The sequence below is a fragment of the Cavia porcellus genome, unplaced genomic scaffold (assembly GCF_034190915.1).
Source record: "Cavia porcellus strain 051 isolate PalLab524CR breed Dunkin Hartley unplaced genomic scaffold, mCavPor4.1 scaffold_12, whole genome shotgun sequence".
Taxonomy (NCBI): Eukaryota; Metazoa; Chordata; class Mammalia; order Rodentia; family Caviidae; genus Cavia; species Cavia porcellus.
In genome coordinates this window covers 53,734,395-53,856,290 of record NW_026947495.1, presented here as the reverse complement: position 1 = coordinate 53,856,290, position 121,896 = coordinate 53,734,395, and the positions used below count along the sequence as shown (strand labels likewise).

At 33.8% G+C, this 121,896-nt stretch overlaps 1 protein-coding gene across 8 annotated transcripts; it reads left to right on the top strand.

Moving 5' to 3' along the window:
- Positions 1-9,103: 9,103 nt before the first annotated feature.
- Scn3a (sodium voltage-gated channel alpha subunit 3) lies at positions 9,104-116,155 on the top strand. Of its 8 annotated transcripts, none has more exons than XM_023561156.2 (28): positions 9,104-9,348; positions 27,160-27,336; positions 35,772-36,082; positions 42,723-42,841; positions 43,495-43,584; positions 46,992-47,120; positions 47,776-47,867; positions 48,665-48,937; positions 49,136-49,199; positions 51,511-51,652; positions 52,735-52,941; positions 59,210-59,500; positions 65,523-65,819; positions 66,809-66,941; positions 68,137-68,375; positions 74,749-74,922; positions 76,063-76,419; positions 78,306-78,776; positions 89,402-89,522; positions 90,658-90,812; positions 91,527-91,700; positions 103,715-103,837; positions 106,022-106,294; positions 107,195-107,248; positions 108,177-108,314; positions 109,319-109,423; positions 110,155-110,425; positions 111,266-116,155. In XM_023561156.2, the coding sequence occupies exons 3-28, from the start codon at positions 35,822-35,824 to the stop codon at positions 112,459-112,461; spliced, it is 5,949 nt and encodes a 1,982-aa protein (XP_023416924.1). In that variant the 5' UTR covers positions 9,104-9,348; positions 27,160-27,336; positions 35,772-35,821; the 3' UTR covers positions 112,462-116,155. The 8 variants fall into 8 exon arrangements, with proteins under 8 accessions (XP_023416924.1, XP_012998025.1, XP_023416926.1 ...); XM_013142571.3 differs by having other exon boundaries at positions 27,160-27,354; XM_023561158.2 differs by lacking the exon at positions 47,776-47,867 and adding an exon at positions 47,593-47,684 and having other exon boundaries at positions 27,160-27,354; positions 65,523-65,732.
- The last annotated feature ends 5,741 nt before the right edge of the window (positions 116,156-121,896 follow it).

Genomic DNA, 121,896 nt, shown 5'->3' with positions numbered 1-121,896 from the left:
ACACAACTGCTGACTTTCACAAAAGAATGGTTTCAGATGTTTCAATCTTGGAAAAACGGATTGGATGAAAGAAGTAGCTTGGGGGAGAAACTGGTGAATTAGTATATTTCCCATCATCAAACCCTTCATAAGTATAAAATTTCTGCCAAGCATAGAACAAAAATCATGCAACCATGGTAAAACTTGCAAGTACTCATCAGAGTAAGAGCCAAAAGATAAAAACGCAAATAATCAACAAAGGTAGTTCATGTTAATTTCATGGGGAAAAAGTTCCATTGTTTTTGACCACTTTATTGATCAGAAAGAAGGATGTCAAATTCGTTCTAGATCTTGAGAAAAATATAGTTTAGGCTGGGTAAAGACAGTAATATAAGTAAAAACACAGAGCCAAAAATGTGCAATGGATGATTTTGATCAAAACTAAGGTAGCCATGGGCAAAAACTAAGGTAGCTGTTAGAGAAGCAGCTAAAACTGTATCAGGCAGGGGACAACAGAGTCCCCTGATACAGGGGTATTAATGTATTAATGTATTCATTAATGTATAAATGTATTAATGTATTAAATACATTTAATATTTATTAATAGAAATAAGGCTTGGTATGTCTTTATTGTCAAGCATGATGACAAGTTAAATTCTATAAATGTTGAGTTCATAGTAGGATCATTATGACCAAATATACTCTTATTATTATTTGAAGGCATGTAACTGGTAATCAAAAGATATTTGAAAGACACTGGAAGTCAAATATTAAGAGATCGATCACTGAGTGCACAAGACTACAGAGTACTGTGGGAGTAATTAAGGCTGGGAAAAATCTTTTCTCCTATTTTCCCTCCCTCCTTCCTCCTCCTCCTCTTCCTCCTCCTCCTCCTCCTCTTCCTTCTTCCTCTTCTTAGTCTTCTTCTTCTTTGTTTTCTTTTTTTAGATTGAGTCTCATGTACAGTGAGGAGAACTACTGCCATAATTGAAGTAATGATTGAAGAAATGAGGTTGAAGACGATACAATAATGGAAAAGTTTGGGGCAGAAACTGGAAGCCAGAACCCAAAACAATGGTGGGGAGCTTATGCGTGGATAAGTGATTTCTTCTGCTCAGATACAGTTCTCTTGGAGGTCTTCTTGTTACTGCAAAAGCCAGACATTTATATTTGGATGGCTTACAAATGCCTCAAGCACACAAAATTTTAAACTAACAAGAAAACTGGTCCACTAATGATTCATTCATCTTCATGAAGAGTTACTATTTTTCTCAAGTCAAAAACTTGATGTTTATCTTCATTTTCTGATTTTTCTCTCTCCTATACAACTTCCAAACTGTATTGTTTACCTTTCACTGCTCATTATTGTGACAGAATTCGAATTTTCTTTCTTTTAATTTGAAAATTTACTTAATTTGAAAGCAATTTTTTCTTGTTGATTGATATTTTTGCAGAATTTCCCCCCAAACTTTTGTGAGGATTTAAAGATGAACCAATTCTTGCCTTAATGAAGTATATGTAGTTTCCAGTTTCTATAAAATTTAATTATGGATTTAATAAACTCTGAAAGTCTATTTGGAAAAGACAAGTTTAAGAGTAAGAAGCTGTATGTCTTACAGTAGTAATGGGAAGCAGGAAGGGTACTTCAATTCAAAAAATTATTCCAAATAATTGAAAAGGGAATAGATTTGTAGAATCCTGAGTAATGGAGAGATTGATTCCTGGAAGATATGTAGACTAGGAATATTATTTTACCAAGGAATAGCTGTATGATACAAATTAGTAGGCTAGATTCTAGACACCAAACTTGAACTTAGTAGGAAATCATAGTGTATTATGCTCTGAAATATAACTGAAGTAAAAGAATAGAAAAGAAAAATCAGTTAACAACTGAGAAATGAATTTCTTGCATAGAATATTATTATTAGATACTTTGCACTTTTTTGGTGGTAAAGACATAGAGCAATAAGTCTTGAAAACAACAGTTTGTATTTTCTGACACGTCAATGGGATAAGACATCAAAATCCAAATAAAACATTTAGAGTATATAAAGAAGATATCCCCTGCACACTGTGTATGGCCAAGATAGACGCCATGGTTAATAAATTTCCTGTATTTCTGAGTTGCTTTTTCTAGCCACTCAGCAACTTTTTAGGAAAGCTGACCCCACCTTGAATTGTGACATTTATTTAAAGCTCAAAAAAGAAAAACCTAATCCAAATGAGATATTAAGCAAAAGAAAAATGATGGGCAAGAGGCTCTGATGAAATATACAAAGGTTCTGGCAAATGCACCACTAAACTTATCCCAATTACTGCAGCTGGAAAGCGTGGTAAAGAATAACATGTTAGGGATGCATAGTGTAACAGAATCAGAAGGAGAGCAGGGTTCTAAAGAATAAAGAGAAACTTAGAGATGCAAGAGATGTGGAGATTTCTGCAGATCCTTGAACTAGAACATTGATTACAAATTGGGTATCGAGAAACTTAGGTCTAATCATCTTGTAGCAAATCATTTTATCAATTTATTATGATTATTGTTTTTTATCTATATCTTCTCTACACTCAAAAATCTTTGCATAATGACAGCAGAGAATTTTCTTTATTGCCATGTCCCAAACACCAGGAAGAGTTTCTGACAAATAGACAATATTTAATAATATTTGCTGAATTAATGAATCCTTGTAATCTATACAAATATATGACCAAAGATTAAACCTTTCACCTCCATCTTCAAAAGAGTAATCAAAATTAGAGTTTTGATATGATCAATGGAAGGGTCCCAGTAAATACTGAAGTTGAATTATTGACAACCTATTATTTTTCACATACATATAAATTGACATTAATATCTACAACATATAAGCTGCATAATGCTTTTCAAGCCTGTGTATGTTTACCCATCCCATTCCTGTCAGCTTATACACTCCAGGGCTACACAGCAACCTTCCATCTTTCTTCGTCTTCCTGCCTCTTTCTGGTAGATGAAGTTCCTTAGTGACAGACCCTGGCTTCCTGCCCATGACTTTCCTCCGCCACCACACTCCTCGCACCCTAACCCACCACACCCCTTCCTCGCACTCCACAACAGCAGCCTCTGCCCAAAACACACTGGAAATTTCTATTAATGTCCTTTCGTCCACTTAAGAAAAGTAATTTTCTGAAATATGAACATATAAAAATGTCATTGTGGTTAATGTGATTTTTAAAATCCTATAAGTTATTTTCTCTACCCATAAAGTAAACCTACAGGCAGGAATTTTTAAAACAAAACCATCTTTCAAAATTTAAAAAAAAACTACATAAAATGCATATTTCATAAAATAAAGCTTTGTAAAACATTATACCCTCTAAGTTTAAAGGATTACCTCGGCATCATTTCCTATTTTCATTGGTTAAGTATTAAAAATACAAAGCAAGTGTTAAAAAATATAGGACAAGCTTTAAATACAATACAAATGATATTTCAGAAATTAAAATAGCATATTAAATTAAATTTTCAGTTCTCCATATGAACTTAACTGTGCATTGATTTGGATATGAGCGATTGCTTGCATACTTTAAATTTTAGCAGATAGAATAAGATGTTGCCAAAGTGACTTGTCTGAAGGGTTGGTTATCTTACCATTAGCAATAGGTGCTAGGGACTCATGGAAGAAACAACAATGTATGTCTCCCTTATAGCGTAGACGATCTGACAGTATGACAATGTCACACTAACAAAGTTTGTGTAGGAAAAAAATGGCCTGTTGCTTAGTCACAAAGCCCTAGAGTAGAGAGTGTTCGTGCCTGTGGGTAAACAGATCGCCCAGCCACCATTCCTGAGAGAAGCAGAAAAGTGCACTTCCCATAACCTGCCTTTAACTGCTGCACACCTGTCTTTCCCTTATGAAATTACATTGCAAATAACGGGCATTTGCAAACACCTAACAATACTTAGTTCTTCCACTTGATGTCTCATTCTTATTTCCAACGATGTATGGCTCTACGAAATGCAGGATGGTTGATACTTAGATTTAGGCACAGCTTTCCACAGTGTGTTACACCATTGATGATATGGAGTAAATTGACCTACCTTCAAAAACAGAGTAGTCTTGTTCTAACTCTGCTATTCAGTGGCAAGATGGTCCATGTTACTGGCTTTCTAAATGGGAAAGGTAAACAATACATTACTATAAGTAGTGACACAATGTTACTTTATCCATAATAAACAAATACTATGTTCCTACTATAATATAGCAGAGAATTGTATTAAGAGATTTTTGAAAAAGAAAAACGAAAACATATTACTTGTTATTAAGTACCTCATATAATTGACAAGAGAGTTTTCAAGTTGGAAGTAAGTCAGCATTTACAATTTAGACTGAAAAGTGCACCCATCTGATGCTTGGGTAATACAGAAAAGGGTGTCAAATTCATTTATGGGAAGAGCAAGACAGGATATCAGTCCATTACCCTGAGTATTCTAGAATAGATAATAGTGATCCAAGTGATGGAGAGAAATGCTGGTGAGAATGGCAAGAAAATAATTTCAAACAAAGGTGGTAACATTTTAAAAGCCACAGTAGTTCAAGATATCTTTGCAAAATTATAATTACATAGCTGTACAGCTATAGCACAGGAGGTCATTTACACTGAAGTCACAAGGAAATTGAATGTGTTTTATTGCATTGTTATTTTATGATAAAGGTTAAATATGTTTTAATATTCCTGAATTCAAATATACCTAATAAGTAATATTTTGACAGTTATTATATCTTGAATATGTGAACCCTTGATATATAATCATTTTATCTAGTGAGTAGATTTTAAACTGACAATTATCCTGAATTCTAGACCAATTTTACCACCATGTAATTTTTTATTTTCTATGTCAAGTTTTCCAAGTGAAAAATAACTTGATTTTTAAAGATGTTACAAAGAAAAAAGATATAATAGAGGTGAAAATATTTCATTGCCTTTGACCAAAGGAGGTTCATTTACTTCTTTTTATAATTTATGATTCCTTATGTATTTGGCACTGAGTAAAACTGAGTTTGTCTCATTTACCATCAGGAGATTCTATATAAAGTGGAAGACAGAACTGTAAGAGCGCAGGCAGAATAATGTAAGTTAATTTCTATGTATTCAGCACATACTATGTTGAGCAGCAGGTTAACTTTGTTATCGAGGTAATGAAAACAGAAACATAGAAGCTGAGTATCAGCTTGAATGGAAAAGACTCAAGCCTCCTTTGTCTGTAACCTTCAGCTGAACTATGATTTTAACACTTTGGATATATACAGTCTGTATCTACAAAGTACAAGCACATACCACTAAGTATCTGGAAGCTTTGTATTAGTAATCAATGGCTATTTCATCTAAACATTCTCAAGTTGGCTTACTGAAAAGCTGAATGTTATCTATGGAAGGAAAGTTCAAAAGCCACAATGTGGTCAGCGTCATAACAAATGATATCACCCTGTGGCCACTTTTACTTTCTTCTATTTTCCTACTTAATATAACAAATTCTGCCAATACAAAATGAGTTCCTTTGGTAACAAAGAAGAAAGGTTTTTGCTAGTTTTTTTTAAAACTTTTTGCTATGAAGTATATTGACACAACAGTTACTGATTTTATTATTTTTGTTTTTGTTGTTTTTGTTCTTACTAAAATATGATCTAGATTGCACTCCTCTTATTCTGTTCTTCCCCCAAGAAAACACTACCAGGCAACTCTTCTGGTTATCTGGATATTCAAAAACAGATATCAGGATGAATGAATATGCAGGTTGTTATTATTACTAATAGAGAAATTGTATACAATGCTTGGGACTGAAAAAATTACTGAATATTGTTAAATGTCAGGGGACAGGGACAATTCATGGCTAGCTAAGAAGAAGTTAAAAATTCCTACAAATAAACATCCCTCACAATAGAACAATATAATGTCATAAAATTCCATTAAATGAGTATCAGTGGCCTAGTGTATAGTTATTTCCTTTATGATCCCCCAGCATGTGGTCAATACTTGTAGTGTATATATCTTCCTCTATGATAGTCCTGTGTATTCCAATAACAAGTGAAATATTGATTCATGTGTTTTTGCTTCCCTTCATGTATCATCTCATCTTCATCTACAAAAATGTCTATAACACCATTTTTGAGGGTGAAGGTTAAATAACTGTATGTAAAACACTTGGAACACTGTCTGTCACATATTACACTAAATGCCAATTTTGTTATAATTGTTACTGTGATGATATCTACACTATTACTCCAAGTTCATCATCCAGTCCTACCAACCCCTATCCTAAATCCTGGTTGCAGCCCAAGGCTATTATTGCCATTGTAAACAAACAAACGAGTCTTCAAATTCTTGTGTTTAAATATTTTAATCTGGATGTTAGAGGTTAAATTGTGTCTCCTTCCTCTGAAAAGATATGTTACTAACTCCTGGTAACTCAGAACATGCCTTCCTGTCGAAATGGTACTCATGAGTACACAGATGCTCATGTTAAAATGAGATCCTAAGCAGAGATACTAGTCCAAAATAATTGGTGTGCTCATTAAGAAGCAGAAATTCGAACATAGAGGCCAACATGCTCAGAAGGAAGACTGTGTGAAGAGAAGCAAAGAAATCATCACATAAAGATAGGAAGAGGGATCAGAGTGAAATGTCTAGAGCTCTCAGAAACTCTAAGAAACAAGTCTGGGTCCTTCGCCTACAAGTCTCAGAATAAACATTTCTCTGACACTGGCTCTTGATTATTTGTCCCACAGAACTGTGAGACAGTTGATTTCTATAAGCCTAAGTCACCCAGTACACTACTCACGGTAGCCGTAATGCACTGGGTATAAGACAGAAAGATTTAAGGCAAAAATATGTGAATCTAGTTTACTACTCCATCAAAATACAAGGTCCAGAAGAAAGTTGTTGATGCTGGAAAAGAAGTTTGAGAAGAACAAGAGAGACCAACACAAGTGATAGGAGTCCCGGTCATAGTTGATGTACCCAGGATGTCACAGTACTGTAGTGGAGCATACATTGTGTCTCCCTAGTCCGAAGTCTGCAGAAATTTTTCTATCCATGTTCTGGAAACAGTAGAACAGAGCGTGGGCCAGGGAGGGGATGCCACTCAACAGTGTGACCCTGGAAACGTATTACCTGCTTTTCTTCCCTTCTTTGCCATAGCCAGAAACAAATGTTACCTGAGAAGAGGAGCTGACAAAACCCAGGATAACTAGTGGTCTTAAGAGGGAATCTGCATGAGAAACCAAACAGACAGCATCCGGGTTCAAATGAGAGCATAGGTGCATTAGATATGGTAAGACCGTTACTGGCATCCTTTATTACTTTATTTCACTTATTTTATTTTATACTTTATTCTACTTATTTATTTTTAATGAGACAAGGTCTCACTGTGTAAGTTCATGCTGACCTTGAGTTCACTAGGTAACAACCCAGGCTGGTCACCCAGTGATCCTCCTGCCTCAGCCTCCTGAGTTCTGAGATTACAAGTGTGTACCACCACATCCAGCCTCATAAGAGTCTAGTCCTAGTGGGTACTCATAAGACACAGGGAAAGACAGAGACCATACTCTGCTTTCTCTGTGTTTGCCAGTTTCCTGAAGTGAGAGCTGTCTCCACGAGAAGGGACAGAGTTAGAGAAAGTCACACATTACTTCAGTGTAAACCTGAAAAAACTGAGGAAAGCCTCAATTGGTCCAGTTTACCTAGGCTTTCTAGATCCCTTTTTCCTCACCAAGTAAAGCTGCGGCTATAATTAAAAACTAAGAAAATAACATTTCTCATGCACATGGCTGAAAATATGGTGTCAGCTATATTTGTCTCTCCTTGTTATAAGCAAGCTCTTTAATGACAGGCACTACGTGATTCTTTGTCTTCAAAGCTCATATCATTCTTAACACAGATTTTTGTGCATTCAAACAATTGTTCAATGAACATAATATATTTAGCATAGTTAATTAATTAATAGTAAATTCTAATGAAATTGTAATTATTTGCTCTAAAGTAAGCACAAAAAGTCAAATGTCAAGAGGCTGGGGATTTAGCTCAGCAGCATAAGCACCTGCCTTGCAAGCATGTGGTCATGAGTTCAATCCCCGGTACAGATAAAAAATTTTTTTAAAAATTAAAAAAAAAAATAGCCAAATGGCAAGTAACACTTTGGTGAGCTGAAAAATCTCCGTGCATGTAAAAGGTTATTTTTACTTTGATGATAGTAATTCAGTTTGATTTTGTGCTTCAGTATCCTTATAAACAATATATTTATTAAATTCTTTTAAAGGCATTTGAATATACAGTCATTGATTTGAATTATTTTCTGTAAGAGAGTTTCAGTGGTTCTGCACACACACACATGTATGCATCCCCCCCCACACACACACAATACAGCCAAGGGTCTAAATTAGCTAGGATTAGCTATATAGCATATTTTTCTACATTAAAATCATACTGCTTTGTAAATTTTTTTTACTAGAAAGCAACATAAAAGGCTATGCCTGAATCTAAAGAGTCAATCACTTTGAAAAAATAACTCATCCTACAATGAGAAATTATTCCCAGAAAGCCAGAGCAGAACACATTGTACAAAACTCTACTCATGATGCTAAAGGTAATATAACTATCTAATTTTTGTGCAGGAATTTACGGATTTTTAAAGTGTTTGGGGGCCAGGGATACAGCTCAGCAGCACAAGTGCCTGCCTGGCAAGTGTGAGGTCGTGAGTTTTCTCCCTGACACCAAAACAGAAAAAGAAAAATGGTTTTGGTTATGTACAGATAAGGCAACTTTCCAATTTTATTTGAATTTTAGAAAAATGTGAGCAACATGAAAATAACTCGATATATAAAAGAGTTAAATACTCAGATGTGGCAGATTGTTTACATTTTTTTGCATCTTGCGGAATTTTACCTTCGTCACTTCGCTGTTGTCATCTCAGGCACCTTCAGGATGAACAGTATTGTCAAACTGATTTACCTCCTAAAATAGAGGATAACGGGAATGTTTTGTCTTCTGTTCAGTTTTGTGTGTCTGCCAGTAGATGGCGCTACCACGTTGAGGGCTGCCACCCTTCCCTCTTTTTTCTTTCTTTCTTTCTTTTTTTTTTTTTTTTCCAAAGCTGTTTTCTGATATATGTTGGGTACCATAGAGTGAATCTCAGAGCAGGAAGCGGAGGCATAAGCGCAGCAGATTCTGGAAAGGTCTCTTTGTTTTCTTGTCCACAGAGAAAGCAAGAAAAAATTGTAATTAATTTGCAAATCCCTGTGGCCAAAATCTGAAGAACTGCAGAGCAAAGCACATTATATTCTAACCATCTTGGATGCTGGGCTTTGTTATGCTGTGATTCCTAAGGCTGTGTATCAGGTAAGCTGACAAAATATCTAATTATCTGCACCAGAGAATCTAGCCGCCAGGTCGTTTTCTCATTTTGAAATCATCTTCATGCCGTTATTTTTAATATAATGTTTAGGTGTAAATTACAAGAATGAAAGGCACCATTTGATGTGTAAACTGCTTACTATTCCTTTATCTCTCACAGGAAATAGAACCTCTAGAAATGGTGACTTATAGTACAGACTAGGCATTAGTGGTCTTATTTTTTTTTTTTTTGAAACATGCAGATTTTTACAATTCATTGTATTTAGAGAAAATATGTTTTGTTACATTTAAAGCTAACCTAATGAATTTGATAGCTGTACATCACCTGCTTCTATGTCCAGTGTGCACAGCATTTTAAAAACGTAAATGATAATGAAATTGGGACTATCTTTCTTGTGATTTAGTCTTTAATAGTACCGGAGAGGCTATGCATGGAGGGAATGTTAACAGTATAATGGTTAACAATATAGTGGCTGTTCGAGACATCTTTTCATTTTTCTCCAAAATCTATTTTCTAGAGGAAAGAAGTTCATCAATAATAATAATAATAAAGAGATTTAATTTTCTAATAATAAAATAATCTCTATATATCCCATAATATATTTTAATATACTCACTTATATAAAATATTAACATTTTAATTCACTCATTTAAAAGATATGTCTTCTTGATGAATGATCCCATAAGCTTGATAGAGTTCTGTGTAGATTTAATCATTGGTTACTGTTATTATTACTATCATTATTAATTACCAGGCTGAGCCACTTTGACAAAACAATAATTTTTTTTTATCTATGGTATACATTCTTCTGCAGTTGTCTTTAAGATATTCTATACTACAACCATAAATACTTCATTTATTCAGTAGTAACATACTAAGATTAGAAAATTATTGACAGAAAATGTCAGTATTGACTGAAAGATATGTCTTTAAAATTGTGAAGATTTTTATGTATACAACAGGTAGTGCAGTGTTTGTCCAGGAAGACAAAGATGAAGGCATAAAGGCTTGTAGGAATTTGCTTGGAAAGATTTCATCACAGTAACTCCAAATAGTATGTGCCTGAATGAAATAAAGACCTGTGATTTCCACCCAGGTTTTTGGTCAGTACTAGTCGAAAGGGCTGCAAAATTAGAACATGAGGTGTTTAAACTGTAATTTCTAATGATATGGTAAAAAAATTGGTATCTCACTTGATAATTTACTTGGGTTAGCAATAGTACTTCTAAAAGCTTTTCAAAATAGTGGTTGCCTCAGTGGAAAACCCTGGTCTTATGTATTTTAGAAGCACTCCTACCACCTCATATAAAGAATACTGTTCTTTGGAAAGGGTTCACAGAAATAAATGCTAATTAGCTCAAGTGTATTGTACAGTGCACACCATGCTTCCCTACAGGTGCCTGAATGAGAGTAACTTTGTTCTGTGTAAACATCAGAGCTGGTTGATTGAACTGGTTTACAGTTATGAATGAATGCTTGTATTTCAACCCTGAGTGCCACTTTTTTTGGTATAGTAGAAACAATTTTTAGTCATTCATCTGTACACATGGTCTATATATGAAAAGCAAATGCACATGAAACTGTTCATCTCACAAAATTTACCCTTTGATAATATGTTTTGATTTAACTGATACATGAAATATGTTTGATTATTTGGTTTCTGTACAAAATATAATGATGATTTTATTGTAAGACCAAGAATAATACAGTAATACATTCATATGGTGGAGACAAATTGAGCTGTGAGCTGGAAGTCTTGGAATCTGGTTCAAGTTGTGCTTGGTTGCCTCAGAAAGGATTAACAAGTATCACTGAGCTCATGTTCCCTGCCTGTAAAACATTGGAAGGACACTTTGTTTGTAAAGTTCTACGGTTCTAATTCATCTTTATTTCCCTTAGTTGCTTTTACATCTTAAATGTAAGTTGATACACGCTTGGCTCTCACTGAGTTGTATTATTAATAATGACCTACACATGAGGCTAGATTTATTTTAAATAAGTATTCTTTAAGAACAAATTGAATATTCTTCTGTGGTAGATGCAAGCTGAGAGCAATATGGAGATGTGGTTAAAGGAAAGAGCTTGACATGTTTAATCCTAGCTCCACTATCTCTCCAAATATTTAAACTTTTTGTGTCTACTGCATTATTAATACAATAAGAATGACTAATAATACCAGTTTAAAAGACTGGGGAAATAAAATAATGTCTCATCAGTGCTTAGAATAGATCTGGTACGTGATTGTGGCCCTCTCTGTTATCAGTTCCCCAAACCCCCACCAAAAGGGACAGGTATCAAAGTTATTATTAGTGATGCTGTTAAACTTGCTGCTACCCCAACAGGGAGAATTCATGACACTCCCAAAACATTCTGTAGATGAGCAATGAGCATTTCTCTTTCTGGAAGAGCGCCCATGTTGGGGGAAAAACTGTAATAACAAACTGTCACCTACAATAATACCAGTTAGTGGTTAAGTTTTTATTCAAACTTTGTTTTCATAGAATTCTCACAACACAGAATATTGTTTCTCCTCCCTGTGATGCTATCCTGAGCTCGACTCCTCTGCCTCTTTTCAGAAGCAGAAGTTTTGCCTTAACAAGATCTACCTATTAGACAAACAGCTCCTGGAACGATGCACAGAGGTCTTGTAGGATTCATGAAAAATCACATTCAGATGCCAAATAATATCTACTATGATCACCAAATAAAAGACCCTCCATCTTAGAGATGTGTAGCTTGTGTGGTTCTCTCACACGATTTCTGCCACTTAAATCTATTCATCTAATAGAAAAGGAAATTGTGCCTGGTGAAATTGTTGACATGCTGTAAGATCCCTACTTCTCTCCAAAGGTTTTCTCTAAGTGTAACTTGGTGCTCCTGACAGCTGCGTGCTGCAGGGATCTTTGGGAGCTGGAGCTGGGTTAAGCTTTCAGCACCCCAGGCCTCCTAATCCTTCCCTTCAACCACCCTGGGCCTCTTTAAACTGACTCAAGTAACTGCGCTGTCAGGGTCATCTTCACGGCAGCAAAGATGACTTAATGGACTCATGATTAGACAGATCTGAGATGGCTGAGCTCGGGAAGCTTAAAGATAAGAGGGTAAGGTTTCTCAATTAGACAAATGCTATGCTTGGAATTTGTTCCCGGTCATCCCTCTTGGCTCTAGGTCACTCCCAGGCCTTGCTGGTCCTTATGTCTGAGGTTGAAGGTAACGGAAAGCATTCATATGTATAAGCACAGAGGGTTTTTTCCACTGCAGAGTGAACATGTGACTAGAGAGTGAAATTTCTTCACATAAATGCCTATGCCAATTACTTTTTTCTTCTTATTGTTCATGAATAGAAACATTGTGAATTCACTGAAGGTTGAAAATTAATGTCTTGATGGCCTTCTAAAAATGTATTATTTGTTTCCATCTAAACATCGGTGGCTATTTCATTAGCTTCCCAACATAATCATTAATTACCCAGTTATTCTTGAAAGATAGTTTAAGATATTAACAGTTCATTTCTGTACTTTTAGGGTCTCCTTTTTAGTCTACATTTATTTTTGAATTGCCTTTATTTTCACTTGAATTCTACCCCACAAACAATTTTTGTAGAAAAAAATACACAGATGAAAACTGAATCACTACTTGAGACAGATTGTTCTTTGAGGTAGGCATAACATTTGGGAAGAGAAAAAAAAAAGGTCATGCATTACCTTGTCTTTCAAATTCACACATTTCTATTTCATTTGGAAGAAACTTTTGTGTTCTGATTTTATATAACAACATTTTTCACTCTGGGTGAAGTTAACACATTCTTTAGTTACACTTTAATAAAATATAACAAGTTATAACCACTAATTTTAGTTCAGAATAGTGCTGGTTTTAATTTATTTAATAACATAGCGATACAATCTTTCTTTCTTGCTAAGCAAAGATAAAATTTGTTTTATAAACTGCCTGACAGTCTCAGGTTCTGAGAATATCTGAAATTTGTCCATATGCCTGGGCGTATACTTTTAAAATTAGTATGAACATCTATCCTGGATACTATAAGCTTCAATGTGCCTAATATTGATTAATTAACTGTTTATAATGCCATCCCTTTCTTCTTTTGCTTTGAAGAGATAAAAGATCTAATGAAGGGAAAATTTTAAGATATGTGTGTTGCTCAAGACATACAAGAGTAACTACAAAGGAACTTGCAAGCAAGTTAACAGTATTAAAACACAGTGTGTATAAACATATGCTAGGATATATTGTATAAGGCAATTTCAGAGGCTGTTTAAGTTCCTTTAAGGTTAAGAGAACACTTTTAAAAGTCTGGAGTTATTTTTGTAATAATTGAATTCAGCTTTCATCCTTCTGGAGACCGCATACCGGGAGCCCTTCATGTGATTAAGCACTGTGCAAGAGCAAAGTAAGAGAAATGATGGTCCCTGAATTATTAAAGTGTGGCTTAATATTGTTTTATTCAATGTGTGAACTAAAAGAGAGGAAGTCACTCTTTAAATAACTTTGGCCATTTTCTGACTTTTGGGAATTTTAATCTCCTGATTCTTGTGTGAATTATACAGAACATTTTGTCCCTTTTCTTTCCCAGAAGTTTGAACTAGAAAAATTCACTGAATCACCACCTTATTGCTAAGAAGTGACACTGTGCTTCTGGATGAGAACAGCAACCTCTTCTGTAACTAGCATCATAGGCCCTGTTTTCTCTTCCTTTCCTATTAATGCTTCCCTTGTTGTGGCTATATGGTTCCTGTTGTGCTGGCTCATACCATACAATATATTCAATTCTGCTGTCTGAACTATTGAGATTTACCTTTAAATGCTTAAAATTTAGAGGAAACATGTCCTTTAGCTATGCAACTTAAAAATATTATTGGTTGGGTGCTTCCATGTCCTAGAGACCTACAGCCTGCAAAAGTTTTAAAATTTTATATTATTTTTAAACATAACCACTAATGATTACAGAGAAAGTAAATTCTCTTTTGATTTCTGTTTGCTTTCTTTTCTTTGTCTTTTTAAAGAAGTTGGTATTGAATCCAGGCCTCCGATATGTTAGGCAGACATTCTGTCACTGAGCTATATTCCCAGACAGTAAGTCCTTTATTAATTAATATTAGTTTTCAACAATTGTGTTAGGTTCTGCTATTAATCTTTGTATAGTTATACCAAAAATTCATTAAATTAGCATTGGAAAAAGACAAACATATAACTCATAATCATGCTGTATTTTTTTCTCACTGAAGTATCAGATAAGATTACACATCAAATACATGTACCTGGAATGAGAATCTTTTGACCAGTAAATGAAAAGTCAAAACAGAAAGTGAGAAAAGGTAAAAAAAAATTGTGAAATCTTATGAATTAAAATGATAAGAGGGGAGAAAAAAGCTAAAAACAACACCTGAGTAGAGAAAGACATAAGAATACACTGAGAGAGACAGAAAGGTGTACCCCAGGAGTGCCCTGAGAGTGGCCTGCAGCCATGAGGCAGGCTGCTGTCACTGGGGAGGCTGGAAAAAGAGCGACGCTTGGCTCCACCTTTGACCACTTTAATTAGATTCTTTGGGGCTGAGCCTGGGTTTCTGTGTTCATTTAAAAGCTCTGCAAGTGAGCTCCAATACACAGCCAGGTTTGAGAACTGAATGACTGGAGTAAAGTAAAGAAATTACTGATAAAATACAGAGATGCTAGTAAAAACTTGTCTAGTGAAGTGACAATGTTCACTAACAATGACTTTTAAAATAACTTCAAAATTCTAATGAGTGGGTTTCTGTTAAATAAAGACATTACAAATACTTAAGAAAATAACAAGAAATATACTCATATCTATTTCTATCAGTCAAGTAATAGAATTGAGCAAGTCAGCATTTATTCTACATATATTTTATGTTTCAAATAGTTTACTGCCTCTAATTCCGTCTAAAATTTTACCTAGATTCTGATTATGGTATATTTTGCAAAGTGAACATACAAACAATTGTGTATATTTAGAAGAGGACCATTAGACATTCAATTTATACAGATGCTTGCCATCCTCTTTATTCTTACTTGATAAATTGTTTGCCCCATAAATAACTTCTAAATAATCAAGTAAAGATGAGCCTATTGAAGACACTCTTTGAATATCCAGATCCTTTTCATAGAAACAACACAGTTTAACTTTCAATATTTTGAAACTGCGGTTTTTGGAAGACATGGAAGAAAGGCAGTTTCTGTAAATCAACAAACTTTTTTAAACCAAAATGCATTTTAAATTATATTTTAAGAGAGTGAATTAAACTAATAGTAAAGTAGAATTAATAATTAATTGCACTTCTTAAAAGGAATCGCATTATTAAAGTGAATCAATTTTTTCAGCTCTTTAAGGAGACAGTTTGCTGAGTTAACACCTCAGTTGTTTTTGGTGTTAGTTTTCTACAGTTCTCTACACAGTTGGGAAGGAGACCATCACAACCATTAATAAAACAGTGTTCTGTGTCCTTCAGGGCACTTAATGTCTTCATATTTCCTCCAGAGAATCATCATTTAATATTACTGCTTAGCACCATTTTCTACACCAAGTCCAACGTTCTTTCAACCTGGACAGTAAAATTATCATGCTATAGATCAAACATGTTGAGTCTCAGGATAAGAAGATCCATAGATGGAAGCACTTGCCTGGTGCTTCTGTTGTATACAGGGGTGTAGAACCACATTCAAGGCCAGGCTCATAATCAACATATGCAACACACTGCTTGGGTTCTCACACAGGTATACATCACTTTGAACCTCTCCTTATACTGCACAACGTATTTAGGCAGTCCACCATGAATGCATGAATAATTAACCTTTCAGATGCTAGCAGGAATGAAAGTCTAAAGTCTTTCCAGCTTAAAGAACTCAGTCATAGAGTGAATAATTTATTATTGGTATAAACATTAATTTCTACCAACATGGTGACAACTATAAGAAATAACAAGTCTACTGGGAAAATAATTTAAATTTCTAATTCAAAATCATAATAAAGGAAGATGCTTAGGGGTTCATAAAAATACAGCAGAACAGATCTAAATCATATGCAGCTCATTACACAAAGTAACACACAACTGTTAAGACACCAGAACAATAGTGAGACCTCCCTTACGCCCTTATGAGATATGCTTTTTTATTTGGTACATGAAAGTTATCCTGAGCCATTGTGAGACCCATTCACTCTAAGTATCCCATGAAATATACTAATCAGAACATGATAAACACTTTTTAACCATTCATATTTTTCAAGAAAGATTTGTGTGATAACAAAATATTTTGTTTTCATTCTCTTAATTTTTTTCTAAATAAAAATTTTGAAGGCTAAATATTTCAAACTTGATATGGAAATGCTCTTTGCTTTTCAATCAATTTTTATAAGCATAAAATAAGTCTAAATTAAATTTTTAAATTTTGAAAACTGAGAAGGCTCAGTGACTAATTTTGTATAGAAATTTTTACTTGAATCCTGAATCACCCATGTTCTACAGGAGACACTTGGTGCATGGTAAAATTACTACCTCTCCTGGCCTCCTCTCTTGTCATTTTTTTTCTTTCTGCTCTCTCTAGCTGGTTTCTTACTTACTAGATCCTCTATCCTTGAAGGGAAAACAGACAGAGCATGTCAACTTTTTAAATTACGCCTCATTAGCAATTTGGTGATGGCATTCCCAGCTTAATGTAAAATTTTGCATTACATGTAATTTTCCCTTACCTGTGGTGTTCTGGCTCTCCTTTGGCAACAAAACCATCAAGCACTGGGCAGCGTCCCTCCTGCCTTTACATGCAGCAACCTTCTCCTTTCCCTTCCGCAGCGAGTGGCATCATCCACACCTAAATCAGGGCAGCGCACCCCTGGCTCTATTTTGGTGCCAATGTTATGCTCAGTGACTGAAGGAAAAACACAGACTCTCTGGGTCCTGAATTCAGGTCCTAGGAAAGATATTTTTTCACCTTTCATTTATTTCAGAAAGCTTTATTTGAAGGGGTTTTACCCAAGTGAACAGCCAGAGTTCACTGAAAACCAGACATAAAGTTTTGTAGGTTTTTAGAAAACTGCAATTTATATAGAATCTCTCAAATGAGACTTTTGATACTAGAATTTCATGAGGAAACTTTGGATATACAGTTGAATATGTATATTTAGAAAAGATCGAAAGGGTAGTATTTTTCAGCAACTGCCTTTAACCCACAGCATTCACACTCATGAAAAAGCAGTTTAAGTTTGAATTAGAAAGGGCATGTATAAGCACCCAGTTGTCTGTAGTCATCTTAAAAAGCAAGGATATACTCTGATAAGTATAGTACTTATGCCGGCCCTAGCAACATTAGTTCAGGACTGAATAGCCCATATCCAGAGTAGCTGGTATTGCTGCATGTTCTGACTCTTTTTCTCTCAGAAAGGAGAAAGGTTTGAGTATAACCTATACAGTGTCCAAAGTCTGGACACTAACCTAGAGCTCTCATGAGAGATAAAAAAAAGGTACCACAATTGATTGGTCCGTTTCCTGCTTGTCCCACTGTATTGCCGAGATCTTGCGTGTCAAAATATTGCAGCAAGTGAAAGCAGACACAGGTCTAGAATATAGGGTGCTGGATTACAATTTAGCTCCCCCCAACATGTGCTTTTGTTATATCTTGTTTCTTTGAGATACAGGCCTGTTTTTCTGGTATGTTCTCCATCTTAAAGTGGTCCTACAATGAGGCATTATGAACATCTATTCACACGACATGGTTGGTAGATAAGGCCTTCTCTTGTGGTTGGTTTTAACTGATGAAAAATAACATGACAAACGGAATTGAGAACCTTCTAAATCATCTTGTGCTCCAGTGGAGTTTGCCACTTGCACTGATCTAATCGCAGGCAGTGATTAAAACCTTTCTCCAGGCTAAATAAATCCTAATCATCAGTTCTTAAACCTCAGAGGAGTGCAGATAATATGGGACTCATCACCACCACCATTTTGAAGGAATACAAGTTGCACCCCGTTCTGAATTTCCCTCAGGTTGCCAAGTGAAAAAGGCAATCGGATCTCAACACTCGGTTGTGAAAACAGCGTGCTGTCATTTTGGTTACAGTCAGTAAACAGTCTGTGTTTGCCTGCAAAGAAACAGCCTGAAGCACACAGTACCAGCGAGCAGTAGGAGACATGTGGACGCGGGCACCTCCCAGGCCTAGTGCGGCTGAGGTGGAGTGGGGATATGGATCCAGGATTGGCTGTTGGTCTGAGAGTACTGTTTGCTTTCTATTTGCCATGTTGCCGATTTATTTCAAAACAGAAATCTTCCTGTAATTATTATATTCAGATTAAAATGTGCCTTTTGTTCTCCTGAATGCACACACACAGAATGTTTGTTTATGGGTAAAGTAGCTTTTTCATTACAGAAATTTCTTCATCCAAAATCCTGTGACTTAAGGATAAAAGTGACAATCTAACTAAATGTGATAAACACTATTGATCCAAAGAAAGCTCTGCCCTTTTAGAACATCTCAGAACAGAGAATTGCTGTGCTTAAATCATGTATTTGTTCATGGGTGTGATGTGACCACCTGGAGGAAATTGGTTTCAAAGAAAGATATACCCACGACTAACATTGCCCACTGGAAGTATGATGTCATCCCCATGTATTCTTTTATCTGTATAGATGCTAACACTAAAAATAGAAAAAAGACAAACAGTACAATTAATTTTACCAGTGAGGTATTTTATTAAAAATAATATGCCCAAAATATTTCTTCAAAATTTGGTGCCTACCCACATTTCAAGTGCTCACCTTCTACAAGGGGTCCTTGGATATAGCGTTGGAAAGAATATTTGTAGACTTTGTTTTAGGTAATTGTAGCCAACAAGTAGATAACTACTTAATCCTTATCCTCAAGAAAATTAATAGTTAATGTAGATCTGATAGGTCACCTCCTCAATAACAACGAAAATCAGAATACAGGATCAAATCACTCCTGATTTGGGATTGATATATGATAATCCATGAAGTACAGACAGGATTTTAGCTACAGTGATTGCTGGTGGATGAAATTTCAAGCAGAAGGAAGTATGTGTGTGTGTGTGTGTGTGTGTGTGTGTGTGTGTGTGTGTATGCGCGCGTGCGTGCGCTTGGGGAGGACACTGGGGACTGAACTCAGGGGTATTTCACCTCCTGGTTGCATCCCTAGCCCTTTTGAATTTTATTTTATGTTGAGACAGAGTTTCACCCAGCTGCCCAAATTGCCCTTAAACTTGCAATTTTCCTGCCTCTGTCTCTTGAGTTGCTGGGGTTACAGGCGCACAGCATTGCACCTAACACAGAGGGAACAGTTTTGAATGCCAGACACCAGACGCTAGGCACTTTTGGGGAATGGTAACAAGATCAGTTTGGCTAGAGAAGAACATATATGCAAAGTATGTAAGATGAAACTGGAGAAGTAGGCTGGTGAATATTTTTAGAGAATCTTTTGTTACTTTATCTAAAGAAAGAAGCCCTAGGATTTGGTAACAACTTTTACTACCTATGTTGCCTTGGCCAAGTTACTTATCTCTGAACTTTAATTTTCTTACCTGCAAAATGAAGACAATAATGACATTTATTTCCTCTAGTTGTTGATACTAAATGAATTAGTTAGTGTTTGGGATACATAATAAGCATTTAAGCAATGTTCTCATTACCATTATTACTATTATTACTATTATTCTTATTATTTCTTTAAGATATTTGCAAGTAGGTGATACTCTAAATGAGGTATTCAGTTCTCAGTTTTCTTTATTTTGAAGAGAGTCCAGTAAACTTACCAGAGTTAAACAACTATCTTTGAGGTAAACAGGATTTTAATGTGCATATTTTGATCTAGAGTGGATAGGACTACATGCATAGGACATCTTTGCTCTTGGTACATTGAGTTGTTTTGTGTTTTGCATCCTAAAGGCTGCAAAATACAAAGGTGAATTGCTTTATTTACTTAACCAATTCCTTACATCAAGATATTTCAATTTTTTTCTAGGTGTGCTGTAACAAACTCTATTCTCATAAATAGAATACATGACTTTCAAAATAGCTGATTACCCAAATAGTAAATCTTAATAAAAATTGTTAAAATTTTTGAGAAACCAAAATTAAATAATTTGATGTTCAAAAAATATTTTTGAGCACCTACTATGTGTCACATATTATTCTAGAGACATGAGATTCATTGGTGAACAAAATATGAGGTTTGATTGTTTAATTTTTTAATTATTACAACGAAAGCAATAATGCTATTAATCTTCCTCAAAATATTTCTCCTCGCTTGGAGTACATTGATCCCATTGTTCTTGTCACTTTCTGAAACAGTTCTGGAAGTCCTCCATATCTTTAAATCACTCTTATGACTGCCTCTGTGTCCTAAGTTGAAAAAATTTTTACCTTTCATGGCCATTTTGACTTTTAAAAAGAACCAAAAGTTGCACAGTTCCAGATTCAGTCAGTGAGACACACTGCAATGTTTTCATTTCACAGAAAATACCATAGAAGTTTGATCAATGAAATGTGATTAAAAATATGGTTAATGTTTAATTTTAAAAATTCATTATAATAAAAGACATGTTACCATTGATACCCCTAAAATATTTGTAGTATTCCCCTCACTTTGAACACACGTATCCCATTGTTCTTGGCAATGTGTCTTTGACTTTTATACTTTTTAAAAATTTAAACATTAGCTCTGTATTTCAATCACCCCTCAAACAGCAAGTATTCTAGCCCCTGGGAGGCTTAGGTGCCACCCAGAACAAGTAGAAAGTGAATAATCACTATAAGGAAGTTAATATCACAGAATAAGATGACAAATGTTTGGGAAACAACAGAGCAAGGAAAAAGATGGGAAAGTGTAAGAGGTCTGATCAGTATATGGAGGAAATGAGAGAGTTGGTCGTTTAGCTTACTAGGAAAAGCTTTCCAGGGTCAGGAAGCAGTCTGTGCTTCTAGGCACAAAGCAGAGCCAGAGCCTGCTTGGCTTGGTAATCACCGAGGAGGAGGAGAGTGAAAGGATGAGGTTACCTAGAGAGCTAGAAGTCAGGTCCTAAGACCTAGCAGGCCACTGTGGGAATTACTGGGCTTTCTTCTAGGCAGCTACTGAAAGCATCTGAGCAGAAGAACGCCATGATGTGATTTCTATTCTCTTAGGCTCCCTGTGACTGGTGGGATGAGATAGGCTCTAGGGAAGTCGGGCTGCAAGCGGGGAGACAGAAAGCTATTGCAGGCTCTGTGAAATGCTGCCATCAATCATTTTGAAGTTCAGTGGAATTATGCCCCAGGACATTAAATGAATGAATAAATGAGATGAGGGAAGCTATGATTGTCATCTTTGAAAAATCATTTAAAATGAGGGCAATATGACTAATATATAGGTTTCTAACTTCAAAAAACCCCAAAATTTTGCATTAAGCTTAGTCATTGTCAAAATGTAGTTCAAGAGTCACCAGCACCAGCATCATTTGTCACTTGTTAGAAATGCAAAGTGGTGCCTCACCCATGCCTACTGCAATAAACAGCTTTGGTGTGAGGCACAGGAAGAAGCTGCATTTTAGTAAGTCCTTTAGATGACCCTCTGGTGTGTGCGTGTGTGTGTGTGTGTGTGTGTGTGTGTGTGTGTGTGTGTGTGTCTGTGACTTGAGATAAAACCCAGGGACCTTCTATTGATGAACTATGTCCCTAAACCTTTTTATTTTTCTAATTTTGAGATAGAGCCTTTCTAAATTCCCCAGGCTGACTTGGAACTTAAAATCCTTTTGTATCAGCCTCCTGACCAGCTGGGATTTCTCTGAGTTTAAGTCTTAAGAACCCCAGCTATAACCAAAATTAGGGAAACTAGATGGCCTGAAAGATACTTTCCAATCTGAGAATATTATATTTCCAAGTTCAAATTTTAAAATTTATTATTATTGTAAAATTAAGAGAGTTCTTGAGAGGCTGAGGCAGGAGGATTGCTGTGGGTTGGAGGTCAACTTGGACTACAAAGTTAGTTGAAGGCCAGTCTGAACTGCATAGTGAAATCCTGTCTCAAAAGACAAAAAAAAAAAAAAAAAAAAAAGTTCTTGAGAGAAAACGAGTTGTTTATATTAAGTATAGAATCGTGTTTAAGAATAAAGAAAACTTTTAAGTCAGTCACTTATAGGGATTTTGTTTTTGTCATATCCCATAACTCAGAAAAAAGTGATATAAATTGATGTATTATTTGTTAAAAGCTTTGTGCAATAGGATTTCTAAGACTAGAAAGATGAGGAACATGTATATGATATATGTGTTAAGGAATGTGGGTTAGTGAAGTTAGTGTCTGAGAATGTATATTTAGTTCTAAGCCGCCTGGTCTCTTTGTTTCTAGTGTAAAGGCAGAAATGGATCTTATACAACACAAGGAAAACTCAGACTTTGCATTAATGTAGATCACCATGGAGGTGGTCAGATTTGTTGCAAGGGGGGTTTCTAGGGCACACGGGGGAGTGGGCACATGGTTTGTTTCCCTATACAACCTCATACAGCTTCACTACTTGCTAACTTCCCGATGGGTTAATTTAAAGTTACCATTTTAATGATAAAGTTTCCATCACACTTTTTGAGCTACCACTTCCTCACTGTGGAATGAAGAATTTTACCTGTGTTTCAAAAATTATGAAATTCTAATAAGTACATCTCAAAGGCTAGCTAACCATGGGGGTACCTCTAAGTTTAATAAGCTTACTAGGTCATTTGAAAAAGTTTCTGAACTCACCTCACCACCTCCTAAATGAAATACATTATATTTAATAAATTTTAGCAAATAGTAGAAGACATATTTGATAAATTTTGTATAAGTATTTACAAAATTAAATTTAAGATATACATTGAGTATGTTATTTATTGTTCCTTATGCCATATGCTAAGTAGATATTCTCACCATTTTAGATCTTGGAATAAATTTGCTTTTGCACATACATTTTTAGGAATTGTTTTTGTTTTGTATTTTCCTAAAATAAAATAAGATCTTTGTAGTCTTCTAGTGTGCTTCTATGTTTTTTTAGATACCAGATGCAAGAGGTATATTCCAACCTTGATTATGCAAACTACTCATATCTTATTCATCTTTTTTTAAAATTTCATTTAAGGAGAAAAAGAAAAAATGGAAAAAGGGTGCAAGTTATATAGAATTTCAGAAAAAATAAACAGTAGGAAATCACTAGTTAATAGATTACATAATGTCATCTTAGAAATTGTTCAAGTTACAATATTAAATCATATAAAGTGGACTTTCAATCAGTGAGATTGCAAACAATTCTGTTCAATGCTCCAATAAAACTCAGTAATATGGTTATCTATCTTATACACTTAAATATACATGCAGTTATATCCTTTAGAGCACTTTCTTTTCCTCTCTTTTGTACAATGACAATTACACATTTTGGGTTTTATTACTCCCACAGTTCTTATTACTTTTTTTTGAAGAGAGTAAAACCAAATGTGACATAGCAGAACAGAGTCAGTCAAATCAAAAGGGTGGACATAATACATAATGTAAAAACAAAATACAAGGTGATCAACAATGGTTACCATATTGCCTCTTGCTATCTTAAAAAGAATTGCCTATATCATTAGCTATAATAAAATTGAACAAAACAGTAAAGAACAAAACTAATAAAACCAAAACATTGGAGACATTACAGGACTTCATAAGAAGATAATAGTCAACCAGAATGGGCGTCATAATGAATCTTACTGTCTTCACAGTCGTTGCCTCTACTTTCCAACTTGGTACTATCAAGCAAAACAGAATAGGGGGACATCAGTCAAAACAAGATGGTGAGAACAATACAGGGTTTCAAATTAAGTTAATAGGAAATCAAAGTGGGTTCCTATAATATATCCTGCTATTTTTATTTATTTTCCCTTAATTAAAAAGATAAAATAGTAAATAATAAAAAAAGGAGATTGAGATAAAATAGGACATAACAACAAAACAGCACAGGTCAAAACATAACCATTTAAGCAAAATAGTGTTTTACCACAAGATATCCCAACATAAAAGTAGTTACCGTAGTGTCTCTTTCCTTGAAATCTTTGAGTATAACTTCGTATACTGTAGCATCAAACATATCAAGACATTGTAAAACCATTCAAGAGAATGACAGGATTAGAGGGTATTTAAAATCAAATAACAGAAAATGAACAATCATTTCTGTATAATCTCCTTGTCCATAAAAGTTTTTGTTTATACTATCACATATAATAAAATCCAATAAGATACAACATGTTAAGACCATTGGAGACAGAAGAACAAAAGCTTGATGGGACTTCAAAACAAGATGATACTAAATTAGCACTAGCTATTATTTTGTCTTGTTTTCTCCAAAATAGCTGTTCCTCTTGTTCATCGTAATCTCTACTCTTTTCCTTGTGATTACATTTCTCAAATTGTAGTCCATGTACCATGTGCACCAAATTCACTAGTACACTCCGCGGACCCTGCCCAGACCTTCCTTAGAAATCTTTAGCAAAGAGCCAAAGTAATTCTTATGTTGAAGTTTAAAATGGGATTAAAGAATCTAATTTATATTTCAGTTACTCTATAAGGCATGACCTACTTTGAAAGATGAGACAGATACTTTATTAAGATATAATGCAGCTTGGAGCATGAGGACTGCTTTTTCTGAAGCTACATACAGAACTCAAGATTCTTTCCAGTGGGAAGGGGAGACTTACTAGAAGTTTCTCTTACTTGAAACCTGAATCATAAAGTGATTATTTCAAATCTTTAAATCAATGATGTTCTTAAGAACGGAGAGAAGAAAGAGACCTTGAGAAAATAAGTTTTAGTGCTGCTTTCTCAGTAACCACTCTCCTGTTCCTCCCTAACTTCTTATTTCTTTTTTGCCATCAGACCTGACTACATCATCCACCTCAGTATCCGTAAGGAGAACCTCTCAGGAAATGCAGCTAACCTGATATCTTGGTCATTCTTGTTAGTGCCAAGCTGGATGACACAGTACTTAAAATCTAGTAATTTCCATGCTGTGATGCCAACGGAAGTAATGTTTAATGAATGTGTTGCAAAGAAGTAAAGGACACTAACCCTTATTGAATACACTTAACAATCTAATAATCGATCTCTAATGCATGGGTCTGTCTGATATTAAATTTCCTTTAGGGTAACAAAATACCAGAGAGAATCATGTTAAAAGGAGGGAAGGTATAGTTTAGATCACGGTTTCACAGTATCAGTCCACCTTCATTTGGCTTTATTATTTGGGGGTGTGGCAGGACTGAGTACATGGTGGCAATAGCACATGGTGAAGGCTCATTAATTTCACTGCAGCCAGGAAACATACAGAGCAGAAGAGGAAAGAGGGCCTGAGTATTCCCTTCAAGGAGACATCCTCAGGGACCTGACTCACTTCTTAGGTGAAACTGAGCGGGCCTTTAGGTTCTGCTGCTTTGCAATGGCACTATGGGCTGGTAACCAAGCCTTCAACAAATAAGTCCTTGGGGCCTTTCTAGATCCAATATATAACAGATCAGTACTATTATTATTATTATTGTGTTATTGTCATTTTACAGAAATAATTACAGTACTTTTATACTATTATAACTTTCAGTTTTGTGGAAAACTTACTTTATGTCAACTAGTATACATAAATTCACAAACATGTGTCTAACTATATATGCACATACATGTAGGCAATTTTGAAACATTTAATTTTCAAAACTTGTCTATTTTGCTGGATAGATCCCATCAACATATGAGAAACTAAAAACTGGATTGGTTAAGTATGTTGACATCATGCAGCCAGTGAAAGCAGAACTGTGTGTGTGATGCCAGTCCCTGAGAGTAGGAGAGGGAGCAGAGGCCAGAGGAGAAAAGCACTGTCACTTTTTCCTAGTGTGACATCTAAGTCACCAAGAGACATTGACAAGTTTTAATAATACTGTTGTATCTGATAACAGATTAGAAAACAGACTGGTGGTTTTGGAGGAAGTTCGTCTGGAGACAGGTTTTAATATACTAGGCAAACAATTTTTAAGTGAGATTTAATATTTTTTTGTCAGAGCAAATGATAAAAAGAGATTTGTTGTTGGGAATACAGAGTCAGTTCGGCTTGTGGGCACTGTACAGGTGAATTGAAATAAATATTGTTTTAAGTTTCAATTGCTGATTTTGTCCCTTGAAATAAACTTTATTTTTTTTAGTTGTATTAAGCCTTTAGTAATGGATACAGCTGAAAGGGAAGGCCATCAGATTGTTATATCTAGGCTAATATTGTGCTTTGGCTTAGCATGCTTGTTTAAAATCTACTTTTAGAAGCCATTGAATAAGATTTATTTGTCTTATCTTACTAAGCCAATTGATCTTGGCTTTCGGTGGACAGGAAAAAGACTGGGTAAGGAGCTAGAATAGTGAGCCACAGCAGCAAAGTAGCCCACGTGCTCGGCCGGTCTAGCTCTTTGTGCCTTGAAGTACTTGAGAGAAAGAAGACAAGGATAAGGAGCAAAGAGGGGACAGGAGATGAGGAAAAGGAGGTAAAGAACAGAAATGTGCTCTAGAGTGCCGGCGTGTCTTTAAGTAAATGAATCTAAGCAGCCAAAGAGGGAACAGAGTCCCCTGCAGACCCCAGAATCCTGGCCACACCCTTCCTAGAACACACCAGGCCAGGCTGCTTAGAAGGCTCACATATCCTGCTTTCTTTACCAAGTAAACAAAGTTCCAAAAATAAGATCCAGAGCCAGCGCCCCTCTGCCTTGTAAATGCTGAAGGTGTGGGATCTCCTTAACTGTGTTCTCTTTTTCCACAGATCATGGAGCAAGAAAGCTGAAGCCAAGCCACATTACGATTTATTCTGCAATGAGATACTTGTCAAGGATTCATGGCAGAGTGGCTTACTGGAAAAGGACCACAGAACCTCTTCTAGGGATATTATAAGAATAGATGAACTAATCCCAGAAGGGGCCTGGAGCTTTTCTGAAAAAAGGTGCTGTGACTATCAAAGGTACCTGAGACCTGTTACGCGGGTATAAACTTGTATTTGGGAACTAACATTTCTATTTGCTAACAAGGACAGCTGTGCCAGTACAGAAAGAAAACAAAAATGATTTTCCTCCCAAATCCCTTTGTTCCTCCAAAGAGGTAAACAAATAGATGGAGACATGGCAGAGATGACCTTGGAGGATGGAATAATGCCAAAAGCTACTGATGTAAGACAGACGATTAACCCAGATTTTTAGTTATTTTTCTTTTAAGAGGTACATTCATTTTGTGTATTTAATAAATTACCTAGGACTGTATTTGCTTTAATTTTATTGTTTATTGAGTAATAGGATCCACAGCTCACCTGTTCTTATTAAGTAAAGGACATACAGATATGTCATTAGTATTTGGCTATGAACCGGCTTTAGAACTGGCTGCCAAGTTTTGAAACTGACAGAAACTACTTATTTATTTGGTATATCAGCTGCAACTAACTAAAAAAAAAAAACCTGTCTACAAGTATCATAGTCAGGAAGGATGTTTATTAAACATAACAAGCAGTGCAGAGGTTGTTTGGGTCCAAGAACTGAGCGATCCATCTAGGGCCCAGGGGTAAATACGTCTCTGTGATCTGCCACACTCAGTGTGTCAGCCACTGACTGGCATCCATTCTGATGGTGAATTTGCTTACAGGACAGCAGTATATCACATCCCAGTACAAAAGGCTCTGGAGGCCAGGGAATGCTATAGTCCCTCATTTTTTTTTCCAAAGGAGTGAGGAAACCTTTTACAAACATCCACTTGGCAGGTTTCCCTTCACTTTTATTTGGCCAGAATTGTATATTTATGCCTTTAACACTAACTGTAAGGGACTTGGAGGGGCTATGCAGAGAGGAATGCATGTTGGGAACTCCAACACATGATTTACTTCACTTTTCAAATATACAGTAGAAAATGTAAGAGCCAATAAAGCCAGTGATACTGATTTCTTTCTTTCTTTTTTTTTTTTTTTTTGTCTTTTTCATTTTTATCGGTACCAGGGATTGAACTCATGACTGCCTGCTTGCAAGGCAGGCGCTTCTGCCGCTGAGCTAAATCCCCAGCCCCTGAGTTCATTATTATAGGGCTGGCTTAATTGTTGTCATTAGCTAACAGTTGTCTCCTCAAGCTTATAGCTATCCAATAAGGACAAAGTCATAGAAAACATATCCAAAATAATTGTTCTGCAGACAGAGATAAACTTTTGCTTGCTTGTCCCTGCTGTTTATTTTCCAAAGCATGATATGAGTTCAGGAAATACAGAAATGTGTAAAAACTTTGTTAAATATAAAATAATATCTATGTTGACAATCATGCATTTAGCTAATAGGAAGGGAATAATAATAAAGCAAATGTAGGTTTCATTTGTATTTGGTCATGACGTAGTGATTTATCTGCCATAGAATTACTTTCAGACTAATAGTGGTGATGACCTCCTTGAGAACACGCTGACAGTAAGGGGTACAGTATGGATTATAAAAATGTTGGGCTAATTTTTTAATTTACCTTTAAATTGCTCCAAAATGCATAACATACCTATGAATATGCACTGATAAGACTTTGATTCATGCTTGTATTAATTCATTCTTGCTTGCTTTAACGTTAAAATAAAAGTGAGGGTCACATTACCATATTTTGTAATATGGCCACTCCATTTCTGATACAGAATGCAGTAATCTCTCTAGGTAGTAACCTCCCAATAAGTGATTTATTCTAATTCCATTTCATCATACATCAACTAAGAATCTTCCCATTGTGTAATTTTAAAAGCCCAGCTTTTTCTCACTAAATTACCCATTTAAATCCTCATGCTACAGATTATTAATCTAATTTTGTAAATTGTACCAGTTGTATAACCTCCTTTCTCCTATGATTTTTCATCAGTAAAGTGGGGAAAATAATACCAACTTCATACAATTATTTTAATAGTTAAATGAGCTAATATGAATAATATGAATTAATTACATTGGAGTATCTGAGACAATAATGATTTAGTAGAATTTTACTATTATTTGGTCTTCAAAGCCATTCAGTTAAGGCACACCAAACAGACATTATTTCAAAATTCATGAAATATGGAAAGTAGTGTTTAAGTCTACCTTGAGGTGTGCCCAATGATTGTCATTGTAATATTCTGAAGGCTATAACTATGTTTTAATACAATTTATGTTGTTCTCACTTGTGTTGAAAATACATTATAATTGCTAATTATTAATTCTAAATTAATATCATGTTGGAAATAATAAATAATTTTCTTTGGTAAGAGGGTAGTAATTTGTATATCTTGTCTTTTAGATTGTACACTTTCTATAAAAGTAATTTTTTCTTTTTTTCTCTTCTTCTGTTGATACCAAGTAAACTGCATCCTTTTTTTATTTTGCAATATACCCAGTACTTCCTTATAACTCTAATAGTCAAAGATGTGGAAATATACTCTGAATTTTTTGATAACTCATGTCGTTTGAAATAGAGCAACTTGCTGTCCTTGAAGATAGCAAATTTATAGCTTTCTGACATAAAATGGTTTCCATGGGAACAGACCTGAACCAATCGATTTTGTCTGCAACATAATCATAAAAACTGGGGAGAGGGGAGAGGGAGACTGCTAACTGGTTATGGAGCAATAAAATCTATCAAATTGTCCACTACCCTGGAAAAGTAGGTAAGATGAAACCTATGTGCCACATGACTAATGAGAAAAATAATACGTTTTGCTTTGGTAGTGCTATAGCAGGTCACTAATATTTGCTATACCGCTTTTTCTTAGATTCTGATTTATTGACAGATGCTTGTACTCACTGTATTTGTTGATTTCATATACTTTTAGATGCATATGAAAGCATCATATCAGACTGAACCTGTAAAACCAAATTAAACTATACAAATGTATTCATCATTAGTTATGTATATACAATATTGGCCTTTAAAATCAAACCATACACTAGTAAGATTTCTTAAGAATATCAGTGATAGGAAAAGTTATTGTACAGAAAATATTTTGACTTAAACCTATGATTTTGTGTTTGTCAGCAGACATTTCAGTGGAAATTATTTAGCTTGTTAGGCCAGCTCCTCATTTATGTCAAAGGCAAAGAGCCTAACAAGTTGCCAGGTCCAATATATGCCTTTTAATTAACATTTTGAAAAATGCTCTCTCAGTGTCCAGGAAACCATACTGGTGTCACTGTCTAACATCTTCTATGTTTGCTCTCCTTAAAATCAGAAGCCATATGAGTTCTGCATCTACACCTTTCTACTTTTTTCCTAGATGAGATCATATAGATTCTTAGCCTCTGCTTCATCTCATAACCCATTAATCAACATTTCTGCAGCTCAGATGGCCTTCCTAAGCCTCAGTGACACATTTTAATTACATCTAGATGACCCCAGGCATTGTAAAGTAATCAGGTCCCAAACAGAATTTATTATAAACCCTTACAGACCTCTGATTCTCCATTGGGTTAATATTAACTTGGGGCTTAAGATGGAAATCTGGAATGGCCTTACCACTGTGCCTTTTTCATTCTTTGAATCAAGACAACCACACAACTCTCATTGATTTTCTGTTTACCACAACTGTACCTCAAATACATATGTTTGGCCATCGCTTTCCTGCCTAATTTATTGATGGCCTCCAGTCTTCCAGGCATTATGCTCACATTTTAGGTGCATTTTCTCATTTAAGTGTTACATTTATATTACAAACTATGTGCTAGCATAGACATGAATATCTCCATTACAGAGCTAGGGAAACTGGGGACTAGAAAGCATAAAGAAACTTGTAAAATAAAGCAAACCAGGCTTGAGTCCGGTTCCAATTGCTGAGTCCATGCCAATTAGCCCTGAAGCTGTAATTATCTCCTCTCTTGTATACCAACTACTTTCTTCTCCAGCATTTATTGTACATCTTAGACAACTGAGGCCTTGCAACCTCTCTTGGGAGACAGCTGTGTTTTAAACTATTTTCATACTAATATCAGGATGCCATTTGTCTTTTCTCATTCTTTTGACATTTGCAATGACAGTGCAGTAGTTAAGGGGGTATAATGTACAGTGTCTCAGCAGGAATCAAAAGAGTTTGTAAAAGTAGGGTTTCTCTTCTTCACTAACATGTATTACAGTAAGAAAATAAATGCCTGTTCATATAACAAATCTCTAGTAAATAGGTAAATAATAATTTTGTTAAATATCAACCCTAAAAATACATATTTTAGTATTTTCTACAATAAAATGAGGAGAATACATGAAGAATTTCTGATGCATGCTGAATAGCCAAAGCAATTGTGTAGCTGTTGAGATCAGGAGTGAATAAGTCACTTTTTTTCCATAGAACACTATTTTCACCTGAAAGATAACTGACAAAGTATGGTTATTCAGACTTTAGTATTTGGCATATATAGTCTCCAAAGTGAGCAAAGAAAAATCTTGTCACTTCAGGAAAAGCAAATGACAGCATTAGTTGTCAGTGTTAAAAATTGGAGCTTTCAGGTAGAAATTGGAATTTTGGAAACTTTCACCTGCCACTGGAAGCTTGACAGCCTCCCAATACATCCTCATGGCATTGCCAAAGGTATTAACAAATGTGACTTTTTGCATCTTACATAATAAAACTTGTCCAAAATGTGAATATTTGCATAACACTATTGTATTTTCAAATGATCTGTATGTAATGGTACAGAATTATGCATTCAAAGCCAAGATTGATCAAAGATTATTGGATGTGGTTTCGGATTCCTCATTTAAACTATTTTAATAAACTATCAGTTGCAGAATCTTGATGGAATCAAGTAATTTTTATTATTACTTGGAGAGAAAATTACTTTTGTTGCATTCATGGGTAATCTTATGAGTATAAAGGAATCTGAATTATTCATACATAGTAGATCCAATAAATATTCCCAAATAAATGATCTTCAGGTTCCTTCCAAGTTTGATATTCTATGGTCTGTTTCTGTAATAGACTGCATTGAACCAGTCTTCTTAATTATTAAAAAAATAATTGTATTTTCTTTGCTTGCACACATTCACATACACAAACTCTTTGGATTCTAATCAAAAGGAATATCTCCTCAGATTATTTCCCCTTTTAGTTTTTTGTTCTTGAAAAACTAGTTCTGGTAAAAATTTATAACACTAAATCCAATGTACTTTAATAAATTATAATGTACATATATTCATTAACAATCTATGTTCCTTACCAAAGCACCAGAAAGAATTTTTAAGTCTGCTTAATGTAAATATAAAATTATACAAGAGTTTTGTATAATAAGCTCACAAAGAATAAAAAAGAGAAACAAATTAAGAGACTTATCAAAGCACTATGAGAGACTTTGAAACTACAAAGCTATAGGTAAAGCTGTGGGCAACTCTGCTTACTAGAGTCTTTAAATTCTCTATTTATCCAAACATTTAACAAGCCCTAGTTGCCCTCCTAAGGAAAAATTTGAGAATCTGAAGTTGACTTATCTTTTCTGGAGTTAGAGACACAATATGAGAATTTCGGAGACTTTTGCCTTCTTTTTATTTTTATGTATTTACTTTTTTTGAGCAGGGTCTCACTGTGCTGTTCTGGTTAACCTTGAACTTACTATAAACTTACTATGCAGCCCACACTTGCTGTTCCTCCTGCCTCAGTCTCCCAAGAACTGGACTTATAGGTGTGTGCTGCCACACCTAGCTCCATCCTTTTTGTCCAGAACCAAATTTTTTATTCTGACCATTCATAAATAAATAAGGTAGATGTTTATTAGTTTGCAAATCAATCTTTGCAGTTTTGTTACCACATCTGTCAACATCAATTTAAAGAAATCACAATAATCTCTGAAGATTATTGAGAGATTTCCAAATTTAATATTTTGAATTTAATTTTATTTGGAAAACTTAAGATCCAGAAGTCTCTATGAGAGAGTCTTATTCCCTACATGAGGAAGTAGTTTGAAAACGTGAAGTTTGCAAGGTTAAATGACACGGGAAAGCTCTTGGCTGCAGATTCTATGCTAACCTACATTTTCCATTCCAATTTAAGCACTTTTTAAAATTTATTAGTTAATAAACGGGCTAATGTAAATTAAACTAAGTGCTCAAATAGAAAAGTAACCACTCTTTACTGCTAAAAAGCAGCCATGTTTCAGGGCATTTTCATAAGACATATTTGCATGCTGTGGCTTCCTCATTTAGCACTTGGGAAGAACCCAGCAATTCAGTCCGTGACAGGTGATCTGAGACAGGTGCCTCACTTGTCTCTGGGTATTTGAGGCTTGCAGAAAATGCTTCTGCTCTTTCTGCACTCAAAACTACACAACCTCATCAGACTGTCCATATGGCCATCAAAATTGACATGAAATGACTGTGGACATTAAACTTTAAGCTGCCTGACCTTAATTCAAAAGCAAAAAAGATAAATTATTGATTTTTGAGTAAAATAGAATTGTATACAGGTCTTCTAATTCATGTATCACTTGATAAGGAGAGAGTTTTTTAAAAAAATAAAAACTAGAATCACAAAACATGAATTCTCTTTAAAAATGCGCAGAAAAAAGGGTGTAACTATTTGATAGGTCTGGTACTATAGAGTGACACTGATACAAATACTAATTTGAAGACTCAACTATTTTAAAACACTTTTGTCATTGGAACACATCAGAGAACTAGTAATTCAGGTGTAAACTCAAGAAACACATAATTGACTATACGCTTTTTTTTTTTTTTCATATTACTGAAAGAGACAGAGTTTCTCATCTATAAGCTCAGGATATACATGCAGTGAACTGCTGAGAACTAGGAGACTACTTAGGGTAAAGCTACTGTGGAACATAGACTAAATTAGGGGACTGAAGGAGGTGTGGCTGGGGACGGAAACAATGTCACAATATTTTTGATGATTGCTTTGATGATTGCCATAGTTATAGATGCTCTTACAGGATGACTGATGTACTCATCATATTTTGTTGTTCTCATTGTTTCTATTTTCTATCTGTTTTTTAAAATGTGTGTTACGCATAATGGAAAATACAATAACTGTTACTCATGTTTCAACATTCAAGTATCTGATTTCCTGTATTTTTTATAGTTCTGTAACATTTCCTGCAGATAGTTTTCCCCTTCCCTGGAAAATTGAGTAGAGGCCCTCCATCTGTCTGCCTTCACTCTTTCCCCTCCCAGCCAGGTGACAGTTTTGCATGAATGTGCCCTGATATTTTATACCTCTTACTGCCTTCCTGAAGCTTCAAGATCAGTTATGGTTCCACCATATCAAGATCTCACTTAAAGGAAAACGGTTTGAATTAATGGGATACTTGAAACCATAACAGAAGGATCATGGTTGGCAGAACTGAAGATAATTTGATTATGATAGTTGATGCTAATACAGTCCTTATTAATTCCAAAACTATCCTAGACACAACATCAATTAACTCATTTATTCTTTGTAATCCTGAGAGGTCAATTTTTCCTGTGATTCTCATTTCATAAAGAATGTAGCAATGTGGGGTTATATTTTCCAAGGTTCCACATCCATAAGTGGCAGAGCCAGGGTTTAGAGTGGAGGATATCTAATCACACAGTCCTTTGTGTTAACGACTGCTCCGATGGGAAGATTTAGGAAGAAAATTAAAAATTATCATGGAAGAGGTGAAGGACAGCAAACTGGAACAGGAAATAAGCATATTCCATGTTACCTGAGAAGGTGCCTCCAAAGGTTCCACCGTGAAAAGTCAAAAAGGGAAAAATTTGACCTAATAAGAAAAAGAAACTCCTACCCAAAGATGGATACATGTTGCTAGAGGCAGTGGTTTCCTTGTCGTTGCTGACGTTGAGACTTTTTGTGGTGCTTCCGTTGATAGTGACAACCAGAACAACTGGGTTAGGCAAAAGTTGTTTTTCTAGCCTGAGATTTTTTGAGTCAGGAATGTATCACAATAATTTCATTGTTAAGAGCACTTCACTTTGAGGAGTTAGTTAAATTATGGGGGAAAAAGGGGAGAAGGGAATAATGAATGGCTCATAGTCAATTTTACTGATAAGTAATATTAGCATAATTCTTTTACCAAAAATATACTATCATACCTTTTAGCTCAAAAGTTTCAGAGAAGACTACCGTCTTTTACATTTTAATTAATCACATTGTAAATATTTATTGCATAAAATGCAATATTTTAATATACCAACACATTGTAAAATGGCTAAATCAAGAATTTAATACTCAGAACAGAACTTTGGCTGATTTATAAAGAATTATTAAAAATTAGATCAAATGATGTTTCTGAATTAAAAGCTGTTAAAGCTTCATATTCATAGCTTTAAAAATTACTAAAGATGAGTAGATGGCATCCTGATAGATTTTTTTATTCTCTTCTGTCACATGCCTTGCTCATGCTTATGCATTTTTTTTACTTACTGTAGATAATTCTTATGCAAGAAGCTAAACGTAATTAAATGTGCAGGATGAAAAGATGGCACAGGCACTGCTGGTACCCCCAGGACCTGAAAGCTTCCGCCTTTTTACTAGAGAATCTCTTGCTGCTATCGAAAAACGTGCTGCAGAAGAGAAAGCCAAGAAACCCAAAAAAGAACAAGATGATGATGAGAACAAACCAAAGCCAAACAGTGACTTGGAAGCTGGAAAGAACCTTCCATTTATTTATGGAGACATTCCTCCAGAGATGGTGTCAGAGCCCTTGGAGGACCTGGACCCCTACTATATCAACAAAAAAGTGAGTGTTGACTTTACACCTCCAATAAATCTTCGATTAAACTACTAACTTTAATAGCTTCTGCTGATATAGTAATAGAGTGATATAAAATGATACTTCAGTTGTGGAACAGCTCCCAGTTTGAAATTTCTACTACTTCAACAGCAAAGTTCAAAAAAAAAAATCTCTTTTGTGTTCTTTGCTGGACAATCAGATAGAAAATCTGACATGAAAAAACCTATATTGGCCAAAGGTAAGACTTGTGTCACAAATGGTAGCACTTTGGTCTAAGCACTGCATTCGCCCAAATAACACATAGTGCTGTGTTAGTGCTTTAGAACAGTCGTGAGTGTGCCTTTTTGTGCTTTATTTGTGTAGCATATTGTAACTATGGCTCTAAGGAAAGTGAATGGTACCAACAATAAAGCTAAGAGGAAAACTGTGCAAACCATAATAGAGAGAAGAAGGAAATCATTGTAAAATTTGTTAAAGTTCTGAAAAAATGAATTTATAAAGGTAATTATGGGGCCTCAGGATCAATTATTCAGTTTTTCGTTATTTCTTAGGGAAAAGCATGTTAATTTCTCAAAGTTTTCAGTGTTTAAACATAAATTTGAAACAAATTGAGTTCAACAACAGAGGTACCACTTGATAAATATATGTATATATAGATATATCTCCAGAATTTTCCTGTGAAATAGTTTATAATACCCTTTACTGTCACTTAGTTTTATATAAATTATAGTAAACTGAAACATTTACAGCATGAAGAACTTATTTTAGGGAGGAAATATGAATGAATTAACAATTTCTATTTCACAGTAATTGAAATAACAAAACTTGAAGTTGACATCAATAAAGCTAATTATTGCTATTTAGCACATGATCGACTCCCAAATAGTAGCTATGCAAAAAAACCCAATTTTTTTATTTTAAAAGGAATAAAACAAAACAACAAAATGGAACAAAACAAAACAGTGAGGACAGTATTAGATTTCAAAAACAAGACAGGAGAAAACCCCCTATTGTTGCTATATTGCATATTGTTATCCTTTGAATAGATGCTCACACTAGTGACTTTAGGCCTGCAAAATCAAACAATGCAAGCATTAAATTACTTTTTACTTCAGTTGCTATCATCTCAGCCTGCATTCCTCTGAATTAACCAATTGCTTGGGGAGGATGGTCTTCTTGTCTACCAATCCGCATGCTGGTTGGCTCATGGGAGGAGATGGGTTAACTTCATGGTTTTCCTAGCCCACATGGCTGCCACTGGCTTACAGGCAGGTGCATATCCAAATTTAATACAACAACAGCATTGTAAGAAAATACTGTACTTCTTGCTTTTATATTTCTTATTTGGCTTGGACTTTCTTCACAATCATCTATAGTGTGGAAGCCAATAACTAATTTTTGACTTAACACCCTATCATAGGCAAATAGTACATGCGGAATGGTGTTCAATCAGAAATACATTTTACTTTCTATCCACTAATTTGGAATGAGATTATGAGATTCTCTTAATCTTACTGACATTATGGCAGGCTAGATTCTGAACAACCATATGTGGTTAGAACATTTCTCTGCAGTGAAACAAATGTCAAGATTAGAAAGCTTTAAAAACAAAAAAATCAGAACAAAACAAGAACTACTTTCAATTGTTCTCCATCTATACATGGTTCAAAGCAACAGTTATAACTATGTTTTTCTAATGTTAAAGTAACCAGATTGTTCTGTCAGAATTAACCATTTTCAAAGGGCAAACAAGGTGAATGAAGATGTCATACTCTCTAATTGACTCTTTTGTCATTTTATTACCACAGTTTACATTTTTCCTTTGTCAGTATTAAAAATAATTCAAAATAAAAATAAAGATAAATTAATATCATTATGAATTGATGGCTTATGGGTTAAATAAGATAATGAACACTTTGGTTAATCAAAGCAAACTGTTTAAAAAGGGAATGGTTGAAGAAAATACATTCAAAGAATGCACAATTTGAAGTTGTAAGTGCTAACTAAAGGAAATGGCACTAACCATTCAGAATCGGATCACTCCTGTTGCTTTAAAGGAATATTACTCAAACTTGCCTGTGTAAATCATCTGAAAATGCTATTAAAATGTTGATTATGATTGCACTAGTCTGGGTTGTGACCAGATTTCTTTTTGCAGTGTTGGAGAGAAAACACATAAGTACCGTACCCACAATTCCCTTTAGAGTTTTATTCTGTGACAGGGTCTCAGGACAATATCTAACTCACTATCCTTTTGCTTCAGCCTCCTAAGTTGCTAGGGTTATAGACTTGTACCACCATAATACATGCAGACCAAGACATCCTGAGTTTCTTACAATGATCATTAGATTATACCCATCCTATGAGTAGAATATGGGCCACACTTTGAGTAGCAATCTTTTAAAATGTTTTACTTACTTGAAGTCATGAAAACAATTTGAAACAGTTAAACAGGTTCCTTTTATTCCTTTTAAACTAGTTTCACAAAATGTGCGTTAAATATATATTCATGCACTTAAAAATAAAATTTATTTCCATCCTATACTACAGAATTAATTGTTTTGAAGTTTAGCTACTATATTACTATAGATGATGATTTTTAATGTGACTAGAAACTAAGAAAGTAGAAAGGCATTCTATTCTGAGAATTATTGATCTACAATATGGATGCTTGCTGATGTCTTCAAGAGAGAAGAGTATGATTTCTTCTGACATAATTAAAAACATTTATTATTTAAAGAAAAGGAAATGAATCACTTGGTACAATTTTGGAAAGAGTAATAGACACACATAAGACACACATAATGCAAGAGAGACATATCTTTAGTAGTAGGACTACTACTAAACATTTCTTCCCAGTGGTATGGGCACTTCATTATAAAGGGACTGACACAGGCTGCCTAACATGACAATAAAAATTCTGTAACATTTTATTAAGTCAATTGGACTATGGTTTGGACTATATGTATAACAAGGAAACCTCTGCTTATAATTTGTCTTCTCATACATCTACTAAATGGCAAGAATATACTGGTTATGTCATTGTAGTTATTTAATGTATAATATACAAAAATAATGTGTCCCATTGTAAATAGATTGGCATCTGATTTTATGTGTCAGGCTTTTAAGTTTGGTTAATGTGATTCTTCCACTGTGTGCTGGCATAGTCCATTTTATTATCTCAGGAATGAGTACCGGACTTAGACCAAGATTTATTCACAGCTGTGTGAATCATCTTGAGAGGCTGTTAGCTGTAGTATTTTAATTCACAAAGTATTTATATGGGTGACTATCAAGGTGCTACCTGTGCTGCTTGTGATTTTTAGGAGTTTTGGAAGAGGATAATGAAAGAAGCTATATAATTCTAAAATGTGGCATGACCTATGTTAATTGTATGCAATGACATGGGTAAAAGGCATTTTAAAACTGTAGGGCTTAGTCAGGCATGGTGTCCACACCTATAATCCCTGGACTGGGAGGCAGGAGGATTGCAAATTCAAAGCCATCCTGGGTTACAGAGTTAGTTCGTGGGCAGCCTGGGCTACTTAGTGAAATCCTAGATAGATAGGAAATAGATGATGGATAGGTACAGAGCAGCTTAATGTAACTTTCTATTAAATTGGTAATAGATCAAACTACCTAATTTAACCAGATGAATAACATCACACTACATAGTAATCACTTTTAGGGTGACCAGAAAAATTATTTCAAAATAATGACAGTGGACCTGGGTAATAATTTAAACATAGTCCCAGTGATAATAATAGCTAACATTTGCTATGCTCATACAGTGTTGGACACCACTTGAGTGTTTCAGCTTATTTACTATTCAGTAAACCAGTGAGGCAATTACTATTGTTAGCCTCACTTTATGGATAGGAGTTGAGAAAAGCTGATAAAATTAGCAGAATCTTGCTTCATAACTGGTAGATTCAGGAAACGAACCTAAATAACTCAGCTGTGGAACCAGAGTTCTTAACCAGAAAGTGAAACTGTATATAGTGCTTATTAATATAACAAAAGACTTAAAATTCAGTTGTGTAAATTTTTTTATTTCTGTGATTGATATGGTCCTATCATTAACACATGAAGCTTATTCTCATTTCAAAGCAAAAATTTTAGCAAACTCATAATGTGTGCAATTTACTGGGGGAAAAAAAGCAAATTGGATTCCAGAGTAAAAAATATCTGCTGCAACATATTTTCAACTATAGTATTTATAACGTTAGTAGTAACATGTCCTAATTTTTAAAGAGACACCATTAACTAGGAATTTGCTTGAAAAATGGCACTATTTATCTATCATGTTCTTAAGTAATTTTTGGTTGAAATACATCAAGAACATCAGAGCTCCAAATTTCTAACCTCTGTCTTATAGTTCTTGCACTATACAAGACGTGTGTATTTTATTCCTCATTTCTCATCACAGGATTTTCTCTTGTGTTAAATATTATTCTCTAGAAATAAACTGGCATTTTGTCATTAAGGCCTTCCCTGTTTCAGAACTGGTAAACTTGATCAAGACAATCTCATTAGGACATGAACTTCGATTCCACTAGTTCTGTGCAGGCTAGCCTGCAAGAAGGACACAGGGTTCCATGTTTAAAGGGACCCTTCAACCCCGCTCACTGTGGTTTTGGATATATTTTGAAATTCTCTCCCCATATTGTAAAACTTATTTTTCAGAGAAATTTTTCCCAACAAAACCTGTTAATTAACCTTAAACTATAGTGAACTTTTACAACATACTACCACTGTTGAATGTGTTAATTGCCTGACTGCAACATTAAATGATCTAATTCCATAAGTCGACAATCTTTTAATGCTTCTGCACTTCCAAGGCAGTCTTCCCGAGGTCTACTGTCCCTTCCAGATAATCCTTCTATTAGTAAAAGATAGTTTACTTAGCCTCTTTCTTTAATTTATAAATTGCAGTTTATTGAATATGGTTAGTTAAGTAATGACTGGCTCTGTGGTCTTAAATACAAAAGGGTGATACACAAAACATTTGTTTTACCTGGCCTTTATACTCACAGCATAAATATTTCTGCCTATCTCTTCAAACAAAGCATGTTGTCAGTGAACATGAAGGTATGAGATACCACTCTTAGTTAAAGGGTAAAAACATATTATTAAATAAATCAATATATAGAATAGATGCTAAAAAGTAGAACAGAATCTTAATGGCAAGCCACTATTTAATTAAAACAAGTGTTTTTTTTTTCTTTTTGCAAACCACAGTATTAAATACTAGGGGCAAAATGGAGAAGTAGACTGCAGGTTCTTCTGTGTGCTCGGTGGTTTATTACATCTTTCCCATCCTGCTTGGAATGGACCCTCTGTGGAAATTACTACTTGACTGATTACAAGCAACCTGTAAAAGAGTGCAAATGAATGTATTAAGAGTTAGTGGTAAGGGAAACATTTAGAAAGTGATCAAAAGATAGCACAGGTATGCAAAGCAGGAGATCATTTTGACTGTTAAGAGCATCTCCAGGAAGGAGGGTTCAAACCCTGATTTCATAATAGAATCGCCTCAGGAAAATTTTAAAAGTACAACAGAATCACCTGAGGAAACTTCTAAAAATACTCAAACCTGTATCACCCTCCAAATATTTTGATTCAGTTGGTCTGAGATGGGGCTTAAATTAGAAATTTAAAAATCTCCACACATCATTCTAGTATATTAGGTGTTGTAAAAACCTCTGATATGTAACAGGTCATTGTAGGTGGGACCTTAGCATCAAGTCTGGTCTGGAGACTTCCTGAAATGGCAGGGAGCTTGCATATGATGACTTCTTTGGTGCTACCTTTCTCTAAGGATCTGTGACATGTTTTCAGGGTCAGATTGAGTGCTTGACATTTGTTGGTGGGATTGACAAGAAGGTTAAATTGTGAAGCAGAAATAACTTCAGTGGGAAAAAAACAAAATCAATTCTAGAGGTGCAGTAGGTGAACCCTGGCAGCATGGCTTAGTGCTAAGTCGATCATGGTAGGTTTCAGAGGGTAAAAATTTAGCCGTGGAAGATTCTTTGAAGTGATGTATTTCAGGCTGACCTTCAGTGCAGATGTCCCTTGTCAGTATTAACTGGGAAGCTGATCCCTGCTCACCGGGTCTATGGAATCCGTAAAACCAGGCAACTCAACCTACTTGAATAGTTTCTATCATAAGAGCCATTTCAGACACAATAACAAGCCACTACAAACTTTGGAGTTAAACTATTTGATGTAATTAAAATATTTGTAAAAGATTATTTTAACAGCAGTGTGTACCAGATACCAAAACTGAAGTTACTAAGGCTGAAGACAGATGGTAAGCTTTAAATAGAACTAAAATCTGTAAAGCTGCAGTATAATTTAGTAAAAAACTTTGTGTAGTATATCAGTTTGTATCAGCAAGTTAGAGCCTTGGAGATAGTCTAGATAATAGTAAATTGAATTTTTACTTGTAACTGTATGTTAATTTAGAGGAGAAATGACCTAATGTATTGCTAGCACACATCTAACATGTTTACACTATACTAACTAGATTTTAAAAACAACTTTGAACAATTAAATGAGGTTTAAAAAGGATCTTGATGTGTTCAAGTCTTCAAATAAGCTACATGTCTAACTGAATAATTTTTTCTCATATTTTCTTTTTCAGACTTTTATAGTATTGAATAAAGGGAAGGCGATTTTCCGATTCAGTGCCACCTCTGCCTTGTATATTTTAACTCCATTAAACCCTGTTAGGAAAATTGCTATTAAGATTTTAGTACACTCATATCCTTTTCATGTGAATCATCTAAATGTTATTTAAAGCGTGATTTTTAAAGGGAATGCTATCCTTTTAGCTATTTGTCCTTTTTAGAGATTATTGGTAGAATTATTGGTTTAGCTGACATTCCTATTGGTTTTCTGCTATTTGTACAGTAGAAAGATTATTATAGCATTATTGTTGATTATAGAAGTAAGTGCAAAACCATGACAATAAATTTGTAAATGCACTATATTGTACAGTAGGAGCAGGAACAAATTCCCTGCACACTTTTATTAGCCTCAATTAAATCATGCATGGCTCTTTGGAAAGAAGCAGTCTATCGAAGTCACTGTTAGCTATATTGCCAAATGTTTAGCATTACCCAAAGAATGATAAATTTCTTTGGGGGTACGATTTCACTACATGAATTGGGATGTAAAATAATTCCCACTAACTTCATACAGATCTTGGTTAAATTCAGTTTTAGGAGTCACTGATGTGAAAAAAGCAAACCAACTCATATGATAGGCTTCAAAGTGTCTTTTTTTAAATCATTGTTTTCATATGAATAAGATTAATTTCCCAGTTATGCTATGCTGATTAATTTCTTATTATATTGGATCACTTTAAATGGCTATTACAACCAGCCAATGTTAATTCCTTAACTGTAATCCACTTTATTCAGCATGCTTATAATGTGCACTATTTTGACCAACTGCGTATTTATGACCTTGAGTAACCCTCCAGATTGGACAAAGAATGTCGAGTAAGTAGTAATACTTCTTAGAATACAAAATGTATACGCAAACTCTCTAGCACTGTCTTTGTAACTGTGTCTTCCTATGGTTTCCACTTTTTGAGGTCAAGCTAAACACCTCTATCTAAGAAAAGTTATTTCCATAACATTAAAGACTATACAGGAAATTGTGTAGGGGTTTTTTTTTAATGAGGTAAGTATTTTTCCAACAAATTCATGACAATATCTGTTTAAGAGAAATTATGAATTAGAATATGCTTGCTGGTAAACTAAACCCATTATTGGGCCTGAAATTTTATTACTAGGTGTAGTAAACACAAGATCACAAGTGCTGATGGAGTAAATTATGTTATTCTAATATATTTTGCTACTATTATATTCTAGTTAAATAGAGATATGTTTAGCTCTAAATTATTATATCAGACTTTTTGATTACAAAATGATTATATTTAGTTGTTAAAGTAAAAATTTAGATGTGTAGGTCATTTGGACATCAGATGTTTGCTAAAACCCAGCAGAGCATGTGTTCTGTAAAGGAAATAAAATATCTTCTGAAAATCTGTGCTCCAAAAATAACAGGGCTTAAGGGAAGGCATGTTTAGGGCACATCACTCAAAACTTATGAAACTTTGTAACTAGAGTACTCGTTAAAAGCAATAATGATCTTAATAAAAAGATACCCAATTATTCCTCCAAAATGTGTGCCTAAAAAAAAAAATCACAGCCACTGAGTCCTTAAAAATTTTTAAAACTAGTCCTTCTCGTCCTATTTCCCTTGTTTGGGAACTGAGGGGTATTTGAGGGCATTTTCAGAAGAAAAAACTTAATTATGCATTTTAACATGGGGAAAAAGATCTAAATACAAAGGTTCTTGAGGACATCAACCCTTTATTTGCACTACAAGAAAGCATTTCTATTGATTTCCTGCATTAAAATTTTGCTAAATTAAATTAAGTGTGATAGTAAAACCTTCCTTGTTTCAAAACATTATATGCTGGGAAAACTGTGCATGATCTAATATTCATGATTTTACCAGTTACCAGTTACCATGCATGATTTTGCTGTTAACAACACAGTCACACCCATACAAAACAATTATGTGTGTGCTCTCCCCAGCAGGAATTATTGAAGGTAGGTAAAGGTATATATGAATATGTAAATCTCCTTTGAAAAGAACCATGTCAACGTAGAAATTTATGCACATTATGAAAACAGACTTGACTTTACAAGTTTTTGATTTACATCTTTCAATTAGAAAGCATTACACAAGTTTTCTGATCAATTACTTGTCAAACTTACCACCAGACATCAGGGACGAAAAAAGTAAAATATTAATGGTTGTTGCCAGAAAAATAGAGTTCAATGAAAAGATAATTCAGTTCTTAGAGGTAACCAGAAGGAATGGATACCAGAAACAATCCCTGTGCGCATAGCTAGTGTCATAGCTAGTGTGGTCTAAGGATGTTAAAAGTGAGATCAAGATCTCTTATAGTCCTCCTAATTATGGGCCAAAAAACCTGACATGGACAGTGGGGACTGCATGATCAGGATCCTGGGGTGAAGGAGGGGATGAGTCAAGAAGATTAAAGTCCTTGTTTCCCACTTTCCTGTCCTGTTTGCTAATAAGCATTCACGATTACCTGTCTTGTGTAAAACTGCTTAAATTTTAAGCTCTAGGACCCTCTTTTATACACAGCTACTAAAACCATACACTCCAAGTGTCCCACAAATGTTTTTATTTTTCCAAAAATAGAAGCAGAAGAGGAGACTTTAATCTTATTCTCCGTAACTCTGTAGACAACATAGCATAGTCTAAGCAGAGCCTGTAGGGCTTTGTGCCCTAATGTGATGAACAGATGTTGTTAAAGGCCAGCTATCTCGCTGAACAAAAATGTCATGGCGATTACTTGTAGCACACAAAAATCTAAGATGAAACTTAAGTACACATAAGCTTGGAATTGTAAAATATAACTCTTCCCAACAGTGAGGTACTTCATAATAAGTAAAATAGTGATGATATTTGTTTCCCAGAAACCAGTTGAGTTTCTGGAAAAAATAGAAGATGTACATACTTAGGAAAATTGGATGTGAAGATTTCTGAATAAAATTTCCTCTAATTTCTTTGTTTACTCTTACGAGAGAACTGTCTGTTGAAACACTGCACAAATACCTATCGTGACATTTTTTCACAGATATAATACTGGTACACTGGAAAATATAATGAATTATAATAAGATTAAATCAAAGCTTTGTGGTTTGGAGGATGTAGTCTGAAAAATAAATGTAAACTATTTTTAAAGAACAAAATATTCAAAAACAAGTACTCTCAACTATTTTTGAGAGAAATAGAAACAAATAACTTTCATTGTTAACACTCACAGAAACATAGATAAGAAATACACTGAATTATAGCAAACAGAATGTTTTTCACCATTTTGGAGGCTGAAATTTGAATTCAAGTAAAATTTAAGCTGTTTGACCCCTGTGTAAAAATAGTAGCTGATACAAGGTTAGATTCAAGAATTTTATTTATCTGTTAATTTTAGTAGTTGTGTAGGCACACACATAAAATAATAGACATTTCTTGTAACTGTGTATGTGTAGCTTTATAAAATCAAGTATGCATTTATATATAAATTATAGCTTATATATATAATCATAAAAAGTGAAAGATATAGGAGTCATTTTATAACTTTATACTTGACACTTATCGACCCAAACAAAAGGAAGTATATTCTCTAAATAACATATAAAATAGTCTTAAAATGAATCTAATTATTACGACATGTGAATGGAAATATTTTATCTTAAGTAAATAAATTCAATCTATATTACATTTTAGAGTTGTATGATCCAATTAAGGAGCCAATAACTACATATTGTTATTGAAACTTAAAATTTGGCAATTTTAATCATTGGAATAATAATGTTCTGTATATACTGATTTAAATAAAATATAATATGAGATTAAGTCTAGTTGATTTTTCTTATCTTTTTATTTAGTCTCTAGGAACTAGAATATTACACTGTGTCTTACATTATATTTCTATTGAACAGTTATTCTAAAGAGAAAAGCTTAATGATTATCCACAAAATATATAAAGCTATTATTCTAAAACTGCATTTAATTAGAAAAGATTCTTAAAGAATATATATTCACTTCAGTTTAACCTTTAACTTGGTCTTATACCATTAATTAAATGAATACTTTTTGGTGATTAGAAACTAAATTAAAAAACAGTAGATACTAGGGATATTGCTCAGGCAATATTGCTTGGCAAGCACAAGGTCATGAGTTCAATCTTTGTTACTAAAAAAAGAGCATAAAAATTAAAATACAGTATGTGCCACACTTCGAAATATGTTTTTAACAGGGCAGGTGAAATATTTAATTCTGCTTGGATACTTCTCCCTAGATATACGTTTACTGGAATTTATACCTTTGAGTCACTAATAAAAATCTTAGCAAGAGGATTTTGCTTAGAAGATTTTACATTCCTTCGTGATCCATGGAACTGGCTGGATTTCAGTGTCATTGTGATGGCGTGAGTAATTTTTTAAAATTTGATAAATCAAAAGAAATTAACATATTTGTAGCATAAACTAGGCTGTTAAGATATATTTTAAATATACGCCTGCCTTACTTATTAAATCAACTACACTTAGTATGTATTAGAATACATATTGGAATAAATGGAATAAAGCTATAAATGGAATTACTTTCATGTTCCATAGTTTTTGTATTCATCAAAATGAAGTTATTGATTGACTAAAATTTTAAATAACAACTGTATTTTGATTATTTTTGCAACCAAGTGTGTTCAGATTAGGAAAGTTACATTGAAATAAGATAAGAAAACTTTTTCTTTAAAGGCAACTTGCAGCATTTGGCACCCTGAGGTTTATAGCGGTTTCATTTGTTTAACTCAAGGGGCTCTACTCGCCAAATCCAACATTAATTCTTTATTTAGTATGAATTTTGCCAAAACTATCAGTAACTCTGATTTAATTCTACAGGTATGTAACAGAATTTGTAAGCCTAGGCAATGTTTCAGCCCTTCGAACTTTCAGAGTCTTGCGAGCTCTGAAAACTATTTCTGTAATTCCAGGTAAGAAGAAACTGGTGTAAGGTGGTAGGCCCCTTATATCTCCAACTTTTCTTGTGTGTTATTGTGTTTGTGTGTGAACTCCCTATTACAGATACGTGACAGAGTTTGTGGACCTGGGCAATGTCTCAGCGTTGAGAACATTCAGAGTTCTCCGAGCACTGAAAACTATTTCAGTCATTCCAGGTGAGAGCTAGGTTAAACACCGAGGCTGACTTTAAATATACTACAGAAATAATGTTGAGATTGAGGTCACAAGCATAGCATTAGCCTTGTTTACTATTCTTTATCATATGCAGGAATGATGAAACATATTTCTGCCAGTTCAGTTTCTAAAACTTTAGAAATTTTATGCTTATATAAAGTCAGCCTTTGAGTTTAACAGAAAATTGCATGAGACATCTATTGAAAAAAAAATAACATTTACCCATCATTTACAATGTAAAATTTTCTCTCTTGCATTCTGATAAAGCTCTGCTTCCATGGCTTTACAAACTGATTTGTATTTTACCATTTGCTGTGGATCTATTTTTAAAATAGATCTTTTATATAGGAGAAAAGATTATTATGGAATGGCATGCATATGGCATGGGATTTCTATTATCTTAACATTCTTTTCTCCTTGAAATCATTGCTACTTGGAGGCAAGTGTGAAGAATGGTTTGGAGGGAAACAGCCTCAGAAAACACAAAATTCTGAAAGGAAGAAATTACAGTAACTGTCTTTTACATGTTTATGGCAGTACACAAAAACCATACCATACTTCTTTCCTAGGTGTATAAATTTTCATTTTGAATCTCCACACAGTTCATACATAAAGTTTGCCTTTCATATGTTTTACAGTTCATCTGGCTGTCCATAACGCTTTGACATCTGTATAGCCAAGCAATCATTTGTGCAAAAGTAGAAAGTATGCAAATATTAAGAAGAAATATTAGTTTATGGTTCTGCTCTTTAGCTGACACACAGTTCTCTCTTCTTAGGTTTAAAGACCATTGTGGGGGCGCTGATCCAGTCCGTGAAGAAGCTCTCTGATGTCATGATCCTGACTGTGTTCTGTCTGAGCGTATTTGCTTTAATTGGGCTGCAGCTGTTCATGGGCAACCTGCGGAATAAATGTTTGCAATGGCCCCCAAGCAATTCTGCTTTTGAAACCAACACCACTACCTATTTTAATGGCACAATGGATTCAAATGGGACATTTATTAATGTAACAATGAGCACATTTAATTGGAAGGATTACATCGGAGATGACAGTAAGTATTGCTACATATGTTAATCTTAGAATTACTGAATGTGTCTACAACCACTATTGAGATGGTGCATATGAAATCTCCTTTGCAAATGTGCATTATTGGTGTATACTTCAGAAATAACTGAAATAATTAAACTTTGATTTACTCCTAATATGAATAGGATTAATATGAAATAAAGTTTGTTATTTATATTAACAGGTCACTTTTATGTTTTGGATGGACAAAAAGATCCTTTACTGTGTGGAAATGGCTCAGATGCTGGGTAAGGAATACATTTTTTAAAAATAAAATGTAAAACATTCTACAGCAAATACTGGTAGGAAAAAATATGCAAGAGAAGCCTTACATGTCCGTGATAAAAATGGCGTTGCCTATCTACCTTGTTTGCCTAAGTGGATTGCCATTGGCAGGAACTTGCATTAATTACTTGTAGGAATACAGAAGTTACCACTGCCTTAGAAAAGAGTTTGGCAGTTCTTCCAAAACAAACACAGTCTTGGCAGACGATAGAACAACACCATTGCTAGACATTTAACACACCAATTTGAAAATGTGTCTGTACAACAACTTGTATATGAACATTTACAGCAGCTCTATTTGTACTCACCATATTACAAGCAAGCAATATGTCTTCCAGGACATGAATGAATACACTGGTAGATATATGCGATGAAACATTACTCAGTGTTAAAAAGAAATGAGCCATCAGGCCACAAAAAGACTTTGCTAATCTGGAAAACGCATATTTCTATATGAAAAAAAGTCAACCTGAAACAGCTACTTAAGAATGTTAATTACATTACATTCTAGAAAATACAAAACAATAGAGACAAGAGCAGATCAGTGTTTGCAGGGGTCATGATGGGGTTTTAACTAGGTAAGCACAGAGAAGTATTTGTTATTGCTGTTACCTTTTTTAATTTTATTAGTGCCATGCACTACATGCCATTTACAATCACCTTGGAGAGTGGGTACGCATACATACTACAGCTTGTTTCCCTTCCCTCTCCTCCCCCTCTTCTCCTCCTGTTATTCCTTTATTCTGATTTTTATTCCAGTTGATATTATTAATCTAAACTCATGTTAGGGCATAGAATGTTTCTGTTCATTGAGGTTACTAGGTTTCTGTGCATAGAAAATGTTATTCTACTTATGTCCCCTTCCCCTCTTCTTCACCCCTTTCCCTTGTTCCCTGAACCTCTTTCCGATTGCAAAAGATCCATCCATTTGTCCTCTTCTATGACTTTCTTCATAATTTCTTTGTCTGCACATTGTTCCACTCAAAGGAAAGATACCATACAGGATTTAAGCTTATGAGTCTGTCATATTTCACTCAAAAATATATTTTCTAGGTGAATACATTTTCCCATGAATGTCTCAAATTGTCATTTTTATGGCTCAATAGTGTTCCATTATAGTTTTAGAATGGAGAAATCACTCAATATAATTGCATAATGTTGAACATAAAACAGTGTTTGTCAAAACTCATAGAACAAGGAGTGATCTTCAATGTTTGAAATTAATTTTTAAAAACTCTTTGTGAGGATGAGATTCCAGGAATGCTTAAAAGAAGAATATGATACAAATAGTTAAAGCTAAATGTGTGAAACAAAATTATTGAAGGAACTGGGTGATGTGGGAATGATTGGAGTCTGTGAGACTAAAAGCACACTGTACACCAGTGCATCAAGTCTGTTCTCAGGGTAGTGTGGCCTGATAATCCAGAAGCTTCTCTGCGTGTGTGCTGACAGTTAAGCAGACGGATAGTGGATGGAGCAACAAGTTACAAATAAGCAAAAAGACATATGGAAAATATTCCTTGTGGTAGTGACCTCAAAGTGAGATGTGAGCATGAGCTTAAGTTTAGCTTAATCTGAACATGAATGGTGGCAAATATGGATATTTGTTTAGATCTATCTATAGTTCTCCAGTTACCATATCCACATGTATCTTCTGGTTCTGTCAACTAACTGACTTAAAAGTAATAATAACTCATTAGCAAGGAACACCCTTGCTAATGAGCACCCAATCCAGATTTCTAATACTATTCTCTAAAAAAAGAACCAACACTCTTTGTTGGAAATATTGGCTCTAGAACTTGCCTATGCTAGATAAAAGGTGAATCTGGAGCATCTTCTAGTGCCAGAAATAAGAAAGCATATAAAGGAAACAAATAAAGACAAACCATGTCTTTGCAACCATGTGTATGTCAAAGTGAGACAGGTAACAACTAAAAATAAAAAAAGGTTCCCATGACTAATGGTAGAAAATTTGGAAAGGAAAGGAAAACATTATTGAATTGTAATTAACAGTATAAAATGAATGTACGTGGTTGTTGCCTCTCTGCCACTGTAAACATCTGCAGTCTGGCTGCTTTATACCTCAGGCTTCTACTTTTTCTAAAGATGTTTCACCTGTTGCATTTCCTGTGACCAAATAACTCAAGTATGAAAACAAAAGGAAAAGAATCATCAAAGATAACAACTCTGGGTTTTGACAATTCTTGTAAGTGGAGATCAGTGAAACTTTCTGTGCTATCTCTTCTGAGCTCACTGTCACTTCGCTATTTGCAGCCATTGTCCAGAAGGATACATCTGTGTGAAGGCTGGTCGAAATCCCAACTACGGCTACACTAGCTTCGACACCTTTAGCTGGGCTTTTTTATCTCTGTTTCGACTCATGACTCAAGACTACTGGGAGAATCTTTACCAATTGGTAAGATCCAAATTAACATACGTGGTATTTACTTTTATGCGTATATATAAAATGATAAGCATACTTTTACTTATTTTACATACAAAATGATAAGAGTACGTGTTAACAAACCTGTAATACAGACAATACAGTGTGCACCAAGTGTTCCTAGGATCTTCACTCGTCCTTCATTCAGTCAGAATTAGAGTCAGGCTGGGAGGTGAGCTTTTCCATATAAGACAGGTTTTCTGCTATGGAGAATGCAAAGAATATTCATGATTTTAAAAACTTTATTATCTAGTTATGGAGATAAATCTGGAATGTGAAAAATATTAAAAATCCATTATATAAAATTTCAAGTGAACCAATAGTTAACTAAGGCTAGAAGAGGAGGGAAGAATGATATCATCTATAGATGATGTAAAGTGTATGACGTTGTGGACCTAGAAACCCACTGAAAGAAATTAAAGACCTTCATTTGTAACACTGCCTTGCGTAATGAACACTAGTACAGATATTTTAGTGAGGTTCATATATATACAACAGTTACCAATTTGAAATGTGTTTATAAGGTATGATCAACAAATATGATATTTAATTTTTTAAAACTTTGCTACATGAAGGACATATTACCATTAATACTTAAAATACTCTTCTTCAGCTTGAACTCACTTACCCCATCATCCTTGCCTGCCATTTTCAGAAGCTCTTCTGGCTGACCTCTTTCCCAAGTTTTATTTGTGCTGGCATGGTTGCCTCCTCCTTCTAATTCTTTCCAAATATTTTCCTTTCCTGGTCATTCTGACTTTGAGGAAGACTCAGGAGTGGGTGACTTATCAAGTGAATACAGCACACCACACTATTTTTTATGACCATGTCTTTCTGTCAGAAAGCACTTGGCAGCAGCATTCACCTGTTTCTGGTCACCCCTCTTCTGTGGGAGATACAAAAGCAGACTTCCAGAACTGCATCCGAAGGTGTCAAGAGTGATGTGATAAACATGTCTGAAGTGAGGGGGAATATTTCTAATTGTGGCATCAGATATTTGTTGGGGGCTATTACACTAAAATATCAGTATGATTTTATTTTCTTCTCTTCCCTAGACATTACGTGCTGCTGGGAAAACCTACATGATATTCTTTGTCCTAGTCATTTTTTTGGGTTCTTTTTATCTGGTGAATTTGATCCTGGCTGTGGTGGCCATGGCCTATGAGGAACAAAATCAGGCCACGTTGGAAGAGGCTGAACAGAAAGAGGCAGAGTTTCAGCAGATGCTCGAACAGCTTAAAAAGCAGCAGGAAGAAGCCCAGGTACTGAGTGGTAACATGCAAACTTTTATTATTGTAGTTTCTCTGTGGGGATATTGTTGTACTCCAGGGATTACTTTGAACGGGCTTTTCATTTGGCATATAGATATTGCATTTCAAATGACAAAGCTGTTCAATCCTGAAACTGTTTCTCAAGGTGGAGGCAAAGAAACTTTTTCAGCTTTATGTACTATAAAGAAACAGAGCAGTAGGTAGAGATCATGTTGAGTATAAGGTTTGCTAAGCAATTATCTTGTGGAAGATGAGGAAATAATTTAATTTTCATTGAATTCGAAAAAGAAATGTATCTGGTATATTTCCAACTAAAACTTTTCTTCTCTAATTGTAACATTAGAGGTTTCATTCTAAAATTAATCGATCTCAGGTGTTAACAAGAAAATCTTATGTATGCCGACACTTAATCAGTCTTTGCGATTTTTGCAATATGAGAGATGCCTGCCATAGTCGAAACAAGATATTAGGGCGGCATCTGAATTATGTGCCAACTTTAGATTTTTCATTATTAGTACTTGTTTGAGTTAGGGTTGTAGTTCATTGGGCCTCATAGCTGGAGAGAAGGCAGCAACACAGTATTGGATTAAAAAATGAGCAAGAATGGCTGTGTATTACAAAATAAAGATTGTCAGAGGCAAAACAAGAATCTGATTCATGTCAGCTACTTACAGCTCATACAAATCTTTGCCAATTTTTTATATGGTCGGTCTTTTTAATTTAAGTCTTTCTGATTACTTTGTTATTAGTTTTAAGTGCTTTCTATATATTCTAAGTACAAATACTTTATCACATATATACTTTGAGAATATTGTCTCCCAGTATAAACTTATATTTTTCTTCTAACAGTAATTTTTAAGAGCAAAAAATGTTAAATTTCATGCTGTACACTTCATGAAATTTACTTACTTTTTGGCTTTTTCAAAAAGAAAATCAGTGACTTTTATGTAGCATCTAACAAATTTTTGCCAAACCAATACAACAAAGATATTCTCTGATAGCTTTGTTCTAGAGTTGTAAAGTTTTAGATTTTAGGTCAATAATCCACTTTAATTTTGCATGAAGTATGAGTCATGCATACCCTCTTTTTTTGCATAAGCATTTGTAGTTATTCCAACACCATTTATTAAACAAAAATGTCCTTTCTTTTTGGCTTTGAGCCTTTGTGAGAAATATTGTCCATATGTATGTGAATCTGTTTGAGACTCTTCCCTGTCTAGATAATTTGTCTCTTTATAGTAATACCACATTATCTTGCTACTGCAACTTCATAATAATACTACTGATGGTGTCAGCCGTCTAACTAAGGTTGACTTTTCAAAGCTGTTTTGGCTGGTCTAGGTCCATACGAGTTTTGGAATAAGGTTGGCTATTTCAGTTTAGATAGTTTCTATTACTATATCTTCAAATTTATCATCTTTTTTCTTCATTGTCTAATCTGTTAATTTTACGTAGTGCAGTTCCATTACAGACATTACAGCTTTCTTCTAGAAAACTAGATCTGCGTCTTCTTTATATTTTATGTCTAATTAATATTTTGAACATATACAATGTGCTTGTATGCTAATTTTAATGTCTGTGTTGGTTCTTGTTCAGTTCTGATTTTTTTCTCTTAAACTTTGGTATATATTCTTTACTTTTTGTATTTCTGACAGTCTTCAATTGATTTCCAGAAACTGACTATTTTACTTTTTTGGGTGCTTAATATTTCTGTATTCATAAAAAACTTTTGATCTTTGTTTTGAGATATAGTTACCTCATTTCTAAATCATTTAAATGTTTTGCATCTCCATATAATGGTTTTTGTGCTGATGTTTTTGTGGTAATTTCCTTAGATGTACGAATGCAGACATTCAAAATACTATCTTAATGATGTTACATAACTGGAACTAATAAGTCCAAAGATTTTAACAATCGTGAGCTACTTTGTTGGTTTATAACATAGTGTATGTGATGCTGTTTGAAGTGTTTTTGATAGAACATGAAGTTACCAATGAGTTGCTTGGCTAATTACTTGTCTCTACCATAGATTTAGCACTTGCAGCATGTGGAGGTTATGCTATTCCCCTCTTCCCTTGGAATGGAGTAGTGATTATTCATTTGAAAAGGAAAATCTAAGCAAATTTGAAACTCATGTATTGTCCTTACTGGTAGAAAGTTCTACTATATTTCAGTCACTTAAGAATTTCACTTCATCAATATAAATAAAATACTTTCATAAGATAGCAAAGCGAGATAGCTGCTTACAAAGACTTTTCTAATTTCAATTTTTAAAATATATATTTTATAGAAAATAATGTGCATAGATTGCATTTAACTGTACTATAAAGCATTATTCTATCATTATTTATAAAAAGAGACAAAGTGGTCTGCCTGGAAATGCCACACAGATTACAGTTCAAGACTAAATTTATTCTGAGATGTAGCATAGGTTAGAGTAAAATATAAAATTGATTTAATAGTATAAACTTTTGGAGTTTACAAATGTGTCTAATAAACATTTAAAGATCCTACATCTCTACCTAATGATTATTTCAGTTAAAATATGGCAATTCTATCCACTTAAAATTATTTATTAGATTCCAATGACTGAATAGTTGTGACCTGAATCACATTTAGCTTTACAATACTTAGAGAAACTGTTGTTACACTTATTAGAATAGTGCAGTGGCAGTCAATTTTGCTTCCTTACTGACAACAAATACAGTGATGGCTGGTAGAGCCAATGTTGAAGCAGAGAGAGTTAAAAGCAAAATGAGTTGTGCGGGATTGAGACTGACTGAAGTTATTTGTACTGTAGCAGAGCCTAATTGTGCTCACTAACTTTGCAAGACTATTGAGTCTATTGACTTCAAGAAGCCTACATTACTACCATTTTTATTTAATATCTATTTAGGGTCTTCTAGTGTTACTCATTGTGTAGACATAAAGAAATAGCATGCAGCTTTAAAACATGAAAGAAGGTCAACCTTACAAAGAAATAAATGCTTTATGCTAGAACACTGTAATTATGTTTGGCATTTACAATCTTTAAATATCTAATACTGTCCAGGTTAGTATATCCCATCAGACCTATATACAGGTCTGATAGAAAAAAAAATAAGAATAAACTATAAGGTAAAATTAAAAATGACATTTAGGAGATCTAATATAATTAGGGATACAATTGAAACATATAGTTGCTATTTTATGGTTTTGAATGAAATTTTACATTTAAAATGAACAAAGTATTAGTTATTTGATTATGTCTTTAAGGACACATATCATGAGTTACAAAGATATTTTAGATCACAGAGAAATGTTATAAGAAAAACATTCTTACCTGTGTAAATATTAAATACTAATTTGTTATTTGTTGCAAGAAAAATACAGGAAGTTAACCGTAAAAAGAATCACTACTATTTCAAGTAAACAGGATATTGGTAGTGCCATGGAGCTGGTTATAAACAGGTAGACAGACACAAGAAATGACAGGAAACATCTGCCTTTGATGGACTCGGCAAATCTACGTAAGTGGAACAAGTCACAGATTTGAGTTGATGAGTGACATAGAAACTCTGTTGTGTTGGAGGTTACCTTTGTTGCCTTGAAAATCCATTTTGGTTTTCAGTTATTTGAGCTGTTACTCAGAATTAGGGAAATCATATTTTATACAAAACAAATTCCAGAAGCCATCTAAATGAACATGTGTTTCAGGATTATGCTAAGGGACTATTACCAACACTTCCTTTGTTTCCAGGGAAAAATAAATAAACATATTATTTTCACTGTGTTTAGGTCTGTTCAGTGGAGAAAAAAGAATTAAGGACTGTATTTGAATTAAAACGATACATTTATATTCATTCTTTGAATGAATGGTATATATTAGGTACCTCCTACTATCAAATATATGTAACTAAACTTGCCTAAGACAAATGTTTAATTTGTTCATTTGATTATGTTTAGGTAATCAAATTATAAAGTACTTTAATCTTCATTTATAACAATAGATAATATTAGAAGTGATAGTGAAAGCAAGAATTAAGAAATCTAACTACAATCAATTTTGTAAATATTTTATAAATTCTAAATTTGGTTTCACTTAAATTTTAGAGATTGTCATCTATCAAGTTTGGATCTGGATTTCTGTATAAATGTAGTGCTCTATAAAATGAATATCTGTATTATAATTTAAATGTTGGCTAGGTCAATGTATACATTTCAGACTATGGTTAGTCTAGTTCCATTCTCTCTAGTCATGCAGGTCCTCAAGAATATGCAGCACAGCCCTTTTTCAGTTTTAATATTTTAAAAAGTTTTAGTTTAAAATAATGATATATTCAACTAGAAATAAAATCAATTTTAGTTGAAAATAATAATAGCTTTGTATATGAATTTTACCTTTTCTCTGTCCTAAAATATGTTGCTATCACACAAGCCACTCTGACATACAGTAGTTTATAGGATTTAGAAAAGTCAAGGTCAAGACATTTTTTTAAAGAGAAAAAAGTCAATAAAAACAATGATACAGAATTTCAAAATAAGATAATAGGAAATTAACAAGTTAATATATTGTATATTGTTATCTTCAAAGTAGTTGCTCAGGTTACAAAACATAGACTTGAAAAATTAATCAAACAATATAAACACGAACCATTCTTTTCAATGACCTAAACAAAATGAGTAGCATAATTATCTTAGCTATATATATATATATATATATATATATATATATATATATATAATATACACGTTTTTCCCTTATTTTTCTCTTCTCCCTCATTCCAATTGTTCTTTCCTTTTGAGCAGTTTCTTCCTCTTTCACAATATTTATTGTACATTTTAGATATCATTAAGTCTTTGAGTGCACTCATTTATAGCAACACAGTTTGAAATAATTAAATCTTGGGAACAACCCAAATGCCCATCAACTGAGGAATGGATAAAAAGATGTGGCATTTTTATACAATGAAGTACTATTCAGCTATAAATAAGGAGAAACTCAAGACTTTTTAAGGCAAATTGATGGAACTAGAGACCAAACTCATAAATAAAGTAAATCAGACACATATATGTAAACATCATACTATCTCCCTAGTGTAAGACATCTTTTTAAAATCTCTATTCACAAAACATGTACCAGCACTTTTTATATCCAGAGACATACCACACATTCTGCATACAAAAAAATGACGAAATTCTTATCTAATTTATAGTCCATAGGGAAGATAGACAAAATGAGAGCTCTTTGTACTTCTTAATGACAAATGTAAAAGTTTAAGTAATATTTTCATAATTAAATTATTTCTGCTTCTATGGTTGTTTAAAAATATGATTATACCTAATGAGAACTCAGCTTTGATATAAATCATATTGCTATTTTACAGCCTCTGAAAGTTATAGTTAAATCAGTTCCAGTTTAAAAATATTATACGTGGAAACATAAAACATATTTTACCTCAGAGTTAACTCTATTTCATTAGTAGATACTGGAACTCAGAATGCTTATAACACTTTAGTGCTGAAATGTGGAGAAAAATATTTGAAATTCTCATAATCTCTTGAAAAATATTTCAGGCATTTATTATATTTAAATGTTAATCATTTATAATAATAATAATAATGTGTAAAACTTAAATTTTAAAAGTGAAAAGTACTATATAGTATATTCTCTGGGATTAGCATGACCAAAGAGATGCAAACCTTAGTCCCAAAAGTAATTCAAATAAAGAACCAAGAAAATCTAGCCAGTATATTCCAACCATTTCCATTGGGGGTAAAATAGTGTGTACTTTGAATATTTTGAGTTCAGAAAATAAAAGAGAAAAAAAGCTTTTTGTATTGGATTTAAAGGAAAAAATAATACCGACTCAGTTGTTCATAGCTGTACATGGGAAGCATAGCCCAATGGATAGAATTGAAATAGTGATCAAAGGAATATAACTACACTGAGAAAACATTATTTTTAAATTATAAAGAAAGTTTAACACCAATGTTCCCCAAATTTAAACTAATCTCCACTGAGTTAAAAGAAAAAAATATTCAGTCCAGGAGGTTTGTGAGACCACACATTTCTTGCATTCATGGACTAGCATATTGCTGTGTAGTTTAAAACATTAAGGATCATATTAAATAAACTTTCCTGTGAAAGAAAAGCAGAAGTACCAGCAGACATCATTTTGCCATGCAGTTAATAGTGCTGGATGGACAGAACTGTACCACAGTCGCCTGTTTTCCAAGCTACACATTCTAAACAGTAATTGGTTCTGTTTCATAACAGGCAGTTGCAGCCGCATCTGCTGCTTCAAGAGATTTCAGTGGGATAGGTGGGTTAGGAGAGCTCTTGGAAAGTTCTTCAGAAGCATCAAAGTTAAGCTCCAAAAGTGCCAAGGAGTGGAGGAACCGCAGGAAGAAAAGAAGACAGAGGGACCATTCTGAAGGACACAACAGAGGAGAGGCAGACAGGTTTCCCAAGTCAGAATCAGAAGACAGCGTCAAAAGGAGAAGCTTCCTTTTTTCCATGGATGGAAACCGACTGAGCAGTGACAAGAAGTTCTGCTCCCCTCATCAGGTAGGAGTCGCTGCCTAATGCTCTGGTTTGTTTTGTCTGTCTTTCCTTTTTAACTGGCATCTTTCATGTGGGTATGTGTTTGCACTATTGAATTTAAGTGTGGACAGGGCTTTAACGTTTAATTAACTATTTAAATTCTTGTCATGAATTGTCCATAGAAGAGATTTTAAAAATTTAAACTACTGAAAGCTTAAACAGTTCATGATTTGAGGCCATTTTTCTTAACTTCTGGGGGGTGTGACCTACTTATCAGAATTTTCTCTTTACTGAGATGATTTTAGAAGCTTTTATTTACCTTTGCCATTTGGGGATTTCAGACAAACCTTAGGAATGGATCTCTGCCTTACCATCTGAGGCTGCAACTGTAACACATGCATGAATTTTGAATAGAAATGTCTCTGGAGTTCTGCTTTATCCTTTGATATGTGTGTGGATGGTGCTGAGATGAGTCTCTATTAGTCCACCATGGGAGTCAAGCCATGGAACATAGAATAAAATAATAACCCAAATGCTCTGGAAGAAATGACTTTGAAGACTGTCAATTTTTGCTCCAATTTAAAGCCAGCTATCCAATTCTTCAGCATATTTTCAAATAAAAAACAATTTCAGCACTTTGTTGTTAATACATTTATGCATTATATAACGCAAATGGTCTGAGATTGATGATAAGCACAGTTATGCTTTGAACATTCTATTTGGTTTATCAAAATTTCATGTGCTGTGAAAGACAAGCTCATCTAATTAAATTAATCTGAGCTGGTACATACTTTAAGGTTAATACTTTAAAGACACTGCATATGATTAATTTAAAGCAAAACCACATCAATCAAAGAGTATAATATTCTTTCTACAAAGAATGATTATTTAATAAAAGAGTGATAATCACAAAATTTAATCCAGTATACTGATTAGCTGTTCATCGAGAGAAAAGATGGTACATAATTGTCAGTATTTTATAAAATTTACACTAAATATGCAAATAGTACTCTAATAAAGAAAAGTCTTTTGGAACTTGCACTCCATTTAGGAAAAAATAGACATGTAGACAAAAAGAGTTTTAAGATAAAAAAATTTTTTCTGCAGATAAAATTGTTATTGATGGGTTCAACTACTACTGTCTTGCAAAACATAAATATAAAATATTTAATCCATATTTAATCAATGACATTTGGAATTAATTTGAAACTATATAGGAGTCAATTTCTCAGACCAAGGATTTTTGTTATAATTGAAGTGTCACTGTGGATATTTTGGCATTCTTAAAACCATTAGGACTGATGAGTAATATTTTTCAGTGTAGCATAATGATTGACATAACAAAAGGTTTGCTCATGTCTCAACTTCACAATGATTTTATCACCTTGATCAAGTCACTTATACTTTTTAATTTCTGAAAATTGAGGTAATAATGCCTACTTTATCAAGTTATAGAGAGTTAACCAATAAATAGAAATCTTATGTGACAATGAGTCTTGAAATAAAATGATTGCATTAAGTTGTAAATAAAAGAAACTAAAAATTTGTGTAGTTTCAATTGCTCATTGCTCTTTACACTTAGTAACATATTTCTGTTTACAACATGGTATTTTCCTTTAATATAAAATAATGGCAGGTAAATTTATCACATGAAAATTATTAATCACCTACTATGCGGCAGGAATAGTTCCATATGTTGACTATGCTTCAGTGACCAAGGAGATTCAACTCATTAACCTCCCGGAACCTTTTTGTAAAGGTTAATAAATACTAAACGATAAAATAATATATTATATTGGAAGGTAATAAATGCTTGATGCACTCAAGAAACATAATTGAAAGCAAAATTTTAAATAAGGTGATTTAGGAAGACTGCAGTCAATGGCACATTTTGAGTGAGATTTCAAAAAGGCAAGGAAAGAAGTTATCGCTTAGACCAGTATTCCAGGCTGATGGAAGAGAGCGTGCAATACCTAATGGTGACTCTCCAAACCTCAAAAAATGGGAATCCTGAATTACAGGGGCTGATTAAACCACCTAGAAGCAGCAGCACAGGGCGGTTAGCTGACAAGTTGTAACATTAACAGCAACACCACCTATGCATCAGGTATAAGTAGTTCATTTCATATTTGTAAATAGATAAGATAGAATCTCAAAAGTAAAGGAACTGATTAGCACTGAATTTACAGATTCTAGTAAAGATAGGCAAGAAGGCATTAACACAACGCATAAACAGAAATACACTAGAAGCAGTTTATACTCCTGCTTTGTAAAGAAAAAAGAACTTTCTCTGTTAGGAAAGAGAATCTGTGTTGATGGCAGGCACAGGAGAGACATATTTTCAAAACAAATTTAACTTCTGAAATTGTCAAAGCAGAAAGGCCATAAATTACAGGCAGAATGTTCTCTGAACACACTGAGGCCATTTATTTTAAACTACAAACTTTGTAGCTAATACCAAATGTAGTTGATAATTTGGCAGAGATAACAAATGGTACACATATTTGAAGTGAATATTTCCAACAAATATTTATTTTACATGTTTCCACATGAACAAATTGAAATTCCTGTGTCCTCCTTTTTTATTTTCCCCAGCAAACTGTGAATCCAGACCCTTCCTGCAGGAATGTACTACAGATTTAATTCTTGTGTCTTCCTTTCTGTTACTGAAAAATTTTTATAAAGTCCACAATTATCCTCTTAGATACCTGTAATTTGTGCTACAGTAGGCCTGAGGTGAAAAGCGATGGGCTTTCTGTTCAACATAAAAGCTCTTCTTTCCTCTTAGAAAAAGGGTTCCACAGCTGTGGGTATTTCCCCTCTTTGCTGCATCTTTAGCATGTTATTTTTAGGTATTTTCTCTGCATACTATTTTTATTATCTTCTTTTTTGGTCTGCATTGCCTTGAAAGCTATGCTCACACCTATTATTACACTTTCCAAAGAGTGAATAGAAACTTCAAATAAACTAAGGTCTGAAACGCCTCTGAGAACACCCCAACATAAAAACATGCAAATAAAAGCATGTATCAGATATGTTATAAATGTAAAAATACAGCATACTCCCAACAAGTGTTATATAGAGACATTTTCAGTTTCCAGAGAGTTGCAGAACATAGATATATTAAAGTGATTATATTGAACCATCCTAGGGATTCATATAAAACATAATCATAATACAATGTAAGTTTATATTTCTATGAGTAAACAGTTAGGTCCACATGAGTTTGGAATCACCTGGAATACGTGTCACAAATTCGGATTCTTGAATCCTACCTTCAATTGTTTTACTCTGTGTTCTGTTACTGCAGCAGAATAATTGAGACTTGGAAATTTATAAAATAAACAGGATGTTTTGACTCATAGTCTAGAGGTCAGAAAGTTCAGGAGTATGGCACTAGCATCTGTTCAGCTTAGCACAAGGACCCATGAGTGAAACAGCAAATGGATAGATAATGAAAGAGAAAAAGAAGGTACCAGACTCTCATGATAGCCAGTCCATTCATGAGAAAAGCACTAATCCATTCACAAGGGTTCCACCCCAAACCTAAACATCTCTCGCTAGATTTCAACTTCCAAAAGTGCCGTGCTGAGGAATTAAGATTCCAACACATGCACCCTTTGACCTCACACTCAAAACACAGCAACTGCTTAGTAAATCACAATTCCAACAAGATGCGATCTCAAAATATATGTTTTAAACGCTCAAAGTTATTTCCTTACAAATTAAAATTTAAAAAGGTAGTTCTCAACATAACAATTATTATAATACTAATTGAACTAGAGTCTTAGGGAACTGAAAACATTAGCACTTACTATTAATGAAGAGGATATAATCTCTTGATCACTTTAATGAAAATCAGTTTAAATAGTCTGATATAAGGTAGGTACTCCTACTACAAGAATTGAATGTCACATAGACACAGCCACAACTTAAATAAGCTGAGCAACCTCTAGTTCTTGTGGAGGGTTTAATCAAATACAAAAGAGCAATGTACTGCATACTAACATCTTTCAAGAATAACACTGAGACAGAGGGCAACAAAAATTATTCTGATACTTTGTGACCCTGGAAAAATCGAGAAATAGAGCTAAAAATGGGACAGAATCAGCCTGACCTAATTAGGCAAAGAGACCAAAAATATTATGAAAGGGACTGGCTTCCTACTGTTTTTTCCACTATTATTTATTTGATATAAACTGATAGGAAGAAGAAGAAAGGAAATGTCCAAGTACATTTGCTGCTGGCATATATATGTATTTGTATATGTATGTGTTCCTATGTGTGTACATATCTTAGTTACTTTCTCATCACTGCAGGAAAATGCTTGGCACCCACAAGATAAAGGAGGAAAGGCTCACAGTTTGTAGAGATTTTTAGTCCGTAGTTGGCTGGTTCCAAGACAGGGCACCACGGTAGGTGAGAAATATTCATGATGTGGCAGGCAGGAAGCAGCAGTAAGCCTTCTTTTCTCTTTTCATTTCATCCTGGCTACAAGCCATGCACACCATGGTGGGCCTTCCCATTTTCCACACCCAGAACCATGTTAAGTCAATTAATAAGCCACATACCTATAATCTAAAATCACATGCGCCTGATTCAGCCACCTCCCCCAAAGCCCTGCCTAGGAGAGCATGAGGCTTTGGGGGAACATCTAGACATAAACTCTAACAGTGTGCATGGAGAGAGATACAGAAGGAAGTGAGAGCAAGTAGAGTGACCACAGAGAAACACTGTGGTGTTAGTGATGAGGAAAGTTCACCGATGTTCTGCAGACTGAAGACATATATTCTTGAAAACTCTTACTGATCACAAAAGTAAAATCCATTGAAAAATGAAAGGAGCTTTAAATCAAGTCCCTGTTTTCTGGAATTAGAAATTATTTATTTGATTTATTTGTGAATATCTGTAATATAATATTTTGGGGGCCAGTGAGATAGCTCAGTGGTAAATGTACTTGTCCTGCCTGCATGAGGTCCTGGGCTTTCTCCCCAGCAAAAAAACAAACAACAAAAACAGACCATGAGCAATTTTTAAACACCAAGTTCACTTTAGTACAATTAAAATAAAAAAGACTAAGCTGTTTTCCACATTGCTGTCTTTAGTAAGATCCTGGTTTTTTAGGCTAAAGTTAAATTTTTTGTTTTAGCTTTTTGAAACAGAGTCCCACTAGGTGGTCTGGGCTGGGCTTGAACTCACTGTGTAGCACAGGCTGCCCTCAAACTTTCACAATCCTCCTATCTCAGCCTCCTGATTGCTGGGATTACAGGCCTGAGCCATGACATCTGGGTACTACAGTTAGATTTTTGTAAATGATTGATGACATATTGAGTGGTTTAGGGATCCTCTGTGCAGCATCTGCTATGACATATAACCTATCAAGGAAAGTGACTTGCTGGGAAATACTAAGATTTGCAAGACAGACTCATAGATTTGTTTTGTGACTTATTCCTATGTGGAGGGAGCCAAACACATTCAGAGATCTTCATTCTAGAATCCAGAAGAAGAAAATGGAGAGATTAGAGTGGTTTTTTTTCCAATGCTATAACTATGAAAATATAAAATATTTATGCAAATATTTAAAATTTGAGTCAACAGTCTCACTTGAGCCACAGTTTAATTCCAGCTGCATGCCCTGCAAATCTCGCACTGAGAAGCACAAGCCACTCTCTGATTGTTTAACCACTTCTTCCACCAGTCATTTATCCTCAGCAGCCTCTAGTCCCTCCCCATCACATGACAGTGACACAATCCATGTCATAAGATTAAGTGAGTGAAGATTAAATAAAATGGTCGTGCACTTTGTAAATTGCAAATCAATTCTTCGTCACAACATTCTTTACAGTTACATGTTCATTATAGTCTTTAATATCAAAATGTCCAATGATACGTGTTCTCTATATACTTGATAACCCATGTTTAAGAGCAAGACTACTCCAACCTGAAGACAAATCATTTCTACGATATTAAAATATTTTTTAAACAATTGTGCCCCACCCCGCGCCCTCGCCCCCTCCCATTCCTTTCCTCCCCGCTTTCTCCTTAGTCTCTGTTGAGCATCCGCGGATCCCTATTCTCCCCAAGACGCAATAGCAAAACGAGCGTTTTCAGCTTCAGAGGACGGACCAAGGATGTGGGATCTGAGAATGACTTTGCTGATGATGAGCACAGCACCTTTGAAGACAGCGAGAGCAGGAGAGACTCACTGTTTGTGCCGCCCAGACATGGAGAGCGACGCAACAGTAACGTTAGTCAGGCCAGTATGTCATCCAGGATGGTGCCAGGGCTTCCAGCAGATGGGAAGATGCACAGCACTGTGGATTGCAATGGTGTGGTTTCCTTGGTGGGTGGACCATCAGTTCTAACGTCACCTACTGGACCTTTTCAGCCAGAGGTGATAATAGATAAAACTAGCCACTACTGACATTATACAGCAATTGAGATCATCAAAGTCTGGACAGTTTAGCCCTTTGTACCATTATGCCTCTGCAAAATAAAAGTCCTTTAAAACAATACATGACTAATGTATTGGGAATGGGAAAATTTTTGAGAACCAGTGGAATTTTATAAAACCATTAGCTTTCAAATGCGTTAGGTTAAAAGGCTCAATTTTGAGAGTCTTGAATGAAACATATCTGCAAATTTGGTAACCTACCAACACAAAATAATTGAGTGTTTTGACAATCAAATCTTTATTATAGATGTGGGTTTGCCCAATGTTATATAATTATCTGTTCATAGTCCTTAAATATTGTAATGACCAATATAATAATAATTATTAGTTTTCATTGAAATGTCAATGATTCTAGTGCTATTCAAAATGCAACTAAGATAAAATGTCAGTTTTGTATAGGGTGGCATTTAGAAATAATTAAAGAAATATCAGGAAAGCACACACATTTCATTGTACATCTGTGTTTGTGCATGGCAAAATTGGCCCGTGTATATCAATATAGCCTCAAAGGAAGTAATTCAGCATTGAGACTATATGATAGCATTTACTTTAGGGGAAGATTGAGCTGGCTGCTAAAATCAATATAAGAAAAAAATCCATTTTTATTTCAATGAAATAACAACAAATTTTGGCATGTTTAAAAAATTTTCCCTGAAACCTCTGACATGTTAATATTTCTGTAACACAGTTGCCTTATATAATTACATTCAATTAGTGAATTCTCATTAAAGGCTATCATGTGTGACTTTTTAAAAAGTGTTTGCAACATAACCAACAATTATAAAAATTGCATGCAGCATGTTTTTCCAAAGAGATGTATGTGGTCTTGCATTATTCACTGCAAAGGGTGGTTTGAGCTATTGGTATTTGGTTTGCAGGGCACCACCACGGAAACAGAAGTAAGAAAACGAAGGCTAAGTTCTTACCAGATTTCAATGGAAATGCTGGAGGATTCCTCCGGAAGGCAAAGAGCCATGAGCATAGCCAGCATCCTGACCAACACAATGGAGGGTAAGAAACAGGCCCTGAGAGGTTAACCTTGCTATTGATTGCAGACTTTGTAGAGCCATTCTTTCTTTTTGTAGTTGTTGAGTTAATTATTGAGAGTTATTGACTTATTGAGTTAATGAGCTAAAGTATATTGATTAAAAAAATAATTCTAGTCTATTTTTTACTTGGATTTACTTGGATACTCTCATTTGGAGAGTGACATTTTACCATTTGGTAGTGTATCAGTGAAGATTCATTCTAATATTACATTAGTCTTATTCAGACTGAGCAAACAGTTTTCAAGCGTGGACATGCAATGATGTCACAGAGACAAATATAAATGAGTTGGATAAATTAAGACTTGTGTCCCACTCCAACAGAGACTCTAAAAATATCTCTCCTTCATTTTGTAAATACACAGCAATCATGACATTCCTCAATAGGACAGGTGACACTAATGCTTGTTGATTTTAATACACAGGAGTGGTCAGCAACTATTACTCCTCTGGTCATACATTCAGCAAATCCTTATTCCTTTAAGTTTGGAGAAATATTACATTAGTATTGTAATTTGTAAGTTAATTATATAATTCAATTGTAACATACGTTCTCTTTAGAAAAAATCAATTACATTTGGCTCTGCTGTATTGAATATTTGATTTTCAAATAGTAATGTTATTTTTATAACAGGATTAACCCATTAAAATTACCAGTCATTTGTTCATATATGAAGCTAGAAAATCTCAGATGTAGATTTGGATCTGAATCTATACCTAAAAGAGAAACCATATTACATTCTTATTATGTAGAAAACTGTTACTGATTTGGAGGCAATAAGAAGAGACAATAAGTCACACATATTAGTGAGAATCATAGTTTCAGATAGTGTTCTTAAAATGATACTTTTAAAAGAAATAGTAATTTACTGAATTTAACATTGTTCAAAGTCTTATTTAGAACTTTTATTTTCAATTACTAGTTATTTTGAAACACATTCAAAATGCTTATTTCTTGCAATTAAAAAAGAAAGTCTATCTGAATATTTCAAAATAGTATTTTATGGAAAAATGTAATATGATTGTCTTCTCAAGTTTGATTAACTAATGTGAAAGCCTGTTTTCAAGTATAAGCACTAGTTTTATCAAACCATATATAATCCACTGGAAAGAATAGTTTATTTTTATTTTTTTATTTCTCATCTTTGTTGTCTTCCCAGAACTTGAAGAATCTAGACAGAAATGCCCACCATGCTGGTATAGATTTGCCAATGTGTTTTTAATCTGGGATTGCTGTGAGGCTTGGTTAAAAGTAAAGCATCTCGTGAATTTAATTGTTATGGATCCATTTGTTGATCTTGCCATCACTATTTGTATTGTCTTAAATACTCTCTTTATGGCCATGGAACACTACCCTATGACTGATCAATTCAGTAGTGTGTTGACAGTAGGGAACCTGGTAAGTTCATTTGAAATTTACTTACTTTCTTTGGGAAGGGCAGAAAAGATAATACAAAGGAAAATATAATGTGTGCTGAGTTGAGCTCAAAAAGTGCATCGTCTTTTTTTAGAGAAAGAAACATCTGAAGGAAAACTACAGGGAATCTCAGAATCAGAAATCAGTGTCAACTGGTTTCAGTGCAGTTTGTTTAGGTCAATGTCTGTGCTGATTAATCATGGTTATAGTTGTTAATGCCTCACTATCTTCACAGTTTTCCTTATGGGAAATGTAGGTCCAGAGAAACTCTGACATTCTGACCCTACAAAGTTCTTAATTGCAAGTCTTTAGAGAAATCGTGTCCATGGAAGAGATGACCCAAGGATAAATCTTTTAAACTGAATTACATAACAAAGTGCTTCAGTGATATCTTACAGGAGAAGAAATAGTTGGTAAAAATGCATTTGTAATTCAGCAATACTTCATTTCAGTTACTTGAGCTTGCCTCTGTATCTATGTATGTATATATACATTTGCCCATAAAGCTATATGAACTAGACAGACAAGTGTGCTCTCTGTAATCTCCATATTAGGTCAGTTTTCTTGAGTTATAACCTTCAAAACATCACATACCTTTTCCTCATGAAATTACTCTTGCTTATAAGAGAATATATCAATTTAGTACATAATAGCTTATTTAAAATAGTCACAGCATATTAGTGATTATGTTTATTTTGCTCTTTATGTCCCTAGTGTCTAAAACCTGAACATGTTTCCGATAAAAATGTAAGGGACGGTGTAGTTTCTAACAAGTGGATTATTTATACCTGGAGTGCAATTTTTCCTTGTAGAGTCATGAATATGAATGGATCCTCTTTGGCTCTTTAAAAGCTATAGTGCTAGCATTATTTTGTCTGATCAATGGATTCTAATGGGTGCTGAGGTTCAGCAATTCCAATTGTGATTAGATGTGCCTTTAGAATCATACTGTCTAACCTTAAGGAAGCTAACTTGTTATTCGTATCAGCTTTGCTTTAGAAATCTCCATCTTTAATAGAAAGTCATTAATGAGATTATTAGTTCTAAAAGAACACAGTGCTCTGATTAATAACTATAGAGATTTCTGAAAGTTATTTATTTTGAGCCTCAGGTCTTTAACAGTGAAAGAGATACTCATGACTGTATATGAAATGTTTAACCCATAAAAATATTAGTTTCTTTCTTTTGTGATTCGATCTCCCTTTCCTCATCTTTTTTCTAAGAGTTTCAGTCTGATAGAATGTGTTAGGGTTTACAGAAATGAGTAATCAAGACCTTCCTCTGTACCAACTCAACCCAACTTGGAGGAGGAGGGACCTGTTCCACAGAATGGAAAGTTAAGATAAACTGCAAACTTTGGGAATGGTAACCCTTGAAACTGAGATGTAGTAACTACTGCTATTGAAGTCCTAGGGGTGGCCCAAACAGTCCCTGGATCTTTTGTCAGTAAAAGGCAGGAGACATTCAGCCATACTTCAGTTTTTGTGTCTCTCTGCCTTTGCACTAGAAAGGGCTAGATCTATATTTGAGTTCCAATTCAAAGACAATCATGATAGAACTTTGATACAATTCAATTTAGTCAGCCTGGGTAGGATGTGAGATCTTGTGAAAATATGGCCTTCCCAAGAAATCATGCAGGTTGAGGGACAGTTGCCAGCAAAAGCGGGAGAAAGAATGCTGGGCAACAAATTCCACAAATGCATATCCTAATAAGTAACCTCAGCTTCTCTGCGTTATTTGGCTCAGGAGATCAACAAATTCTTTATTATTTACATGTTGTAGTAAGTTCTTGTATTTCTTTGATCTTTCTAATCAACTCTACCTCTTTACAGATAAGAGGGAGGGTTCCTAAAACTACTAAGGGTACATTTTTTCACTCAAGTTTTTTTATGTACTCAGTAACAGGGGGAATTATCTACTCCAGCTCTGTAAATTGTGATCCAGTAGCATATTCTAGCTATTACCAAATCATCGCTCAAGGACTAGATTACTTTAAACACACCATGTACAGAGATGAAAATCCTCTGATTAGAGCTTATTAAAAGTACTATCAATCTCACTTGTATTTTATGTTAACTTTATTGCATCCTTCGAGTCCCAAAGGTAGAAAATACTGCAGCCTTAATGATTTTTTTTTCTTTTTCTTTTCAAGTACTGGGAATTGAACTCTAGCACTCTTACACTGAGCTACTCCACAGTCTTTTTTTTTTTTTTTTTTTTTTTACCTTTTACTTAAAAGCAATGTTTTTGCTAAGTTGCAAAGTTTCCCAGGCTAGGCTCAAAGTTATGATCCTCCTGCTTTAGCCTGCCAGAGAGCTGGCATTTTGACATGTGACATCTTTTATTTCTTACATCAGCTTGTAATGAGGGCCTATTATTTCTCACTTCAATTATATTTTTATCTTAAAAATGTCATTAATACAGTACTTCTATTACTCCCACCATTGTTTCCTGAACAGACACCATCAGCCCCATCAGAATAGCGCTGTCACTGTACCATGCAATGTTGTTTGGTTTGGTCTGGTACTGGGGATTGAACTCATGATCTTGAGCTTGTCAAGCAGGCACTTATGCCACTGAGCTAAATCTCCAGCCCTATGCAATGCTTACACCATGCAAATATTTGTAGATTTACATATAGGAAGATATTTCATTGTTCATTGTTCTCAACATTCATATGGAGCGAGTTCTCATTTGTAGCATCTCAGTTATTTGTATCTTTCAAGGTTCAACCTTAGGACATCTCCTCTAACTTGATACTGAGCCATGTTGAACATTCTTCCTAACTCCGAATGCACTTGTGAATAAAACACAGTTGAATATTAGACTTTTTATAATACTATGTGTTTTGATTTTATGTCTGGTATAAATCACTTAACGACAGAGGTGAAATTCTTTTATATCTCTCCCAGTTCCCGTAAAGGTCATACTGTGTACCTATAGAAATAAATGACCCATGGGCATTTCATTCCCAAAAGGGCTGCTTCAGGGAGCATGTTTTGTGAAACGGCACCAGCTTTAGAATTAGGTGAAACTGGATTTGACTATAGTTGCCAGTGTTTAAGAATCATATGAGCTCTGGAAACTATGATAAACAATCTGAGTCTTTGTTTACTGTTATTGAAATATATGCAATAATACCCAATCCTGAGAACTGTTGTGAAGGTCAAATGAGGTAATGTGAAAACACCTACTAACATGCCTGGCATCTAGCGTGTGCTCATTAAACAGCTTCCTTCCTCCTATGTATATGCTATTAACCTCTTGGGCCTTTCTTTGAAATACTGATGGAAAATATTTCTGCTTTAGCTCTTGTGTTTTCCCCAGGATACTGGACAGTTAGGGAAATGAACAGATGAAGAATATTTTGGAAATTTACCATAGCAAAGCAGGAAAATGAGGTTTTATAGACTTTCAATGATGAAGCTATCAAGTTAAAAGAACAGGATAAGAGAGATTGAATAATAGGATGATCAAGTGGAAAAGCACTAGACTAAACCTCTTTGTCTGTGACCTAGTCCAAGAGCTCATGCTGAATGACTTTGTAGTCAGAAAAACCCACTTACACCATTGAGTCTGCCTTCTCAATTTACAGACAAACAAAATTTGGGTTGGAGTAGATGACTGTTAGTCCCTTTCAGTTACAAAAGTCTATAATTTTAAGATAGTGACTTAAATAATAAGGTATAAAATAATAATGGGATACTGATGACTAGAAGATTGTGATAAAAGCTATCATTAAGTTCATGTTTGTGTTGGGCAAACAACGTTCTTCATGATAGAGGGAATATATGAGAAGGAATACATTTGTCTATTGCTGGCAGAAAAAAAATACGTAAATTGACAGTCTCTACTGGCTGAAAATTTGTTATAACTAATAATCTCATCCATGTCAATAAAAAAACACATTTTACAAAGTAATTTATATGATAATATCAAATTTATTAACCATAACAACCCTTATTCTACTTACACATGTGAAAAAATATGTTTTATTTTTGCACAGTTTAGTCTAAGTTTAGTATTTTCGGACTAATTAGAAATGTTTATATGAGGAAAACATTGTCTAAATTCCTTTGACTAGTGCAGTTGAACTCTCTAGTTTACAAAATGCCCAAAGTAGGAGAGTTTTTACATTGTTAAAAACTAAAAAAAAAGAAAACCCTCCTACAAAAACACAGAACATCTTCGAGAAATCTAGTGGAACTTTGGTGTTTCAACACTCAAATTTGATAAATCTAATAAGCAGAAAAATGATATAATTTTTGTGTACTACTGAAAGAGAATACAAAAAGGAGCATACTGATTTAAAGGAAAAATAGGAGATAAAAAGAGGGTCTAGGTATGGAAGGAGACAGAAGAGTATGAAGGGGAAGAGAAAGTAAAAAGTATTAAATTGATATATATATTGCAATACTACATATGTGTAAAATCTCCCCATGATGAATGTATTCGTTATGAATCACAAATACATACTCATAAAACAATAAAATAAAATTTAAAAATAAATGAGTAGAGCAACAATTATATCACTCCAAGTTTTTAAAAAAGAATTGAAGTTCTCACAGTTCTTTTATGTTCCTGTGTTATTCATTCAACCAAAACATTTATTTCTTCATCTATAAATCTGTGTAATCATTTGAGCAGCAGTAAACTAGTTCACAGAAATTCGAATTCGTTTTAATGAGAAAATGATAAACTCACAAATAGGACATATGATGTGCAATAAAGCTCAAACCCATGGTATGAAGAATATTTTCTCTCACATTCTCTCTCTCTCTCTCTCTCTCTCTCTCTCTCTCTCTCTCTCTCTCTCTCTCCCCTTTCTCTGTCTCTCTCTCATTCTCTTTTTCTCCATCCCTCCCTCATTTTTATTTGGGCTCTCAATTGAAGACTTTTAAAATGATATAGTTGTATTTTGATTTACAATGTAATTAAAATATTCTTTTTAATAAGACATCTAATGATTGGATTACCTTTTGAGTGAAAGAGTACATGTTTAGAATATGGTTTTTCAAATGTAAGAAAGCTAATCATTTCAGAAGAACTGGACATAATCATGTTATGATTTTCTGTATGAAAAAGTAACTGACAATCATTTACCTAGAAAATTTCTAGCTTATGCTAACGCATTTTTCCTATTGAAGTTCCTATTTTAAATAATACATGTTTCTAAGAGTTTTATATAAAAAAATGTTTAAGCTAGAACTTACCTTACATTCACTAGGAAAACTCACTACTTAAATTAAAAATCCTATTGTGAGTTATAAAACAAAAAAAATGATGTTTCAATGTGCTTGTTACCATGTACTCAGATTTTCGTGTAGCAGGCTTGCATTTAATTTCTTTTTGAGTAAATGATGCTAACAGCGGTTAAGTTATGTTTTCTGGGATGCATATTTTTGCTACTGAGAAAATGAAAAGTTAGCTAAACTTATACTTTTGTAATAATGGGTAAAGATTGTTTTAAAATAATGTATTGCATGAGGATAGCAAATAATTTTAGTGCTGTTATTTTGACAGAATTCCTCCAAGGTAAAGACTGACTTACTTGGTAAAGATTAAACTTGAATTTTCTATCATAAAATACAGCTTTTACTCACAGAGAATAAAGAGAAATGCTTTTTACAAGAGTAATTTCACGCTCATTATGTCCTTGTGTCTTTTCACCTATGGTTTTATGTTGAAAAACTGACTTAGTTTTATTGTTTATCTTTCCTCTGTCAAATACATATTTTATTTAGCCACTCAAATCTTTATTATTGTTGTATTAATAATGAGAGCACTTTCCTGCTGGTTTCAATTAAAGCTACAATTCTTTCTCTGTTATTCCATTAACCTTAATTCTGAGGCATGTACCCAGTGAACTTTATCATAAAATATTATGACAAACATACACTTGTATATTAAATTATAGAAATGCATCGATTACTTTAAAGAAAAACACACAACTACAGCTAAATATTTTACCAAATATTTAGTAATTGTATTATTTCTAATAATATGTGAATTCATTCCTATGCACTATTACCTAAAAAATAAATGTAATTGAAAAAGGGTAATGTACTGAAAAAGTATTTGATGGCTATTGATTAGTATTAGATTTAAAATAAATGATGAGATACTTTAAAATCTATGTTACTGTTCCTGGGAATCTAGTTGACTTTTTAAATAAGACAAATTCACACACACACACACACAAAAATATGACCATTGGGGAGATACTAAATTTGAGATAGTTTTGTTCAATTTAAATTTCCTTTATTTTATCATTACTGTTTAATGTTCTTTATAAATTATTGCAGAATCAAAGCTTTTCAAGTGCTGTTCAAGTGTTAATTCTATTTTACTTTAGGTCTTCACTGGGATCTTCACTGCAGAAATGGTTCTCAAGATTATTGCTATGGATCCTTATTATTATTTCCAAGAGGGCTGGAATATCTTCGATGGAATTATTGTCAGCCTGAGTTTAATGGAACTTGGTCTAGCAAATGTGGAGGGATTATCTGTACTACGATCGTTCAGACTGGTATCTTCCTATCCTGTGTTTATATCTGATCTTTCACTAGCATAGTACCTCAAATGTGTATTTACATGGTTATTACAGTTCTTTTCTTGTTTTAAATTTCCATCAATATGTGATATCTAAGAAAATATGTAAACATTCTCTCTAAAGCTAAGTTTTAACTATTTTCTAAGAATAATAATGTTTGAAATATTTCCTGCTGTTGTGGGTACATTAAAATATGCTGAGTTTTCTAATTCTTTTTACATCTATAATTTTTTTACTTTATAGTTTGTAAACAAATTCAAATAAAAGATTAGGTCCCGCTTAATCTTCAATTATTAATCCACTCTATGTTATTAGTAGGAATTACGTTAAAGAAACAGAGAAATATGTAATGCCTTTACCATTTTGAACAATAATTTAACAAAAGCTTTTTATAATTAAAGCAAAAAATGCGTTGAAAAATAATTTCTTGGAAATTAAGTAAATATATAACTTTTCAAACGGAAAGGAATAATTTTTTATTTTATCAAATTAGTAAATTGTATAACTTTTTTCCTACAATGGTCAATGAACAGTGGATATTTCATTTTAGCTTCTAAAGTAGGAGGAAGGGTAGAAAAAAAGGAATAATGAAGGGGAAATGATTAAAGTACGTTATGTGCGTGTATAAATATGTCAAATTGCAACTCATTAATCTGTATAGCCAATATGCACTAATAAAAATTTTAGAATCAATAAAATAGCGTGGGAGGTCATGGGATGTATCTCAGTGGTAGAGCATGTACCTAACATGCATTAGATCCTAACTTTGATTTCCACTCACTAAAAAAAATTTTTTAATAAAAATAAAAAATAAAAGCAAAATAGAGACTAAAAAAATGTTTTTGATAAAGTTAAAAAGTTTATATTCAAAGTAGCAACTTGTTTTATGGGTGTTCCTTTTGAACAATCAAAAGGAAGTTTTTTCCATTTAAATATCATTTGATTAACAACTCTAATATTATTAACATTATTTTCTGCATGTGAAGTTTAATTAATTTAGTATGTTTTAAGTTTTTATAGGCCTCGGGTGTGCTTCTACACAATACACAAGTGAAATGATGCCTAACTTACAAAATTATAGTATGATTACCACTAAGAGCATATTTTTTATTATAGCTCCGAGTCTTCAAGTTGGCAAAATCCTGGCCCACGCTGAACATGCTGATAAAGATCATCGGCAATTCCGTGGGGGCCCTGGGTAACCTCACCTTGGTGTTGGCCATCATCGTCTTCATCTTCGCCGTGGTCGGCATGCAGCTCTTTGGGAAGAGCTACAAAGAATGCGTCTGCAAGATCAATGAGGACTGCACGCTCCCACGCTGGCACATGAATGACTTCTTCCACTCCTTCCTGATCGTGTTCCGCGTGCTGTGCGGAGAGTGGATCGAGACCATGTGGGACTGCATGGAGGTCGCCGGCCAAACCATGTGCCTTATTGTTTTCATGTTGGTCATGGTCATTGGAAACCTTGTGGTACGTATACGTTACAAATGACAAAGAGACCAGGTAGTGGTAACAAAATAGCTGAGTTGTAAACACACCTCTGGGTTTATAAGGGATAGCTTAGACTCAAATTCCATTCTGTGCATGGACAAGTTACTGAAATTCTCTGAAACTCAGGCTCCCCTATCTAAGGTGGTGGAATAGCAAAATAGAAATTATATGTTGTAATGGTGACTAAATGCAGTTGATCTAATGAAACTTTAAGGATCATGAATATTCATTTTTTTCTTCCTCAAAGAAGATGTATTTTTTATCATGAAGGCTATTATCCTAATATTTGTTTGATAAGGTAATCTGTGCTAAGTCTAAATATACACCTCTCTTTTCCATATTGAAATTGCATTTTGCATGTTCCTAGTTCACATTGTTTGCTTATTCGGAAGCATAGATTGGGTACTACCAAACTTTGAAGGCAAGCATCTGTGAAGCAGAGCATTGTATTTTAACTGTGGATTATAATTATCCAAATAGCTTACAAGAGTACTAAATATGTTCTTCCCTGCATTTACTTCATTAGAGGAAAATAAATTACTATAGTTTGATTATTCAAGTGCATGAACACTGAACAGATTTAAAAGACTTACTTTAGCCATGACTTAAAATTGTGAATGTTCTATGAGTATGAATTTTAATGCTTAAACTTCTCAGTCACGTGTAGACACAGAATTTCCTTACACAATCATACTAGGCCTTCAAAGAACACATTTCAAATGATTTTCTAAAATGAATATTGGTAGGTTAACTAATAACATGGAATATTTTTCTGAGAGGGGACAAAAATATAGGTCAGCAGCACGTGATTGCCTGGTAAGTACAAGTTTGTGTTTTCGATCATCAGCACCTCCCAAAAAAAGCTGAGTGATGTAAATTAGAAACCTCTAGGTTCTAAATTAGAAAGTTCTAGATTCTGTAGATTTGATACAGAAATAAGGAAACAACCTGAGGTTCTTGATTTACATTTTTCTCATCACCATATAAGATAGTCATGACTATGTTTCAAGTTTAAAATATTCTTATAAATAAATTTCCTTAACATCATAAATCTTAAAGTATTTCTTCATTAGCCATAGTTTATCACTTAATTGGGTAATTTTTTCCCTGTTTCCCAATGACACTCTGAGAATTAATGTTTCCTCATGCTATCTCCACAAAAGGAAAGGAAAAAAATAACTTACTATGGGTCTAGCCTAAATGTTGGAATAATTTTAGAGTTGTCTCCATCTGTTGAGGTATTTGAACATATAAATTTCAAAGTATGTTTGATGGGAACTGTATTAAGCTTTATATAATTTGCATCTGGAATTTTCTGCTATTATAAACATTTCTGACCACTGGACCAAAGGAATTTGCATTTCAAGTATATAGTTTTGCACATATCAGTAGACTATTCAATAATTAAACTTTTTTTTTAATTTAAACACAAGAAGACAGACATTGCCTAAGCAAACTGGTAAGATGAAGTTAACTAATTAAGTCGGAAATATACATTTAAGGCAAAAAATCCTTGAAAGTGGTATTTTTGTCTTTTCACTGGCAAGCCTGAGTAGACACAATTTAAGACTTAGAAAATCTGCTGTCTTATTCTGCTCGGTAGGACAATAGAGATGCATAATTTGTTATTGTGTTTTTAAAACAGGTAAATGATATTAGGTCCTTCAAATAGTGTATAATTTTGACATGATAACAGAAACACAATAAGCAGCCACAAAGTATTTGCTAAAAAATTTTAGCTAAAGTCTGTGAAGTTCTTGTTTATCTGTTAGTTTTATGCAACTAATTTTATTCAATATATATATATATATATATATATATATATATATATATATATAAAACCTTTTCTTTTGTTTCCTTTTTAGGTTCTAAATCTCTTTCTGGCCTTATTGTTGAGTTCATTTAGCTCAGACAACCTTGCTGCTACTGATGATGACAATGAAATGAACAATCTCCAGATTGCTATAGGAAGAATGCAAAAAGGAATCGATTTTGTGAAGAATAAGATACGGGAGTGTTTCCAAAAAGCCTTTTTTAGAAAGCCCAAAGTTATAGAAATTCATGAAGGCAATAAAATAGACAGCTGCATGTCCAATAACACTGCAATTGAGATAAGCAAAGAGCTTAATTACCTGAAAGATGGGAATGGAACCACCAGTGGTGTGGGTACTGGAAGCAGTGTTGAAAAGTATGTAATTGATGAAAATGATTATATGTCATTCATCAACAACCCCAGCCTAACTGTAACAGTGCCAATTGCCGTTGGAGAGTCTGACTTTGAAAACTTAAATACTGAAGAGTTCAGCAGTGAGTCAGAACTAGAAGAAAGCAAAGAGGTAATAATGTTTTTAAATTCTGGTTTCATTTTGTATTATAACCCATGTACTATGGTTTTTGAGTATTGTTTTTGTGTTTAAGTGCATTATTAAATGATAATATTGTGATTGATGATGTAACTCAGTGGTAGAGCCCATGTTCAGCATGTGGGAGGTCCTGGGTTCAATTCCCAGGATCATACATGCCAAAACTTAAAAAGAATAATATTGAAAGTCATAAGATAATGCTGTAAAATTCTGAGAATTTGGGAAATCTGTTTATATAAAGCTCAAGTTTTGTCAGGAAATACTATTCTGAACAAGTAATGTGTTCATTTTTTTGATAGTTTGAAAGTCAAGTTAAAAATTTTGCTGTCAAAAAAAGATAATATTTAGTACATTAAACTCTGCTCTACACTATGCTCTTTTTAATGAATTATATTTTATTGCTAATTGTGCTGGTATCATCTCTACATTCCATATTAGATTTTGCTTTGATTTTTTTTAATGTGAAAGTTTTGCAAGGTTTTTGAGAGTATTATCCACTTTGACAAAGTGTTTTATTTATAAAAGTATTATATTTATTAAGAAAGTGCAAGTAGTCCTGAATTTACTTTGCTCAATTAAGGATGAATAAATCTATATTTTGCAGATTAATTTAAAAATACCAAGAGCTATTTAGGAAAGTTTGATTTGATGACTACAATTAAACTGTACATGAAAAAAGTGTTTTTACTGTCATATTACTAACTGTTAGAAAGACATAATGGAAATTGATTATACTTTATAACCAGAATTCATAGAATCTTATAATAGTAGCTTCATGGTACAAATTCTTCAGTTCTGTGAAGGGAACAAGAATAAAATATTATACTATTATTTATTTATGGACTTCTAGAATACCAATTGGAAGTAAATCTAGCACAGATGGAGTTACGAAAGACATATTATAGCTTGAAGATATAATGTTGACACCATGGAAATCCAACTAATAAGGCCTGGTTTGTGAGCATATTTTGAAACTTTCTTCTTTAAAATAAGTATAACAGGACAATTTGATCTGATATCTTCATAATAAGTAGCTGAAAATGTTGCAATCATAGCTATGATTTGATTTTTTCCCAAACATGTTCTCAGTGCTGCTGGGATATAATAGAAAATTTTAAAACATCTTGAAAAAAGGAGAATACAAAATGAGGTAGCTAATATTTTTCTTAAGAATTTCACTCAACCACTGGTTAGAGTCCATTTTTAATTAATGCCACACATTTTAGTAAACTAAGAATTCAAATCTATAATTTTATTTTCCATCACCTGAGAGATTTATTTAAGAAGAAATATCAATTAATAACAAGCACTTACCTACCACGTTTTGTCAAATTGCCATTCTTCTGAATTCTAGGAGTAAGGAAGAGTTAAACAATAACCCTGTAGTACAATTCTTCCTTAGGAGAATCTCAACATCTTTGAGTGCACTGGCACTAATTCACAAAACCATTAAAGACCTATTTAAAAGCTCAGTCCCATAGGACTGCATGTAAAGTTACAGGTCTGAAGAACAGCACAGGTAGTTGCTTAATGGAAGACATGAAATTCAAAGAAGCAACAAATTTTGAATCATCTATGGGTCACCAGAAACCAAAAAGAGCAAACACCAGCAAAAGTGAGCCAGAGGTGATAGTGCGTCCTTAATAGTAAGGTGGAGATGTAAAACCAGCAGCATAAATAATTGGTTGAGAAGATGGTGGAAAATACTTTCGAGTGTGTCTAGTAATTTTAGATTGTGAAGTTTTGAAATTAAGTCAGAATTTGGAATTGGCTACACAGTGTGTAAGAATTATACTGTTCCTTCTGAAACAGTAAAACTATAAGAAAATTATATCTTAGAAAAATTTACTTGGTATCAAAGAGCAAAACATTTTAGAGTGTGAGGTCAGAGAGATGATCTTGGAATATCACTTGACAGCAATGAGTAGATAAAATTTTGGGCTATGATAATAAATAACTAAAGCTAATGCAATTTGATCTATCTGAAGAATCTAGGAAATTGAAAAAATGGCAGTGCCATTGTCCAAAATGATCTTTTACTCAAGTGACTTGAACATCTGCTGATTTTGGTGTTTGCAGGGGTCCTGAAACAAATTTCTGATGGATACCCAGAGCTGATGGTACTGAAATTAGAGTGACAGTGCTGGAACAAGGGTCTGGGTGAGAGGTCAGGTTTAAAATAGATTTGATATACACTTTCCATGATTACTTGGGTCTCTGAAAATAGAAGAGGTCATCAGAGAATTAATAATAAAGCAAAAACTGAAAGAAAACTAGGGAAAAATAATGTAAATAGGGTCAAGAAGAGGCTTTTTCATAAAAAAGGTAAAGTAACGTTTTCTACATTAATACCACAAGTTTTATGACATGAGATTGACAGAAAGTGTTTTAATGTCCTTCTACCAAGTAGTTGGTTTGAAAATCACTTCAAAATTTTCATAAGGTCCACAAATATTTCTTTTTCAATGACTCAAATATCATAAAATTGGAATATGAAATAAAATTTTTTCCTATTATCAAGTCCTAGAAAACATTCTTTTGTCTGAGCAAACATTTCTTTTGCACATTTTTATAACTATTCTATCCTCTTTCAAGCTAAAGTCAAATGAATGAAATCCAAGTGGAAAATATAATGCAATTGTTTATACAGAAATATTAGTGAAAAAACAATATAAATTATATATTTTAAAGTCACAATAAAATTTCAAATGATCTTGCATAGTGCTTTGAAATCAGCAATAGATTTTGTGATGGTAATGTGCCTCAAATAGTATGAGATTTCAAAAATCAGAATAAGTCAGTTAATATGTATGCTCACATACAGGATAAAAAATAGAGAATAGATTGTTTTAAAAAAATAAAAGCAATAACAATCAGTTTTAACATTATGAAACAGGTCTGTATAAATTCCAAGTAAATTCAGTTTCGATCTGAAATTTCCCAAACTGCTGACATTCTAAAACTCTGGTTACATTTTACTTATGCACTGACATCAAATGGAGTATTCTTTTTTAAAAATAATCACATACACCCAATGGAAATCAATGTTTTGGTCTATAATTCTTTGTGTTTTGACCAAAGTAACAAAAACACATTGAGCTTTGCTTTGGAGAGCACAGAGTGTTGCTTTTCTTTGGTGACAAATTAAGCTGTTAGGCTACATCCAAGAGAGTTACACATTCCTCATTTAAAAACAAGCTAACAAACTACTCTATCTACTCTACTGTTTCTACTCATTTTCATGCCAAAATATGTCTGAAAAGTTCAGTGAGAAATAAATGGACCATAGAAGTTTAGAAATAAAAGCATGAACTGTTATTATTTTATATGTTATATGTGTTAGTATATATTGTGTTTATTAGACCCGCATATATGAACACTAAAAAGTGACCAAACTGGTCTGATAAAAAATAGAGAATTTTGCATGAAAAATAGAAGACATTTGAAAGCATGAATTTCAAAAGTATTTTTAATGTGGGAAAAACTTGAAATTACTCAAATCTTGTAACAAACTCTAATGTATAATTTTGTGTGATTTTACATTTTTAAAATTCACATTGTCATGATTTCTCAGAAGTTTTATATAACTATAGATTTCTACAATTTAGTTCTTAAAGGATTGTTTGACTTCTTATGTGAAGGGTATAGAATAAATGCTTTTAAGAACCATAATTGAAGTTGAATTCCAAAATTAACCCAGTACTATCATACTGTGACCTTCACTACTTACCATTCTTACTTCTCACAGGGGTAAAATCAAGCTGGAGCCATCAAGAAAGCAGCTCTGGTGTTTTTTAACCTGCCAGAGGCTCGTGCCACCACTTTTACCCAGGTTACCCAAGCAAGTTGTACACGTACAATCACTTTCCAAACGAATTTTGACTGCCTGCATGCTTCTCAGCCGTGTTCCTTCCCCTGCCGTGGCAAGGAAGTGCCAGACTCGCCCAGCTGCTCTGCCGAAGCGTGTGCCACATCACAGCATGGCCAGGCGAGATGGGCAGCCCCAGAGCATACTTAACTCTGCTAATGAGATTTTTCAGGCTTTAGACTTTTAAAAGCAATAATTGCATGCTCTATAGGATTTACAAGATCTACTTTAAAACACGATGACAATGTTTAAGATTCAGTATAGTCAGACTTAAAAGAGCATGCATTTTTTTTTATTTCTCTGCTTTTTATTTCATTAAAATAAGACCACAACATTTTTGTCGTTGATGATTCAGCCCTTATAAGTAAATTGTGTGATAAAAAAGAGCCATAATGGGTATTTTTCTGATAGTACTGCCATTTTCTAATTATTATATTTAGATCCATGAATAAAATTTTCAACCTAATCAATTCACGTGCTCCAGATGGAAATGTGTGCTTTCATGCTTTGGAGAAAGTCTCTGTAAAAAGAAGTAGGGTGATTGTGAGTTGTTTTTTTTTTTTTTTTTTTTTTTTTTTTGAAATGGGCCATAGTCTGTGTATGCATCTGGACACCATATATCTTGGATTTTCATTAGGTTAGAGAAACTATTAAATCAAATGTCTGCAAAATCCCAGTGATCATGGCAATTAAAAGAAAGAAAATATTGTGATGTGGGAAGGAAAAGTTTATTGCGCCTAGATCGATAAACAATTAGTGTAGTACACCCACCTTTGACTTGGAATTTCCCTAGTGCACATTATTTTTCCCAAATTTTCTACCCAAAACAGTAAAACCAAAAGAATCTTAGAAGTGTTGCTATTTTTATTATTAATTACTAGTCATAGTTTTATGAGGACTAAAGAGAACCTCACAAAATTATTGCAGCTTTGTGGGAAAAGTGCACCGTTGTTCTATCGACACAACTTTCTCCGTTGATGTCAATATTTACAGTTTAGAAAGGAAAATTATAAAGCAAAAGTAAAATATTTATAAATATTAACCTTTTTCAAGACTTTCAGTGACAGAGAATATCTAGAGTATGGAACTATCTCTAGATTAAACACACATACCCTGTTTCCTTAGGGAAAATTAACAATTAGTTGTGAAATACAACAAATTGAGGAATAAAATTATTAGTGAAAAATAGAACAAATATAATCCCTAGTGATCTATGTAATTTTTATGTAACATCAGCTTAGTTTTAATTGTAAAACCGCATTATTATTCATTGAAGAAAATAAAGTTTATTTTTCCATACAAGCTGAATAGAAGTAAATGCTCCTGGGAGGCTGTCTTGCTTACATCATGGGTTTTATAGGATATCCTCGTTTTGAAACTTTCTTGGAAACTGAAAGCAGACACTTAATTAAGTCCTGAGCATGTGTCCTCTGGAAAAGGCACTATGCTGTTTTCAGACTTTGAAGAGCAAAGGGAGGATGACTCCGGCTTTCAACTGTTCTGCCAGTGTCTTGAAAATGCCCTTTTTAAAGAGCCACATACAAAGAGCCACAAATGAAGAGCCATTTTAAACCTATCTCAACCTTTTGAGAATTGTCTTGACGCATCTGCTGAATCAAACCCAATTAAATCTTGTGCAGATGGAAATGTCTGTATGTCTTCTAAAGATAAATGGCCTTTTACTTTTGCTTTTTTTGTTGCCCTTTTACCCTGCTCTTCAACCACCCCATAATTATTCTTACTTTTACAAATTATGTCTCTATCAAGGCTATTTTTAAGTAAAAGGAGCACTAAGTGTTATACATTTAACATATGTCAAGACAAAATCCAGTGCTGACAGTTTACATTTTTAACCATTTGATAAATGATCAGAAAGCAAGAGTTACTGGTTTTAGTCATTTTTTTTTTTTTTTTCTGCCTCGGAAAAGCAACCAAATGGCTTCAGTATGTGGCTTCCTACATTTTAACGTTCAATCATAAGTCAAGATCTGGGTACACATATCCAAAAGATTTAAAAGGTGATCTGTAATGGCTGAATCTTTTATTTTGTCTCAAGTCATACAGCAGTTTGTGAGAGTCAAACATTTGAGAGCTGACTGAAAATAATTGAAATGTGAGCGCATTTCAGTGGAAGTAGGCCAGTTGCTAACATTCCCTTCTACCTCTGGAAGTTAAATTTCAATATTTAATTGGATAAAAATCAAGAACAATATTCATCATGCAGGGGAATTTCTGTATAAGGTCATGTAATTGGGGAGGTGGGGAAACGGACTCATGGCCTTTCCAGTTGCTAATTCTGTCATTCCTTACATTGAAATAACCCATTCCTCTGAGCATATTTGAGGATGACCTCCTTGGACACTTCCTGTTCAGGGACCATGTCTTTCGGTACATGGTTCTTGGATGAGCGTGCAGCTTCCACAGCATTGCGCCAGGCTTCTGCTACAGCCAGGCATGTTTTGTGCAGCTGAATTGGGCCTGGAGAATGTTGCATCTCAAAATCTGCTTCCCAGTGTGCATTTGTAGAGCATAAGCCAACATCTCTCTGTAGACACAGTACCTTCTACAAGGGATGGAAGAATCTAACCTTCAAGCGCTATAAAATATTGGAAGGGTTAGAGAGAAAATAGTACAAGAAAAACAAATTTGAACTTGTACTATGTGGTTTATATGGAAGCTTTCCATGGTTATATCTATCGTCCCAGTTATACTTCTTTTTGTTTTTTATTTTAGTTTTTGTTTTGTGGGAAGGGTACCAGGAATCAAACTCAGGGCCCTGCGCTTGACAGGCAGGCATTGTGCCACTGAGCTATATCCCTGGCCCATTCCCAATTATATTTCTAATTTCTTCAGAACATGTATTAATTTTAGTTATTCAGTACAGTCATTGAGTTGCTTACTATGCTAAATTTTATTTCTGGTTTCTTTGCTTTTTTATGATTGTGTATCACAGCTATGGCAATATAAAGAAAGTAAGTTCTTCTTTGTATTTATCATCAGTCATTTGCTATTAAATCGGTTATAATCAGAATTTCAAATTTTGAAAGTCATCTTAGTATGGCTATGATAAGAATCATAAACTATGATCTACAAGGTATGAAGATCAACATGTTAATGTTTAGATTATTTTAATTACTCTAACCATATAGAATTTGTATCAGTTGCTATCATATCACTGTATATAATTTAAAATGTTTAAGTCATTTGCTATAGTGTGTGTTGGTGATTTAAAAATATATCAGTAAACTTGAAATTTCTAGCTCATAAAGAATTGCAGACAATATGTTGATAAGTTAATGCAGTTTAATAAGAACTAAATTCAGGCTTGAATTTGTGTACAGGAAAATGTATAGACTTGAAATTTTATATAATTGACATTATATTTTCATAGGATAAAATACACATATCTTTCTGTGATAAAAATTATGACCTATGGGATTGAAAGTAATGTAGTGGTATTTCTGAATAATGTTACTAAAACATTAGTAAGCCTGATTATCCAACATGGAAGAGTTGGCTTTATGCCAACCTCCATAGGGAAAGAAGCCTTCCATAAAACACTTGTTACTAAAATGAGCACTTCTCTACTGTTTTCTACCCCTGGCTTCACGGAGGTCTAAGATCCCTTTAAACATTCCTTGAGAAGCTTTCCAGAGCCTAAATGATTTTCTCTTATAATCCACATAACTTCTGGATAACAACAGAGTAATTGTCCATGTGAATGGAGTCTGCCTCTTAGGAGCAGAATGGGGCCAAGGTCTCTTCCTTGGCTTTCAAAAGACATGCTGTGCTTTATAATGCCAGACAGATGGAGGGGAACTAACTGAAGTGTCCCTGTCTACCTAAGATTTATGAAAAAGACCTCCATGCTAAGATTTTTCATCAATTATGTTGGTTCCATTCAACATATTTATAATGCAAAGACAATTCTAATAACAAAAATGCATTCAAGTCATACTCTGTAGCACATACCTGTAATCCTTACTACTTAGAAGACTGAGCCAAGAGGATTGTAAGTATGAGACCAGTGTGGGTCACTTCTGAATATCCCATCTCAAAGCAAAAAGGACTTAGTTCAGCACTCCTTGCATTCAGTCACTACAACTGCCACACAAAAAAAGTTTGGAGGTTCATATGTAATAACTCATTGAATTGTTTATTGGCTGGGCTGTGAAGTGTTATTTTATGTAAATATTTACCTTTAATATAAAACACCTCTAGAATGAAGGACAGTTATATGAAAAATTAAACATCACATGATTATATCATTAGTAGAAAATGAGAAAAGAAAGATTAGTATATTATCAAAAATTTCAAGTGAAAATTATATGTGTATATGTGTAGATATATATGATGCATATTAATTTCTTCCTTCCTGATTCCTACTTAGACATTAAAGTTCCACATTAGAGATTAAAAATTATTAAATAATCCCTATTCAAAAAATGTATAACTTTGGGATGGATTCCAGACCATAACTGAATTATATTTTATTAAAAAGCAGAGAAAAAATAATCTAAACATGGTAATTTTCTCTATAAAGTTAATTAAAAAGTATATTCAACTTATTTATTTACTCTTCATAAAATCATCCTAATTACAGTATTTGTCTCTACTCAAAATTTAGTTATATATTTTTGATATTATGTTATATTTGGTATATATGTATGTAGACACATATGTGTGAATATATATATTCATATATATGGTTATTTTATTAAAACATATGTATATATATATGTATATGTAGACACATACATGAATATATATTCATACATATATGAGTATTTTATTAAAACAATCAAGTAGAATGGATCAAATGGATGGTAAACTTTAGCATGGAGAAATCAAACAAGAAAGAAAGAGTTCATAGGAGTGATATATTGGGGGCTGGGGATTTAGCTCAGCAGCATAAGCACCTGCCTTGCAAGCAGTCAGCCGTGAGTTCGATCCCCGGTACCTATAAAAAAAAAAAGAAAGAAAGAAAAACAGTGATATATTATAACCAGGCTCAAAAGGAATTATTGAATTTGGCTCAGCCAAGAGGAAGTAGTTTAATTATGAAATTTCATATAACTAACCATAAAATACCTGGGCTTCTTACTGATGCTATTTATATGGTGAATATTATTGCTGTCATTCCTTAAAAGTCATAGTGTTCAACCTATAAACAATGAGTGAACTTGGAAAGGAAGAGTTAGTTGCTAAAACTAGTTATCTTATAGTTTTCTTGATTATCTCAGAGTCTGTTATAACTCTACCCAAAAGTAGCCTTCCTAGCCTTTAAAAAAAGAATAAAGATTTCCTTATCATATGATTCAGACAAATCCCAGGAGAAAAAAATATGTTTGGGCTTCCCTCCATTGACAGAAATCATGGAATAGTAGCAATCTTTATACTGTAACAAAGAATCATCAGCCAAAAATGATGGCCTAGCTTCTGTCTTTAGCATATTCAGTCTAGCAGGAACTATATTATTAAATCATATTTTCATTTAAAGTCTTTTTCATACTTTATTTAGCAGCCTGGTTAATGTCACATCTCACATTACTGAAAGTATTAATCTGAATAACACTCTTGAATTTTTGTTCATAATGTGCACTATTAAAATGCATTGGTATGAGAATTTCAGTAAATAGGGAATATGGAGCCAAATTTCCACCAACATGATTTGCATTTAGGAAATCACTTAGACTTTTTAAAAATGGCACATTAACTCTTCAAAAGCTTGAGCAGCATGACCCCTAACACTTGCGACTGAAATTAATGGGTCTCGGAAACTGTTAGTATGTCCATGCCCTTGCCTAGGTAGTGCTATGTGTCATGTCCCTGCATCAGTTTTTGTAGAAGGTTACTCATTTATAATGTCTTCCCAACTGATCTCAGAAAACTTATCATTTATTCTTGTGATGTCAAATGGCTCTTTTAGATGTGTGACATGTCACAATGATTTATTTAAAGGAAACATCCAAAGCCCAATCTCAGGTTGAATTCAGATTGAGCTCCTAATGAAAGTCTATACTGACTCTAGACAATTCCATTTATGAAGAAATTTCCATTTCATTTAGAATTCTTTGACAAGTGTTGAATTCATTTATGTGTTCAAAAAAAGAGAGAGATCCATCATTTTCTGCTAGTAAAGTAAGGAGAAAGTTATATAAGCCAGAGAAAAATATAGCTCAAAGTTGAAATATAATGACTGTGACTAATGTTAGTATGCTGCTCTTCCTTTCTAAAATTACAGAAACATGGACAGTACTTAGAAACAACTGGTAATGTCTTTTCCCTCTAAGATTTCCATCTTAAGAGGTAGAAGATATGATTTGATTTGACGCATTTTAATAAATATAATCATCAGTAGATGTAGCATACCAAACTTTTATCAAACTACTCTTAGTTTAGCAAGGTGTGTCAGTGTTACTAAGTTATTTTCACGTGGCAGTCATATACAAGTTGAAATCATAAAATAAATTAATCAGCATAGTACATCTTTTCTAAGTTATCCACACTGCATGTTGTCTAACCCTTTTTGTCTGAATTAAATCAACAGTCACATTGTCTTTAATAGTAAGGTTTAATTATGTTAAATTATTAGCATATCATTATCAGTAGCATTAACAGAATCAAAAGCAATCACTGCCATTTTTTTTCACACTATGACTGAGCATTCCCAATTGGTTGGATAAAAAGGGAGAAAATTCACATCTTTCAAATGACATTTTGTTTCCAGAAATTAAATGCAACTAGCTCTTCTGAAGGAAGCACAGTCGATGTTGCTCCACCCCGGGAAGGGGAGCAAGCTGAAACTGAACCTGAGGAAGACCTTAAACCAGAAGCGTGCTTCACCGAAGGTAAACAAATTCTAATGTGATTAAATGTAGTCGTCTACTCTCATTGGTAACAGAGACTGAATACACCTCATCTCAATGGTATATTTAAAAGTAATAGTGAAGGTGTTTTTATCTTTGTTTTCCTATTTTCCTTATCCAAGTCCATTTGTTTGTATTTCTAGTATCATAGTATATCTTATAGCAGATACTATGCTTAGACAATTCAAGGATTTTTTTGTTGTTGTTCTCATCCTCCAAAATGTCAGGAAACTGATCTGTGAGATAAACGACATTTTAAATGTCATAAGTCACCAATATTACAGTGCATTCAGAATGCGCTGGCAGTGGTGTGTTGTGATTTGCAGGTGCTGTGGTGATTACAACCCATCCCTGACAGTTTAAAATGTGATTATTTTGCTCTATAGCCAGAACTTTGGGGGGATGTAGCTTGGTAAGACACAGTTGGCAAGGACAGTAATAATTGTTCTCACGTGACCCATGCAGTGTCTGCACGCAAATCAAAGATTTGTAGATTTTCTGAGGCTGTATTTAATCTAATGAGTAGTATCTCAGGTAGTTAATTCAAAAGTGGATAGAAGCTAGAAATATGGTAATATGAATCTTGAGGGCAGAGGACAAAGGAATAAGCTGACTGATTGACAAGATGAGTCATAGGTGTAAGGAAAACACTGAAGCCGAAAATAAATTAGCTTGAAAAACTGGCAGTGGCTGATACCTGACAAGACAGTGAGATTTTCTATGCATGAAAAGAAGGAAATAAAGACCCAGGATCACATGAAAAAAAAAATGAATAAACAACTTGAAAATGTAGTTTTTCCCCAAATCTGAAAAATATCCCTGAATTCTGTTTCTCCCAGTTGCTTTAAGGGAAAGAGAAACGACAGGTATTGAAGAATAGAATCATTTTTACTCAAGCAGTACAGGCAAAGTCGTTCCTTGAATTCTGAGTGGCTAGCTAAGAATGTACGTCAGAGAATGATTCATTACAGAGGAGAAACATTGAAGATGACTAGGGAATATGGTAGCCAGATACACCCAGATAATGCATTTGCCCCGGGGTAACCAGGGAGAAAATTTATCTTTTTCTTACTTAGATATGTTTTTTTAATTTATCGTATTTAATGTTTCCTTTTAGGTTGTATTAAAAAGTTCCCCTTTTGTCAAGTAAGTACAGAGGAAGGCAAAGGAAAAATCTGGTGGAATCTTCGGAAAACCTGCTACAGCATTGTTGAGCACAACTGGTTTGAGACTTTCATTGTCTTCATGATACTTCTCAGCAGTGGTGCTCTGGTAAGTGACATGTACATTGACAAGAATCAGATTCTTGTAAAGTAGCTTATCCTTTTAAAACACCAAAAGTATAAGAATGAAAACAGAAGGTCTATCTGTGCCTTGCAGAGCTGAGTAACAAAGATGTAACTTTGCAAAGTTTCATTCAGAACAAATCAGAACCATTAAACAAATAGAATTTCTCATCTAATGTTAATCTAGCAAATGTTTTCCTCCCTGAGATAACCTTTTACAGAGATGTCCTGTGGCTGTGTTACCTTCCCTGGCAAATTTCATTCAATTTGTGGTAATAACCATATTAGCATTTAAGGACTAAATGCTTTCTTCATATGTAATCAACTTATTCTTTTAAAGTGAGCCAGATCATTCAGGAAATTACGGAAAGTATTTCTGGCATAAGCTAATTCTATCCCTTTTTAACAGAATTTTCAGTCTTTGTAGTAATGTTTTTGTAGCATGTCTTTGCAGAAATACTTGAAGTAAGGTATTTTGACATTAAAAAGTAGGGATAAAGCACAGTTCACATCAGTAAAGATATTGGCCTATCCCTGTCAATATATTCACATTTGCTATAATCATTAGATTTTACAATGTTTTATATTATTCATTATTTATCAAATCATTGCTTTCTATTCAATGTTATACTAAACAATTTTTTCAAGTATTTACAGAAGGCAAGCCATCAAGATAAAACAAAGTGTTCTTGATTCACAGGCTTTTGAAGATATATACATTGAGCAGAGGAAGACAATCAAAACCATGTTAGAATATGCTGACAAGGTCTTCACTTATATATTCATTTTGGAAATGCTTCTCAAATGGGTGGCTTATGGATTTCAAACATATTTCACTAATGCCTGGTGCTGGCTAGATTTCTTGATTGTTGATGTAAGTATCCAAAAGATCTTTATGAATTTATTTTTAAGAGCCAAGTTTGACATTTAATATATTTACATAATTAAGACCTAGAAGCCAAGAACCTAGTCACTACTGTTGACATAACTATATAATTTTTTAAAATTACGTTTAATCTTACAGTGCAGGATGTCTGTCCGAATAGAGTAAGACTAAGAAATGTAGAGGAAACACTAAGAAATAAGAGGAAACACAGGGTTGCTTTTCTTCTCAGCAAGACAAAGACCTCAAGACAAAAAATAGTTTTAAAAAATATTAACAGATCTAACCACTTAGTTTATCAATAATTCAATTCTTTAACATCTCCAAAAGCAAAATAAAGATATATTTGAGGACCAGGAATTATGAGAATTAGTCTTTAAATTTTTACCAGAGCACATATGTTAAATTAACCCATTTCCTGTATTCCTTTTGTCCCATCCAGGGACAAGATGCATTTCCATTTTAAAATCAGTAGTTAGATATGCCAGTTAGCTAATCAGATGTTTACCATGGGAAGTGTAGTGTTCTGCTCTCAATCTGATTACCCTGGGGGCAGTAGTCATAGGAACATGCAATTACTGAATATATCTGACTTGTTACCCATTTATTTAATATTCTTGTTTCAAATAATGAAGGGTTACTAGGGCAAAGGGACAGTTGTCAGGTTATTGGTCATCTATGATATTCCACTGCACAAGGCGTCATAGCTCCTAACAAAACAAGGTGCTTTAAGCACTCTGTCTAGCTGTTTCCTAGCAATCAAGAAGCACTTTATTTTTATCCCTAACACTTGTCAAGAATCAGTGGTTCCCGTATATGTACATTCATTCTTTTAATCATTTTTGACAAGTCTGAGTCTACCCAAGTTCTACTCTTTCCTCTGACACATATATACTTATAATTCTATAGCCAAAATGTACTTGATTCTCTGAGCTCATAAAATATCTGCTTCCAAGTGGCTTTAAATAGACCAGATATGACTTCCAATTTCTGTCTTGACTTTCATAAATAATAGAAAAGAATTTTAATATTGTCCTAAAAAGGTATCCACAAAGGGAAATTAATGTTCCATGTTATCTAACTGGAATGGATCTTCAAGACTCTCTAGTCTGTTTTCTAGACATCAAGAAACTGAATTCTTGGTTTAACAGTTTCCGGACATAGCACAACTATTTCATGAAAACACTGATGCTAGTGTTCATATCTCTGCAGTATGTTAACGAAGGTGTTCTATGGATTGTCAAGCTACTTTATATGAGCCTGTAATGCTCTTTTTCCACAACCAGAGACTGAAATACATAAATTAATATAACTACAAATAAAAAGTTGTCCTCAAATGAGTAGATTCACAAAGCTAAAATAAACACTAAATTAAAACAGTTTTAGAGAATACAACTAAAACACGCTGAGAGCTTCAGATTTCATAGGGTATATTGCTGTAACTAACTCAAACCGCCACAAAACCCTAAAACAAACATTTTACTTTCAAATGTACCTTTCAAAAAGTATATTCGTATACTTGAGACATGCATCTATACAAAAAGTATAACCTTTCAATCTCCAGATTTCAATTTTACTTGAAAGTAAAATTAGATCACAGTGAGTTTTCTAACCTGCTGAAATACATTTTATTTATTCAAGCCATTAAGGACCATATGCTATTGTAGACAAAGGAGATATGCACAGGGTGGTGCATCTCCATTAGGGTTCACGTCCATGGGGCAGGAAGTGTGGGAAGCAAGCAACAGGTACGTAAATGAGATCCAGATGAGACAACTGAACTGAAAAAGTAGGTCATGCAGTGAGAACAGGTGAGAAAGGAAACAGGCAGACAGTGTCGCCTACTTTCCAGGGAGGAGTCCTAGTGCAGGAATGAAGGAAAGAGGCCAAGCATTCAAAAATCCGAGAGAGGAGACAAAAAGAATGTCTTGACTCTAAAGTAGGAATAAATTGAGGAGATTCAAGAGACACAAAGAAAACTGCAGTGATTGTGTGTGGTAAAACCCAAGTGAGAGCAAGAAAACCTGAATTCAGAAAGGTACACAGGAGCCAAGAAAGTTCTAATCTTATTATAATTTAATATATATTATAGTACTGTATAATTTATTGTACATTAACTGAATACAATGAAAAGTTCTTGGGGCAGATTAAACTGAGATTTAATATTCTTTGGTAAAGTGATTGCATTTGAAGGAAAAAAGACAAAGACTAAAAGCAGACAGATCACTTCAGAAACTGTCTTAATAATCCAGGCACAAGGAGATTTTGTCCTAGATTGTGGTGAAGAGATTCACTGATGGACTTGTTTGGAGTGAAGAGAGAATTCAGCAAACAGCTTTCTTCCTCAAATGAGTAGAAAACAGAAACATTAACTGTAGTGAGCAATAAGTGGAAAACACGTTTGACAGGCTAGCCAGATCATGGGAGAAGAAATGGATTAAATTTGAGATGCCTATTAAGACACTCAAGAGAAGATACTAATTTATATAGAATTCTGTATCTACAATTCAAGAGAGAAGCCAGGACCTGATGTTAAATTTAGGCATCAACAGTACATAGATGGTGTCTGATAGTATGAACCTCTTTCAATCCAGGTGGGCAGAGAATGCAAATTGATGAAGAAGTCCAAAACCAAATTCTGGTGGACACTTTAACATTTGGAGTTTTAGCAAAGGAGAAAAAGACAGTAAGGCATAAAAGACTAAAAGATAGTAGTTAAAAAGAGAACAGAATACGGCTGGTGTCACACAAGCTCAGAGAAGACAGGTTTTTTCCAAAGGAAGGAAGAACAGTTTTTTAAAAACTACAGCAAAGTTAAGTGACGAAGTATGGAAAATAGACATTTGTATTGTGGCAAAATAAGATCTTGGTTCTTGTGAATGCAAGTCTTTGGAACTGGTGGAAATAAAATACTGAAAAGTTTGAAGGAAGAATGGCAATGAAAAGTAAACAGCAAGTGTGAGTGTTCTTTTTGGAATAGAGGACAACTTAACCCATGCCCCTGTCTGCCAGGATATTGCACTAGATGGCCCAGGTTTTCCTGGTTCTGAATAATTTTTCTATCCTAATATTGAAAAGATAGTATCTTTATGAAATTCAAGATAATTTATACTATTCCAGAATTACGCAAACTATACTGTAGATGCTGCTATTGGACAAATGTTAAACAAAATAAATAATTAGTATTTATCTGAAATTATTGAAAGCAATTTGACTTCTTGTTATCAATTATTGATATCTTGTTATCAATATTTTTGCATAAATATTATCCTTCAGAAAATTCATCCAAACATCAGTCATAGAAAATTCAAATTCACTTTTATACTGCCTTAAAGTGCTAAGGCATCCAAAACAAACTCTAGGCTCAGTCATGAAGTGTGCATTGCCCACAGGTAATGTCTACTTCATTCACAGCACAGGGCACCACGTGGCTGCAATGAGGTCCTTGTTTCCTGCTATGGATCTCGTTTCCCATGCTTTTTCAAGGTCTCCTTAGAATCCCTGCCAGATGTTCTGTTGCTATAGGCAATAGAAGAGAGACACCAATAGTTATTTCCAGTTACCAGAAAGCTCTAGAATCTAGTGGCTGCTGCCTTTGTACTTGACATAGTGTGCATTCTCAATAACACAGTTAGATTGTTTGTAACAGTAGGACAGTAAAATGTCTAGCACGCTAAAACCTTATTGTGAGTTTGACACTAATGAAGAGAAATATTTAATGACAGTGAAAATTGCCACCCATGATTTACTGCTTATTGTGTACAAGTATTTCTAAAAGCTCTTTACATATGTTAAGTCATTCAATCTTCAAAATCCATGAGATAGAAATAACAATTATCTTAGTTTTTCAGAAAGGAAGCTAGTAACAAAAAGTTAAATTGTTTGCCCTAGTTAACCTAACTAAGTGGCTACACTGAATTTTGTACTAAAATATTTTAGTTGTAATTATTGTATTTCTAATCCTTAATTTACAAATCTCATTATTAATGTCCGGAGTTTTTTAATAATGTTTTATTTTAAAGTGAATAGAAGCAAGCAAAATAAAACAGAACAAAGCCAATCAAAACAAGACAATGTAAGTGATACAGGACTATAAGGTAATAGTAATCCAAAATGGCTACAATAATATATCTTGTTATCTTTGATAATAGGAAAACAACAATGGTTACCATAGTGCCTCTTGTTGTCTTCAAAATAGCTGCTCATACCATCAGATATAGTAAAATCAAATAAAACCAAACCAAACAGAACAATGAAAATGATGCAGGACTTTAAAGCAATATAATAGGGAATTAACAATGGCTACCCCCTTCAGAAGGAGATCTCCCCTAGATGCTGCACTGCACATTGTTATCCTCTGAATAGATGATCAGACTACTGGCTTTAGGCCTGCAAAGTCAGTGAGACACTAAATACTACAAGCATTAAGTTGTATTTTACTTCAATAGCTGTCGTCTCAGCTTGTATTTTTCTGCATTAGCTGATTACATAAGAGGACGAGTGGACCTTGGCTCTTCTTATCTCTCAGCCCACATCTGATCCTCCTCCCTGTGACCCACACATGGCAGTGACTCACAGGAAGTGGCTGGCTTCCTATTCTCCTCCCTGCATCCCATGAATGGTGCCGACTCATAGGGAGTGGCTGGCTTTATAATGAAAACATGTTTTCATTATAAATTATTTATTAATTTTTAAATTTATCCTATTATATATCTTTTGATTATTATCTATTCTTTGCTACAGGTTTTGTCTCTGTCTTGGAGATTTAGAAATGTAACAGCTAGTAGATAGCACAGCTGTCTCTGTCTAGCACAGTGCTCTTTGCCCTATATTTTGCAATAGATAGAGATCAACTAGATATTGTGTGTTCAAAGGTCTCATATTGTACTCTGAAAATGGTTGCTTATATGTAGTGGTGGTAAAAAATGTGATAATGTCCTGTTAGTTCATACATGCTTGTCTTGAATTTCAGCTAAAGGACTTGCAAAGAGAATTAAAGTACAACCACTTTGAGATAGAGACTAAATCATTATAAATTATTGCCACATCATTTAAATTCTGATTTCTATACAGACATAATTTCATGTAAATAATCTACTATGTGATTTGAATTTTCCTAAAAGTATTCTAGTAAAAATGATTCACTTTGCCCATTTGGAGGGGAATTTAATTCTACTTTCTCATTATTAGTAATTTTCTCATTATTAGTAATTTATTAGTAAGAAAAAAATTTGTACTGGCAAGATTTAAAACAGGCAGCCTTGTTAACTGATCTATAATCCATTCTTTGAAAACTCTGAACCAAATTTTTAATTGTTTCTGAGGTAATATCTGCCAATATTAGTCCTATCGCCTATATTTCCCTTTTGTCATTCATTTTTTTCTGAATTCACAAAGCTGAACCTAGTGCTATCTTCAGCCTCTCTTCCTTTTATCCCTTACAGCCTGAATAAGCAAACTGTCCTGCATGTTACCCACTTATGAATGAGTTGGGGTTGGCCACTCCTCTTCTACAGTACATTAACACCATATAACCAGGGGGACCAGCTAATATTTTATTAACTGTGCTCCCTGATTCCAGCCTCATCAAACATCTTGTTTAAGAAGATCCATTTGGTTCCTTTTCTTCTTCAGTGCCTTTTCATGGGATGTAGCTTTTCAACCAGGATTCTAAATGTAAAAACAGAAAAGGATTCTTATTTGTAATGTTAATAACAACTAATCCTCACTAAGCCACAAATTAACCTATGTCTTTAATATGTCTTAATTCATTTAATTTTAACCCCTGAGACATTAACTGATATTGTATCAGTTCTTCAGATGAGAAAACTGAGACATAGACAAGTTAGTTTTTAAATGCTACATATCTTCAATATATTATGCAGAATCTCAAAAAGATTGTGACTTTTTGACATTTAACATTTAAACCTGAGAATAGATTCATAATTATACATCCCATAAGCAGAACCAATCATACTTACTACCAATTAAACCAACACTGAAAAATTTCCCCAATGATATGTTTAATAAAAGATGGTGCATCCATTAAGAAAGATATCATAATTTGTCTTTTCCGCATATATAAGACATGGTGTGATTTCAGATTAATGATATTCAAATTAACACTTTTAAGAATCCCAGACAAGGAAGTAAATTTAGAGTGATCATCTGATTCAAAATCCTCCTCTGAAAACAAAGAATACTGTCCAGATTTTGTGAAATGTTTGTGGAAGCCATGACTTTTATGTGCCACACAGAATTCTTCAATGATGCACTACCAGATTTTACTCACCCCTTCTCCAGGGATAAATGCTTAGGACTATCTCCCATTACTACACAAAAAATACCACAGTTAGTAAAATGGTAACATTTGAGCACTGTGAATTTTCTAATCATGTGCAAAGTCCAACAAATAAACTATAAAAACCTAATATTGAAGTAGAGAATAATCAGTGGCAAAAAAGCAGATTCTAAGTTACAAATGTTCATTGTTCAAAAATGGATTCCCGGGGCTGGGGATTTAGCTCAGCGGCATAAGGGCCTGCCTTGCAAGTGTGCAGTGGTGAGTTCAAACCCTGGTACTGATTAAAAAAAAAAAAAAAATGAATTCCCTTTTCTGATTGATATTGTATAGGAATTACTCTGCCTCAGGAGTCCCAAGCTCCAGTCTTCACCAAAACCCTTCTGCCATGACTCTCATAGCAACTTTGTACCTGGTCCTCACTATCACCTAAACTCTCTAAGGGCGACCTAGTAGATAGAAAATAGGACTGCTTGGCGGGGAGGCAGGGAGGATTTCACCTAGAAATCTGAAGTTCCCCGTGTCCTATCCCTAAGAAATACTGAGTTAATCTACATGCTATTTAAACTTTTTGCTACTATTAATGGGGAAATCTCAAGTGCATAGTATTTGAAGAGGCTTTTGTGGTCGGAAAGGGCAACCCAACCACAATGCAGATTATGGTTTCTGTGTGATGACCTCTGCAGCAAGAATAGATTTTACCATTAGCTGTAAAGATGTATTTCATTCTGCTTTCTTGCAAGGTCAGAGAATGATGGATTCAATTTTCCCGGATACAGACATTCAATCAATTATTATTTCAGCCTCAAACATTCCTCCTCCCCCAATCTCCAGGAACCTGATACCTCCAGATCCAGAGCCTTGCATGTACTCTCTGAAACAATTTGCCTGTTTCTATAGGAGACCAGGCTTCTGTTGCTTTTCCTCTGCTAAAATAGTCATTCCTATACAATTCCTACACAATCTAGAATTTCTTACCACTCACCTCCTTGCTGTTTCATATCCCATTCACTTTGTATTTGATTTCATTCAATAGGGAGCATAAATACATTGTTGAAAAAGATAGAATAAAGTTCAATTTTACAAAGAATTATATGTTTTATTATTTGATTAAGGAACCTTTTAGTTACTGATTTGTAGGAGCTCCTTTTATAGGAAGGAGATTTGCTTTATGAATAGCTTTCCTTTTTGGAGTTTTTTGGTTTTTGATTTTTTATCATGTGGAAATTTTTTCAAATTGGTTTGGCTGCACTTACCAGTCATTTTTTTATTCTTGAATTTGTCATGCATATCAAGGCCTTTTCCCATAAGATAATTGAGAATATTCCCTTGTTTTCCCCCAGCTTTATAATTTGAACACTTTGTGCCTATTAGTTTTTATTTTATGTTTTAAATTTTGCTCGTTTGAATTTAATTTGGAGAGAGAGATGTGAGGGAAGTCCCCAGTATCATTTTCCTCCAAATGGGCTCTCATTTAATTATAATCAGATGTGGTTTTTCTCCTCTGATTCAATACCTTACCATATTACTCACATGCTATACTGCAGTGTGTGCTTGATGTAATTTGAACTTTAATTTTTCCATTCACTTCTTCATCTATTTATATGCAACTTCAATTACCATAGATTTATAATTAATTTAACCATCTGGTGGAATTTTTCCTCTCTTTGCCTTTAAAGAATATTTTGAGTTGTCCTTATAATTTTATATTTTTCTACTTTTATCTAATTCAAAATTTTTATTCAAGCTTTTAAAAATTTATTAGGAAGTATACATTTTTTGACCACTTAAAATGATTTCACTATCATTTTTAATAGTCTTGCATTTAACTGTTTGAGGTAAAAAAAATTGCAATTACTTTTCTCATTTTTCTAATTCTTGTAACTGTTGGGTTTTTTCAGAAAGTATTTAATGAAATTAGTGATAGGCATATTGTTTTACTCTGGTTTTAACAGGAATACTTCTGGGTTTTATTATTAATATTTGTACAAACCTTTATATTGAGATACATTGTTAAAATGAATGGAAATAATATTTAACTTTAATCTTTTACTGATCATATTGCACTAAAAGTTATCTTTAGTTATTTTCTTTTTTGTTTTAAAAACAAAAAATGAATAAAATGATACAGAATTTCAAAACAAAATAATAGTAGATTACCACTGGTTATTATATTGTGTATTGTTAACATCAAAGCACTTGTTCAGATTACAAGCTATAGGCATGAAAAAATGATTAACCAATTGAACAATGAAAGCACAAACTGTTCTATTTGATGAACTAACAGATATTAGTAGTATAGTTACCGTGTGTGTGTATATATATATATGCACACACATATATATGAATATGTGTACACACATATATTTCCCTTTATTTCTTTTCTCCTTCTTTTCTCCTTTCCCCCATTCTAGTTGTTCTTCCTTATGAGCCATTTCTTCCTTTTTCATTTTCGCAATATCTATTGTACATTTTTTTATCTTATTTACTCTTCCAGTGTTTTATACTAGAGAAACAATACAATATTTATATATAGGATTCTGATTAATTTCACTTATAAGTGTGGTCTCAAGTGGCATCCATTTACCTATAAAAGCCTCATTTATCTGTCTTTATAGCTGAGCAATACTCCATTGTATATAAACACTTTTTTTTATCCATAGCACAGTTGATGGGTATTAGGGTTCTTACCAAGATTTACCTATTACAAATTGTGCTGCTATAAACATTGGTGCACATATATTGTTGTGGTGTGATGTTTTCATTTATTCTAGAAAGGTACCCAGACGGGGAATTTAGTTATTTTCAAGGGAAATTAATTTCTATTATTTGTTTTTAGGCAATCATAAAACTTCTAGCCTCTTCTTCAGAACTGTCACTTTCTTCTAGAATTTTGTCTCTTTCTTGGTTTTAGTCGCCATAGGAATGGCAAGTGTGGATCACAGCTGACCCAGCCTATGAAAACTCTAACTAATTTTCATTTATTTACTGTGTAGTATGGTGTGTGGTACCCAATTCATTTAAATTTATATTAAGTATTTAATTTTGAAAATAATTACCTAATATATTTTGCACGTCAGTAAATAATTCCTTTGTGCTTACAAAATTAGAACACTGTATATTGAAGGCTTAGGGACAAATTTTGCTGAAATGAAAAGCATACAAGACTTGAAAACAGAAGATCTAAATTTTTATTATATGTTTGACTGTTACTGTCTTTTCTTCGACTAGACTTTTGACTGCTAGTGTAACAAAAATGATAAGTAAAAAAGATCATTATAAATCATTAGGCAACCTTCCAATATAGAGCATTATCTTTAAACCTTAAGTGTGCCAAAGAATCTACAATATTGGGCAAGAAATTACCTCTGCTTAAAATAGCTTTCAAATATTTTATTTCCAAATTGGCTTTTAGATATATTAAGATTTTTGCAAGATTAATTAACCAAATAAAATAAGTTTGAGTCTTAGACAATATGACAGTATGGAGTGAGTCAATGAAGATCGATAAATTATTTGCGTAAGATTATAATGATCTTATCAAAGAGATTTGTATAGAAAAATAAACATTATAAAATAATTTTTACTCTAAATAAGCCAGTCTGCTGTGAATATTCTTAAAATACTATGAACATTTAAAATTCTTCTGTTTTCCTAAACAAACCAAATACTCTACAAGTCCCAACATAGATTGGTCAGGAAACCCAATGTCAGGTAATTTTTAATGGTCTCTATTTAGGGACTTTCAGAAAGTCTTAGACATTACAATCTAGAAAAAATGGTTCTGGGTACAGCTGGCCTCCTTTCATCAGGGCTACGACTCTGCTACTTTGTTCCCTGAGCACGGAGGCCCAATTGGAAAAGTGGTTTCACAGTGTTGAGCTTCTCTAATAACAAGGTTTATTCCTGGGTTTGGTGAATAAGGCAAAGTACGCTTCCTAGTCTTTGAACAACTTCATATCCTAGCACCCTCTGCTTCTGGACATGACTTTCTTTTCTTTTCATAGTGCCACTTCCTTTCTTTATTATTTTGAGAAATTTGCAGCCACTTCCTGTTAGAAAGTCTTAAATAAAGGACATGATTGGTAGGATAAAAGAAGACTTCAGCTAGTAACTCCAAAAACACAAAATAGCTGCTAATGCCTCTGGAAGCAGAGGATTCCACCACATAGAGCTCTCTAAATTGTCCAATAACCTCTCCCATCTTATCAGTCTTCTCTAACAGCAAGCCCAAGACAGAAATAAATAGCTTGATACATTACCTTATCACTGATCATGTACAATTTCAAGTCACTTATTATCTTGCTGAATTCTGTGAGATATGTGCTAAATTAAATAATGCAGAGACAGTGGCTCCATTTGCCTTGAAAGCCTAGGTTCCACTTTTGATGCCATCCTTGATACAGTGTTATGCAGACTGTTGATTTCATCTCACATCACAAGATCACTGAGGGAACTCACACTCATTTTCAACAGCCTTTTTTTTTTTTAACAGAAAAGCCCCAGAGCTCTTAATTCTATCCAATAAATTTAATGAACTAACCTTTCTCTAGTGCATCAAGGAAAGCACTAGTTATGTGTCATCCTTGCAAGAACTCAGAAGTCATTAAAATTAAAGTCATTTTTTGTTTTCTGTGTTTCACTTGAAGAATTTCTAAAAGAATGCTAAAGGGTAAAGTCAGATCATGCAGATTCAAGCCTTGAACTCTACCTCATATTAAATGAATTGTCCTATCTACCTACCTTCCTTCCTTCCTTCCTTCCTTCCTGCTTTTCCTTCCTCTCCCACCCCTCCTCTTCCTCCTCTACTATCTTCTCTTTTTTCCTTTCCTCCTTCCTCCTCCTCTTCCTCCTCCTCCTCCTCCTTCGTCTTTCTTCAGTGTGTGTACATAGCACTCAGTTTCTTCATATCAATAATACTTCTTGGGACTTATGTATATAGATATCAAATTATGCTGAATGAATATCAAAGAAGATGATGTACTTCCCAAAGAACGTGCCTTCTTTAATCTTTCATTTAGTAAAGTAAAATTTAATATAAATAACAGAAAAAGTAAGACCTTCCTGGAAATAAAAAGAGATACTATATTCATATCAAAAGTCCAGTTGTTTGAATAAAATCTATCCAGATAAAATTTTCTCTTGTTTATTCATACAGCATGTACCCAGTAAGAGATGTTCAACTAGGTAGGGCTGAGCATATTAAGAAAAGGATGTTCTATCCCAGCTAATAATAGGCTTATGAGACCTGGAAAGGAAAACAGGTATCAGACCAACTGACTCTATTTTATGGCAAATATCTCCAAAATGCTTAAGCAAGTTGCTACAAATTTACAGGAGAAAAACATGGTTGCTAAGAAACTAAGCACAGAGCCTCTGGCTTTTGAATTAATCCCTGAATTATCATTGGGCCCTGAATCATCACTGGTTAATGTCCAGGTTTAAAAGAGATCTCTGGTGTGAACTATCTAGGTGGATGAATTTTTGAATGTGTATAAAAATGAGCAAGCATTCCAGACTCACTAGTGACAAATGCCAGTATTAGCCAATATTTGGTTGAAGCTGGTAGAGTACAAGAATCACAATACGCCAAGGAATCTCCAAGCTTTCATTTAGGTAGCACTAAGGAATAGATAGTACAAACTATGTCTTTCATGAACAGTTTATTTATTTGTGAACTAATTAATATGCTTTCCTTTCGTAGGTTTCTTTGGTTAGCTTGGTAGCCAATGCTCTTGGCTACTCAGAACTTGGTGCCATCAAATCCCTACGGACACTACGAGCTTTAAGACCCTTAAGAGCCTTATCCCGGTTTGAAGGCATGAGGGTAAGAGGACTAGAAACTACAAACTTTATGTCAAAATTGAGCATAGGTAGTGATTTATATACAGAAGGACATCAAACTCTTCTGAAATGTACAGAATATCTGAATTTCAGGGCAAGATCTTAGAGATCACTAAGCCTAACCCCTAGAAACTAAAGGCCCTGACAGACTTTGGCAGAACTAAAACAATCCAGGAATCATACAAAATCCAAAAACAGTGCTGGGATTTACTTCATCTCATTGTCATATATTTAGAAATCACTCTGCACTGCTGACTTTCATTTTAGGAGGGCCTTTTTGTTTTTCTAAATAGATAAATTTGATTCCTGGAAAAGCACTGGCAATGAATAAAAGGCACATTTGTATTGTGTACTTTTCTTGTTGATTTAATATCAGTAATAAAAACTGTAGTTATATAAGAAAACAAAATTAAATTACAAAATCTGTACATATGAAGGAAACAAAACAAGTTGCTATGATAATTAGCTAAGTGTTAACACATCTTCAGCCTTGCTTTATGGATATAACTTTCAAATAAACATTCTGAATATGCTCCACTTTTTCTTGTAGCTAGTGCATTTTCCTCTCCTGTTCTTTTCCTTAGCACACATATATTGTGATTCTAAATATAAGACACACACTTGCCACACCCTTTCCTGTGCTGTTTGCACAAAAGCCAGTTTTGTTTAATCTGGTTTGCAAATGCACACAGATATTGAATTTCTTCAAGGCCACACGGTTTTTATTGTTAGGAGGTGATTTGTTTGGAGCGATAAAATTGCTCCCGCATTTACTGCAAAATTTTCTCATCAGGGAGAATGAAACTACTCTCCAGACTGTCCAAAAGAAAAAACAAAGAGATGCCTGGTTTTTGCATTGTAATTTTATTTCACTGCTACTATTAACAAAGTCATAGCAATTACTATATCCTTCCAAGTTGGTTTCAAAACAATCTTCTATCATCACTAATATTACTTAAGTTCTCTTCAGGTTTCATGGTTTCATATTTATAGTTCATTTTAAGGAGAAGATAGTCACTGAACCTAACAGAAAACTAGAAATTTTCTCTAATCTGAAAAATATTCTAATACTTCTCATTCAGTTATATGAAAGAATGAAAATTCCAGCTAAATGGGTCCATATTTATTTGAAAATAAATGTATTTAAGGAGTATAAAGGATTTTACACAAATTTCAGTAGGGGAAAAAAACCTGGCAACTGTAATACATTTGGCTTTATTTCTTGAAGAGATAAAATTCAGTTAATACAGAAAATTTTTATAACATTGCACTTCAGATTTTGATGCCCACTTAAAATTTTTGATTCTAAAATAATGTTTATATTATTTCAAATGAAACAATAGTTTAACTGAATATAAATTCTAACAAAACAGTCTGAAACAAACTGAATTAAATGAGCAATGACCTCCTTAGAAATTTTACAGTACATCTCAGTGTTTCATGATTTTTATGAAATGCAAGGGGATTAAATTTTCCCTTAACCAAATGGGGCAGCATAGCTAGAGGAAATAGCATATATTCCCCAAGGGCACATTTCGAACCCTTGATGTAATAATAATAACATTGTACTCAGCATCTCACATCTACAGCTAAATCTCACTTCTTACTCTTAACATACAATTTAAAGTTAGAATTCAACAATCAGAACAATCAGGATCTTGTATAGTCCTGTAGCTATTCTTCAGAGTTATAAAAAGTTACCTGCCCTGAGTATGGTTTAAGAACTTTTGAATACTTTGATTATTTATAAAAGGTCTGTTTGCTCATTTTTTCAAATCATCAATAACTCAGACTCTTGAAGATTAAAACGTATTAAAAGTGATCATTTATTCTGTTGGCATTTAATGTATCTTTTTTCTTTTTTTCCCTAGCATGCAAACATTTTCTGACTCGATCTTACTTCATCAGGTTTTTGTTTATTTCTTTTCATACATTGATGTATTTTTGCTTTCCTTAAATCTTTGGCTCTTTACCCGTGTTCCTGTTTGTTTTCCCTTACCATGTATGAACTACAAAATATTAGAAGAAACATTTTAGAACTAGAAATTTACGTAGATTATTACTTAACTCCTCTCAAACATCTGTTAGTACTAAACACGTAAGTGAATGGGCTGTAGTTTACATGTTGGTAAAGTGTACTTTCTCTTATCCCCATTGTTCCTTGCAGGTGGTTGTGAATGCCCTAGTAGGAGCAATTCCCTCCATCATGAATGTGCTTCTGGTTTGTCTCATCTTCTGGCTGATCTTCAGCATCATGGGTGTGAATCTCTTTGCTGGCAAGTTCTACCACTGTGTTAACATGACAACTGGTAATATGTTTGAAGTTAGTGAAGTCAACAATTTCAGTGATTGCCAGGCCCTTGGCAAGCAAGCTCGGTGGAAAAATGTTAAAGTAAACTTCGATAATGTTGGTGCTGGCTATCTTGCATTGCTTCAAGTGGTAAGTGGCTACTGTTTGAGTTTTGAAAGCGTTTTTAGAATCATTCAAATTAGATTATCTATTTCTCTGGTGTTTTTCATTGTATGATTAATTTTGGACAGTAGAAAGTAGTTGATAACAAATAATATTGGCTAGATTTGACTGTAAAGATGTTGTAGTTGTTTTTATATTTCCCAATTGTGTAGCTTTAAATATACTTTAATGCAATATTATATTTCTTCTTCCTATTTTTCTTCTCATTTTATTGAACAGAATTGTCATTTTTAACTTTCCTCCAGTGATCACTCCCAAAGGAACAATTTTTTACATATTAAAAAGCAATGTGTATATCATAACAATGAATTAAATGTATTGATGAGATCATTTATTGTAGCAATATCTAAAGAAATATGATTTTACTATGAATAGAAAAGTGGATTTTAAAATATATAATGTTTAATATGTTTATCAGTAAATGTATTCATGAACAATTAGAGAAAATGAATTGTGTTTAAACATAACCACAGTTTTGAATGTAGAGCATACTTTTGATATTAAAAGAATATAAGCCTGAGATGAAAATTTCACCAATAAGGGGCTGGGGATTTAGCTCAGTGCCATAAGTGCTTGCCTTGCAAGCACGTGGTTGTGAGTTCGATCCCCAGTACCAAAAAAAAAAAAAAGGAAATTTCACCAATTAAGCCTCTAGTTAAATTTTTCCATCAAAAGAATAGAACATCTTCCAAGAAAGACAAGGAAAGTAGCTTTAGACTCAAAATACAAAAATTTTTAAAAATTTTTAATTTCGTTTCAGTTTAATCTTTCAAAATTATCTATCATAATAGTGTCAGATTTTCATCAGATATAATTCCAGTCTTGTATGAAGTATTTATGCAGACTTCAAATATGTGTTGTTTACAGGCCACATTTAAAGGCTGGATGGATATTATGTATGCAGCAGTTGATTCACGTGATGTAAGTATTTCATAATTACTATCTGTTTATACCCAAATCTGTTTTAGATGTTCCTTGGTAAATGTTGTAGATAATTTAACTAAAATATCTAGAACTTTATATTATATAAAATCAGAATATTTATCATTGCATATAAAAATTTTCAGTAGAAAGTAATATGCTTTTACATAAATAATGGTTAATATAAGTTTAATGCATATATATTATGGAAGATTATCAAACTGCATGGGTCATGAGCATTAGATTAGTACTATAAATAAGATTATTCAGTGTGAAAGTTGCTCAGTAGCAGAATAATTTCTGTCTCTATCCCTAGAGAGTCTAAAAAATTAGACTTCGAAGGCGTTTTCAAGAATATTATAATACTTAAAAGCAAACAAATTTTATAAAAACTCAATTTTGAAAACATAAATAAAAATAATTTCTCAAAATATATCTATTTATGGTCCAACTGACTCTTAGAAGTTGACATCCAGCCATTAAAGTTGTATTTCCAAGAGCTAGTCTTTTCAAAACCAAATAATGTATCATAAGAACAGCATGTTTTTCCTATTTATATCACCTAATTTATTCTAAAGAATGTTACAGGTAAGGCAAAATGGAAAAATAGACTCAAGAATAATTATAATATTTGCAAATTCTTATGCTGATGTGAAAAAATTCTTTTTATAAAATAGTATCTTTTTGTAAAATAGGCCAGGGATGTAGCTCAGCAACCTAAGTGCCTGCTTCACAAGTGCGAGGTCCTAAATTCAATAATTGATACACACACACACACATATATATACACACATATCAGTATAAATATATGTATCAGTATAAATATACATATATCAGTATCTTAAGATAAAAGTAATTGAGTAGAGTAACATTTATTACTGTATAATGTACTTACCATTTTAATATCACTATTTTCAATATGATTTAGGTTAAACTTCAGCCTGTATATGAAAAAAATCTATATATGTACTTATACTTTGTCATCTTTATCATCTTTGGATCATTCTTCACTCTAAATCTATTCATTGGAGTCATTATAGATAACTTCAACCAGCAGAAAAAGAAGATAAGTATTTCTTAGCTTCCACTTTTCACTATTTTGAGTTTCTGTGTTTCATTACAACCAGCAGGATACTTGTAGCCATGGTGGACTTGGATCATGTTTATGTTAGCTTCAGTTTACTTTGTGGTCAGTTAAGCTCGCCTGCGGTTCCTCTCCAGGTTCATCCACTAAAGAAGGCTGGAATATCTTTCTGACATAATTTGGCACTGTTTCAAAACCTGCTGGAGCCTTTCAGAAATTATCTGTTTTCTATCTTCCAACTTCCTGTCTCACACCTCAGTCTTTGCTTCCATTGCCCTGCTACTCACTCACTATGGACCCACTACCCCACTCTGCATTAACATCACCAGCACTTGTTACACACAGATCTACAGGAACTTTTATAACCTTTTCTGAACATGTCCAGAACTTTTTCTCCATGACTTTACAAATAATAGTTTTTCTTCTGGGATGAATTTTCCAGTAAATTCTTAATCACACTTGAAGTCTCAGCTTAAGGGTACTGTCTATGTAAAGCCAGTCTCTAAATCTCCCTATGTATTTTTGCTTCTGTGGTGCTTTTTTCTCTTCATATTTCTTTGCCAATTATGTTTTTTGTCTCTTGTCCCTTGAGGAGCAAGACCCTGTGCCACATACCATGTATATATGTAATTCTGAAATCAAGGATGCTGTCTAGCCCCCAAAACTGGTCAACATTGATAATTAAAGCAGAAAAGGGAAATATATTTTATTTTAGAAAATATATTTGAGACCTGTAAGCTTTCTTTTAAACATGATGTAATCAAGTTAGCATCCTGAACTAATCAGAATTGTATGTACTCTTTGATTTTGCATATTATTAAAGTATTTCTGAATGTCACATAAATGGGACAAGCAGAATAAATTTGTAATTAAAAGGAGAATATGCATTAAAAATTGAACAAGACTAAGGGAAGATTCATGCATTTTAACAAAAGTGCTGTTGTGACACATATTGGGTTGTAACCAGTTTTATACTATGTCTTCACTTTGGAGGTCAAGACATTTTTATGACAGAGGAACAGAAAAAATATTACAATGCGATGAAGAAACTTGGATCCAAGAAACCTCAGAAACCTATACCTCGGCCTTCAGTAAGAATTACTCATATTCTTTGAAGTCTAAAGCCGTGTTCCCACTTAAGTCAAGCAATGTTCTGAATCAGAACATTTGGGTGATATCACCAATATAGTCCTAATTATAAATTTCATATTGTAGAGCACAATCTACATCTGGACAAAACCAATTGCCAAAATCTTAAAATTAGGTACTATTCTTTACATTTTGTGAGTTGTAAACCTCCAATTTCGCGTTCCTAATAACTTCTCCAGAGCAAGGTCCAGCCTCCTACAGCAAATCCAAATCTGGTTACTGTTCTTCAGGTGTTTAGACGACATTGTCTTGAGCTTGTTTAAATAGAAATTTCTAGTTTTATCCCTTTCCCCTTGGCCTCCCTCCATGCTCTAAGTAAAGAATAAGGAAACTGAAGACCAAGAAAAATAAATATTGTATCCCATATCACAAAATATGTAATTACTAAAACTGGTCCTTGACAAGGTCTCATAAATCCCATCAAATACTTTAGTTTACCATATTTTTAAGAATTACTGAAGTTAGAGGTGGAAGATAAGAGATAAAAACAAGTAGGATGCTGTCCCTGGAAGGAAATGAACCTACTTTGCTGAAAGTTATTAAAACTTGGAAGCATGAGTAGTTTGTGAGTTGTATATGGGGTCAGCCATGTGAAAGACATTATCTTTAGTTTTACTAGATCATTATTTTAAGGTAGATGCACTAACATGCTTGCTCCTATCTCTCTTTCCAGAATAAATTCCAAGGAATGGTCTTTGATTTTGTAACCAGACAAGTCTTTGATATCAGCATCATGATCCTTATCTGCCTCAACATGGTCACCATGATGGTAGAAACAGATGACCAGAGCAAATATATGACCCTAGTTTTGTCCCGGATCAACCTCGTGTTCATTGTCCTGTTCACTGGAGAGTTTGTGCTGAAACTCATCTCACTCAGATACTACTACTTTACAATAGGCTGGAACATCTTTGACTTTGTGGTGGTCATCCTCTCTATTGTGGGTAAGAATGGTTGAATTACAATGAATTGCAGTGGTAGTGAAACGGGTGCCCCAAGTGCCATCAGCTGCTTAACCTGGAAATTAGGTCTGAGAGTCATAGTATATGTAAACCTGTAATTAAATACTAATATATTTGAGTAAAAGCTCTGATACCTAGGTTTATTAAAAAGTTACTTAGTTAGAAACTATATTAGGAATATTAGATTGAGAGAACAAGACAGGAAACAAAAGCATCAGATCTTTTGCTTGTAACAGTTTGTAAACAAAGTTACAAACTGGGAAGGAAATCAGTATCTTTGAAAAAAAATTATTGCAATGCAGTAGGGTTAGTACTATAGGCGCTGCTCAAAGAGTTAACAGTCTTCCAGAGGTAAGAGTGATCTATTGGAGGTGGATCTTCAGAGAATTGAAATTTGAGGAGAATGAAGAAGATGGGATATTATAGTAGAACTCCACATTTAGAGCTTCATAAGATCAAATGTTATCCATTTTCCATTAGCTGAAGTGTCGTTATTCAAAAATACAAGACAGTGTATTCATGTTTCAGAAATAATCTTTGTCACTGCCACATTTCATAGCAAGTGGAGTATATAATTTTAAATTGTCATGCCAATAGCTGAGATTAGTTGGACTTTGCAAAGTCTATATTGGCTTATGTAATGATACGTTCATTGACCAAAACTCATTAATCTTTAATCCAATAGTCCAGAATGTATGCAAATATTTAGTAAAGGTTTATACTAAAAACAAGTCTTTTTCATGGACCATTCACAGATGAAGTATTCCTATAAGCGCAAGATAGTGTGTTTACAGTTCAACTGTGTTCTATATTATTCCACAGGAATGTTTCTTGCTGAGATGATAGAGAAGTATTTCGTGTCCCCTACCCTGTTCCGAGTGATCCGTCTGGCCAGGATAGGCAGAATCCTTCGCCTGATCAAAGGAGCCAAGGGGATCCGCACGCTGCTCTTTGCTTTGATGATGTCCCTTCCTGCCTTGTTTAACATCGGCCTCCTGCTCTTCCTGGTCATGTTCATCTACGCCATCTTTGGAATGTCCAACTTTGCCTATGTTAAAAAGGAAGCTGGAATTGATGACATGTTCAACTTTGAGACCTTTGGCAACAGCATGATCTGCCTGTTCCAAATTACCACCTCTGCCGGCTGGGACGGACTGCTTGCTCCCATTCTCAACAGTGCACCACCAGACTGCGACCCTGATGCAATCCACCCTGGAAGCTCAGTGAAGGGTGACTGTGGGAACCCATCTGTTGGGATTTTCTTTTTTGTCAGCTACATCATCATTTCCTTCCTGGTGGTGGTGAACATGTACATCGCTGTCATCCTTGAGAACTTCAGTGTTGCCACTGAAGAAAGTGCAGAGCCTCTGAGTGAGGATGACTTCGAGATGTTCTATGAGGTGTGGGAGAAGTTTGACCCTGATGCAACTCAGTTCATAGAATTTTGCAAGCTGTCTGATTTTGCAGCTGCCCTAGATCCTCCTCTTCTCATAGCAAAACCAAACAAAGTCCAGCTCATTGCCATGGACCTACCCATGGTCAGCGGAGATCGGATCCACTGCCTGGACATCTTATTTGCTTTTACAAAGCGGGTTTTGGGTGAGAGTGGAGAGATGGATGCCCTGCGAATACAAATGGAAGACCGATTCATGGCATCAAATCCTTCCAAAGTCTCCTATGAGCCCATTACAACCACTTTGAAACGCAAACAGGAGGAGGTGTCTGCTGCTATCATTCAGCGTAATTTCAGATGTTATCTTTTGAAGCAAAGGTTAAAAAACATATCAAGTAAATATGACAAAGAGACAATCAAAGGAAGGATTGACTTACCTATCAAAGATGATATGGTTATTGACAAGTTAAATGGGAATTCTACCCCAGAAAAAACAGATGGCAGTTCCTCTACCACCTCTCCTCCTTCTTATGATAGTGTAACAAAACCAGACAAGGAAAAGTTTGAAAAAGACAAGCCAGAAAAAGAAAGCAAAGGAAAAGAGGTCAGAGAAAATCAAAAGTAAAAAGAAGCAAAGAAAGATCTTTGTAATCAATTGTTTACAGCCTATGAAGGTAAATGTGTCATCTGGACTCCCAGAGGAGACCCATGCCAAACTGACTGTTTCAACAAATACTCATGGTCAGTGCCTATACCAGACAGTGACCTCTCTGTCACTGCAACTCTGTGAAACAGGGTATGAACACTGACAAGAGGTTGCTGCTCTCATTACCAGCTGACACTGCTGAGGAGAACTTAATGACTACCTAGACTATAAGAATAGTTGTGCTAAGTGATCATTGTAACTACACCAAACACCTTTAGTACAATACTCCCATCCACCCTATTTTTAACTTCCATATCTGCCATATTTTTACAAAATTTCTTCTAGTGAATTTCTCTGATCCCTAATTCATAGGTTATTCATATTACTGCGCCACTATTTTTGTAATGAAGATTATGTTATGGGAAAAGTATATTAGATCCCAGTATTCCTACTCCATAAATCTCTAAAATAATCTGACAAAAATATTATGCCAGAGAGACGAAATTCATGCACAAAATCAGAAAAATTCTAACATTAACAATTTCAAATACTTCCATTTTCTAAATGGCTTTAATTTTAAAAGTGTTTAGTCTATTATGTTTGTTTATATCTGAACAGTTATGTGCCTGTAAAGTCTCCTCTAATATTTAAAGGATTATTTTTATGCAAAGTATTCTGTTTCAGCAAATGCAAAGTTTATTCTAAGTTCCAAAGCTCTATATTTAATTTTGGTTAAATGCTTTCCAAAAAAATAATCTAATAAATCTGTTCTAGAAAAGTATATCTAAAGTTATCAATTTAGAATAGTTGTTCCACATTCTGCTACAGTATTGCTTTGCCATTTTCTGCTCTCAGCAAAGCTGAAAGTTTATGTCAATTAAATACCCTCTGTTATGTAAATAATTACTTTATTCTGTGGTGCATGTTTGGACAAATTATATATATATATATATATATATATATATATACACATATATATTATTTGTCCTAGTAACAACTTCAATTAAATCAAATATGTACCACAGTGTATATGTCTTTTGCGAGCTTCCAGCAGGGATGTATCCTGTATCATTCTTATACATAAATAGTTTGAAGGCTATCACTAATGCATGTTAATATTGCCTATGCTGCTATATTTTATTCAATCCATTCTTCACAAGTCTTTGTTAGAAGTAACATATTGGTGGTAGAATGAATTCAACCAACTTTATGTCTGTGTGTCCATCAGAATAGTTTGAAGTTCTTTAAAAACACCTTTACTTCTGCATTTTAAATTCAACTTGAGGACCATATGGTGTCTTTCTTGATTTCAAGGAAATACACCATGTACAGACTACTATCAAAACCTTTACTTCATATTTTGCTAAAAATATGTCCAAACCTTGTTAAAATATAAATAGTGTAAAGATATGATCAATTTTATTTGTCAGCATTTTGTACATAAGAAAATTATTTTCAGGTTGATGACATGGCAATTTATTTTACTTTATGTTTTTGCTTATTTTTAATCACAATTCCAAACTTTTGAATCCATAAGAATTTTCAACAGATAATTTCCTAAAATAAAATTTAGACAATGGGTTTTGTGGATTTCTTTGTTATAATATATTTTCTAGCATTCTAATAGGAAATACATTGGTTAAAGACTCAAACTTAAACCATTTTGTATCAACAATAGTTGCCTCAAAATAACCTGTCATTCATAGAAGTTTGTTTTTTTTTAACTCAACTTTTGTAGCATTTGCATATGCAAACTAGGCTTATTTTTTTAACTCCTGCTGCACTAAAGCTATTAAAAATATGACATGGACTTTGTCCTTTTTAGCCATGAACAAAGTAGCAAAGTTGTGCAATTACCTAACATGACACAAATTTTTGTTTTTTCACACAAACCAAAAGTTTAATGTTAATTCCTATTATAAACTATTTATTGTAGTGTATTGATGATCTGCATGCAGGGAATTGCTATTACTAAAAGGAATGGTGAGCTACTTCATTATTGAGCCAAAAGAATAAATATTTCATTTTTATTGTATTTCATTTGCTGGCCTCTGACTTTTTATTGTTGGAAATTTAACAAATATAATTGATGAAACATACTTGATCTTATGTTTGTGTACATAAAAGTTCACATGATCTAGCAAGAAGTTGCTCAGAATAAAGACTAATTAAAAGAAGTGTTTGTGAACTTTAATGTGTGCAAAAGATCAAGACCATATGCTCCATCTTTCATGTTTGATTATAATAGTAGTAGCCTCTTACAGTGGCTGCCAATTTTAATTAATTGTTTGGCTATAAGCATTCTAATCCCAACTCCTCTCAATTAGTCAATGGCATCTCTTAATTTCCTGGTCACTAACAAAGGTTGCATTCTTATTATATAAATGTGCTGTATGAACTCTTATTTACACATAAGGTATTAATAATACAAGGATTAAAAACATATGCTGTTTTAATTTTATGCCAGGTCAAAATCAAATTTTATTGTCAACAAAGTCATAATGCATATTTTTAGGTTTACTTGGATCTAAATATGTATTTCATAATTTCACCAAAATACGTTGTATGAAGTGACTAATTGAAATTAATTGGTTTCTTTATGCTCAAATCAATTTATGGGTCTCATTGACAACACAGAAACCAATAATGCTTTGCAAAACTTTTAGCCTTTTTATGCATGTTATTATATAATCATCAATCAAGCAACCTATTAGTATGCATTATATCTAAATCATCATCTTTCAAAATAGAATAGACTTTAGTAGAAAACATAGAATAATTTTTAAATATACTGCTTTAGCTAAAGACTGTTACTCAGAATATAGTTACTGATATAATTTGCTAGATTTTTAAAATAACTTCTTCCATGAAAAAATTTTTTCTATTAATACACTTCATAATAGAATTCTGACTTGAAGAACAAAAGATAGAGACAATTAAGTTTGCCATATAAATAACAATGCTATAAATTAAAGAATCTGAATTTCACCAATAAGTGAAATTAAGTGGTTGTTCTTTAGTTTCAAAAAATTGTGCAAAAACAAAGCTGGATATTGTTGGTTTCAAATATTGTAGCCAAAAGACAATAGCTATATAAATGTATGCATCTTAATTTTCAAGTAGTTAGGACTCTGTAAAGTAACATGAGAACCATTTTGTGCATTTCAAACCACTTAGTACCAATTATACGTAGATAGTGTTGACCATTTTTATGTAAATGTAAAAAGGTTGAGTCAAGAATCCTGAAACTTAGCTTTTCAGTTTCATTTTTTTTTCTCATCAAATTATCCTTGTAATTTAGGAAAATAAAATTCTTGTCCGCCTTAGATTCCTCCTCCATTATTGGGAATGTTGTTTGTTGTATGTCTTTAGTATATGTTCAAAATCAAATTGCCTATTCAAAGTGAGCAATTTTTGCTATAACAACAATATTTAATGAGAAAAATGTGTACCATAGATGTGTTTTAAAGCATAACTCAGAAAATATTTAACAGATAGACATAACTTTTGGTCTGGCTTTAACACCATTAGAGAAAATCTTCTTATCCTCAAATATTTTATAACCACAGAACTGAAGGACACTTCAAATGATTGAAATGATGGCTATTTTATCCATGTTGTTATGGATCTATAAAAGGCAATACCTGATATATAATAAAGTATCTCAAACCCAGTAAGTCATTAATCATTTGAAAATTTGTATCAAACTACACACATATCTATTTGACTTTAATAACAATGGTCACAATAATCCAAGAAGTTAGGGTTGAGTCATATTCCCTAAAGCACCATTTTTATAAATGAACAAATAATATACACAATTCTCTGATAATAACATCTATAATGCTTAATTCTGTTACAGAAAACCATAATTAATATTTAGTACATCCAAATTTAGATAATTATTAATTCTTGTGGGTTCTTTTTCTGCATTATTACCCTTTTCATGTCTGCTCTCCAGAGTCTTACAGTTCCCCCTAATTCTGCCTATCAGCATATGGAAGCATAGATATAAAAGCCTCTAAGCCTGACAGCACCACTGAACAAAGAATCAGTCCTCCCTTCTCATTATGAAATAAAGAATGCCCTGCACAGTCTGCCCTTCATCTATCCCACTATCATCTCCCCACTACATTCACAACCTCTATAACCTCCAATTATGAAGTCTTTCAGTTGCCTCTTCAGCTTCTGCACTGTTAGTCTCTTTGCCTGGAAAACTTCCCCCCCTGCTCCCTGTCCCCTCTCTCTTCTCCCTCCTCTCCATTCTCTGCACTGCTCTCTCTTCCTCCTTAACTCCCTCCATCTCCCCTCCCCTCTTTTCTTCTTCTTCTTCTTCTTCTTCTTCTTCTTCTTCTTCTTCTTCTTCTTCTTCTTCTTCTCTCTCTCTCTCTCTCTCTCTCTCTCTCTCTCTCATAGTAAACAATTGTCATTCTATGATCAGCTCAGGTGTCATCATCTTTCAGGAAGTTTCCTCAAATGTCTTTAGGCAGAGTACATCATTTCCTCTCAGTATGCTTAATATGCATGTGTGACAGTGTTTATCATACTGTGCTGTATTTATCTGTATGTACACCTTTCTATTCTAATACAGAATGGTATGTGTAAAACATGGAATATGTCCCATTAATTGTTCTCACCCCTCTTTCTGTCACCAACAATGAGTAGCAGTTATGCAAATGTCAGTATTCTGACGTGTAGCTCGTAGAGGTGATTCTTGCAGAAACATTTGAAAGTGTTTCATTACCAACAAAAGTGCCAATAAATTTTTTTCAGCCTTCACAGAGAATGACTCTCAAATTTATTTTCATCACTATTCAGGTGATGCATCTTTACAATCAGTTGAAAGACACAAATGTCTTGAGAATACTCTGTACTTTGTGTCTTAGAAGTCATATCTCTAACCCCACAGAAACAACAGCAAAGAATTTTACCTGCACTGATTCCAAAAGTGAAATATAGTTTTATTTACTTGTCCTCAGTTTGAAATATATCTCACAAATATACACATAAGTTAACTTTCATTTCAGTACCTAAGTCACACAGATATTCTTCACTTTAGAAATTTACAGGTATGCTGGTAATGCACTAACCACTTTAGAATTTAGTTTGGTGGATGTACCTATCCATCTATAGAGAAACATTTACCATAAAATCTTCCCATCATAAAGTATCTAACAATGGAAAAGAAAAGATTTTTAAATATCATCTTCATGCACAGAAGGACTCCCAAGAAAACAAGAGAATTTCTGGTGGAGAAGGTAAGTGAACAACAAAGCCAGAAGCTGCTTTACTGGGTTCTGGGTCTACGGATCTAGCTCACTTTTGGTTTCCTTCTTTCAGGGAATAAATGACAAAGGCTTGAATCCAGGTGTGAGTTAATCCTCCATGAATTCAGAAGCCATGAAAGACTACACCTTAATAGAAACATTTTTTTTGAAATATCAAATTTTAGAGCCATACAGGAAATCTAGCAACAAACTTTTCCATCTTACCTTAATTCTAGGTTTATGTACATAGTGTCTGTTAATTATAATCCTACATACTCACATCAGCTAGACTTGTGGCCTATCTTTACATTATTAGTCTGCTACAAAATATTGCAGGTCGAAAATTCGAAGTGGACCAAGTGACCACTGGGCTCCTGGTAGACACAAAGTGAAATCATTCCTGAGAGAACACACATCCACACAGACTTAAAGGTTTTCACAAGATACAAGAAGCATGAAATCAACAAAGGAAAGTAAGAAAACACAGTTCCGCACCCACAGTTTTCAAAGATAAAACACAGTGATGCCTTGATTCACAAACTTTTCTTTTTATGATTCTGATCACAAACTGAATTAGACCATAATGAATAAAGACATTTAGATAAAATTTTAAACAAAATATTTTATAAATAATATCTTCCCACAAAAGATATATACATCAGGAGATGTACTTAAGGAAAATGAAAATTATTTCCACAGAAAGTTCTAAACACAGAATGAAAATTGGGAAAAAAAGATTGAACCTGAATTTAAATGATAATGTGTACAAGTAATTATGGCTTAAAGCAGTAATAATTTTAACTTTTCTGCTAAAACTGACAGGGCTAAAAGAATAAATATTTTGCCGTCAGCAGAGAGGTACATTCTTGAAGTTCAAAATTCCAAGCTCTTTGTATTATGCCAGCAGATGATGAAAATATTAACTGATACTTTGCTGCAAGTGCTCAATAAAATAGTGAATGGGAGAAATGGAATAAAGATGTTAAAATCTAGTACAGGGAGAATATTTAGGGGTATCCAGTAGAGAGAGTCTGATAGTAAATAAATTCGAAAGCATGAGGTGGAAGAGATAAAATACACAATAAAATAAAATACACAAAGTAGAATAACCTGGTAGAAATTTAAATAGCCAGCATAAAATAAGTGCCCACTGTGATCTAATCAGTCATCAAATACTTTGCATGGTAATACACACATTATCCCCATACAGATAAGAACCATGAAGAAACTGAAACCCAGTGAGTATCTTTAATTTTTTCAAGGGTATACTAATGAGAAGAACCAGAACAAAAATACTAACACAGGAAATCTAGTTCCATAGCCAATCTTTTTTTCACTCCATGATACTGTTTGATATCCAAGGTAACTATTTGCTCAGTCACAGAGGAAAAATCCCACTGTATTCTGTAAAAATGATACATGCTGGAGAACAATTCCAGAACACAGCTAATGTAATACTATCGCATTAGTGATATTGCAGAAACAAATCCTTAATTACCAGAAATCAAAATATAGCTGGTTCTCAACTTATGATGACTTTACATTCCAATAAACCTGTATATTGAAAGCATTATATATAAAAAATGAATTCAATACACCTCTTTACTGAACATCAGAATTTAACAGCACCTACAAGGTGTGTAAGTCTGAACATCACTATAAAATGTTGGTTGTGATTTTTACAACCCAGCCATATCCAATTAATAAACTCAGTATATAAAAATACAGAAAGGTTAACATTAAGCAGATGAAGAAATGAGGTGTGGTCTAAAAACATAATAAATATTTAAATTCAAAATTATTATAGTAAAAGATGAAATGGAATTATCCACCTCAAAATATTTCCTTTTCCTTTAAGTACCTATGTCATCATTCTTACCACTTTTTTAAATGGTTCTAGAAATCATTTTTCTAGTTTCACTGTCACGACTGCCTCAAACTCCTGTACGTGTTCAGAACATTGACTTCTCCTCGTCATTTTGACTTTGAAGAAGAATCTGAAGTTGCATTATGGCAGACCTGGTGAGGAAAATAGATACGGATATGTCATGATGTTTTTGTGAGCCTCACTTTCTGAGTGGCACATTGCAGCAGCATTAGCCTAAAACTAATAACCTTTATAAAAACAGTCACAAAAGAGAACCCTGAGAACTACTTCAAAAAGTGGCAAGAACAATGAGATAAATGTGTTTGAAATGGGAAATTTATGAGGGACATTAATGACAATGTTTTTTACTGTAACAATTTTTTTATTTAAATCATCATACATTTTGAATGCATCTACTAAGGTCATTTTTAAAATATATAAAGCAAAAAATATAATGAATCACACACACATACACAAACAGACAAATCTACTCGAAATAAAAGTTTCCAATATGCTTTCCTACAACTTGGATAGCTTGTGCAGAGAAACATAAAAGTATGTGTAAGCATTGAACATTGCAGTTAACAACTTTATTTATTAGACTAGCAGTCCCCCGCATTTTTAGTATAAGGGATAAGTTTGAGGAACATAAATTTTCCATATACAAGTATGAGGAGACACTTTTGGGATTAGATTTGCATTGAGGCATGTGACCTAGCATGCCCAGTTCACAGTATGATTCGGACTCCTGTAAGAATCTAATGAGCTCAGGCAGCAGTGCAAATGATGCAGGGTGACTGTGAGCTGGGATGAAGCTTTGCTCACTTGCTTGCTTGCCCAATACTTACCTGCTTATTCTTGTTCCTAAAGAGCCATAGACTAATACCAACTCATGGCCCGGGGACTGAGACCCCCTCTATTAAACATATAAAGAACATTGAAACAATTGGAAAAGCTCAGTGGTTTTATTTAAAATATACATGTCATATTTTTAAAATGCATTACATGGTAGGTCAAAAGTAAACATTAAAAACTCAAGGAGTTAAAATCATACAGCACAAACTATGTTATCTGAGTTGAAAGTAATTAAAGCAGGAATGCAATGTTTTAAAAATGTATTTGAAGTTTTAAAAATTCACTTCTAATTTTCTCATCTCAAAATAGTGGTGTATGTGTCAGATCTACCTACGAACAGATTACTGTAAGACCTTATCAAAATACAACTTTCTTAAGATGGCAGTTCCCAACTCTAGCTATGAACCAGTAACAGTACGTGCCCTGTGAGGAATCAGGAGAAGCAGAAAGTGGTGACAGTGGGAAAGCAACTGAAGCTTCATCTGTATTTATACAAGCCTCCATCACTTGCATTACTGCCTGAGGTGTGCTTCCTTTCATATTAGCAGTGGCATTAGATTCTCTCAGCACTACAAATCTTAGTGTGAACTATGCATATGAAGGATACAGGATGTGCTCCTTATGAGAATCTAATGCTGAATAATACGAAGTGGAGCTGAGCCATGATGTTAGCACTAAGGAGTAGCTGCAGTACAGATTAACATTAACAAAGAGGTTTAACTGCACAATTCCCATAATAAATTTCTTGCAGATTCATATCAAAATAATTTCAGTGAGTGACAAATAACAACTAAACTGCATTGGGTGACAGGATTTATAATGGTAATGAGTTACTGTACTTGAATTATACAACTTCATCCGGTGGCAGGCTTTAATTCAGAATCTGATATACTCATGATTTAATTTGCTACTTCTGTTTCTCTTTTCTGTAGTGCACATTTGATAAACCCATAGGCTAATCCTAATTCAAAGAAATCAAAAGCAAACATCACTAGAGTGTTTCTTTGAAAAGGGTAAGACCCAATGATGAAAAAGCAGAAGACTATTAACAAAAAGAAATCTCCATTCGACAGAAAATGTCAAAATTTATACTTAAATTAAAAGTTGACTGCTCACACAGTACCCAACAAAGCCATGAAACTTTCAAAATTGCTTTCACACATGGATACCAATTACCATGCATTAAAACAAAGCCTTTGGAGCTTATCAAAAGAAAAACATATGAACACAAATAGCACTAGCAATTATTGAAGGCCATCACTCCATCACATGTGTTAGCACTGTGAGCATCACTCATAATGGCTAATGGTAAGGACCCTTTAACTATTCATGAATGTTGGTCCTGCCTTCTGCTAGGGTCATTGATCATGAACCTTTAAGACAGACTCAGTTCAAAAGTTGGCACATGTTCCTAACACTGTAATA

Excerpts from the sequence above, each read along its gene's own strand:
- Scn3a (XM_023561156.2), top strand. The coding sequence starts at position 35,822 with ATGGCACAGGCACTGCTGGTACCCCCAGGACCTGAAAGCTTCCGCCTT. Across the intron at positions 90,813-91,526 it reads TTCTCAGCAGTGGTGCTCTG|GCTTTTGAAGATATATACAT; the intron begins GTAAGTGACATG and ends CTTGATTCACAG. Across the intron at positions 103,838-106,021 it reads CCCGGTTTGAAGGCATGAGG|GTGGTTGTGAATGCCCTAGT; the intron begins GTAAGAGGACTA and ends TGTTCCTTGCAG.